Source organism: Symphodus melops, assembly GCF_947650265.1.
Source record: "Symphodus melops genome assembly, chromosome: 6".
Classification (NCBI taxonomy): Eukaryota; Metazoa; Chordata; class Actinopteri; order Labriformes; family Labridae; genus Symphodus; species Symphodus melops.
This window is the reverse complement of record NC_136696.1, coordinates 9,863,780-9,981,560: the sequence shown is the minus strand read 5'-3', so window position 1 is coordinate 9,981,560 and position 117,781 is coordinate 9,863,780. Positions and strand designations below refer to the sequence as shown.

Below are 117,781 nucleotides of genomic sequence, written 5' to 3'. Positions count from 1 at the left end.
AAAAAGTCATGTGGAAAAAAATGTACAGCCATGCCTTTTCCTTTGAGTGAGTGTGTATGTGAGAGCTTGTATATGTCTGTGTTAATAAGAACGCTGTGTTGATTGGGACTCATTGCAGCATTACAATGTGCTGGAGTGTTCAGTGTTTGAGGTTGTGTCGGAGCTGCCCTAACTCTGCCATTTCCAGCACTGTGTGTAAATAAACAGCGGTCACGCTGGCTGCGCTCTGATTGGACACCACGTAATGAGCTGTGAAAGGCCAGTCAGCAGTGCCACACCATGAACACCCTCCTCCATCTAATGAATGCCAGACCTCAACACACATGACACAGGCAGTCATGTAACATGCTAGTTACCTTTGTCACATTTTCTCGACATGAGGTTGTCCATTTGACGTTTTGAATGGTAAACAAATCAGAATGAAGCTGTAGCCCTCATGTGCTTTTATATGCAAACGGAAAATTATTTTTTCCTACCAGGTTTCTTCAATTACTTTCTACATAAGACGGTAACTCTATGAACGTAGTATGACCTTGCAAAAAATCTGGTGTCACTCTTACAGGCTTGAACATTGTGACTTATATCAATGTATTACATTTATTATATACCATATATATAGATGCATTGAGTTCTTTCGCGCTGTGATTTTGTCAACATTATAGCTGGAAGATGATAGCACTTAACTTCATTATTATTTCACTGAAAACTTTCCCAAGGGACTAAAAGCATTTTTAAATATTTGTGTACAAAACTTGTTATGACCAGGTGGAAACCTCAGGGCTGAATAATGAAGCCCATATAAATGCAGCCAAAACTGCAATTCAACAAATGGCCACTTGAGAATGGCTCCTTCAGTGTGTCAGTTCCCACCATGAACAGTCTTGGGGCCTATACCAAGGGCATCTCTGGCTTGTCTGGCTTCAATAAACCTAATATAAGAAATCCTGCTTAAAGGGATACTCCTCTCTCATTTACACGAAGCTTTGTATCATTATAAACCTGGACGTATTTTTGAATGGTCGTGCATCCCGCCCTTATTTTCCTCTGAGACGGGAAAGCTCTGTATTTCTCTTCTGAAAAGGAGCCTCCAATAATGAAAACATCGTCAGGCTGAAGCTTTTGGTTAGCAGGGGTAAATCTACATCGAGTTTCTTGTTTTCGACCTCTAAATCAACAGACTTATCACAGACACCTCACTGCCAGAGTCGAAACTTAACGTCTGCCATATTGCTAAGTAACCATGCTAACAGTAACCTGATTAGAACCGAGAATGGTTGTTTCAAAGGATGTTTCAACTTCACACTCATATGAATCGGGATTTTGAAAGTTCGAAACTAACTACCTTATGTTTACTTCCTTTTACACTACTCACCAATGCACTATTATCTTATTTAGTCTTGCATATATTATTCTTTAATTACCTGTTTATAATTTTAGCTAAGTGTTAATATGTTTACATTGCACAGAGAGAGCACATCAACCAAAGTTAAATTACTTGTGTGTTAAACGTAAATGGCCAATAAAGCTGATTCTGATGTTACGATGAAGATCAATGAAACGTTGCTGTCAAAAATTATATTTTTATGAGCAAAAAGTAGATCTTCAATAAGAGCATGCATTGGTCATGTACGTCAACATTAACACAACACAAAGCTGACTTGAGCAGGTGTTTCATGTGCATGTTATGACTCAGAATCTAATTTTGTGTTCATATCCATCACCAAGTGAATGCACCATAACATCTTTTACTTTAGTGGGAGTTGCCTGCGGTGCTGTGCATTCTGGGAGTTGTTGTCTTTCAGGGACATGAGCACACTTTTTTCGGTCACAAACTTAAATTTGTTCATTCTCACAACACAAAGAAGGCACAAACTTAAATTAAATTATTTCACATTTGTACTACATATATGACCCAATGTCAATACAGATTCATGTTTCAATGGGTAAAGTCTCCCTTTATCAGTCACATGAAGTCTTTCCGAGAGCACTTTCACAGAAAAGGAGCGGTGTTAGCTTTATAATATCACAATCATTATTAAGTCCCCCATCAGCAGTCATATCTAACAAACACTGAACAAACAATATTAATAATAGAAAAATGTTTGAGATAAACAATCTCCCAAATATAGAAGTTATACAGCTGCAGCAACAATGCAGGAAGTAAAACTGTCCAGTAGCCTACTAATGTGCAAACTATAAGGCTTATAGTTTTCTCTCTCTCAATCTTTCATTTGGGGTGTACAACAGTAATAAAAGTTAGTTTATATTTCGCTTGCAGCTCTGAAGATAACAAACAGAGTAGCCAATAAAAACTAATGAAAAAGTAGTAGTAGTAGGCTATTCATAATTTTACATCTTAAAAACACAAAAGGCTTTGGTGCTTTCCCAGTCTCTGTTGAAGTACAAAATATTTCACTATATTGACTATGTAAAGTAATTCTTGTTTGTCGCTCTCTTTCTCGCTCCGCCCCTCTCTCGATCAGCTCATAGAGTTCCCTGATCAAGATAACTGATCGGTCAGTGGGAGGAGATTTTCACAGTTTGATCTCTTATCTCCAACATAACCTGCTCCCGAGCAGGTTAGGTGTGCAGCATAAGTCACCATGGCGATATGTAATCCAGGTAACAAATGAACCACCTTTCTAAGACTGAAAACTCAGAAGTTACCTTCCAAACCCTTGGACTAATTTACACGTATGGGAATTGAATTGTCATTTTTCATATGACTCAATGATTTAAATTCTGTTTATGTGGAAATGTAGTCTAAGCATAATTTACACCATATAGATTAGTTAGTGCAAACTGTCTGTCAGATATCAACTTAGTCAGTCACTGAACTTAACCCCTTGTTTGTCTATATGATGGATTTTGTGATTGTGTTTCAGGCAAATATTTTCCAAGAGTGTGGCTCACCATGTGGTTTTTTTCAGCACAAAACAGGCATACATAGAAGTTTGTGTGTCAGCTTATTTGGGGGAGTGGAATTTCATTTGTAAAGGTTTTTTTTATACAAAGTAATTTATTACCAGGTTTTTTTTAAACAGTCTGAAGAACAGTCTTGTTAACTACCACATTGAGCACAATCTAATTCCTTGCAAACACTGTCTTTAACGAGCGAATGAATCTGCCAATGAATAATGCATGGGTTGTATAACTTTAAGTTTTAAATCCTGCTTCCCCTCTTTCCTCTCCAGTTCCTCCAGATATTATAACTTAAGAAAACAAATTTAAAAAAGTACTGAATTTAATTTCACAGTAGCATTTTTTAATCATTATATGGTTTCAGCCTAGGACATTTTTTTCCATTGAAAATATGTTATAAATATCTGGCTCTAAATACCTTTTGAAAACACAATTAAATCTGATTCAAATGTTTGCATTATTTCACCAACTATTTACAGATGTTGATAAAAAAAAAAAGCGCAGATTGAACTGTTTGAAACTGCTCTCCCTACAAAACCTCTGAATGGTTGTGAACCTGCTTGTTAACTTTACAGCCACAAGATTCACGTATTTTTGTCTGAAAAAAAAATGCATCGAAATCTTTTCACTGACAGGATTTTTCAACATAATCATGGATGATCATTTATACTGCAGGTCACTCCTACTCATTCACATCCATTGACCCACTGATAGCAGAGGTTGCTACAGTATGTAAGGCGAACATCAGAAGTAACTAATAGCATTCATATACATCCATATGCACCCGATGAAGCAGTAACAGCAAATTGGGTTTAAGTGTCTCGTCCAAGGACACACCAGATATGTTACTTTAAGCTCGGAGACGACCCGACTCTGCCAACTAAGCCACATCCAAAATGTCACCACGATCATTGTTTTTTGTCTTTCTTGTAACCCTAACATAAACAGGTAATCAATACTATGCAACAAAACTGTGGTTTGATTACATGTTGATGTTGTGACTACTTTAGCTCGTTGATAAATGCTTGAGCGAAGTCTTGGACTGACCGCCTTTCACCCTGTTTATATTCAAATGTCAATGTGGAAATCAAGTTAAGTGCTCACTGGGAAGTTTCTTATAATTACTAGGGGTAAAAAGGTTTGAAATAGACTTCTTTGCTGCTAGCCTCTCTTCAATAAGATCTCTACAAAGATTGCAAAGGTAAACACAGGAAATAATCCCTAGTTCCTGTGTAACAATAGTCCACACTCAAAAGAGCTGCAATCTGATGAAGAATTAAGAATAATTCAGATTTAATAATTCATTTTTCAGGACCTTAAGTGACCCTGGTTATTCTGTTCACCAAGTTCGAGACAAGTTGACATTTTTGTTTTTAATATTCAGCCCTACATTTATAGATCAACTCTTTATGGTTCATAAGAGACATTAGAAGTATAAGTATATGTGCACTGACACACACACACACGTAAACAGTCATACTCACAGTCAGGCATTAAAGTGCTGACACAGCTGAAGTGAGCACTAATATATTTTACAGCAGACATGTACTGACTCTGTAAGAGCACTGTACATACAAACACTATTATGATGCATTCATGTTCACACTGACATGACACATTCAGCAAACATGATGACTTTGTCCAAGACCAGCTGGGCAGAATAAATCTGGACTGTTTTGTTTTAGTTGAAGTGCTCAAATAAAATGTGTATATATTTGCATGTGTGTGTATTTGAGAACAGACTCTCCATTGCAACACATCCCATCCTGCGTGTGTGTGTGTGTGTGTGTGTGTGTGTGTGTGTGTGTGTGTGTGTGTGCAGAGGGGGCGATGGTCCTAAGTGAGTCTGAGATGCAGCTCCACTTCCTCCTGGATTAAGTGTTAAAGACCGGGTGGTCCCAGTCTGGGGGTGGTAATCCTGCTGCTGTGTACACATCCTTCTACTAGTTCATACATACACACACACACGTATACACATACAGATATACACACATGCCTCATGAGACTGTGGGTATTTATTTACAGTTGGTGAAAGCAAAGCTGCAGAGATGTTGAAAAGTTTTGATGAGAGCAGTGTTTCCCGACCCAACGCCGACAGTGACGCCATCATTTGCTCGACTAGAAATGTTTCGTTTTCAAGACTTTTAGCTTTTCAGGGTACACAGCAACACACTCATACTAAACATTAAATAAATATTTGTCTCTGTGAATAACACTACTTTGATTTTTGCTGGGTGGTTTAAATATGCAGAAGCAAATCTGTCCTTTAGCTTACTATCCAGTGAGTGAAGAAAAAAATAACTGTAAGCGTAGTAAATTAAAGTGAACCAACCAGCTTTGAAAGTTGGAGTCGTTTTTGTCTTAACGGAAAGGTCAGAGTTTGATCCCAAGTTCACTCAAGACACTTAACCACAAGTTGCTCCGCTGCTTTATCGATGGTGTATGAATGTGTATGCATTGGATTTGTTCCTTCTGAGGGTCTCTTTAGATAGCAAACCTCTGTGAATAGGTGTGAATGAGTAGGTGTGACCTGCAGTGTAAAAATGCTTTGAGAGGGAGAAAAAGTGTTAAACAAGCTCAAGTCCATTTAGCAGTCCATGAAACTGAAAGTTACCATTAAACGGTATATTTGGTATCTGTTTTACTCATGTCTTATTGGTGTGCAGTATTTGACTCAATACCCATCCATCCATCCATTTTCTGCCGCTTATCCGGGGCCGGGTCGCGGGGGCAGCAGTCTAAGCAGAGACACCCAGACTTCCCTCACCCCAGACACCTCCTCCAGCTCTTCCGGTGGGACCCCAAGGCGTTCCCAAGCCAGCCGAGAGACATAGTCTCTCCAGCGTGTCCTGGGTCTACCCCGAGGCCTCCTCCCGAAGGGACATGCCCGGAACACCTCCCTAGGGAGGCGTCCAAGGGGCATCCGGACCAGATGCCCGAACCACCTCAACTGACTCCTCTCGATGTGGAGGAGTAACGGCTCTACTCCGAGCTCCTCCCTGGTGACCGAGCTCCTCACCCTATCTCTAAGGGTGCGCCCAGCCACCCTACGGAGGAAGCCCATTTCGGCCGCTTGTATCCGAGATCTCGTTCTTTTGGTCATGACCCAAAGCTCATGACGATAGGTGAGGGTAGGAACGAAGATCGACCGGTAAATCGAGAGCTTCGCCTTTCGGCTTAGCTCCTTCTTCACCACGACGGACCGATACAGCGACCGCATGACTGCAGACGCCGCACCGATCTGTCTGTCAATCTCACGCTCCATCTTCCCCCACTCGTGAACAAGACCCCGAGATACTTAAACTCCTCCACCTGGGGCAAGGACTCCCCACCGACCCGAAGAGGGCAAACCACCTTTTTCCGGTCGAGAACCATGGCCTCAGATTTAGAGGTGCTGATCCTCATCCCAGCCGCCTCACACTCTGTAGCGAACCGCCCCAGTGCGCACTGGAGGTCCGGGTTCGATGGAGCCAACAAGACCACATCATCTGCAAAAAGCAGAGACAAGATCCTGTGGTCCCCGAATCGGACCCCCTCCAGCCCCTGGCTGTGCCTAGAAATTCTGTCCATAAAAATAATGAACAGAACCGGTGACAAAGGGCAGCCCTGCCGGAGGCCAACGCGCACCGGGAACAGGACCGACTTACTGCCGGCAATGCGAACCATACTCCTGCTCCGGTCGTACAAGGACCGGACCGCCCTTAGCAAAGGGCCCCGAACCCCATACTCCCGGAGCACCCCCCACAGGGCACCGCGAGGGACACGGTCGAATGCCTTCTCCAGATCCACAAAGCACATGTGGACTGGTTGGGCAAACTCCCATGAACCCTCAAGCACCCACTGGAGAGTGTAGAGCTGGTCCAGTGTTCCACGGCCAGGACGAAAACCGCATTGTTCCTCTTGAATCCGAGGTTCGACAATCAGCTGGATCCTCCTCTCCAGAACCCTGGAATAGACTTTCCCAGGGAGGCTGAGGAGTGTGATTCCCCGGTAGTTGGAACACACCCTCCGGTCTGCCGGTCCAGAGGCACTGTCCCCGACCTCCACGCGATGTTACAGAGACGTGTCAACCATGACAGCCCCTGCACATCCAGACTTAAGAAACTCAGGGCGAATCTCATCAACCCCCGGAGCCTTGCCACCAAGGAGCTTGCCACCAAGGAGCTTGCCAACTACCTCGGTGACTTCGGCTTTGGTGATGGACGAGTCTACCTCTGAGAACTCAGCCTCTGCTCCCTCAGTATAAGACGTGACGGTGGGATTGAGGAGATCCTCGAAGTATTCCTTCCACCATCCAACTACATCCCCAGTTGAGGTCAGCAGCTCCCCACCTCCACTGTAAACAGTGTTGGTGAAGCACTGCTTCCCCCTCCTGAGGCGACGGACGGTTTGCCAGAATTTCCTCGAGGCCGACCGAAAGTCCTCCTCCATGGCCTCAGATCAGGGAGCTGTGGAGCTATGAGCAAGCCCACACCAGCCCGCCACCTCTCACCGCGGGCAACTCCAGAGAAGTAGAGAGTCCAGCCCCTCTCAAGGAGCTGGGTTCCAGAGCCCAAGCAGTGTGTGGAGGTGAGCCCGACTATATCTAGCCGGTACCTCTTAACCTCCTGCACAAGCTCAGGCTCCTTCCCCCCCAGTGAGGTGACGTTCCATGTCCCAAACGCCAGAAGCTGCGTCCGGGGATCGGGTTGCCGAGGCCCCCGCCGTCGACTGCCGCCTGGTCCACACTGCACCCGACCCCTACGGCTTCCTCTGCGGGTGGTGAGTCCACAGGAGGAGGGTGGGGCCCCGGCTCCGCCATGCCGGGCGACGTCACGGTCCTTGTTCTTATTCCTTTCATAGGGGTGTTGTGAACTGCTTTTGGTCTGACCCGTCACCTAGGACCTGTTTGCCTTGGGTGACCCTGCTGGGGCTCAAAGCCCCCGACAACATAGCTCCTAGGGTCATTCGGGTGCTCAAACTCCCCCACCACGATAAGGTAGCAGTTCAGGGGGGACTCAATATGTTATAGTATTTTTGTTTTGTATGTCTAAAGGCATGAACTACAGCCTAAACATCATTCTATATTCAGCAGTTTATTATTATGCGTGTTCATTCAGGGTCAGTCCTGAGACAGATTCAGCTCACCTGTGTGTCTCTGTGAGAGTCGATGAGCCATTGGAGGTCAGCCAGTCTTTTCCTCTCCATCTTGTTCTGCTGTGTTGTCGCCTCCTGTCTCTTGTAGTTATGTAAAATAAACACGTTTTAGTTACATATCATGTGTGGTCTCTCTCTCTTTATCCAGTCTGAGCCGGATGAAGTTTAGTCTTGTTTTGACGCTCTGCAGGGTCTAAACAATTAGATTGAAAGCACTGAAACAACAGATGGGAGAGATAAGGGTTGCTGTATATTTAAAATGGCATGAGAACTTTTGAAAATTTGCATTGTCAATGCATTGTCAAATTGCAAAATAAATTCAGACATTACTCAGTTTATTTACATGTGATTTTAAATGTATTTTTACTTTTTTTTTTTAATTTCTCAGCATCCTCAGCTGTTAAGAGTTTATATTCTGCTCTTCTTCTTAATCCCTGCCATGCCAAAGAATCCATCTATACGAGCTGTAATTTGCTCTTCAATAATTAAAATGAAGACTTAATGTGATGCAATATTGTAAATAACCTCACATGAGCTAAATTATTATTAACCAAGTAACTTTAACTGTTGAAAAGCACTCCAATGTTGAAATTGAGTGCTACATGGGTGTTGAAAATGATTTAAGTAATTCATCCTTCAGGTGCTCTTCAGAGACTGGATCCAGCTAAGAACATGTTGGCATGTTTTTATGAACCTTTAGCCCAGATGAATTAAAGGCTTTTTATACGTAACCCTCTGAGTGCTTTAGACTTTTTCATAGCTTTAACTGTTAATTGTGGCCTTGGTGAGGTGTATTTATTTTAGTTAACGTTTCACTGTATTCATATTACAGTGATGAATCGGATGTAGACAGAAATAAACACATTACCTCCACTCTCCTCTTCCTACAAACACTTTGTTTTTTAACAGACATATACAACCGTCTGTGACGCATGACCTACAAAATGCAAAATTACATTTAGTGTTCGCTGCACTTTATAAGGTCTGTCGTCCTCATATGCAGACACTGTTCTACATTTTACATAAAGTGTGGTGATGAAACAATCAGGCTCAGTCAAAACTTTTGTATTTATCCCACTCAAAGTGAGCAGTGATGAGGTAAGAATAATTGCAGATCAGCTGGTTTCGATATTGTGACATGTTCCAGGTTTTGATTCTGAACATGTGTAATGCAGTCTCTGCAGTTTTGTTCAGGTTGTAAACAGCATGGTCCCTGCTGTAGAGGACATTTCAGACACATAATGATGTACAGAGCTCTGTGCCAGGAAACCTAACTTGATTAGCGGCTAATGTGGCCTGAACTGAGCCCATCAATCTTCATCACAGCCCCGCCCTCCCCTGGTGCTGAGTGTGTATTTGGACAAGTGTAGCCGGTTTATGTAGAGAGTGAAAAACTATAATAAACACTTGGATTAGGAGCCCTTTTGAACCAGCGAGCTTTAAACCATGTGATTTAGCACCGAGCTGGGACTGATTGCACATGAAACCGAGGCGATGACGCGTCTCAAAGTCATAGCCATATTTGTCCCTCAACCTCTCTCCCTCTCTGTGAATGTGAAGCCTTGTTAACTCAGTCAAGAATGATATTCAAGTGAGCTGAACATGCTTTCAACTAATCTGCAGTGATTTCCCAAATAGCCACAGACACACACACACACACACACACACACACACACACGGAGAGCCTCCACAGGAGCTGTCTTCTGTTTTCTCTCCTAAAACGACTCAAAATGGATTCAAAGTTTCATCCAAAAAACAGCTTGTCTATGTTGATGAGACACTAAGAACTTCAAACAAGAGCTCTCTTATGGATTTGATCAAATTCAACCCTGACATGGATCATTTAAAATCTATATGCACAAATCTATATTGTGACAGTGGTTTTGTCTTCATTTAACTTCAAAGAAAAAACTTCAGAAAAATGTCCCAAATCCTGAGAAACATTCAGAGGTTAGTTTCATCCAAAGCTTTTTCGTATAAGTTGGTAATACTGTAGCTGACAAAAATAGCCAACATCCATCTTCTCTCTATACTACATGTCATGGCAGTATTGAAGAGTTCCTGAGATATAGAAGTCTTAATTCAAGCAGTTGCCCAATTGACTGGCAAGTCAACCTTAAACATTTCTTCTGGCTGTGAGTGTATCTACAATCTACACGTATTATATAATAAAAAAACTGTTTCTTTTTTTTCCCAAACTCGTCTCGACTTGTTCAGTAAAATCTTTGATATTAAATTGTGTTATCGTGCATCTTTTGAGGGACTGAAACTGAATTGAACTAAACACTGGGAAGAAGGTTATTGAACTGTTGAAGTGTTAGTGGGTCATTTTCTCTTCAATCAGTCACTGAGCGATCTCTTTCTCTTTCTGTTTCATTCTTATTTGCTGAGAGCGGTGATGAGAAAATCGAGGAGGATGTTTGTGAAAGTTCCTTAAAGTAGTGTAATCTTCCAATAACAGATACTTTAAATACCAGTTGCTGACTTTTTTGTAAAAGGAAACAAATTTTAAAGGTTTTGTGGAAGGACAAAAGTGAAGAAATTCTGGGAAATAAAATTCAGGACACATTTGAGGGGAAGTTTTAAAAGAAAGCACACCTTTTTAAAGATTTATTTTTGGGCCTTTATTATACAGAATGGACATTTGACAGAGTTGGAAATTGGGAAGAATGAGAGAGAGGGTGGGGAAAGACATGCAGGAAAGGAACTACAGGTTGGAGTTGAACCCGGGCTGCCTTGGTGGACTACAGCCGCTGTACGTGGGGCGTGCACCGGCACCCTGGAAAAATGTTTTTCTTTTTAGAAAGTTACACAGAGTGAATGACTATAATCTTCTAAACAGACCTTAAAGTCATCCAAACCTTAAAAGCAGATAAAAAGCAAATCACCCTGACTGGATGATGGTTCAAAATAAACAGACCACGACCATTTAACACAAGCTGTTGTGTTTCTTTATGTGTGACAAATAAAATTGTAAAAATAATCCAGAATCCAGCAGTAAAAAACACAGAGAATAGACTGAAGCTAAAACGTGCTGTGCCTTTCAGGTCTGTACTGCAAACATTTGTTTAGTCGGATAACAAACAAAGAGGATTTCTCTTTCTTGGGAGCATCTTTTACTCCTCAGACAAAATGTATCTATTTGCTCTCAGAAGACTTTGGAGATAATTGGAGGGTGAAGAGTCGAGGGAGCAGTACGACGGCGCTTCATGAGTTCGTCTCAAACTTAAATGGATATTTCTCACTTCGGCTCTCATCTGTTCTTTCCCTTCTCAACATGTTTTATTTACACATCCCACCAAAAGAATCCTATACACAGGAAATGCTTGTGATTGTGTGTTCCTCTCCTCAAATGTGGGGACGTTTATTTATTTCAACAAACATTCCTGATGTGCAGAGTGCCGGCCTCGCACACTGCAGCTCTCTCACTACGAATGTGTGTGCGGGCTTCAGGCCTATATTTAGAGCCGGCTGCTCTGTGTTTGTAATGATGCTGTCAGCAGAGCGCTTTGATTTCATGCAGGTGTCAGTCTGCAGAAAGGAACATTTGGAGCTTTCAGTGCCATCAGATCTCATCAGATATAAACAGAGTGCTGAAAAGAGAAGATCACAAGGTTAGGAGGTTTTAAAGTGACACTCCCACACGTCATTAGGATGTTCGGATAGTTTTCCTCTCTGAGACTGATCTGAATATCTGAATGTATGACTCTGCTGGAATCAAGATGAGCCTCATCTGATTAATAGCTCACATAAACATTCACAATAATTGACAGCCGACCTTTGACCTGACCTCTGACCTCTTACCTTTGACGCCAGTCAGGCCAATGACCAGCAGAAGTCCAGGTCTGCCTCAGTCCAGAATAACAGAGAAATATATGAAATAATAATAACAGCCGTATATTTGCTATGATTACGTTTATTTTCTGTGACAGAACACGATAAAACACATTGTAAAGCTTGACAGTCAGTCAGAACAACAATTCACTCAATGTCTCGAACACCTCAAATCTCCTATATCTTGTATTGAAGAGGGGCAAATGTGCACATGAAACTTAGAAACAATGGAGGCCCAGGGTTCCAGATACTTCAGTCCCAGGCCAGAACAATGTGACCATCAATAACTTTAGACACGCTTTAATCTTTTTATTTCAGATTTCACATTTTACTCACTAATTACAGAATGTATGCCTTCTTTTTTTATCGGTGCAGTCAGCAGTTTTTTTTTGCTAAAGATAAATAAACATAGACTTATATTAAAGTATTGTCACTCACCACCACTTACAGACCCTCACACGTGTGTGCAGGTGTAGCGGCAAAGAAAACAAAATTAGTCTCTGGCCCATGATCACAGACCAGGGACTCATTTTGTGATGAGGCGAGATTGGGTTTGCTCTTTCACCAGCAGACGCAGCGTCTGGCTGCTTTTTGCTGGACATGCCAAACACAGGCTGCTGTTTTGGAGATTATATTTTCTGGTGATAATAAAAAACTGCATTGGATATATAATCAGAGAGTGGCGCACTCTTGGATATCTCACCTCACATTGGGCTGTGTTAGTTGAGTTTCCTTTAAAATGAGCACATTGTGTCAAGTGAACACCGGTTGGGAGAATTACACCACAAAGCTATTTCTTCTCAAATGATTGAATTAATCATTCAAAATTTCAATCAAAATTTGATTAATCCACTCTTTTAAGGTTTTTTTTATCATTGATAAAATAGAAAATGAAATGTTCTTAACGAGATTATAAAACTTTAAACTGCAATCATCAGAAATATAAAGGTGGGATCAATGACTTAACTGACTGATTAACTCACCCAGAAAACCGCTGCATATAAATCAAACAATGATTCTACTCTCAAACATGATACCCATTTAGGATTTAATGAATGTAACAAATAACATATCGTTCCATCTTGCTGTTGCTAACACAGGTAATGGAGCCTGTAACTACAATGAAGTCTTTAATTTTCAAGGCAGCCGCGACACGGCTAAGTTTTATTTAATGACTCATTTCAGGACTCACTGTGTGTTTGTGTCTAATATTTATTTATATAAATACAGAATCTGTGGAGAGGTGACCTGAAGTCTTATAAAGTTATCTGTTGACAAGTTAAAGTATACTCCACAGTGCTGCTCATCAAAGACAAGGCTGAAGATCCAACCCTTTACTAATTTAGTAACACTTTACAGAAGATGTTAAACAAGTGAATCCTGAATGACTTAGAACTTTTTGGTTCATTTGTTTCTGGAGTCAGTTTTGGTCCCTATACCTAGCTCAAAATGTCTCACTGTGTTTTTCTTCAGGATTATTGTTGAAATGATGTAATGCATAAAGACATTTGATATAAATCTCCATGATAGCTGTAAGAATCAGGAAGGAAGCTTTTAGTTGTGTTTTTAAAACTTTCTGTTGTCTTTTGATTACAGGTGTGTGCATACCTTTGAATGTGTACACATTAGGTTATTCCTGAAAAAGCACAATAAATGTTATGTTTATAAAGAAGTTTTTTATCATTAATTTCATATTTGTACACTTAATGGTAAGAAAGTCATCTTAATTCTTTAAATTACTCTTCGTATCTACGTACAGTCAAATCAAAAACCTTTCTCTCATCCTAGACTCTAAATACAAACATGCTAAGATTGTGTCCCCTGTTTGGATAGTATTTATGAGATGCTATGTTATACTTTCAGAAACCATCTCATTGATTTAAAAAAATGTTGGGATAGAGGCACTACATTTATAAAAAAAAACACAAAAAACAGCACTGCCTTGCTAATCCTCATTAACACCATAAGCTAAGAACTGAAATAAAAACATAGTAGAAGACTATTTGTGTCTTTATAGACCTAGACTGCAGTTTTACATGTAAAAACATCAATTAAAAAAAACTATTTTAGACTTAAACTCAGGGCAAAGTGGAACACAAAGTAACGTTTCATTCCATCACATGCAACACAATGTATGCAAATCAGTAGAGGTTTTTGTCATGATTATAAAGAGAAATGCTGTGTATGTAATCGGTCTCTATATTCTAAGACATAGTATCCTTCAGTTTGTTACTTTGGTTCTATAAGCATGAATTTAAACGAGTAAACGTTATTGAAGAGGAATGATGAACATAGCCACAAACCTGACAATTACGCATGCGTAATAGGTAAAAGCCTCGCTGCTTTCTTTCAGTGTTTGATGAACACGGGGATGCATTAGAAGGCAGAGTTTCTGAAAAGAACAAAGCAGTAACTTGTCTCAGAGTCATTCATCGTGCGTGCTTTATTACAGATTTTTGACATTTACGCATCGGGTGCGTAAATTACACATAAAAGCCTCAATAATAAAGTGTTTTATTTAAACTGTAGGACTTTTTCGGGGTAAGTGACTGACAGATAAGAGCAAAAGGGTAAACCCATCTGGTACAGTTGATGCGGTCGAGCATCGAGAACCAGAGAGGAGCGTAGTGCAGGACTCTGGCGCTCTGCGCATGTCTCCGTTGACACGTCGAGGACTCTGTGGCGCATTTCGTCCTCATTTCTCGATAAGATACTTTCGATGCTAAAACATTTAATTTTGTCCTTGAGTGTTACATTTTGCTTGTCCTGAGCAGGTGCAGTCACATGTTTGCTTCCTGCGCGATTGACGGCACAGAGCGGACCTTTTTCTCTCCAGTTGAAAGCAGACCTCCTCTCCTCTGGCTCCACACGGAGGGACGCGCTCGGGAGACGCGCACTCTCAATCCAAACCGGAGTAAGAAATTGCTCGGGCAGGGGGGCGTCAGGCCTCCTACCTGTGGACGCAGGGATGTCTTGGTTGCGGGACACTTTAAGTCTATGTGACGGAGGATTTTGCGGGTTATCCAAATTGTTACAGTCGACAAGAACCGTTTTTGCATCCGTTGATTTCTCCAACCTCTCTGCATTCTGTCTCAACGGCACTTCTGCGTGTCCAGAGACGGTCTGAGGATTATGAGAGGACTGAGGGTCCCTGGGTGGCCCCGATGCTTTATGACGCTTGTGTCCAGCTGCTTTAGAGTCCAGAGACTCCTGCTGGCTCTTCGCCTTCCTCTTCCTTCGGCGGTAATTCCCGTTCTCAAACATGTCCAGACACTTGGTGTCCAGCGTCCAGTAGCTGCCCTTACCGGGTCGGCCCTTCTCTCTTGGCACTTTGATGAAGCAGTCATTCAAAGACAAGTTGTGGCGAATGGAGTTCTGCCATCCCTGCTTGTTGTCGTGATAAAAGGGGAACCGATCCATGATGAACTGATAGATGCCACTGAGCGTCGCGCGCTGCTCCGGCGCGCTCTTGATAGCCATGGCGATGAGCGCGATATAGCTGTAGGGAGGCTTCTGCGGAGGCTCTTGACGGGCTGGCACGAAGCTCAGGCCGGTGGGAACGACCCCTCCGCTGTCTCCCCCGTACAAGTATATCAGCGGAGGCCCGGGGAGGCTCAGGGCTGGGGAGGGCACTCCGATTGACGGCAGGCGGCTGTGGTAGAGAGTCATGACGCCGGAGTGTGTCCCGGGGAAAGCTGCGGCTGCTCCCGGAGCTCCTCTCCACCGCTGACTGACTGCACGGCCTCATGAGGGCCCCACAAAATGTTAATAATTGTTGTACGTTTGCTGTGTTATGTTGACTTTGCACTGGGAAATAAATTGTCCATCATAAACAGTCGGTGGTGTTCTCAGCCCACCCACATTAATTAAAATTTCATTGCGCTGAAACTCCCTCATGTTCCCCCCGTCTGCCCAGCAGCCAATGAGACGCAGGGTTATTCCCTCATCTGTTTACAGAATTAGTCGCTTGATAAGTCTGCCCACCCAGGTCGAATCAAGCTGTGTTTATTTGGAAAAATTTCCGGGCACCCAATACATAAACGCACTGATGTGCTGTTTGAAATATCACGTCCACCCCTGACGCGCAGGGTTGCTCACACAGAGAGAACAAGCAAACAGTGCGGAGTCTTTCTGGGAGTTGCTGTGAGTTCTCTCAAACGAAAACAAAGTATATAAAAGGGAAAATAACTAAAACAGTTTTTTTTCCAACCATTGACAGACCATTTTCTTCACTCTAGTTACACTTAATGAATAGAGAAGTAGCTTATTTGTTTGGGTGCAGGAACGGATTTGACGATCCCCTCTTTACTTTTATTAAAAGTAGCCTATCTAAAAAAAGACCTGCACATTTGTGATGTCTGACAAGTTGAAGAATAATAATATTGATAAAGCCTAGAAAACTGAAAGAACTAGCGCAAGTTTAAAGTTTCCCAATAGAAACGCTTTATCAAGTATATATTCCATAAAATACAAAAAGAGCACATACAGTAAGTCATCCAATGAACTACATTGCTGTTTTTTTATTCTATCCTATGATAATATTTATTGATTTTGTGACATGTGTACCTTTTATGTATACTTTTACCAAAGAGAGTTAGGACTGGAAATATAAATACTAAATCACCCATCTTTCATTATTTATGAATTGTATGCCATTTATAAAATGTTTACAGTAAATGTATGCCAGCTGTCAGCATTAACCAGTTCATGACGATCTTTAAGATTGGAAATGAATGCATTCATGTTTTTGATCGCGGTTAATCCCGTGCTGTTTTGTCCCTTTAGGTGCACCGTGGTGATGGCTCCTTAGTGTCAGGACTGAAAAGAAGGACACTGCTGCATCTTTACATTTCTCGTTTTACTAATAAAAACAAACAAACAAAAAGAGGAAAAAAAGGAATATCCAGCTCATGATTTCAAATATTTCACCTTGTAATTGTATTACCTTTCCTTTTATCCCACCAGTCTTCTGATAATATGAACGTCTGTCCAGCGTTTTAGCAGTGTTTGTGTTTGAATGTTTGAAAGTCATCATTCTACTTCAATCAATTCATCATCCATCTGTATTTGTATAATGCCAGTTCATAAAACATTTAATCATGAGACACTTTACATTGTTATATTATCTACCAACATTAATCCACGAGCACAGCATTTAACAACAGTCAGCAAAGTTACACTGACATGAAGAAACTTTCTTTTAAAAGGCAGAAAACCTGACCATGATTGGGCTCATGATGAACAGCCGTGCTTGACAGGGATAGAAAACTAGAGGAAATATTGTCAGAGAAAAGGTCTTGGGAAACATTTATACACAACATTTCCATCTTTCCTCTAAAACACAAAAAGTGATTTGTTATATCTGGTAGTAATACTACTCTGAGGATTTCCATTGACTACAATCAAATTAAACTTTAAACAAATAAAACAAAAATTTCAAAGTAAAAAAATAAATTAAAAAAAACCCTCAATCCCCACCCCAAAATGTAATTTAAGGAAATGACCTGTATAGATACTTTTTTATTTTTTAAACTGATTACTGCACGTCTGTTCAAAATAAACTTACACAAAAAGATTTGATAGCACAATGTTATCCCTATTCCTTTCAACATGTTTTAAATCTTAATAATTATATACTATATCAGTAATGTCAGTTTAAAAAAAAAACTGAGATAATAATTAATTAATCAAATAACAGTTACCTGCATATCATGTATAATCGTGCATTAAAGATTTGTAAACCACCTGAAGAATCCATGCAATCAAATCCACTCACAGTGACCAGATTTAAAGTTAGACAAAAGTGTAAAAGCAGTTCTTTCACATTCATGCTTTATTACAGGGCGTTATGATTCAGCGTTATGATTATGACTCTTCTTTACTTTTCATTGATCAGTTCTGTCATCGCTGAAGGATTACACCCTCAAACTAGAAGACGTGGATCTGGCTGCTTATTAGAAGTGAGACCAATACAAACATTTCTTCAACCTGCATTTCTTCTAAAGACCAGCAGGCAACTTCACTGTTTCAAGAAGTCTAATTGTATTCATTTATGATCTCAGTCACTTGTCTCAAGTCTTCATCAAAGCTTAATGATCATTACAATGCTTTCCTCTTTAGTAAATGGTAAATAAACTTGAGCTTGTGTAACACTTTTCTCATCTTCTGATTATACAAAGCACTTTTACACCACAGGTCACACCGACACATTCACCTCACGCACTGATGGTAGAGGTTGCTGTGTAAAGTGATTATCTGAAGTATAGTAATCAAATTCATACACATTCATGCGCCACAGCTGAAGCAATGGGAGAAACTATGGGGCATAAATGTTTTAGCAAGGACTGGTGTTGTAGTACTCGAAATCGTTAATCTTAATTTGATTATCAAAAATAGTCTGGGAAGCATTGTTAAACAGTGCCGAAAGATCATTGGTGTCAGTCTTAATGATCTTAGCCAGGTCTACCTGGTTAGGTGTGTCCGGAGGGCAAACGCCATTTTGGCAGACCCGCTTCACCCTCTCCACACAGAGTTTCGGCCTCTACCATCAGGGAGAAGGTTTGCCTTCTCTAGGAAAGCAAAGTCAAACCGGTATATAAAATCATTTGTACCATTAGCCGTTAAATATTTGAACCAGCTCTAAACATTGCAATTTGTAACTTTCCAGGATGACATCTATGGGTTAATTGGGTTATTTTGTTTCTCTTCTTCTCTTTGAATATGTCTTATTTTTACTTATTGTTCATTTTATTTATGTGTTGGCTGTGCCAATGGCTGCTGTAAAACGAATTGCCCCCCGGGGATAATAAAGAATAATCAATCAATCAATCGGCCTTGTCTCAGTCTCACCCTGCCTTGGTCTTGGGCTTGACTTGGTATCAGAGCTTTCTAGTCTTAGGTATGTCTTGGTCTCAGTTCGTGTGATCGTGATTGGAACACTATCAAGCACATATCAGACATGTGGCTGCAGTAGCTGGGGATCGAACCCCCAGTCTTCCGATTGAGAGACCGACCTTACCGACTGAGCCACAGTGACATAGCAGGCTTTATGGTGGGCCTTCCTGTGACTGACATGTAACTGCTGCAATAAACCTGTCAATCAAGTCAAAGAGGCTTTGTGTATGTGTCTCATCCACATATGGTCCCTTTTTCCTCCAAGAGACAGCTAAATGACTGCCTTCAAGGATTGTTGTCTAAATTTCCATCTGATTCATCCATATAGTCAATAGTTTCTGCTGATAACTTGTCTGTTGTCAATATTGCACTTAATTATATTATATGTATCACTAATTTTTTATATCAGTACTGCTTAGAACTGTCATCACTGTTTGTAAGCAAATGTTTTTTAATTCTTCTTGTCTCTTGAAGACATTCCTGAAAGAGTTCACCTTGAATAAATCCGGTTAGTTTTAAAAGGTTAGCAGACATTGGTTGGTGAGACCAGACTTGGCTTTCATTGCACATTGTTAGTCTCATATACATTCTTATTTTTCTCCTGAAATTATGTATATTTAAATGAATTAGTGACCTCTGTCTTGATTTCTACTCTGTCACTCTGAAGGAGCCATATCTAACTGATCTGGACTCTCTTCATTGAACAGATTTTATTTCTGATAGTATCAAAGTTGTTAAAAAAGAAACTCATTCTCTCTTTCTTTCTTTGAGAAGCTGCAGCAGGCGCCACGGACTGTATTGCCTTACAAGGACAACAGTGTATTATTTGTAGATGTGAGCATGATGCTTTATATTCCGCATTTTCCTGTTTATAGGTCAAAGGAGGATTATAACAACTTTACAAGTGCGCACAGCTGGCTGCTGATTACATTAGGACCTTTGGAGCTTTCAGTGGATAAACTCAAAAGTTGCTCTTTTTTTCCCTGTTTCTCTCTCAGCAGACGGTGATTCATTTGCAAATAAAACTAAACTAACATGCAAGTTTTTAGACAAGGCCAGAGCAAGTCACATTTGACATTTTTCAAAGTGCAACTCCTTAATTTTTTTTTCTATCCATACTGCAGAGAAAACAATGATGAACTTACATCAGTGCAAAGCTGCTCATCTATAGGCCAGCAGACACGTGCGGGCCTTTCAGCTATTCATCATGTTCATTCTAAAGAAATGTATCCAACACCAAGAAATAAGTTATATTTCAATATCCAGTGTTTATGAACTCATGGGGGAAAGTACATTATTTCAGGTTCACTGGTAGATGAACAGTACCGACCAGAAAATCTGAGTAAAAATCTAAATAAATGGTTTTGCTTTCTCCCACCTCATTAACATCTTCAGGAAAAAGACGACCTGACAGGCAGTGAGATCATCGATACCATTCAAAACTGTTCAACGTCAAAGGGAACACTAGATCCTACAGCTCTGTTTATGACTTTGTATTCTCTACTTTTTAATAAGTTAACTCTAAAAGATGGAGTGTGTCCCAAATACTGTTCACTGAAGACATGTTTCAAGAGCTGAAAATACTACGTAAGTGAAATAAATAAGAGCAAATGAACACATACAGACATAATTACAGGCAAACATGAACTGACACATACATGACATGCTGTGTATATTGTACATAGTGCAAACACATGAATACGTACTGTTTCAAATAAAAGCTGTGACAGCAATGGTAACGGAAAAGTCAGTGTTGCAGTTTTTCTTCTTTGTATCTTCATAGTGGACCTTGAGATCTACATTTATTAATAATACAAATAAAATATTCTTAACTGTTTAAAGACTTTGGATTTCTATTTCCAGCTTTGGATATGATGTTTTGTTTAGCGTTGTGCCGCTGCCCTCAGCCTCTTTGGCTAAACCACTTTAGTCATTTTGTGGTTTGTTTAAAAAATGTCTCTAACTTTTCTCCCTGCAATAATATTTCTTATAACCATCGAGCAGCACGCAGCAGCAGTGGCTAACAGTTTCTTGATGCATGTTCATTGATCCCTTTTGTGAAAACAGTGTTCATTTTCGTTTTGACAGCATTACCATGCATTAATCTGTTTTTAATAATTGCCATATCAACATATAAACAAATGCACTAATAAAAAAAGTGTAACCCACATCAACTATTAAAAATCTTCTGCTGTGTAAAAGCAGCACGTTTATTCTTTCAAAATGTGTGAGGATATGTGATAGTACGAATCTCCCTGTATTCTATCTTGAGTCAGCAGACTACAATCTATTCTGAGTAGCTATGACCATACTTGAAACGTATGTCACATGTAATGTTTCTGAAGCAAAATGTACTGACTCGATCAGCAGTGTAATAAGAGATTGTTCTAAATAGATGCTTGAAATTGTAAGAGTAAAGGTAATATGATTCTCCACACCATGTATAGAGGAATCTAAAGCTGTGACGCATGCTGTGAACGGTATTTAACTGATGCACAGTGATCATTAAACTTGTCTGTCTTACAACCTGCATTAAGTCTCAGTGTGTATGTCAGATCCCCGCGGGTTATGCCGTCTTCCATCATACAGTCTGTTTTATAGATTCAGCGTTAGGGACATTTAGCTAAACCCCTTACAATGTTTGGATTATTTTTATTACATGATATTATTATTGTACATGAGAGAAGCTTTCTCCACTTTTATTACATCGAAGAACTTTTCACAGTTTTTCAAATGAATTTATCACCTCTCATCTTCATCCCAGCTCTCGGCTTAAGTTTCAAAGTAGTATCTAGTGACACCTTCTGGACACACAGAGGAATGCTTCACTTTAGCATGTGATACATACTGCTGTGTTCCAACTCTCATATATAATCAAAAAAAGACATATTTGAGGATTTTTTGTTAATAAACTTGTTTTATTGATCAACTTCATACTATAAATAAGTTTAATACATCTAAAATCGCTATAAAAGTTTAGTTTTCATTTTAGTTTCATAACGTTGAATGCTGAAGTTTTCTTACTATAAAAAAACACATAAATGTAGAAACGACTTTGTTAGTCTTCTCTCACCTCTTCCAATCACACATTTAATTAACTACACTGCCAAATACCCAGCATGCATTGTGTGTTGAAAGTCACCCACTAACATCATTCCCTAAAGAGAAGCCTCCAGAACATGTTCATGTCCTGGCTCCATTGAAAAGAACTTTTCGTGGTTTGATTGAAGTTCATTTAAACATTAGGATGATCTACGTCTTACCTTTGATTAATGCTGGATAAGTGATTTTTAAAGCCGATATTCATACTGGTCTGAAAGAGGGCTATTCAGAACTCTCCAGTTACACAGCCAATATGATTGAAATTTGGACTCAAATAAAAAAATACCCTTTTAAGGTATTGATCACTGGTTGCTATGCCAACTGTGCATATCAACATTGTTTTAACAATAGGATCTAAACTGTTTTAGTGTAGGATCTAGTGCTGCCTGGTACACTCGCTACATATCCTGCAGGCAGTCTCACAGGGATTATGGTGGTACGCTGGTTCTGTTTTTAAATCACTGACAGCATTAGTTTCAAACACAGGAGAAGCACGTCAGAAGAGGAATACACTACATTAAGTTGACACATATTGATCTATAAGTGATAGTCCATCATAGGTCTGGCTGATCATATTTCTGTTGGGTTCTCCCACTGAGGAACCAACAATATTTATGAACTTTAAAGCTGAATTTATTGACACGATTTGTTCATTTGGATCCAATAATCAACTTCTATGTAAAAGTACTTTCCCGTGGCTGGCCGTTCTTTGTTCAGCTCTACTAATGCAGCCAAAATGATTCACACTTTCTCACAACTGCAGTCAACACCTGAGGTCAGCATCACAACACAACATGATCAACATATTATCAAGTTTATTTCAAGTGGAATAGAGTCAAACTTTTTACAGTCAACATGCAACATTTTTTTATTTTTAACTTTATACTTCGTGCTTAAGCTTAAAATATCAGCTGCTCTGGGATACAGAAGGGCATTTTCACATTTTGGCATATATAGGTCTCAATGACTAATAAGTCAAACGACATGTTTAAATAGCTCCTTAAAATGATGTCACAGTTATAAAAGCATGTTTCAGGGGTTGACAGCTGAAGCTATCTTCTGAAACTATTTAATTATTTTTTCGATCCATAAGTTATTTTGACCCAAATTATGAAAAATACGGCTCAGTATTAAAAGCACCGTTGTGTCTGTAGTAGCTGCAGGAACAACAGACCAGCTGAACTTTTCTTCCAACATTTTCAAATCTCAGCGCTGTCAGTCGATATTTGATTTGACGTGTCGTGTGGATTTTCTGTCTGTTTTGGAGTAACAAGATACTTTGCCGCCCAGGTAAGCAACCAATCAGAAATATTCAATCTACTCATGTCCTGTACATTCTTTCCAGATACTTGGTATGAGTAAGCAAACAGCATGCCGTCTCTGTGAACTGTAGAAGTCTTTCTCGACACCGTCCCTGTAGTTTGGACCTGTGGGTCACTGATGTCCTCTTCAGGCCTGGAGCCATTCGTAGAGTCAAAAAGCCAGGATGGAGGACTCCCACTGATCTGAAGTTCCTCCTCCTCCTCTTTGACTGAGGTGTGTGCTTCTTCTGAGGGTTCACGTCTCTTTCTCTTTCTACATTTTGTCTCGACAGTCTCCACCACGTCCTCTGTGAAACTGTGGCTTTCTCGCTCCAAAGATGAAAGATTGCGTTTCAGCACGAGACTGCAGGGTTCGTCTGTGGCAGGAAACAGGTTTGCTTGACTGGTAAAGGGTTCCGGTGGACTGACAGATGTTGGAGCTGGAGTACTGAGAGCGGCGGGATGATCAGTTGAGCTTGGAGGCTTCTGGTACGGCATGAGCTCACTCGACTCTGCTTTGCTGCTCTGCTCTGATGTCTGCTCGGGTTCCTTTGAGCTCTGGACCGGGAGCTGCGTGCTTGAAAATATGGGGACATGTGGGTGGGGCTGTGGTTCTGGGGATGCATCAGCTGAGGAGCAGGAGTCACCTGGTGGAGGGAATATGTCCCAAGGGTTGGATAAAGGTCTGATTTCTCCTTCGTTCAACCTTGTGACCGTATCCTCATCCAGCAAGTTGTCCTCCACATCAAGTCCTGAGCTCTCTCTTGCGTCACAATTTACCTGTGCGAGTGCTGAATCTTCTATTCGCCACTCTACATCAGCAACAGAAGGCTCTGCTGTCTCGCGGACGTGTGGCAAATCTGTCGATCCGTCTTCCAATGCAGCAGAAAGCCTACGTGTTTGCAGCTGTTGAGCACCCTCCTCCGGGATGAGGAGACAGTTTATGGGAACAGAGAAACATTTCTCTTTCTTGTATCTGATCCTGTCAACATCCCAGCTTGTAGCAGAGTTCAAGTATGGCCAGGTAAAAGTCGAGGTGGAGGGCTGGGGGTTGACAGGATGGCTTGCTGTCAGAAGCTTCTCCTTGACGTCCTCCAGCACAGACTGCAGACAGTCATGCTGCCACTCCCCCAGCAGCTCAGTCAGATCAAATCCACACTGGCTTTGGGATTCCTGTCCCTCCCGACCTAGAAGGCTCCTCCATGTGTCACAGATCTTCTGTCTGACTGAGGGCAGGGTCGTGCAACAAGGAGTGCTGTCTTTAACTGGACCTGCTGCGGTCGTCGCCAGCTCTCCTACTGACAAAAAGAATCTGCACCTGGTCTGCTCAGGGACCATGTGAAACTGCAACGTGTAGTTCTGAATGCACACTGTGTGGTTGAGCAGGCTGGTGAAACACTCCCGCTCCTCCTGATCCTGAAGTTGCTCCCAGGCGGATGTGGTCAGGATGGCCGGAATCATGAGCGCTCCATCGGACAGATACAGCAGCCCTGTTGGACCTTCAGAGTCCTGAGCCTGGGACTGAGACATCTGACCCACCCCGATGACATGAGCCTTCAACCGACCACTGCTGCTGCTTCCATCCTGACAGCCATAACTCAGGATCAGACTTTCTATCCATGGAGAAAGTTTGTTCCGGGTCGATCGAGACATGTTTGGAGTTTTTAAACGGAATCTGTCCTGTAGTTTTCTTTCAGGCAAACACGTCAGAGGCTAAGATGTTCATCTGTCACAACATCCCAGCGAGAGCTAGAATAGATAAGCACAAGATCTCAAATATAAGAGCCATTTTCAACACTATTTCAGTGCTTTAACACATGATAAAATAACTGAACTAAATCGGCATTTCGTATCTAAGGACAAAACTTTATTTCACTCAACTCATTTCGACTCAACGATCAGATTGTATTTAGTCAATGGATGTACCTCACATGTTTTTACAGCACGTTTATTTGTACCCTCTTAAAAGTAGTCATGTATGTTACCTTAATGTAGCATGATCCCGAGCAGAGGTAAATAAAATAAAAATCGTTCCAAGTTCTTCTTCTTCTTTGAAGTTTAATGACGGTTGACAAAAACAAATGGGTGTAACTCGGTGGCGGAATTGGTGGTTCCGCCACCTAGTGGTGAGGAGTGTGGATCAAAATATATAATATGTACTACTTTCTGTAAATAGTCGTAATAATAATAAAACAAATCATTCATATCTTCTCAATCAATTTTAAGTACTGAAATAAAATCATATATCCTGTGCTTTTGTAGAATAGCTATGAAATCCAACTGTACTTTAATTTCTTTTAGGTTTTCCATCTTCTGCCTTCTTTTTAAATTATATTTCTGACTAAGTCTAAAGTTATGGCGCTGAGAGGACAGTTTTCTTTTTCATACATTTTTACAAAATTATTATCATAATTACTATGTTGTTTTGTTTATTTCCAGAGCCGTATAAAAGTTACTGAGAGAGAAAAGGGAAATTGCGGAAGACGAATGCACTTCAAAAACATAATTTGCATACGAATAAATAATTGGCATTGAAAATACTATATGTGATTCATTAATTTATGTTGACATATAACTAAAGCAAAAAATATATATACAACACTGTTTTTTTCTTGAGTATGCTAACAGGTTGTGTTTGGATCCCGTTCCGCTTAGTTTTAATTCTCACTTCTGCACGAACTTTCGCTATCGAGGCAATAATAATATGAGTTTGGCTTTCTTCTACAGACAGGCTACACATTTTACGTTCATAAAACGTGCTTTTTATTTGTTGCATTAGTTATTTGTCAACGATTCAGTTTGTACAAAAAAGCATCAAAAGTGTTGGAACACTCTCAGTCTGTACTCCTTCCGCCTCGCCTTTGATGCGTTTACGTGCTACGACACGGACGGAATAAATACATTTATTCTCAATCATGACGTTTAGCTTTTTAAGTAGCCCTTTATTATAGGAGTTCTGATTCAAGCAGCTATTTTGTGTGAATATACCTGTCCATAGCATCTTTAGAGCTGGATAATTGCCTCAAGAAATAACATGTTATCACTATAATGGGTATTTCCCACATTATCTTTGACCATGAACACACTTCTTCACGTCCACTTACAACATTCTCGCATGGAGTGACTCTTGTTGTCCCAAAGGTAAATGTACAGCTCGTGCTTTAAAGAAAAGAAGTGCACGTTTCTTTATCAATAGGTAAGTCTCTCAAAAAGGATAAACTTGAATGTCTGACAGGTAAAACATGACGTAATAACCATGGTAAACAGGCACTGCAGAGCTGACGCCTACATTGGTATCTTTTAGCTTGACTCAATTTCTTGTCATTAAGCTTAATGAATTAAACCAATGTGAGGTAAAAAAAACAATGACACTGTAGGATTGTAAATAAAAACAGACCATGTCAGTCGTCGTTATGAAAAGTAATATGACTGTCGACGGTTAAATTGCTGTTAGCCTTAAGGCTCTAGCCTTTCAGTTTTCGTCTTCAGCTTTTCCAAACTTCATGTTGAAACTTGTCAGTTCAAGACTTTTAAGACAAAGCTTTCCCACCATATTTAAAAGGCAGATGAATAACTGAGCAGGAATTAATTCACGTTTTAAACAAATCATTGCTTGTTCTATGTGGCGTTTATAGCTGAAGGAGGAGTAGTTACATTATTTTTCAAAGACAGGTGAATCCATAACTTTTTTTTTTTGCATGCCGAATTGAAGGATAAAGTCTTGTACAATTTTCTTACTTTTTTTTTTTATACACAAAAACACATATAGACATGCCTCTGTCTGGACCAAGTGATCCTGGCTCGAAGGTTTCAGACCCACAACATTCCCAGAAACTCCTCATGGTCCTTCGAGCCTTCTGGCAGGAGAAAAGTTTCCACGATGCAGTCCTGGTGGTGGATGGAGAGGAGCTTCCGGTCCAGAAAAACATCCTGGCTGCTGCCAGCCCTTACGTCAGGTGAGAAAATGTGTGAAACTGCTCTGATCCTTCAGCACACTCATACAAGTCATACAATACCACCCACAAATGATGTATTTTATCATGTCCATTGTGTTTTATGTACATTTTCACATCCGCTTTGGTCTTGCTTTTTATTAGAAAATACTTTGTCGTTTAAATGGTTGTATTCACTTTGTTAATTGGTTTTATGTTAGGACCAAACTCAATTACAATCCTCCAAAGGAAGATGGGTCTACATACAGAATCGAGCTGCAGGGGGTCTCCATGTCTATAATGAAACAGATTTTGGACTACATCTTCAGTGGTGAAGTAAGTAGAGGCTTTAATGGTGGATTCCTGTATTTGAAAAGACACATATTCTGTGGTCATAAGGTCTAAAGGTACAAGACGTTTTGGAATTGCCCCAGTAGACGACTCTGTGCTTTTGGTTTTTGCCACTTTCAAGAGTCTGACAGAAGAAAAGATCCTTCCAGAGTTAGACCTTAGAATAGAAAGATCTTCTCAATAACCAGAAGCACCTGTTTAACCTTTTCTCCTCTCAGCCCCCTGGCTTCAGTGACAGTTTGTGGTCTCCCACTGAACGTTTGCTCAGTGTTTTACGACTGCTTTCTGAGGGAAGGCTCCAGTCCAGTACAACACAGTAATACATCAAACTGACTTGGCCGGAGTAGAGCATAAGTGTTGTTTTCCTTCTGTGGTGTAAGGGGGCGTTCAAAGGAGAGAGAGATTAAGAACAATGTTTTTATGGTTTGAATATAAAGATTCTCAATGGAGTTGTGTCTCCACAGGTTTTCTCTTTAATATTGCCTCCCCCCCTACAATAACAATGTGATCAGAACTGTGTCCTCTCACCTTCAGTTCACTCCGCTTTCTTATCGGATTAGTTTTCTGAAGAGAATCATGCAAAACCCACACCAAACAAATCCCACTAAACTCTTGCTAAAGAGCACTACTGCACACAACCATCGGGATCCCCCGAGCTTGATAAATACATGAATGAAAGAAGTCACCTGAACATCCCCAGAAGTTTCCCCAGTCTGTCTCTGTGATGGCAGATCTTATCAGCAAAAGTTGTTCCTCTGTTATCTGGTGTATACATTCTGTATCTTGTAAGGACCCTGAGTGGCACTTTGTTGTTCCCTTAATATTGTATGTTTTTTTTTACATTTTTAAATCTGCAACACACTTAATATATAATTTATAATATCATTTATACTTTTAATTCTTTTATGGATTTGAAAAACTTTCATTGGCATGAATCGGCCCACACACTGTTTTTTTTTCTGTCCTTCACCCTCAGATCACTTTAAGTGAAGAAACCATCCAGGACATGGTTCAGGCGTCCGACCTGCTCCTCATGACCGACCTCAAGGCTCTGTGCTGCCAGTTCTTAGAGAGCTGCATCACAGCCGAAAACTGCATCGGCATCCGCCTCTTCTCTCTGCACTACTGCCTCTACCACGTCCACTACGCCGCCACGGAGTTCCTGCAGACGCACTTTGGGGACGTAGCGCGTACTGAAGAGTTCAGAGAGCTGCCCCATGACCGGCTCTGTGAGGTGCTGGCTATGGAGAAGCTGAATGTGGGCAACGAGAGGCACGTGCTGGAGGCGGTTGTGCGATGGTTGGCTCATGACCCCGAGGACCGCAGGGTGGGTGATGCTCAGTTTAGGTTCAGTGTGCAGATGAGACATTGTTTGAAAAGCATCATCACATCACTGCTCTACTGCCCAGGGCAAACTCTACAAAGTGATATAGAGCTGTTATGTTTTCTCAAAATGGTTAATGCAATAACTTTTAGGAAAAAAAAAAAAAGCAAAGCAAGCATAAATCTGTTGATTAATTTCCGATTTAAAGGTAAATGATACGCATACTAAGTCCTAATTCTGCAAGCTTTCATTTGTTCCAAACAACACAAAATGAATGTTGTGCGATCTGTATTTGCAGGTTCACATGAAGGAAGTGATGTCTGCAGTGTGGCTGCAGGGCCTGGACCTGAGCTACCTGAGAGAACAGGTACAGACACTATGAGAAGCTCTAGAGATTCAAATGTAAGTCTTCTAAATCTTAGAAGTAGTAGTAGCGCCAGAAACACATCTAGTTTAGTCTAAAAAAAAAAAAGTCCTTCCTGTCTTTTGAGGCACTTGTCTCCTGCTCTTTTCCCACTGTGTTGCATGGTATCCCATCAGGCCATGGGGGAGCCGCTGATGAGGGAGGTGATCAGAGATTACTGTCAGTCTGTTCTGAGTGATGGACCGCTGCAGGGGGAGGCTCTGCTCGCTGCCTTCAAACCCAGAGGCTACTCAGAGTGCATCGTCATCGCCGGGGGAGAGGATCGCAAGTCAGTCACTCTTTTAATATTCCCTTTGGAAATAGATGTTTGGGTTCATCCTCATTAGTTCTGTTATATTATCACAGGGGAGAGCTCGAATGGACAAACATGAGTGACAGCAGTGTAAAGTGCAGTAGTAGTTATGCAGCAGCCTGTACGTCCAAGGCAAATTTCCTTCGGGACTAAATAAAGAAATCTTGAATCTTGAATCTTTAATCTTGAATCTTAAATGTCAAGAACATCTTTGGCTTGACTTCTTGTTTAAAGACATCAAGTACAAGCACTTCTAATAGGGACCAGAACAGCGTAAACAGTTGTTGTCGTTGTGAAGATTATACATAGTTTAAATCAGTTAACTGTTGCCTAGGTGACACTCTGGGCTCATGCGCCGTCTTGTCTGCTGGTTTCTGTCTTGCAGGACCAGGAAGCCCATTGCTCTGACACGCTGCATGTGTCCGCTCTACGACACCAACAGACAGGCCTGGATCGAGCTGCAGCCAATGAACGTGGCACGTGTCAGCCACGGGGTGGTTACTGCTGGTCAGTGCCTAAAAAAACGCACCAGCTGCAAAAGAAGAGTTGCATGAATCTTATATTCAGACACAAGGGGCAATTCTGTTCTTGTTTGAACCTGGGTTCTGTTTTTACACGTTGCGCGTCTTCATAATACAATGCTGTGAAAATGCTCTGAAATTGCTTCTTCAAGAGCTTTAGCTGATGGCAGCAACAACGTCAGGTCGTACTTTAGAACCCGACTTATGTAAGTTGTTCGAAAAAAGACAAGAATTTCCCCTTCAGAGTATTTCTGTCAAGATCGTTCCAGGAAATCTGGTCTTTCATAACATTTGGTTTCATGTTTATTTCAGAGGGTTTTCTGTTTGTGATGGGCGGAACAGATGAGCACAACACAGTGCTGAACAGTGGAGAGAAATATGACCCTGATTCCAACACATGGAGCCCAATAAGTCCCATGCTACAGGCAAGCTCGCTCTCTCTCTCTCTTTCTCTCTCTCTCTCTCTCTCTCTCTCTCTCTCTCTTTACTCTGCCTCCCTCGGTTCAGTCGCTCTGTAAAATGAACAAGAAAACCAGTCAGTCCTTCAAATGAAGAATGTTTGACGCCGTGAAGAAAAACATGCTTTTTGTAATTACTTCCCTTTATGACCACCAGGTGTCAGCAGCGCTGTCACACAGGTTCATGTTGTTGGTAGCAGCCTCCAGTTTAAAGAATGAAGCTAATGCAGAAGTGAAAAAAAAGCTGAAGTGTCCACTTACAGCTGGCTGTAAAAAAACAAAAAAACAAAAAACCAAGAAAGGCTTTTAGAGGCCATTTTACATGTTAAACAGCCCAATGTTACAGCAACATTTAACCCATGAACAGCCACAACAGCAGCTTTGGTATCATTAGCTCATTTCTGGGTTGGTTAAAAAACTCTACAGGGGTTGAATGTTTGAACTATATGATCCGTTCTGATAGTGTAACTAAAAGTTACGCATACATTCACACAGCTTAGTTGACTGACAGACTTAGCAGCAGGCTAAAGGCCCGACCCCCCCAGCGCCACCTTTTAGTCTCTTACTAGACTGATCAAAAGCTAGGTGGAGTCAACATATCCGATGTGGTGTCGGCCACTGATGGGCTTCAGTAAACCTCCTCAGAATCAAAAGGGTGACATCACTGAGACATTTGTTTTTTGGACAGATTCAGACACAAAGCCAGTCAGCTGCTAACATTTAACAAAGAGACATCATATCGTTTACACTGAACATGTTCAAATACGTTTTAAGGAGACCTTTGGAATGAAAAGGGACAGGAAGGCATGAATCTGTAAAAGAAGAAGAGGGTGTACATATTTCTTAAGTTACCAGACAAAACTGAAGCAGCCTACTGACAGCTGGACCTTTTCAAGAAATGTCAAAAACATTCAGTGTGAGAGGTTCAAAGATGTCTGTGCTGGTAGCCTGGTGGTTAGTGAGCATACCTCACATACTATCTCCTCTAGACGGGCGGCCTGGGTTCAAACCGGACCTGAGGCTTCATTTTCAGCATATCGTTCCCCAACTCGATATAGCACATAACTATATCATTAAAATATCTCAAACAATACTGAATGCATTAAATTACACTTTACATTTTAAAATCTCATTTTCTTTATACTGGGTTCTCCTGTTTTACAGTGTAAAAGCTTTTGAGCCTCGTTATAGAGCTTGAGCTTGTCGACCTGTGCTCTCACACCTCTGGTTTGTCATCCTTTGTTCCGCTCTTCGTAGGCTCGTCACAGCTTCGGCGTGGTTGAGCTGGACGGTCTGATCTACGTCCTCGGAGGAGAGAATGAAGAAACGGAGCTGCTCACCGTAGAAGTGTATGACCCTCACTTCAATACCTGGAAATTGACCACGAGCATGACCATGATACGCAAGGTAACCCGCCCACTCCCAGGTCAGGAGAAAACAGAAGTATGCATTTAGATTATTGTCCCGGCACAGTCAGAGGCTTACTGTTAATAACTGATGAAAGTCTGCAGCCTGCTGAAGATGAACCTTCTGTGAAGATGGTTCATCTTCCTCACCGAGGATCTTTTGGCAAAGATCTTTAGCAGTGGACACATCTTGAGAGGTAGCGTCATAACATGAGGAGAATCTTAACAGATATTCTTCTCCATCGTCTCAGGCGTGCACATCATTTAGCCCGGAGCTTGGAACGCACTCACTTGACCTCATACAAACAATGAAGCCATCAGTTAAATGTGAGATTCTAATGCTTTGACTAAGGAAGGAAAAAAATGTTTTGGGTAAAGAAATGTCTGGTTAGACGCAACATGGATTGTGTGTTCTTCAGATTGTAAATGCCACCGCTCTTCACTACTGTCCACTTACTGTATCACTGTCCACCTTTGTCTCTCTCCATTATTATAGTCACACACGACTTCTCGCAGATTCAAGATTTAAAATTCTAAATATCAAACATGTTGTAAATCAGGGACAGTGTATCACAGAGATGTTCTAATTGGATCTTTGGACCCCTCACTCGCACTACAAGGAAATGTGGGAACGTAATCGGCTGCATGCAGTCTCGAGTCGGGAACACCTCCAGCAATTGTCAGAGAAGGAGGAATCGAACCTCAGATCAGCCCAATCATCCTGTAGTCTGAGCTTCAGACCTTCGTCTTACCATTTCATCCTGTCATCATGTTATTTCGCTCGCATACGTCCAACGCTCCTCGTCTAAGTGTCTAAGACTAAACAGTCTGAAAATGTGAAAGGCCGCCAACATCAAAAAATTCTGCCTTCTCATTTTGTTTTTGCCACATCATCATCTTTGTCTGTGTAGAGTTTAACAACAGAGTGAAAAACACTGATTTTCTCCTCTGGCATTAAAAAGTTTCTTCTTCCTCTCTTTAACCTGTTTCCAATAATCAGACGGAAGTTTTGATTTCACTCAACTGAACCTCCCCCTTTTAAATGCTGCGACGTTGTAAAGTCGTGTCTGCCTTCTGTTTCAGGTCGGCTGCTACGCCTCTATGAATAAGAAGATCTATGCCATCGGTGGCGGCTCCTACGGGAAGCTGTTTGACTCTGTTGAAGCCTTTGATCCCAAAACGCAGCACTGGACCGGCCTCTGTCCTCTGAAAGAAAGAAGGTAAACACGACGCGCCTGATTACTGTCCGACCAGGACCGAAGAACGAGAAGCCGCCGTGTCTCCAATGATCTTAAAACGTGGCGATATCTCAGTCGCATGATAAACGCGTTCTTTTTACACATCAAACCATCCGCCTGTGAAAGGTGCGTATATCAAACGGGAAGAGAAAGCGTGCTCCATGGTGATGCTCGTTGTCAGTGCAGTTTCACTTTTACTTCACACATCCCCACGCTGACACCAAGATGTTGCTCAAAATCAAGCGGTTGAAACTAAGGATGTTGACTCATATATTGCACACGGTTAGTCATATCTGGAGTGATCAAATATTTAACCAGCAGCCTTCACCTCCTATAGCTCCTCTTTTATGTTTCAGGGATCCCAGACAGCTTGAATCAGTGGGTCTATGGTAAACGGACGGTTGATGCGTCCTTCAGCGGTTTGTCTTCGGACACTTTGAGAGGCAGGACTCTCGGAGTTTGGCGTCCTCTGATTAGTGGACACCTCAGTGTTCCTCTGAGACACGGCTTCTTGTGAAGTGTTTCCAGTGAACCTCAGAGGGTCATCTGAGCTTTTGGAAAATTACTATAGTAGCTTATCCGTGTAACAGCATGCTAAGCAGAGGAATAAAAAAAAAAAATCATCCATTGGTTTTAATTGTGGAGGAGAAGACCGATATGTAGTGCTCAGACTTTATCTTGTAGTTTTGCTTGCAGGTACTCAGTCCCAGGTAGCCACACCCTGAAGCATACCCTTCTTTATCATCTATTTTACTTCTATTTAGGGCTCTCACATGTTTTCAAAACATTGACATGAACACAAATATTCTCATGATTGTGTCGTATAGCGGACTCTGTTGCTCTGTCCACTACTACAGCAGCAGGGCTATTTTTTTTTTTTTTTTTACGTCTTACCTCGGGAGACGTCTGACAGGTTTAGTCTCCTGCTGTGAACAGCCAGGTCAGGAGAATATCCTCCTGAAGTCATCCAGATATTTTCAGGAGTGTGTTTTACATGTGAAATGAAAATGAGGCTGTGTTGAGGAGGACTCGTGTCGTGAATGATCAAATCATCAGGAACATGTTTACAGAGCAGCAGTAAGAATTACGTGGAGGAGGCTTCATTTCCTCGTGTCGAGTCGGGCAGTGTGACCGTCTGGTCACTCGAACGACTGCAGGTAAAACTCTTTGTTACTTTCTTTACGTTCAGGTTTGGTTCGGTGGCGTGCGGCGTTGGCCAGGAGCTCTACGTGTTCGGCGGCGTACGAAGCCAAGAGAGCGACAACCCCGAGCAAAGACAGATGACGACCTGCAAGTCGGAGTTCTACCACGACGAGATGAGGAGGTCAGTGTGACCAAGGCTGCTGATGTGAAGCACGTCACATACTTCAGGATTTCGTTGCGATTTAAGAGTGCCCGCCTCACATGACCTCACGTAAACAATGGAGCCAGCAGTTAAATATGGGATTATGATCCTCTGTGGAAGGAGAAACATTTCATTTACCAAACAGTTAACATTTTATTTAGTTGTCCTGCCGCCGGCAACCACCTTTGTCTCTCGCCGTTATTGTTGTCACACAACTTCTGCCAGACTCCTCGTGACGGAATCGTCTCGATTTAAAATTCAGATTTGAAATAAATCAGGGCGTCCATGATTGTTGAGCTGATCAGGGCCGATAAGATCAGATCTTTATCTCACAGTGTATCCAGTGATCGCTGGCCAACGAGACAGCAGTAGTACTTTTCAGGATTAACAGATAAGTTGCTTACTTGGTTTCATATATCTACCTATAGGCATGACTTTCCATTCACTGCAGCAGTATACGGTTTATAACTGATCACACGCTGCCTGAGGACGTCCCTCAGATCTGGCCTGCTGTCACTTCGCGTCCATTTGACAAACTCTGCAGTGAACGTGCTTGATTTAGTTTGATCCTCTGGTCTGTGGTCATTCTCTCTCCATAATGGTGCCTGTACGTCTCTGCTTGTTCTCTACCCCGCGCGTGCGCGAGCCCACACTCAACGCGCTGAGTGTGTACTTACCATTGAAGGAGACATGAGAGGATGAGGTTTCTACACAACGACGCAGGTGATGTCAGTCAAAAAAAACAAACAAAACAAAAGTGTAACTTTTACTAAATTTCCCACAAATGTGAAATAGGAAGGAGTCATGATGTGATGACCTTTTTAATTCAAATGTCACGTCCACTGTGACACCATGTTGTCCTGGATTTAAACAAAAGAACAACAACGCAGCAGTCTTGGCCCTATAGAAGAGTGTGGTATCCATCGCTCTCTATTTCTGTCTCTCCCACTCCAAGCAGATGTCTGCCTAATAATCAGCACTTTGCTAACTGTTACTAAGTGCTGTGCCCGTGATAGCTTAATGATGGCTCTCTGTTGATAACATAATAAAGAGTACGGTCTCGTACTAAAGTTAATGAATGTCAATGAATGCACACCAGACATCATATCTCCTTGTCTTTGTTGTTCTTGTCTTTCCTTGTCACCCTCGTTATGGTGGCTCATGAAGAGAGATATCCTGCAGGCCATCAATCAGTTGCTTGTTTTTCTTGGTTTTTTTTTTTTTTCTCACGTGTTGTGGTGTCATGTGTACAGGTGGATGTTCCTGGACGACCAGAGCCTGTGTGTTCACACCAGTTCGTCCTTTGTTTACGGTGCTGTGCCCATTGGAGCCAGCGTCTACGTGGTGGGAGATCTCGACACGGGTCAGTGAAAAAAAAAAAGTACAGGAAAATGGACGACTTTTCTTTTGGCAATGTACATGTTTTAAACCTGTCATGTTGGTGTTCAGGAACAACCTTCGACTACATCCGGGAGTTTCGGCGCAGCAGCGGGACGTGGCATCGCACTAAACCCATGTTACCCTCTGACATGTCCAAAACAGCCTGCGCCGCCCTGCGCCTCGCCAACTGTCGCCTGTTCCGCCTCCAGCTGAGCCAGGGCATATTCAGGATCAGAATATGACGTGAACAACAGGCAGTATCACTCTGTCCGCCACCTTTGCACACGGAAACGCTCTGCCAGCTGCAGGGTTGGGTTTTGGGGGGTTTGAAGAACACTAGTATGTTTTAGCTTTTTTAGACTTAAAGCTGGTGACTGACTGTTCAGGTTTAAGAATCAAGACAGGGCAGCAATTCATCTTAACATGTTTTTAAACATCAGAGCTTTTATGGGGATTTTTTTAATGCAAATGCGTATTTTTTAAGACGTCTTTATTTTTTTGTCTTACACTTTACTGGATGCTTATTTTTTTCAGTTTACTGGTGATCTTTTGCCTTTTGAGGGATTTAACACAAAAACTAAAAATGAATCAAAGGAGGGATCGTGGTTACTACTTGAGAAGAACTGCTGTGTTGCAGTCTGCTTTTAATTCTGCTGTATTATGTTTTCAGATGGTGTTATAACTTGTAGAGCATATGATCACACTGAAGGGGAGATTCAAGGGGAGGGAATGTTTGTGCGATGCTAACAGTTCAGTGGGAGGTGAGACCTTTGTGTCGGTCCTTAAAAATCGAAGAGCAAGATGACGTTTTCCAGCATTTCTATATGTGAAGAAACCATCTGCACCTCCTTTATTTACTGCTACTATTCTAAGTATAGACCAGAATGCAATGCAACAACACAAAAGGCGAAAAAGCCTCGACACTCTTCACAGTAACTCTGATCAAAAACGATCGTTGCCTCGAATGCTGTACGCAATCTCAGTCAGCCAATAAAGAACAGATCTTGAGATGAGCAGGTGCGTGAAATGAGTTAACGCAACTACAGCATCATGCGCCTGTGTCCATAAGAAGCCAAAGCTACAACCAAAGCATAGGGACTTGTTTTACTTTGGAGCTTATTCTGCATCACTTTAGGTTGTGACATTCCTTCATGAATTCCTACAGCAGCTGGAGGAATTCTGTCTTTTGTTAAATCAGAGGAGGATCAATGTAAGGCCAAATGTTTTCATGAAGCCGTAGAGTCTGCAGAGGGAGAGCTGGAGTTCAATCATCTCACTTTAGAGACTGCCCTGAACTCTCCTGTGGGAGTCCAACTCTTTTAACTTTTTCCCGACATCAGCCTCAGCGATGTAGCTGTATCTCTGAAGAGGAAGACCCCCTTATCGCCCCTTATAGAAAATGAAAAGAAATGTGTGTTATTAATGTTTGTGTGTGTCACTTAGAGCTTCTGTGAGGAGTTGTAATCTGTTTTAAGGAATATTGACGCCTCTAGGAGCTACGAGAGCAAACAAGACCAACAGCATAAAGATGAATGTGTTCTATGTAGTTATTTGTCACGCCTGAAACTGCTGCAACAGAGGAGGTGTCAGGCAGAGTGATAAACTGCAGAAACAGCCTTTGTTTACAGTTTCAGTGGCAATGGTACTTGATGAGGGAAATGTTCGACTGTTAGGGAGAATGCATAAAAACTGTAAAAAAAACTAGCAAAGGGGAGAGGTATGGTTTTGTCCACAGAAGTTATTAAAATAAACTGGAAGTTCCTCACCGGAGCTTTAAGAGTGTAGATCGTCACGGTGATCATACTGTATAACTATTTCTTGTTTAATTAGGAGGACTCGTCTGGTTTTGTCTTTTGCTCTCATTTGGCTGCCTGATGTTGCCCCACCACATTTTTTTCCTCATATGTCAGTGTGGTTGTTGACAGAAACACACGGTTTTTAATCTCATGATTGTCACATGAAACCTCTGCCGTCATGTTTATTCTTCCTGTAAAAAAAACCCTGCTAAGCTATGCAACAAAACTAACCTTAAAAAAGTGTAGAAAACCAGTTACTGAAATAAGAGAATATTGAAGTCGTAATTATGTCACAGAAGGTTTACATCAAGTGATGAATGTTTGCACAAGCGCTTTATGTGAGGGTCATTTTTTTGTCGTCGGCTGAGCTGTGTGGGCTCAGTGTGGTCAGAAATAGACGTCTGTGTGAGCGTAACTCTTGAATTGCAGGATGTGTTGCTGCCTCTGTGACCTCTGACCTGGCTTTCCAGTCAGAACACTTTTGGCATCCTGACCCCGTTTGTTCTGTGTAAGTTACAGCTGCTGCTGTCTGTCCTCGCAGGGCCGTGAATACACGACCGACACCATCATTCTCTCTCTCTCTCTCTCTCTCTCTCTCATGTTATCAGGAGGGCAATACATGTCACACACATTCAAACACTAACACAGATGAACACTAGATGTTGTAAAGGACTATTTAAAATGTCTTTGAATTGTTACAATGTGTGTTCTTCTTAAAGGGATTTAAATCATGCAACGCTTTAACGTACATCATCCTGTCATTCTGACGCTGTATGATTATATTTATTGTGGTAGGAAAACTGCTGCATTCGCAGTTTGTATCAGTGTAGTGCATCCTGTCTATAATGAATATGTAAGTAAGCAGGTTTTGATTATGTAAACACAGTTTTGTATTGAAATCTTAGCAAACAAAGGAAATGAAATGATCTTCACTTTGAGTGTTACGTAAAACTTAAACTACTTGATTCAACAATAAACATGCAACGTTCAGACGCACAATCTGTTGCCCCTTTATGACATCACTTCTTATAGTTCTGTCACTCTTAAGTTTTCTACGTTGGGTACATGAAGGTATTATGGGAGCCTCAGACTTTTGTGCTACGTGCAGCAATTTGCATCAGAAAATGAAAATTGCATCTAATCACTGACATTCTTAAATGCATTTAAAACACTATAAAAACAATGAAGCAAGTACACGTGTAATCATAAATCTAAATGAAATGTGCTGTTACAGGGAATATCCCAACCTCATTTCTACCTGTTGCTTGCCAGTTTTTTTGAATTTGTTTGTAAATAAAGCAGGAAACAATATGTTTAAAATTGAATTATTGATAATAAACAAAGAAGAAATATTCATTTACAATTTATGAACTCAATGAAAAAGTAACTATTGCCACATCCAGTTCAAAAGTGTATTTTATCAAACACAGTTCATACTGTTATGACTCATCAGAAATAAAGGATTTCCTGGAGCTCTTTAAAGCCACAGGGCCAATCAGCTGAGGCTGACTTTGAATAATGAGCTTCCTTATTTTGGTACAGACACGTTCCATAGCGTCATATCATTTACAGTAAATATTACATGAAGTTTCTGAGCAGCTCTGTATCCTAAACACATTTTTTCTCTCGTATAAGCACCTCATGACTGTCTGTGATGTGATGGGTGGAAGAAGAGGATATACTAAGAATGGAAAATAACAGGAGTTCAAAGTGAAAATAATTGTCTTAGCTTTAACCAACGTTGTGAAAGAATGGGGGGAGGGGTGAACCTACAGTTTCATTTTGTTGCTGCATGAGGAAGTTTAGTCAAATGTTGCTCATGAGTGTCATTCATGTACGTCAAAGGGCCAAAAACACAACAGTGGCTAACTGAGTGTCTCATTCCATGTGATTTTATTTTTCGTGTTTTGTTGATGACTCAGACTTTGATGGATGACTAAGAGAAATATTTAGCTTCAATATAAACTTTTTTGTGTCTTTCTGCCTGTTTTATACTAAATGATTCTCAATGCCTTGGTAACAGGGTGCAAACACTGCAAAAACATACGGATCACAACTATGGGATTTTTTTTTTTTTCCGAAGTCTGAATCATTGTTAAATGACCCTTTCAAAGCAGGGAGCAGTTGCATTGTATCTCCCACTTACGTGGTTGATATGAGGCTTTAGTTTTTTAGATTCTTACTAACACTGAGGCTAGCAATGTCTATGTCCTCAAATAGTAACTAGCATTATTGGACATTGATTAATTTGACATTGACATTGACATTTTAATTAAAGGGATCCTATTTTGGATCATGAATGTTGAAGAAAAGGAAACCTACAAAAAAATTGATGACAACTATAGGCATACCCTTTAAAACATAAAATAATAATTTTATTTTCTCCCCATAACATGTCTATAATGTTTTTGATCCTATATTTGATCAAGCCTATAAACCCCTTTATTTCAGTTGTGATCAGAACAGGCTGTTTGTGTCTGTAGCTTTAAATGCAAATGTGCAGTGTTTGACCACGCCCCTCAGGGAGAGATAGGGTGGCTTGTGCTTTTTTGCACTATGCACGATTGTTTACGTTGGGAAAGCAGACTCAGAGTGCAGAACAAACGTCTAGAGCTGTGGGAGTGTCACACACCTGTGGGAGGGGCTACTGCCCTTTATGATGTCTTTTTCCAAAACATCCTGTTTGAGCCCACGTTTTCTGAAAAGTGGAGCAGACAATAGATTATTTCGGACTTTAGACTTTATTTCTAACTGTGGGGTTTGTAGACAGACTGGATACACATATTATTAGAAAAATATGTTACATTTAAGGTTAAGATTTTTCCTTTTCTATAACAACAACCTAACAATGCACTGACTTATCTCTATTGACTAATGTGTTTTTAATGGAAAAAGACAATGAAGCAATGATTCATCACTTGAGAGATAAATAATAATATGCACATGTTGAACCTATGTGCTAAAATCACACTTTAAACATTTGCTTTGCAGTCTGATAATTAAGGTGTATTCAGAACAAAAGCAAAGCCATTCTTTTGCACAGAATACATTCATACAATTTGTGTGCTGAGGCACAAATAGACCTTTGTTCCACAAAGCTGTTTTCTGTGACTCTGACAAGAAGCCATTATTTTTGGTAGCTTTTAATGAACTGATATCTGCAGGTTAAAGAGTTAACAGCGTCTTAAAACATCCTCTGTGAATCTTCTATATCCATAACAAGTTGACATGGTTAACATGGGTGTGGTTTTATTGAAGTGGTCAGATGTAAACATTTGAAGCTGTATGTCTGCTCCATAATTGACTCCAGCAGTTCAGACCTTCATGAAATGAAACTCTGAACTGGGTACAGAACTAGGTTCACACAGGGACACTGTTTGGCTGATAAAGAAAAAATGTATCTCTCTAACATGCTGGTGGTTTTTTATGATTCAGTGTTTGGAATGATTAGATGTTATCAAAATAAATTCATCAGAATGAATCTCACTCCTGCTGGATATATTCTGGTTATACAGTTAAATTTTCTGGGGTATTGCTAGTTTTTAGAAGAATAAATAATTATGTTTTATATTTTATTTTACTGTCATAGCCACAAAGTAAAAACATGAGTACGGGCTTACTTTGAATATTCCCTTTACATTTAAATGATTTAACTTAAAATGATGAATTTGAATTGAAGTTTTTGATCACACATACACACACAAAGAAACACAAACACACACATGCACATATTGCTAACTGACTGCTTATGTGAATTGAGCTCCTGTCTAACTGTCTAGAGCAACAAATAATGTTTGATAGCATGTAGTCATTAAATTAAATTGTTTCTTGCCAATATTAACAGAAACACAGAACTTTAATGAACACTAAAAAAAGCAACAAACCCAGTACTGGCTGTATTTATTTCCTTAATCTAACATTGTGGTCTCATTATTAAGAACAGAGCATTAGTCTTCACTTATTAATAGCGTGCTTATTCAACAACTAATGAGGACCAAGAACTTCTTTGGACAGTTGTCCCCTGTAATCACTTGGTGTCATCTTGACACTTAGTTGCTCTTTGAGTTGTCTGTATTGGTAATTTTCTATTATTTATGTTTTTGAGGGTTTTACTGCATTGTGTTGAGTGCTAAAAAAAACAATCAAAAAGGATACAAGAATCACTGGAGCAACACTGCCCAGAAATAAGGACTCAAATAAGTCTCTTTAAAAAAGAATAAATTGTTCAGAAAAGCCCACACACAGAACTACAACACAAAGAGAAGTAAATATGAACATACGTTTATTTTTTTTATTTTTTAGTTTACAAAGTTTACAAAAAAAGTATGAAAATGAGGTGAAACTCACATGTTATCAGCAAACATTTCCTATTCACACAATGTGTCCTTAAATAGGATCACATAGCTTCAGCAACCCCAGAAAACACATACACATATGTTTACTGTTTGTATGATTAGCAAAGTGTCTGACAACCACCGGTACTTCATTTATCACTCACATTATATTATCCACACAGAAATTAAAATGAGTGTAATTGCTTCAGTCAGTATTGCATTGATCAGTTTTATAAATGACACAGTGTGTGATCAAATATGAGCATGTCTTTCTGTGTTCATGTTAAAAAATATATTATGAAGTTTGATTTGTACACATCAATAAATTAAAAAAAAGTCTTTGCCAAAGACATGTCGGGAAAAAAATGTCGGCTTCATGTGATTACTAGAAAAAAGTGGACATGTGCACGCATATCACTTCTTTAAGTGCTAAGTCATAAAAAACCAATGGATGCATTGCAAAGAGACTCACAACACTCAAACAAATATAGGAAATGGCTAATGGACTTGAGCTTGCATAGGGCTTTTCTAGTCTTCTGAAGAGCGCTTTTAAATCTCATATCACACTTACACATTCAAACCCTGATGGCAGAGGCTGCTATTAGTGAGACCATAAGAAGTAACTAATCCCATTTATACTCATTCATACGCTGCTGACAAAGCAGTTAAGGGTGAAGTGTCCTGCCCAAGGACATATTGGACATGTATTACTTCTTGCGTTACATATTGAAATGATTAATAAGTTTGATCTTATGAGTAATAGGAGACACAACTTTAAATTACATGGCACTGTGTGCTCATATTTGGGAATGCATCTATCATCAATAACCATCAATAATCAATAATGGAAAATTATTACCATCAATAATGGAAAATTTGTAAAACTGTATCCAAAACTTGGTCATAGGAGCATGAAGGTGCTCAGAACATGTTTGCAACATTCTGTTTAATTGTGTTTTTCTCTTAAAGCTAAAATATAACTATTGAAATACATTTTTATTTTTTAAAAAAGGAAGTCATTCTTATTAACTTTTTTGTGATTGGTTTCCAGCACAAATTCAATGTTAGATATGTCACGTTATTTCCATTATTGCCTGATGAATACATCCGTCTGCCTATAAGACTGTCGTGGACCAAGCAGTCAAGGTAAGCAAACACAGGTTAAAAGTTCAAAAAAACAAGTTTCTTTATTCAAAATGTTATTTAACAAAGGCAAAAATAAAGACGGTCAGGGTGTATAAGTAAATGACTTGTTAAAAGAGGTCAAAAAAACATAACTCTACTGAAAGCTTGTGCTAACTAAACAGGGTGTGAACTCAACTAACAGACCTGAGAAGATGAGAACTGAGGGGGATATTTAAAGCTGCTGACCAAAACCAAAACCAACACACAGGGGAGGACGGCAAACAAAATAACTTAAAGTTAACCCCAAGGGACCCTGATCCCCCCCTCCTGATATTTGAGCACTTGGTATGGTCCTCCTCCATAAAGTCAAGCTCCACCCTCAGCCTCATCCTTTGCTCAACCAAAGCCACCAGCCAGGTAACTCAAAAGGAAAAGAGAAATGAATTACTACAACTTTACTTTATGAACAAACAATGACTAAATAAATTGAATGTGTGTTCTGAAATCAAAGGCTTTAATAAACAGATGCTCAGCTAAAAGAAATAACCTGTGTCATTAATTGGAAATGTTTGCAAGTTGCAACTAACATGTGAGTGCAAGTTGTGTGGCCTACAACCTTTTAATGTGTGGCAGGAAATTCTTCCTGCTTTTCTTTCTTTCCAGGGACTGTACATACAACAGAAGACAGTTAGCTGGCGGGCCGCTTGACGTGTTGAGACATGTCTCCAAAACAACACTGGCTGGAGTGCCGGTGGTCCTGCGGCAGGAAGAACTCCCCCACTAATGGGTGATGATGGGAGGAACAGAAATAAAGAAGCCTTCAGGGAACAGCTGGATGTCCCCGTGGGAACTTGTGGACACGTCACCAGGGGACATCTGAGTTGGTTGTTTTTGAGAGGCGGGACCCTTGAGATACATGAAGCCGCTGTTGCCAGTCAGTTACATTCAGTACAGACTGTTGCACTTCGTTGCTCTGCACTAAGTAACTCACTCCTCTGAGAGTTTCAGAACCCTTATGTCACCTGACATAACTTTTTCCACCTGCCTTTGACTGATGATGTTCTCCTTTGTGTGTATTAAATATAAAACACCTTTGGCCTTAAGTGTGCTTAGCTTGTTACAGAGGGATGCCAAGTGATACTTCCTGCCGGTTTGAAGAAAACCCTACTGAGTTTACCTCAGAATTTGTTTATTTCAAGTACTTATGAAGTCCACTTTGGTTGCAGTTGGTGAAATGTCGATCAATCAACAAAAGAATATCACCAGGAGACTAAGGTTTGAGTCTTGTGTGAAAAATAAATAAATTCTACCATTTCCATATCATGTCTTTTCTTTATATAACCTAATAGGTTTTTAATGAACTTAACCAAAAACAAATGAACATGAGTCTTGTGTGAAATAGAAAATAGAGCTTAAATGGATGCTAGGAGACAAATTGAACGTGCTTCCTTTAGAGAGTGGAGCATGGTAAACGGATTAACACTAAAAGTTTGGTTGTTTTAAAGGGGTTTATTTGTTACATGATGATATAAACCATAGCATAGCTATGTGTTTCATAATTGGTCATTTATCCATTAAAGGATTAATTTGGAACTTTGACCAAAACTTTTAAAATTGGAGCTGAAGTCCAACTCTAAACTATTGGAGAGAGCTGAGAGTCCAGGTGCATGCAGGTTGCCATGGCGTGTACATTGAAGCTTCAGTGTTGAGCAGCTCAGCTCTATGTTTTCTAACCTCTTCCATTTTTCTAAAAGCATCTCCAATATTTATCCACGTTTTACCATGTTTGAATGAATGAATACAGATGAATTCCACACCAGAATTGAAACTAAAAAGGACATACTGGCTGCTGTGTTGTTGTCGGAGAAGCCAGCACTTCAACATAGCATGTTTCTTGTCTGCTGATAAGTCATTTTATGATTTAGTCAAGTAGATCTCTTTCATATTTGTCCTTTAATTATTAATCATCTTTGTACCCATGCATTTCATAACACAACAGGCAACCACACTGCAAACAAATAGGAGCAGGAAAGAAAACTTAAACACTGTCACCTGTAATGATTTAATGCGTCTTCACATTTAAGATAATAATTCAATGTGCATTGTCTTAACATTCTAAACTATCAAATAAATCAGAATGGATGGAAAATCTACGAACAGTCTCAGAACAATAGAAAGATTATGTTCTGTCACTGCATTGATTCACATCCGTCCACACATACCGGGCATCCTCGTCTTAAGTTGTATCCTTGCTGTGACCACTAATCAATCAATTAACCAATCTTTATTTTTATACCCCCATTTTGTGGCAAATGTTAAAAAGGGTATACGCGGGTAAACAGAGTATGCACACTTATTTTTCCATATACAAAGTGTATACCCTTTTCTAAATCCCAGATGAGTCACACCAATGACTGATTGACAATATTCATTAACATGTTACACAGTTATTTCCTTGGATGGTGAAGGGCTCTGTATCTCATTGACTAAAAAAGGTGTGAAAAAGACTAGTCTCACATGTCACTTTTTTGCTGCTGTGACTGTATTAAGTGGGATAGAGGGAGATGCAAAAAGAAAAAGAGGGATAGAGACACAAGGCAGCAACAACAACAACAACAATAAATTAAACAGCTCTAAAGCGATGCCACTATAAGGTAAGGTCCTTCACCTGCTTTTTTTCTGCTCAAGAGTCTTGAGATAACGTTTGTTATGAGTTATTATTACTATTTTATTTTTCATCATCCTGTTGAGTTCTCCCCATAGTCCCCCTTAATACTTTGGAATTGTATTTATGTTTATGTTGCTATTTTATTTGTTTGTTTTTTTTAATTCTGCACTGCTGCTGTAATGTCGAAATTTCCCCATTGGGGATCAATAAAGTCATATTTTATCTTATCTTTATCGATGCTATACAAATAGATTGATTGACTGAATATCAATGAACAAAGGTATGTGGGGTATTCACACTAACAACAAAGTATGAGAATAGACCTATCCATCTATAATTAACATGAACTAATGGCAATCAAATGGGGAGGAATCATATTATAAACTATAGCAGTTGTAACTGAGCAGTTCTTTAAGAAAACACAATTTTACTGTTCATCACAATGATCATAAAGAGCTTCAATAAATGCTTCTGCGAGATCTGATAACAGTTCTAGGTTTTCATCCATTAATGTGCTATCTTAAAAGGCAAGGTGATGACTTTAATGCTTCAAAATCAAACTAGATTTGACATGTCATCTGATGGAAACTTCCCAAAAAAAAATTAGTAATTTGATTGCGTATGTAAGACTTTCTGCAGTAATGCAACACAAGCTCCGGATGAGTGTTACTTAGTGGGAGGAATGACTTCAGGGCCTTGTATTGTTCAATATCCGCCCTGCTGAGGTATCCATGACATGGACAATAAATCTGTATAAGGTGTGGCAAGGTGTACCTCAAGGTGTACTTCACTCTGTATCATAACTCGGCCTGCCTCCCTTTGAATGTATAGATGGTCCAAATTTGATCATTATGTTGATTATCTTGAAGAATAGTAAGACTGGTCGTCAGCTTATAACCACAAGAGACTTTAGAATTCATACTGCACAACGATATGGTTGAATGACTGATAGAAGCTGTTTTTAATCGTTCTGTTGCAATGGATGATGATTCAAGTTCGACTTCTTTGTGGTTTTTCAGACTAGATCATACAACAACACAACTTATTGGGGTTCTGTCTGTCTGGCTAGCATAAAAAACTTCAAAGATACATGTACCTCTATTAAAGGGTGAATTAGTATACATTTTAATTAGCTGTGGCTTTGTTGGATAAACATAATGATTAAAGTATAGTGAAACAGTTCAATACATTATATTACACATAGACTAAGTATTAAAGTGGTAATTAACACAAAATATCACTTAGCTATGGACAATCAATAGATGGCAACTTAAAGAGACAGATATAATACAACTTTTTGTCCATAAAAATGTTCCAATACACGTTTTACGTTTCCACTGGTTTCTTAATCTCATTCTTTGATAGCCTACAGCAGTGTGTGACGTCACTAGCCAGTTCTTTCCTCCCTCCTTAATCACAGCTCTACTTCCAAGGAAAATGATCTCAATGGTGACTGTCTGTGATACAAAAGTATAAAGTAAAAAAAAACAGAGTGAAAAATCATCACGTATGAGGGTTTTTTTCCCTCTCCATGTTACTGTAGACAATAATTGCCCTCCATTGCCCTTTTTGTTAAACTACTCTTGTTCCCACTTTGATTGTTTTCAGAGTGCAATTCAGCTAATATAGGCATAAATTCTAATCAACAGTTAGAAAACTCATTGCTGTCACATTTAACATTTAAGTTAAAACTTTTTGACAAGTAAACGACCGAATAATAGGTCCATTGTCAATGTGCGAAAAAGTAGATTAGCCCATTTTTAATTGAGCAGCCCACTTCATCTAACTTTGGGCTACTTTCAATAGTCTCCTTCAACATTGCAATGCCCTAGTAGTTTTTCAACCACACTAACTACAACTACTTTTAGGTATAGGCTATAACAAAGTATATGCATTTTATTTTTTTTTACATTTCTGCTGAACGCCATAATTTCTATGGAAATTAAGGGGGGAAATGCTAAGGGATTCTTGATACAGTAAGTCCCTGCACCCTCTTTTACTACTCTGAGTGTAAGGTGGGAGGAGAGTTAGAGGGGCAGGGAGGGAGGTAGGGAAAGAGGTAGGGAGGAGTGAGCGTGCGCCCTCGACAGTCAAGCGCAAAAGACATACGGCTCATCCGCTCGCCTCCCCATTGACGTCAGTCCGGTATCACATGAACGTGCAGGACCAATCGCTGTTGCGCTGTCGGAGAGTCCTGGCTCCTTCACACCGAGATAGGGGGAAAAGACTGAATAAAAGGAAACCGAGCCCGTGAGCCTGTAATGAGCACGAAACCTATCGGAGGAGCCTAGAGCCGTCGCCATTGGATATTTCTCCCGTTTTCTACTGATTCCCACGCGCTCATCGGTGTGGATTATTCTGTCTGGCACTGGGGCTGACGGAATGGATAAGGCCATGGCCCTAACATATTGAATAGCTCGCTGGTGGTGGTGGGAGGGGGGGGAGGTGAGACGAGCACTGTGAAGACAATTCATGGGGTATTGTACTGGGAGGAAAATGGTGGATTATTTGCACTGTATCATTATAACCCTTGCTCGCGTGGATATCCTGCCGTGAAACCCTGATTGGTGTCTTTTCGGCTCCTGTCTTGGCCGTGTCTTTATTACTGAGGTCGTGTTATAGCGGTAGGTAGATAGGTACCCCCTCCACTTTCTCCCCCCTCCAGCTCGGTCCAAACAACCTTGTCAATTTCCTTATTTTTATACATGTTGGATTTTGAATTGCGAAATCTGCCTGAGAGTAACATTTGGGATCAATAAAGAAACGGTTGGATTACTGAACTATGGATTTCAACAGCGGTGGTGGTGGAGGCAACGAGCTGCACAATAACCAGTTCTATCAGTGCGAGGAGAACAAGCCTCTGCTGGGGGAGATGTCAGAGGGGAATAATAACACCAAGCTGGGCGCAGGGCCGTGCAAGAGGACCCTGCACCACTGCAGCAGCAGTGGCATGCGATACAAACTGCTCCACGAGGGGGACATCCAGGTGTGCGTGGTCAAACACCCCCGCACCTTCCTCAGCAAGATCCTTACCTCCAAGTTCCTGCGAAGATGGGAGCCGCACCACCTCACGCTCACAGACAGCAGCCTGACTTCGGCCACCGTAAGTCGCTTTCAGGCCTTCTGTGTGTGTGTGTCTGTGTGTTTGTGTACAGTATGTAGGTGTGTGTGTGTGTCAGTGTGTGAGTGTGTGTGGCTGTATAATGTGTGCTTCACATTCCTCAGGCAGCTTTGGTGTTTGTCTTTTCTTGTCTGGACGCAGCAGAGGTGCGCTGAGATTACGCACAGTCTGTTGTTGACGCAGTTTTCAAGAAGACACTGTTACTGATAGGTTCGGCAGCACTGTTGCTGTGGGCTGCACCCTCTACCTCTCATCACTTCCGTGTGCCGTAAGCCTACATCTTCACTGTGACCCACGGCTCTGAAGTTTTAACACCGGGGTGCAGGGGATGCTCAAGACCACATTGGCGTGAAGGTTCCTGCAGTGTGCGCATGTGTGTGTTATATGGGTCAGCATTCGGCTCCAGGATGCTTTGAGCAGGTTCAACATCTTCATGTAAATTTTACATCAGAAATCTTCTCTGTTAGAGCCTGGAAATAAAACCCCTCTGCATGGGTCCAGGAGCATGCTGTGTGACATGATACCTGAATAGAACTCCTGCAGCCTGCATCCACAGAACAAACTGGTGTTTAAGGCTGTCTTATAGAGAGAGGGGACACTTTGACAAATTGCCAATATTCAATAGCTTTGGTTGAATTGTTGCTCAGTTGTCTTACATACCAGCTCATGTTTGATGGTGACAACTCATTGAGGATAGTTTCTCTTTTGCTGATCAATCCAATACCAACACAGGCCTTCATATTGCTGTTTTCTTCTCTCTGATTCCGATTGCTACCGAAATGAGTCCTTTCAGAATCAGCTGTTGTTGAGAACATCTAATAACAGAATACAGGTTCTACACATGAACATACATGGAAGAGACGTGATTCATTGCCATCATGGGTTTAAGCTTTGCTCACGGGAATCATAGACACCATGTCATTATTAAGCGCGACAGGAGTTATGCCTGTGGTAAACAAATGTAATTGCAGAATAATGCCAAAATAACAAAGACCTTTATTTCCTCTTCTGTTATTGTCAACACTTCTGACATTTTCCATAAAGCCAGGCCCCATTGTTGTATAAACACACCTTGTTAGAGGCTTTTTTTGAATGTCTGCACATCACACCCAGAATACATATATGTGCTGAACTGCTTTCAGCAGTGTGCAATGTCTTGGAGACATTTGTAATTTTTTTTGAAGATTAATTTTGAGGATTTATGCCTTTTTAACTTAATAATTGGAGAATAAATTAGAAAGTGCTTGAAAACTGCTTTTACCATCTAAATACATTTTTGGTGTCCATTGACCCTTCATATGAATTATTTCAGTAACACATATTGGTGGTTGCTTGCATATGTCAGCATGCAGTTTTGAAGTGTTAAAAGAGTGCAGCCCCCTGAGAGGATGTACATTATCTATCAATGAATCTATATGGTTGAGTAGATAACATTTGATCAAGAAGCATTATGTAATGGAAGCTTCCTCCTTGTGATTGAACATCATTAAAACATAACACATCGTTATCATGAGGTCACACTGTTGGGTGATTTATAAATACAGATTGACAAAGTAAAGAAACAAACGTGAATTGTATTTAAATGTCACTAACTAATGAAGCAGACACCTGAGTACGTTTGTATAATCATATAGATGCAAATTTGAGTTTCAAAATGTCTTTATTGGAACCCAAAAAGGTACATTTGTTTTGCACAAAGAATATTCAGTGTCACAAAGATACATGGAAATGAGCAACAGTGCAACCTGAACATTTTATTTTTCTGTTTTGGTTTATAGAAAGACAGTGTTCGAGTTCAAATTAGCTTTGACTTTTTTTGTTCGACACTTTTGGTTTAAAACCACTTTTTAGGTTGCTGGAAAAATCCCAGTGAAGGTAACAGAAACCATGAAAAGAGCCAGAAAAAGTCAGCACACTAAATGGCCTTCAGATTTCCTTTATCAGTGTATAAAACAACAAAGGACGCATTTCAGCACAAGGCCTTCATCAGCGTTCACAAACTATGAACACCTTGCTCACCAAGCTTGTTTCTAATCTCTTGCTCATTTCCAGTTTTAGCCCTTCCAATTATGGTCAACCAAGATGGTGACAGCTCAAACGCTAAACCTGTAGCAACCACCTCAAATATATTAATCTACAGGACTAAACAAAGCAGCAGGCTTGAATATGTATCCAAAACCCAACCATCTTCACTTCTTGGATGTTTAAAATGACTGCTGGAGGGCCTACCAACAATGATGTGAAGGAACCAAAGAATAGACTGTGGTCTTGGAGCAGTAGGAATCGCCATCCTTTGCACTTTTTCCGAGTCATTGTTGGCAGTGACTGTAGAGCTACTGTATGTGTGCTAAGTCAGATCCTGTACTGGTGTCATCATGCCTCATGGGAAATATCAGGCACTTGAGTCACATCTGAGAAACACTGCTTTTTACAATTACTGCACCATTCTGCTGTTTCCAATGTCTTTCTATGTATCACACAAGACACCAGGCTATTAGGTGTACTTGTAAACACTCACAGGTCAAATTAACATCCATTGAAATAACTTGTTACTGAGCTGGGGCTCATTCTGTTCTCCTGTACCATTTTTTGTTGTAGATTTAAGTTTTTAATCTTGAACTCTAAATATCAGGGAATCTTTATCGTCTTTTCAGTGGGAATGTGGGACCGAATACAGACTGTGGCCAGTCAACAGCAGCCCTCAGAGACTGTTAGACAATGATCTCTGTGGGAGCAGAGATCATACTTCTACTTAGGTCGCTTGTGTCGTTTCCCTTTGACATTTACTGGTGTGTTTTTTATTATGAAAGATTTTTTTTTCTCTTTTTTTGTGTGCTAAAGACCGCACAAAGTAACATTATTAAAACTGTGTTAGATGGAAACATCAGACCATAATTAACATGGAAAACAAAAAAAACTGAACAGTTCTGAACAAGTCTGAATAACCAGTAGGGAGACCTAATATACCAAAGGAGAATCTAGCATAATATTACACTAACTGAAACTTAGTTTATCTAACTATCTTAATACTATGACTACAACTTATTTTCACAAAACACAAATGAGGCTTCGGTTTGACATTGCAAAGCAAAGCATTGCATACGGGAGCTTCATATAAACAACAAACCAATGAAAGCTTGGTTCCCAAACACTACTTTTTATCAACTGACAACTCAACTAAAGCCTCTTTTTAATCATTGCCCCCCTGAAAATGTTTTTTAAAGTTTCAGGACAGTCTACTACTGACATTAGTTACTCTTTCACATGTGCCTCACATCAGGAGTAGACTTTCCCTGTTGAACAGGATGGAGGGTCACTGGACACAAGACATAAGTGTAAGAATAATGTGGAAGTCACGACTTGATGTTTAAGTCATGTTCAAGATGGCAGACAAAAGAGTTTGATGCTATGATGACTGTTTAAGTCGTCAATGCTACGTGTTCTTGGATATATTCATTGATAAATGAAAGAGTTTAGTAAAGCATACTGGAGCCTTGTTTAGGCTCTTGGTTATATGGCGCACCCAATGTACAATGGCTGTGGACCTCAACCCTTTGATGCGCATCTTCCCCTGCACTTCCTCTTGGCATTTCCATTATCTCTTCGGCTGTACCATCCAGCAGAGGCAACAATGGCAGAAAAATCAAATTCAGAAAAGAGGATGATATGATATAACCTGTCATCACCCTGCCTGATTGCCCATTAAGAATTTCCTTGAATATTCCTCTATTATCTCAACATACCCCAACTTCTTGTGGAAATTTTTTATTTTTGCGATCAGTTTCTATGTTTTTTTTCCCTTTGTCTGAACACTGGTCTTGAAAAATGAAGCTTATGTTGAAGTGCAAAATTCTGCAGTTCGTCAAGTGTCCCCATGAGGCTGGCTCCAGGAACACTGGAAGTCTCACATACAGTGACAGTCCAGCAGGAGGCTTGAAACCCGGCGTTAGGCTGACTGAAAGTTAGGCTGAAACAGGATTTTCAGCATCTTTCCAGCCTCTGGACCCTTCTGCCATAACAGATGGCTGAAATCACTCAGGCTTTGTCCATTAATTCTGACAGTTCACGGTTCACTCAGGCAGCCCACCAGGACAATTTTGGGAAATTTTCAGTCAGCAAGTGTTTGAAAGGAGCTTCTGTTTTGGGGAAACCAACCACGTGCTAACCTTTAGTAACCTTTCCAAAAGAAACATGTGATTGAAAGTAAGCCAAAAACAACTAAGTTAATTAACCATGGATGAAGTTATTTTTTTAATGATTGCTGGCAGTGGGTATATGAGAAATCTAACTTCAAAGACTTCTTGAAAACGGAGTTTTGTTTATTGACGAGATGACATAGTCCTTTCTATCTTTCCAAGGATCTCACATGCTTGTATCAGGGTCTTTACTGTCCTTCTTCAAAGAGCCGATAGCTAACAGCCACTGACTGCCAGAGACCTTCTGTCATAAATTATCCTGTTAAACGCTCAGAGACTAATGGAACTGTTGCTCTGCAAGGTTACCATTCACTTTTAAGCACTGAAGCGAATGCTTTAAGAAGAGGACATTTTGTAAACAGTGAAAACTTTGACTTACAATTTTGTTTTTATCATGAGACGACCTATAGTGAACCAGAGTCTGTTTTGTGTTTTGGCAGGAAGCTGATTTATGATAGACTGAAGTCATTAAATGACGATTATTTAATACATTTTTTATCTGAGAATCATGTGGGCGATTTATCCAGAAAATATCTTAACTTGTGCGTTTCCATGATGAAATGCCAGTAATCCTGTTTCTTGTAGGCTCATCGACGATGTCACAGTCTTCTCTTTGTGAGGGCTGAACTATGAGGAAGAGGGTTTTTTATATTCAGGGTGAAGCATGAATGTGCATTTCCTGAGAGGAGTTGTTGTTATGCTCGTTGTCGAACAGAGTGGTTATGTGGGCCGAAGAACAATGCCGACCCGTTTGCTCTGCTCTCTTACAGAGAGACCACTTCTTCTAACAAGGAGGCAAAGAGCGTTGACTCGGCGTCTCCTACAACATCCCCACGCATGGCAAATTACTGAGATGATTGTGAGAAAAGAGCTTTCAGAAAGTGAGAGTGGTTGCCAAGAGGGGTCATTAGTTTCTCTTACAAAATCTCACAAATCCCGTTAAAGGAAACTTAAATCCTGCTAAATAGTTCATTCTGGAAAAATAATATTGTCATGAAATCCAGGTGCTAATTTCTTTGAGTTTTGACTATTAAAGGAGGAGCAATATACAAATCGAAGATGTTTTTCATGAATTACACTTTTCAGTTACTGGAGTCACAAACCTACATCTCATTTGCATATGAAATGCAAGCAAATGCTTCCTGTTGTTACGCCTGGCTCACAAATGGCCTGAGATGAAAGGATTTGGGTCATTAGCAAGAGGGGCTAGTTATTGGCTGCAAGGCAAGAGACAGGATCATTTAGAAATCAATAAGGGAGTCTTTAGTGTCGTCTGATCACAAATGGAGCCTTAAGGGTCCAATGATATGTAAGAACACAAGAGCCTGACCGATTCATTGGCCAGCCAATAATATCGTCCGATATCAGCGTATCAAGTGATTATCGTATGGCAGATATGTGCTGATATCACTAGATTTGGTCTCCAGTCAAATAGCATTTCTTTTGACTGTTGGGGCGGCCGCGGCTCAGTTTGTAGAGTTGTCATCTCTCAACCTAAAGGTTGAGGGTTTGATCCCCAGCTCCTGCAGCAACATGTCTGATGTGTCCTTGGGCAAGACACTTAACCCTGATATCTTCCCTATGCCTCGTTGGCGGTGCATGAATGGGAGTAGTTACTTCTGATGGTGCGACATCCAGTGTGAAAGCAATTAGAGTAGTCAGCAGTATATATGCTCAAGTAACCATCTCAACAAACATGCACAGTCACTTTCCAGTAGAGGGAACATCGTGTCTACAAGCGTTTGATCACTACATTTGAGGGATCAACACAATATTGTTTTTTATATCTATATCTTTCTATCTCAACAAATCTAACATAAATCTAAGAAAGATGTATCATATCAATTATTTTTTTCCCCCATATTGTCATCAGCCCTAAAAAAAAATCCCAATTCTGTTGTGCCCTAAAGAGAAAACCATTCATGTGTTTGAATGATAATACTTCTCCTTTGAAGAATTTCTGCAATACCCAGAGTCACTTTTTTTAGTTTCAATGAATAACTTTTCAGAAGTTTAAAACAATTAAGTATGATATAATAATCTATTATCTATAAAAGTCAACAACAAAAAATCTGAAAAAACCAGCATATCAGTGTATATATGTTGCTGCTGTCAGGTAGGGCAGTGTGCTTTTAGCTTCAGATAATGAGAAAGATGGGATTCACCTTAAAGTTCACTTGTTGTGTGGCACTGCTCTGCACATATCTATCCATCTGAGCACTTTCAGTTTATGCCAAAACATTAGGAACCCTCTTGTATTTCTTTAATTGGGCATGTAGGCTATTTGTGATGCCACCTTTACACTTTTTGTTTATACAACATGGTTTGTTGTGTCATCACGCCAAAATTCTTTAAAATTAAGATGACTATAACAAGTCTTTACATAATATTGTTATTAGAGGAAAGTCTGTCTTTGGTGTTGGAAAACATCCGACCTTATGAAGTAAGAATTGGGCCAAGAATGCCTTTTAGATCCATTTTCACTGGTTTGGCACTGACCAAATTCAAATGGTATCATTATAATCATGAGCGTCTCAGATAAAAAAATAAAATAAAATCGGACTCTGTTTCCAACATTTCATTAATTATAGACACATGTAGCATCTTCCCCTTTGAGTTACACATTGTGGTGCTCTCTATTTCACAATGACTTGTTTATTGTCCTGATAGAGTTGGTACATATCAGACACTGAGTAATTTAACTGAATCATGTTGGTGTCATTTAGTGCTCAGGTAACAAAAGGAAGTAGTTTATTTTTTGGTTTATTGGAAGTGCAGACACTGACATAGACAAGGGCTACGAAATTAATCAAAAAGGAACTGGAACCGACATTCAGAACCTTTAATATACAAAGTTGCTTTTCATGAATTAATGTTACTTCATGTCCATCTTCAAAAGAGATGGTGATATAATCAATATACTTTCTTCAACTGCAGGACTTTGGCCTGTGCTCTGTCGCTATGTGTGAATAAAGATGGTGCTACACAATGAGCGTCCACGTTTTGGCTGACGCAGAACCAGACAATGTTGTTATTAGAGTTTAGACTCAAATTAGCTGATTGCGCTGCACGTCACTAAGCAGAACAGGGACAAGATAACTGTGCTGCCAGACCTTGACATTAGTATTGGTTAAATGCAAAATAAGGGAAGAGAAACAACATGCAGTGAGAACAACCTGTGATCTTGTACACACACACGCACACACACGCGCACACACGCACACGCACACACACACACACACACACACACACACACACACAGGGCTTTGAAAGGCTCTGGGCTGAACTCCAGGACATTCTGCACTACATGTTCGCATACAAATAATGGATTCTCCCAGTTATGCTTGAATAATGGAGCCATTAGGCAAAGATTTGAGTACAGTTAGGGATGATAGAGCTTTCTGCCACAGTGATATATGATATTTACAAGGGACACGTCATGTGTGTCAGTGTGTGAGTGGTGAATGAAGAGTATGTGACTGGAGCGAGTCTTTAAGGAAACTAAGGCTTTTGAGTCTCATTTTGACATGAACAGGACTTCATTGGCCAAAGAGTTAGCTGACAGTGGGATCAAAGAAGAAGAAGACATATTGATCATTTTTGATAGCGGTGAAAAGAAGTTAAAGGATGGAGCATGACAAGAGGTAGAACTTTAACCAATCGCAATGAATAAGTATTATAATCTTTTACTTACCAGTAACTGATTTATTATCATGTGATTGTCCTGCAAAATGTCAGTTATCCCCGAATTGCTATATATGGGTATTACCTTCATCATGAGCCACGTCTTAAATATTGTATCATATGATATTGTACCGTATCTTATCATCGCGTAGCCAGGGTTACCCTGCTGTTCCAGCTCCTAGTCTAAACGACTGACATGTTTCAAGTTTTCCAGTTAATTGCTCGAGCCAGCCGCCATGAACGGGGCTGTAACGGCTGCAGCATAAACCTTTTAGGGCGGATGCATCCCATGAAAGTACTAAAGCTGAAATTATTTATCGGCCAGAAAAAGGAGTCACTCCAACCAGCAAAGAAATAGCACACATTAGAGCACAAGAAAATCAAACCACAAATTGATGTCTTTCCTTAAAGCAAACCAGCTACTATCAATCAGTGAACTAAGCAGCGAAAAAGCATCGTTCTATCATTCAGCGCAGCATATTTAACTGTTAAGCTGAAGGAGAGTGATGAGGTTGAACAGTCAGAGAGGGTTAAATTGAAAAAAAAAAAAAGTCTGTGGTGTCATGTGGGAACCACAACTTGATTATGTGAGACAGCCTCTCATCATGTGCAACGCATTAAAACCAAAACTCCAAGTCAACACTGGGCGCCTCATGTTGACTGACTTTCACATCACTTTTCAGTTTTTTAGTAAAACATTTGTAACTTTTCTACCTTGTAGAATTTGCATGTGCGTGCGTGTGCATGTGGTTGTGTGTCCACAGCTTCTGTCAGTAAACCGCCAAAATCCTGCAGATTTGTGAAAAAAAAATCTTTGATGCTTTTAAATGAAAGTATTTATGGAAACCGTATTATTTTTTAGATACATTCCACAACATCAGCATATAAAAAAGTAAACGTCCTTCTTTCATCATAATTGTTCATGTTAATGTCAGATGTCAAAAGAGAAACTGTGACTGATGAATGATCCAGTCTAGTTGCAATGACGTCTGAAGGCGCGTCCACATGTAGGCCTGTCGGTCCACAACAAGACACGCAATGCGAATTGAAACTGTGGCCTAAGTTTGAGCAGTCATTCTTTGAATGTCAGATTTGCAGACTCTAATTAAAGAAAAGTGCCATGTTGCAGTTTCTTTTTTCGCTCAGCCACACTCTAAAGGCTGAGGTGAAGCATGTCATATGCGCTGTAAGAGTTTTGACAAACTGTGGGCCTTTAGTTGAAGCTGCTCACTCAGTTTTGCTTTTCGGTAACGTTTTACTCTCATAAATGAGGAGAATTGTTCACTCGACTTTCTGATGCAACTGAGTTTTTTTTTTTTTTCGCACTCCTGCCTGACGATGCGGTACTGTTGAATAAGAAACATCTCGCAGCAGGACAGAGTGTAGGCCTATTTTGAACAGTACACTTTTTTGATAATCAGAACAGGACACGCATTCAAACTCATACTTAAAGCACGATGTGGGATCATGTTAAAATTCAAACTCTGCTACGACTTCTCCCGTGCGACCCGGTTTAGGGGGGTTTTTACAAGCGACCTTCAGAATAATGACAGTGTTAGAGGGGGAGGGTCAAGCTGACATGGAAACATGTCTTTGTTTAAAACTACACTGTTGAAAGTATAAAAAAACTGCTTTCAATGTCCTTACACTCTTATTCACTGTAGGTAGTTATAGTGAGCTGGTGTGAAGACTGCCACACTATTATTGGAATTATGGTTTTCTTTTTTCACTGTTCTTTTTTCTTGTTTTTTTTTTTTTGAGAATGTTCCTGCTTGTGTGTCTAGTTGCTGTTTGTGTTGTTATGCTGTTGTTTTAATGTGGTGAACTCCAGCAGTTTATTTCAAGCTGATTTCATGTTGCCCTCAACTTGTATTTCCACATTCAAACGATTCTCCATTTCATAATTATAACCGTATTGATCCGTTTACGAGGCTTTTAAGGGAATGTGTTGAACAGATTCTACTTTTAATAAACATATCAAAGAAGAAGAAAAGAGGAGTTCCTACAGGACATGTGTTGCCCCTTTATGTGCTTTGTCGTCCCCTGACCGCAGTACAAAACAGTGGCTTGGCTCGTTTCTGCTGGTAACAAGCAATCCGGGTATATTGGGCGTTCAACGTAAGGAGAGACGGAGAATATTTTATGAACCGGGTCATTTTATCCACATACATCATAGACATAGACATTCATATTTAGCAAGAATATCTACCACAACTTCCCCTAGCATGCAGTACCCATAAGCCACCTACTTAAAGGGACAGGCTGTCATGCCAGTAAACTTTTTCTTTTTAAACTGATGGACTGATATATTGATGGCATTGCAATTAAAGTGATAAGCAGTGTTTACTACTCGTGCAGGTATCAGATCTGGCCATTTCACAGCTCTTAACAACCGTGCATGAATGTGATATGACTGCCATCATTGTTGTACAGCCTGCAGTAAACTGAGGGGAGTCCAAACCTTCAAACAAACATGTTCCTAGAATAAACTAAGCTAAAATTAGCAGTTGGCTAGGTGATTCCTGACGTCTCAAAACCTTTTTTAACTGGAATAAAATAAAATACTTACCACGTGTGATTGGAAAACACTGATCACTGACATTTAGCTATCAATACATAAGGGGCAGCTGTGGCTCAGTGGGTAGAGTCATCGAGGGTTCGCTCCCCAGCTCCTGCGAGTAACATGTCCGATGTGTCCTTGGGCAAGACACTTAACCCTGAATTGCTCCCCCCGCTCTGTCAGGGTGTATGCAGTTTGCTGCTCCTTGGTGCGTTAATTACCCCACGGGGATAAATAGAGTTTCAAAAAAATAAATAAATAAATAAAAAAAATACATGTCCCACGAGCACTGCTCTGTACTTTTAGTATTGTTTAGTAGTGTTTGCTATTGTTACATTTTAGTTAACCTGACATGTACAGGATGCATTTATTTGTTTATTTAAAATAGGCACAGTGGACATTAGTATCACAAACAGGTGAATATGATACGCACGTCTACAAATGTACATAGAACCTCATTAATTCCAGTTTTTACATGTCTGACTGACAGTTGAAGAAAAGCCTTTATTGGCTAGAATAACCACAGTGCACTGAAACACTAATTTGGAAATGGACAATTTAACTCTAAACTTACACTGAATAAACCCAGTTTTATTGGCATATATTGGAAATAAAATTAGCTAATGGCGATATTCACATGATATGCTAACAAAGTGCTCTGCATGCTGTCCTTATAGCAGGCCTGCAGGAGTTGTTGACAGTGTTCTGCAGGTCAGCCATGTGTTTTTCTTCTCTGAGGTTTATGAGCAGCAATTTGATTGTCCCTTCGAAAATGGAGAAGTACTGCAGCTTATCGTTCAGGGAAGTGACTCTATAAAGTCCTGCAGCTCGGCATGAGCCCTGCAGTGTGTGTCCCTAAACAGGAATTATAGTGTGTCTATAATGTTGATGTGTGATCAATCGGTTTGTCCCAGCGAAGGTCTTCGAACAAATGAAGCGATCAAATCAACTCTGACGCCCTCCAGATATGGGTCACTGCTGAATGTCCTCCTTTTGTTTGGAAACTACTGTTGTGTGATTATTGGTAAATATAAAACCGATGGGACACAGGATGTGAACTGATAGTGTTTGCTTGATGACAGGAAGAGGAAGAAATGTGCACCCACTTGCTATCTGTGTTCAACAGGAGGTTTGTGGTTGTGACTTAGTGTGACGCAAACAAACACAGTAGCTGCAGAGGGAGTTAATGTCTTAATGTCCACAGTGTCTCTGAAGAAGTGTTTCATGCTGCTCTGTTTGTTACATCGCTTATACACTGATTGTGATTCTTGAATTCTTTAATTTGAGGGATTTCTGTCATTGTTGCAAATGTGGAATGACAAAACACATGGGGACTAAGTGAGAGAGAGAGAGAAATGAGTGAGGTAAAGAACATACAGAGGTAAAACAAAAGGGGAACTAAAAGTAGAACAACACGTCAAAGATGAAGAGGGAACAAGGAAATAAATAAAAAAAAGAGAAACGTGGAAAAGTGTGTGCAAAGGAGCAAATGAAACATACATTGGTATAGAAGAAATAAAAAGAGTAAAAGAGAGTTAAAAGACAAATCAAAGAAAGTGTTGTACGCAACACATCACGTGAAGTGATGTTTGATCCTTGGATCCAAAACAGTGGCTCCAGGTGTTTTGAAGCCTCAGGTTTGGCGCGTTGGCAGTACCAATGTTGTTCTGTAGCAAGATTGATCTTATACTTGTACAAGAGGAGCAAATGTGTCAGTGAAAGTTAGAGCTTTATTGGAGTGGACAGGGAATTTGTAGTTCACTGTACGCTGTAAAAAATAAACAAATGTATATTTCACTTTTTTTTGTATAATATTCTACATTGGCCTGTCACAGATAACGTAGACACCCCATGGGAGGAGGCTGTAGTCCCCCAAGGATGCGGCCTGGGTTGGAATCCAGTCTGTGGTTCCTTTCCTGCATTTCATTCCCGACGCTGTCTCGCCTTGATCGCTCACTCTGTCCAGGGTGACAGCTGTGGCTCAGTTGGTAAAATCATAAGTCTCTAAATCGGAAGTTTGGGGGTTCGGTAATAAATGGTGAAGGTGGTTTGAAAAGGTACAAAAATGCAATATTTGATATCATCTGTATCTCTGAAAATGTCGTGTTTTCACATTAGCTTAAGGTTGGAACCCTCTTACACACGTCAGATCTTTCAAACACCACATTTTGAAGGTCATTTAAATTAAGTTTTTTTTTTTTTTTTTACTTGACAATGGGTGAAAAATAACATGAATAAAGAACAGAACTGTTCTTGTCTTGTTGTTATCTGCAGTGAGGGAATATGATCAGCTGTTCATGTATCATTCTCTCTTTCCATATTCCTTTTTTTTTTTTCTCCCCCTTTCGTCGCTCTTCTCCTCCATCATTCCTTCCTTGTCTACTTCTCCCTGGAAACAAACAAACAACGTTAAAAAAAAACCCACAACATATATCTCCATCCTCTTGTTTCTATGGCAACACAGCAGTCAGGAGAGTCGACAAGCAAAGCTGTAGCCTCCTCGAACCAACCCTCCTCCATGCAGGATGAAAGACAGAACAGAAAGAGACAGAATGAGAGAAAGCAGGAGGAGATTTGAGATGGAGCAGGAAAATATGGACTGATAGAAAGATAAGAAACAACAGAAGAGATCATGGGTGTTGAGAAAAAGAGAGAGAGAGAGGGAGAGAGGAAGGAACGCAGGCAATCACTGCTTGCCTGTGTTCAGAATGGAGTATCTATGGTAACCTAGGCTGGTTATCAGAAAATTGAAGCTCCTACTGTTTGTCTCCATTCTACTTCCGCCTGCTCAGAAGAAAACACATTTCTCTTTTTCTTTAGCACACTACTTTCCAGTCGTTAGCGTGGCACGTGCACCCAATTAGAGCTTAATGAAAAAACCCTATTTGGTAGTTTGGATATACAGAGACATGCTGACTGGGAGACAGAGACAGACAGGCTGTTTGCTCTTTCAAGGAAATGAGACATTTAGTCCAGAACCAATATTTGCCGTGCACGTTGTCTGTAATGAAAATCATGTTTGAGTGCATGTGTTTGTAAGGGCTAAAACACAAGAGCCAGCCATCTCTATCAGCCAAAGAGCTCTCAAGCTCAAGCTTTGTTGTTGTCCCTCTCGATAAACACACATTTAATCTGTGTACAAGTAAGGACTGTTTGCATTAACTAGATAATCACAGTTAAGGTCTGAAAATAATGCATCTTTTTTTTTTTACGTGATTAATGGCATGCTTATGCTTTTTTGACGCATTGTGGATAAGCCTCTGCAGTGTCTACCTGTAGTCACAGAGAGGGAAAAGTACGACGCTCCTGCATCTTTGAATGTCTCATTTTACTTTAAAAATGTCCAGACAGCTCGGTACATGAGTCAGAAGAAATATCTGCTTCATGACATCAAACATTTTCCATGTTCACCGTCCTGTTAGCTGTTTTCAGTTAGTGTTTGATCAGTAGGAGGTTTCGTAACCTTCGATCTATTAGAAGGACCATCTAATAGATCGAAGGTTATGAAACCTCTTACTGGTACCTTATTTCAAAATAAAAGAAGGGCTTGATTAATGAAATGTTAAACATTAGATTAGATTAAAAACAGGATTCATAATTAACCACAATATAACAATATTTTATTGAAATTTGCAATTAATCGCAATTCGATTCAAACCCGAACCTGGGCCTGCTTAGAAACAATGGCCTCCATACATGGGTTGCACAAACTAACCACTAAGCTACCTGGACCCCGTGTTTCCTGCATTTAACTGTCTTGCTGATCTGAGGAGAATGGCATTCTTGAACTATAGAAGACAGAGGTGGGGGAAAAAAACGATTAATGTAAAAATTGTGATTATTGTCTTTGAAGATGTCAAATTGATTCATAACTTACAAAAATCTATAATTTTTTTTCATAATCTAAAATCAATTCTAGATCGAATTGTGATTGATCCAAACCCAATTGAGGGACCCAAAGATGTCCAGCCCTAATAGAAGATGCTTTAAAATTCGTTCTTATATACTTTAATACTTTAAAAACATTTATCATTGACTGTGGCATCCAAAAGAAACTTTTCACATCCACTAGGCCCCCTGCGAGCTTTAACTTTTCTTTATAAAAAGCTTTAAACCATCATCCAAAGATACTCAGCCTACTGTAATTCACTACCTCCAGTTTTCATAATGAAAATTTCCTTAGATAAAGTTAAAGTAGAATTCGCTAAAAGCAGTGCTGCTTGTTAGTATGCTGCTAACACACTGCAGATGATGTCCATAGGGCCAACTTCTGTGGGCATAGTGTTAGTCTCCCATTAGCAATGATTGGTACCAAGTCATGCAGTGACGCTTATGTCTGGGAAATCAACCAGTGATTCATTTATTGCAATTTCTGCATTACGGAAAGCATGTTTCTTATTATAGACACACTGTGGCAACAACCATTTCTCTTCAAACTCCTCCTGGGGGTTACAAGATATACAGACTTGGTTCCTTGTGGCTTTCACTCAGCCTTGTTATTTTTATCTGTTTATATTCTTTTTTTTATTTTTTTTATTGCCCCTCCCCCCTTCTCTCTAAAGACTCTTCTGTTCCTGAGCCCGGAAACTTGTGGTCATTTGTCAGCGTTTCTGTAATCATTTTGAGAAGAGCAAACAGGTTGTGGCCTGTTACTCAGTTGCATCTGCTTCCAGCTCTGACAAAACTGAGCCTGGGATTAGAGCGCTGCATCACACACACGAGGATTGTGTGTGTGTGTGTGTGTGTGTGTGTGTGTGTGTGTGTGTGTGTGTCGTCTCAAAGCTACATCAACAATGTCTTTCTAGGTGATGTTTGTGTATGTGTGTGATAAATGGCTTTGGCTTAATTGATTTTCCACTCGGTTTCAGCATATATTCTCTTCTTCGGTTGACACCACCACAGCTGATAAAGATTATTATGTGTACTTTGCCGTTCTGCTGTATTTGGAGGTTTTGCTTGGCGTTGTGTTTACCCAGGGTAGGTTAGCCCAGGATATGTTTCTTTTTGTCTTTCCAGTTCACTGCCAGTAAAATAACTCTCTTTTCTCCTCAGGCCCTCTTTAAATATACAGTGTGTATTGTAAATGTTAGACAGTGGCTGAATAATATCCTCTTGTTTTCTTTCCCTTCTCCAGCCCACTGGTTACATGGAGACGTCATTGTCCTACAGCTCCATAGAGGATCTGCAGCTCCTGTCATGGGACAACGCTCCCAAGTACTGTGTCCAGCTCAGCTTTCCTGGAGGCACCGTCCTGCTGCAGGTAACCTGGAGAACAAAACAGAAAACAGTGACACATAAACAAAATCTAGATCATTTTCATTTGAAATTCTATGAGTCAACTTATCTGGTATCACACGAAAGGAAACCACAGGTTTATCATAATCACTGACATTTTGAATTCAACACAAAGCTAGCTTGTGCATAGGCTAGGTAGTTAGCCTAAACTGCAGCGTCACGTAACCTTATTTTGCAAAGTTTCTGAAAATTCAGTTGACTTACAAAACATGATTTTTCAATATTTAAATTGTTAGAGAACATAAATAAACAACAAACTGAAGGAACATAATTTCACAAGTTTCCACCTGGTCTTTAATCAATGGTACATTTTGTGAAGGAATGTTTTCTTTATGGATTGTGAAAGCTTTTGACTTCTGTTGCACAAATACAAAAAAATACAAACAGGCTTTCTTTTATTTTGGCGGTATGTTTAATGATTATAAACTTGAATTTTAACCTGATTCTTCACTTTTTTTTCCACACCCGAAGCTTAACAGTAACATGAAGGCTGAAGCACCCACATTTTACTCATGTACCTGCTTACTTATCCTTTACATACATTCATACTTTTAACCAAATTCACACATTTTTCTATTTGCATTGCTATGAAGGAAATTGAGTGCACTCCAATTCGATGTCATCATGTAGTTCATACTAAACAAGCAGTAGTCCTAGAATCCAAAACTCATTCTTGTTTGAAAAACATTAAAACAAGCTGACTTGTATACAACAGAGTACAACTAATTAATCGGCCAGTCGATGATATCAGCCAATATTAGAATATCATTTCAATAATACATTTCATTTGAATTTTATTGTGTCACACCAGCACTTCTCTTTCTGGCTGTAAAAATATGGATCACATGCGCATTATTAGCCTCCAGCAACCTTCGGATGAACGCAATAAACAGGGAGTAGAATGTTTTGACCACTTTGATATTTACCATTCATGTTCCAATATTGCTTGAATAAATTGTTGTTAGTTCTGGCTTTCCAGTTTGTTAGCTGTGATGTTTAAGTTTTAGTCAAGACACTGTACAATAAATACTTGCTAAACTCTAGAGACAGCTCTCAATTTATGGAAAATGTCCATTTTCTCTCGTTAACTGGAGGCACTCAGCGAACACAATTGGTACGATTAACCATTAGTCACATTACCTCTGATACACATTTCAACCCATTATGAGTGTTGGGAGTCAGAAGTGCATACCCACATTCTCAGCTGTGTTTGCTTATTCCTGCTGCCAGCTGTTTGGACCACAGCCAGGCACTGGTTCTGACCAACATACCAAGATCAGATAGTGTTTCTGCACAAGACGTAGAAATGTGGAAAACACTGTTTGGTGGTGCAACAAGGTACAAAAATGGCAATTAGAAATGTAGCTTAATGGCATGGAAAAAGCAATACAGGGTAGGTTCAACGTGATTACGCCAAACAGAGCGGACACTGAAATCCCAGTCTGCTGACCTGCTGGTTTAGGTAACAGCTGCCATGAGTATTTTCAAAAGCCTCAACCTCAGAATCTGTTCAACTTTTAGGGTTTTCTAAGTTTTGTAAGTTTGGCTCCATCTTAATTTGTTTGACCTGAAATCAATGTGAACAGAAGTATGCAATGATTGGTTTGTAAATTGACTTAAATGGTAAATGGATTTGAGCTTGAATTTCCCTATGTCTATTCTTCTGACTACTCAAAGGGATTTTACAACAAATTGGGATTTGTGTCCCCCCCCCCCCAAAAAAGCCTTTGAAGCCCAACAAAAAAAAAGAATGAATACTAAAATTGATTCAAATCTACAATACATTTGTCTAAGTTTGCAGAACCTGTTCATGGTTAAGACACTAAGTGAATAGGAGTTCTGTTTTACTCATAATTCTTTCTTTTGAATCAATATAGACCTCATTATCAGCATAGATCCCTTAGTGAAGAGATCTGATAGTTCAAAAAGTCACTAACCATGATGTGTATTTTGTGGATTAGTATGTCCTAATTGCAATGTATTGTAATGTAATTATTCGTACTGCTATGGTAGCAGTACGAATAATACACAAACTCCAGTTATTAGTGGGTGTCTGACGCCATTGACTTTGAGTAATTGTTGACAAAAGGTGACTCTGTATGTCAATTAGTTACTCATGAGGGCAGATTCTCTTAAAGTGTTAGGACAGAGGCTATATATACAGACATGAAACCTTGTTTGTTTTTTCATTCAAAACAATGAATAAGGTCCTGAACACTCTGTTCATTTCAACACCATTTATTACAACCCAGCCCATACAGATAGACCTCAGAGCCATCACACTACATTTTTGAGGAGATTAAGTAATTTACTGTCAAACGTGTGAACAGGTTATAAAAGTTCAAACAAACAGGAAGAATGACTGAATGAATGGTGGTGTTTTGCTTGAAAAACAACATTTGTTCCCTCTGCTGTTGGTTTTCACTTTACAATTACCTTGATTTGTCTTTTATTTTTAAATAAGAGGCCAAAGAATAAGTTCAATTGAATTCATATATGTTGGTAATAATCTGTTTAATGGGAACTTCCAGTGTTGGTGCCACTTAGCTAAAGCAAAAGTAGATTTTCTAATAATAAAGAAAGATCCAGATGTACCGTGACAAAATGTCCTAAATCTGTAAAATGAGGGCTTTGTAACTTCTCCTCAAACACTTAGAAAGTTTGGGTTGGAGATGTTGTAATTTCCTGCTTCCATGATAGAAAAAAGAGTAATGTGTATCTCTGTATGTGTTCTCTCTCTCTCTTTCTGTGTGTGTGTTTTGGCAGGCTGCAAACAGCTACTTAAGGGACCAGTGGTTTCACTCCCTGCAGTGGAAGGTAAGGTTACTGTTTGTCTTAAACTCTTAATTGATCAGTCTCCACTGCCTCATTAAAGCGTCATGCTTCAGTGATGGGTGGGGGACCCACACACAAACTTATAGTCGCACACTATGAGACGATCCTCATGCACATTAAAAATTAAAACAGAATGATCCCGATGAAACACAAAACAGAAGCACAGTCTAAGATGTCATTTTATGGAACTTGACTTTCCTTTATCCGTTTAAGCTGTCACTGCTAGAGCCCTGCTGTGCTCACTGAGCTGACTAGAGATGTACAAGGAAGCTTTTCTTCCAGACATTTCCTCCACACAAAACACTGATTCTTAGGGATTTAAACGAAGAAGCTGCACATTTATTCAAAGGGTATAATAATGAGTAAACTGTGTCTCAGACCACATAGCAGGAGAGAGATAGTGATGTGAAACAAGAAACATATTGTTTTGTTGACGTGTTGGTCTACAGAACGATAATTGCAATGGCTACAGAGATTGTGAGATGACATTCATTTTCTTTGCAACAGAAAAAGATTTACAAGTACCGTAAAGTCCTGAACAACCCGAGCCGCTGGGACGTGGTTCTGAAGGAGATCCGAGCGCTGGTAGACATGGCTCTGACTTCACCTCTTCAGGACGAGTCCATCCACCAGGCCCCGCTGCACATCATCTCCACCCTGCTGGCTGAGGTAGCAACACACTGAAAAGGTCACTGCAGAGATAGAAATGTTAGTTTAGTGGTAAGATCCTTAAACGACACCATATCTACCATTACACCACATGCCAGACAACACACAAAACCCAGCAATCTAACATTGTAGTAAATGGATTTTATTTCTACTACTTTTTTTATTAGGTTATTTATTGTGGGGGTTATTAGGCTTTATAACAAAATATTGTTGAATGCAAAACTACATGTTTCAAACTTCAAGTCACACATCATATTTGTCCTTTTTAAAGAGTCAGAATTGGCAGCCTTGTCTCCTCTGAGGATTCCTGAAGGAATTCAGGAAAAAAAACAACAACTCAACACTCGATGATTGCCTCATGGGATTGCAGTTCTGACTCATGTCTGTACATCTCATTGTCATGTTTGGATATGTCTTTGTGTTTGCTCTGGTGCTGCTAAGACTTCATCCAACGCAACATGTGCCAAGTGAAGGTGTTTGGATAGTGTTGATGTGGCACTGTGTAGTGACAACCACACCTCTTAACCAAACCTGAGTCTAATCCTATCTTAAACTAAAGATGATACTCATCCTTAACCGTAACTCTTTAAGATAATCTACCATTGCCTTCCCCGTTTTATACAGGTTGTATTTAATTACTGTTTGACTAAACTAAGTCTTTGTGTTTCTCTGTTTCTTCTCCTCAGAACTCTAATCTCAGCACTCAGGATCATGAGAACATTATTGTGGTGCGTATAAGGTTCACTCTCACTAAAATTGATATCTGCTGTTAGGCTGGTTAATTATTAACACAAGTGAATGTCGCCTCTTGTTGTTTTGGTCTTTAAACATGAGGGAGAAATAGATTCACCTTCTGTATATGTTCACTTTGCACTTGTGTGTTTGTGTTTTATTGATTGTTTCTATCGATGGCCATGCGGCGGTGTCGGGGGAAAACAGAAGAGTTCAATGCTGTAATGTTTGTGTAGCTCACCTGTGGGATTTTTTTTTTTACGACTATAAGATATGGAAATATTTTTATGTGTGTGTGTTTGTGTATTTAGGCCATCGCTCCCCTCCTGGAAAACAACCACCCACCACCTGACCTGTGTGAGTTCTTCTGTAAGGTGAGTCCAACAGCAGTCATCATGAAGAGAACATCTCTAAACCTGTAGTTCATCATTCACCTTTTAAAGTGCATATTGTTTTGCGTGTGTGTGTTTTAGCACTGTCGGGAGCGCCCTCGGTCGATGGTTGTGATTGAAGTGTTCACTCCTGTGGTCCAGAGAATCCTCAAACATAACATGGTGAGAAGTGTTTGGTAGTAGTGATGAGAATCAAGTATCAGGTCTCATTGATCCCGGTCACATGCTAACCTATTCCTCTTATAAAGACTTTTTTTTGTATTTCAAGTTTGTGGCATTTCTTCAAAATTGTCCCAAACATCAGCTTGGACTTATTTAAAGGTCATACAAGGTCATGACGACACTCATTTAAACAGAAGCCATACACTATTTGGGACACAAATTGACAGAATAATGATGTCTAATAGAATAAAATGACAAAGTAATACATGTTTTAAATCAAGAGGTAACAGTTGACCCTCACTGTGACATCATAAGCCCTGATCCCTGTCAGGTTAGGTTCAGTACAGTTTGGTAAACTCAACACTGATCTTGCTTCCCTCAGCCAACTGGACCCAGACTTGGTAGGCGGTGTGTAAGCTGGATGGCGATTGCCATATCAGCTAGCTTATAAAATGACATCATAGCAGCATGACACAGTGTAGCCTGCCAATGAATTCAAAGAAGTACAGTGAACATCCAATGGGCATCCAATGATCCCAAGGAATATCTGCACCTCCTTGTCTATGAGGCAGTGCGATGCGCTGACATTATTAGTAAAAACAACTTGATGATTCTTTAGTCCAATCAAAGGATTACTGTGTGTCTCCCCCCTTCAGGGTCAATTTGGTACGCTTGGCACCCCAACAGTGGAGTAGCAAAAAGTAGAATGTTATAGATTGGTTATTCTGGTACAATTTCTAAATTTTTACACCGTAAATGGCAATAAATCTGTATGAAACTCAACGGAACTGGACCACATGGTCTAAACGGGTCTCTAATGTTTTGGAAAAAGTATTTTCTGGCCTTTTTCTCATCCCTTTTATTTGGAGTGATATCTCAGAAATCCCCACTTTTCACCTTTCTTGAATCTATCTGAGTAAATTAAGTCTTTCAGTGCTTTTTCGCTTAATAGAACAATTTACAACGGCCACACAGTTATTGTAAATTTAAGTCTAATTGGCTATTGATCAGACATCTAGTAAAGACAATAATAGTAAATCTAGTAGGAGAAGAAATGTATTCAGTGAATTTTTTACTTTTATTTTTTTCCTTTTGCCATTTCTAATCTCCAATGTGTAATGTTTCCTTCAATTCAAAAGCTTGGATAGATATTAGATATTTTTGTCAGGCGAGAATATTCCCCAAACTCTTTGCTTATCTGTGTCATCGTTCTCTGAAGTGATAAAAGCAGAACACAGACGATTATTAAATCTAATTAATTAGTTGTCACAGTCACCTGAAGACATGATAAAAACTCTATTAGTAAGATATATTGTATCTCTAGTATCTCAATTCACTTTGTCAAACAAATAGATGGGGTCAAACCTTGACATACCTGGATGTTATCTTCTAGTTCAGGTCTTTCTGACGTTTTTTTACACTTTTGTTTTTGGTTTTTCATTCTGTTCTTGTTTTTTGGCAGGACTTTGGAAAGTGCCCTCGACTGCGTCTCTTTACTCAGGAGTACATCCTGGCTCTTAATGAGTTGAACGCTGGGATGGAGGTTGTCAAGAAGTTTGTTCACAGGTGAGAAACCGGACTGTGATGCGGAAAAGTGTCCTATAAATTCTTGAATCCCTTTCTGAGTAAATGTAGAGATATGATCATCAGGTAATAGTGACAGCATTTTGTTCTCTTCATTTAGAAACATTATGTCTTACTGGTCTCTTTTCATTTGCTGGCTGACATGCTAAAGAGCTTGTTGCCTCTTGACAGCATGAAATACTTAGGTGATCATACAGCAGTGAACAGTTGGGATTAACCTGCTCCTCTGTGTACGACAGTATGCATGGGCCGACTGGGCAATGCCCCCACCCTCGTGTCCTGCCAAACCTGGTGGCTGTGTGTCTCGCCGCCATTTATTCCTGTTATGAGGAGTTCATCAACAGGTCAGTCACACGCATGTACGCAGACAAACACAAACACAAACACACACACACACACACACACACACACACACACAGCAACAATATTTACAATACTCGGCTGTTGTAGGAGATGTGATGGAATTCGACATACTTTAAAGAGATATACACAACTGAGATGTCTCCTGAAGAAGCGTTCATTGAAGTTTGTTTAAAGAGATTTCTGATGAATATGACTAAATCTATCCTCGGAAGGATTTCTTATTCCTGCAAATTGCATAAAGATATTCTATGTATCCCAAAAAGTGAATTTTTTTTTAAATCTTTTTTTTATTTTTTTGCGGTGGGGTCAGAGAGACATTTTTCCTTGTATTGGATAAAATATCTAAAGAAGGAGCTGCGTCAACAATGCTCTTTCTTTTAGACATGTAAAATTTTGCTTGACAAAAAAGGACTGAAAACATGAATCAATAAATGGTAAATGGACCCACCCATTCACACACTGAGGCTGCTATTGTATGTGAAGCAATCATCAGTAACTAGTCCCATTCATACACATCCTCGAGTTGCTAAATATCTAAATGGTCGTATTTCTTCCGGATGCTTTCTCTTGTGTTGACTTCAGATGTATGATGTAATGTATTTCAACTCATTACTGTCGTCTCCTTAGCTTCCCCCACTCCAGAGAGGATCATTCTTAGCTCATTGTTCCAAAACTCCGGCACACAAAGGGCTCGTCCCTGTAGCAGCATCTCACCTGACTTTCAGTGCATCACACCTCCCTTTTCTTTGTCTGTCAACACGCTGTTATTTTTATAGACTTATGCTCAGCCACTCATTTACATTAGAACCGTTTTTCTGAATGTGCCTGCATTGAGGTTACATGTGATTTAATAACCCCCACTTCCCTCCTGCAGTCGGGACAACTCCCCCAGCCTGAAGGAGATCAGAAACGGCTGCCAGCAGCAGAACGACAGAAAGCCTCCGATGCCGCTCCGCCTGCTACGCCCAGAACCCCCCACACCGCCTCCCACCACCCTGCTCCCCCTCACTGCCAACCCAAGTCCTCCTCAGCCACCTCCCATCGCCCCCTCAAACTCTGCACCCTCCATCCCCATCTCCTCCCCGACACCGTCACTGCCCCTCTCCCCCCCTCCCTCCGTCGTCAACTCCAGCGAGATCCTGGTGGAGCTGGAGAGAAACAACAACTCAGCCAACGCCAAGCGAAAGGGTGGACCGTCAGGTGGAGACAGCGAACCCAACCTCATCGACTGTCTGCTGGTCAGCCCGGCCGTCAACACTCTGTCCATCCAGCTGCCAGCGCAGGCCGACCGCGTGCTGGGATGCTTCGCCCTCATTCTCAAGATGCTGTGAGTTTACATAGAAAAGCTTTCCCTTTACCGAGTGTTCAGTGTGAATACGATAACATTATGGGTGCACTTGTTTAACAATAGAATAGAAGGATGACTGTATGACTTTAAACAATAGATAAATATATGAATGAGGGGCCACCTACCTTTGAATCTGAAGCCTCCTACATTCACAGTATTTCTAAGTTCAATATGATCCTATGTATGACTTTAAACATGCTTTATACCAGGACATTAAACTGTACCTTGAACTGCTAATTGAAGAGCCAGAACAGAACCCCATTAACATGGGGGGGGGGGGGCACTCGCATCCCATGTTGGCTTGCAGTCCTCCAAGCAGTTAGCCCAGGTTCAGATTCCACCCGTGGCTCCTTTCCCCATTTTCCTTTCCCCCCCATCTCTAAATAAAGGCAATAAGCCCTAAAATAAAATAGGAAATCATGGCGTAGCTTTTAACATGTAATGTTCACACAGGCTTACCTAATAGTGTTTCATAAACAGATACGAGACATTAATTTTCTGCCTTTCACTCCATGTCCTAGTTTGAAACAGTGAATGGGTTAAACAGTCCTTTATGAATGAATGTATGAGCCTCGGTGCTCGTTACACTCAGTGTGAAAGTAGAGCAGCAGTTACGTGTGTCTGTCTGTGTGTGCGATAACAACACAGGATGGCCTTAAAAGCAGTTGTCTCCGTGAGCTTGTAAGAATTGTAACAAAGACACAGTTACTTAACGAGTGGTAATTTGATGCTGCTCCAGTTTATGTTAAATCACCACCACAGGTCAGCGTCATCTCACTGCTGCTCATGTTTCTCTCATAGGAGCAGCTCTTCTGTCTTTTTGTTCTCCAGCAACATTTATCCAGGCTACACCCTCCTGCTCACATTGTTGTGCTCACTTTTTTGTCTCTCTCAGGTCAGACTACGATGACTGGAGACCTGCTCTGGCCAGCCTGCTGCAGCCCATTCCCTTTCCTAAAGAGTGAGTATTCCAATACACTCCCAGCTCACACTTGTGTGTTGTCGAAAGTTATTTCTTTTAAATTGATCCAGTATTTTTTCAGTGATTCAGGTGACTCCCTATGTTTGATGAATTTGCAAAAATGTGCATTAGAGAAAAAAGCAGTTGATAAAAAAAAAAACAATGGGTCTTTTATATCTTTATCGTAAGGTCAAACAGGTTTCAGAGTTGCGAAGCTGAGAGGTTGTGTCCTTCCACGTAGAACAGAGTGCATATTCTGTGTTTGACAAAAAAATAAGCGAATTAATAGATGACTGGACATATTGACATGTGACTTGACTTGACTCACTGATTGTCTAATATGCATGGCTAAAATACACACCATCAGAAACGCTCCCACTCTCAAACACACACTCAGCATCGCCAACAATCAAACGCTAACTAACGTGCTAACTCCGAAAAAATATTCCCTGTCAGCTGGTGGTCTGCAGCTGTTTCCTGTCAACATTTTTCTTGTTTTATATCTTTTGTGATTGGAGGGGAAGACGCATCAGACGTGATTGTCACCATGGTGATTTCAGATGCTGTCAGTACAGTTTTTACCCAGTTGCAGTCAGTCAGGGAATCCGTCCCTGAAGTGAAAGAATCGCATCATAGCTCTGCTCTCGCTGTACTAGTGTGTGTCAAATATCACCAAATAGTACCATCAAACATGCTAGACAATTGTTGATTGGGCCACTGCGTGACTCACAATGCAGAATCAGGCTGATATTTAACACAGCTTTAAAATCAGTCATGTGATTCAAATATCAGGTCTTAATTGGCCTGACATTGTACAGTGTACATGCCGGCTTAATAGACAAAGGCAACCAAATTTTTACTTTGAGGCCTTCATTTTCGTCATGGGGACATTCTCCCAATATATATTTCTCCCAAACCTAAGAACCTGGGACTTTATCAAGCAAACCCATACGCTAAGGCCTCAGCTGGTGTTTTGCTTTGAACGTGCCAGTATTTCACTTAGTTACGCAAGGTCTACAGAGGAAAAGCTGCACGTGAGAGGGGCAGCAGCTGCATGCCTTTCCTTCACATACTGTACATCATTATATTTGTCAAAAAAAGAAACAACAGAGTCATGGTAATATTGCATCAGTTATCTTTGTATGCTTAATATTATAGTGTGTCTGTTGTAAGAAACAAAAATACTAGCTGCTGAAATTATAAACGTAGTACCAGCAGTAGTTGTAGTTGTATTTTGTGTATCCTAGGACAGTATCAAACGTTCAGTGTCTAAAACATTATAAATATTTATATTAGTTATAAAGAGATATTTTATCAAGTCATCAATGCAGCAAAACAACACAATGCAAACTGACCGACCGAATGCTTCATGTCACTTTTAGCACGTCTTCCTTCTCATCACGTATCAGGGGACATGTACATGTTTCCAGGAGGCTGCTGTTGGGGCCTCGCTGCTGACGTGGTTGAGGTACCTCACCACGCCTCCAGGGGAGCATGACCTGGAGAGGGCGGCTTCTCTCTCCCCAGAGAGCGTGCCTTAATTGGCTCTATGCAGCCCTGAGTCTTCTTTGTACTTGCCAGTCGGACCCTGAGCTTCATTAGAGTTAGCTGGTAGGCCACTTGTTGTTTCTTCAACACTGGGTCACACCTGTTGCTCACCTGTGGCACTGTTGCCTGGTTGAAGCCTTCAGGCGTCATTAGGAAAGGCGAAAATACTCCCCAGCACCCTGTAGCCGAGGATATAATGAGTGATGTCAGCACAAACACACACTGATAATGCAATGCTAGATAGGTTTGTGAAGCTACTCAGAGAAAACAACTGGCAGTCTTAGAACCAAAACATACTGTAAAAATGAACTGATCAGGTGCTTTAGAGCCACTCTTATAGCAAGCAGGTGTTACAGGCCGTAATGATACAAATGATCCACTTTTTTTACTGAAATAAATAAATGAGGAGATTGATACGACTCTAACGATACAGCAAATATGCAATGTTAGCCACTTATTTAGCCTAGCTTAGCATAAAGGCACAACTGTTTACAAAGCTATTCTTTGTTGGTTACGAGATATAGTCCCTCACAAGCCCATTTCTAGCTGCAGTATTTACGCCACTGTGACATTTCGACTTCAATCTGAATGTCGCAGAGGCGTAATGGGGGGGACGAAGTGATCTCGCCTCTGTACCGTCTTCAAAGGTGGTAGCAGAGGCGTGACAGAGGGGAGACACTTTCAGCAGAGCCAGCAGGGGGAGCGCAGCGCTGTGTCTACGTGGAGCTCCTGCTGTGCAGTACTTGTATTTACAGACCGAGACACCAATATTACCCCGTCGCAGAATCAATATGAATATACAAAGACGTGACGACGGCTGAGCGTAGTTATGACACTTTTGCGATTAAAGCACACTGAAGCCTTGTGAAAGGGCAAATTAGTTATGATGATAAAGTTTTTTTTATGAAGGCAGAAACACATAATCAGCAACATAAAGAAGTATAGATAAATAACTTTAAAATAAAAGCTAGCTTAAAATGAAAAAAAAACAAACTTAAATATGAGAAAAGGATTTTAATTAAAAGTTCCTTGAAGAAGATACTTGAAGACATGGACACAGAGAGCTGTGCATTATTGTGAATGTTTTGCCAGTGTTAAAGCTCAAAGTTGTCAATAGTAACAAAAAGTAAATAGAAGAATTCATTTTCTTAGAGCAGGGTCATGACTAGCTTTGCATTCCTGTGCTATTTGAGCACAGAAACTGTCCAAACAATAACAAATGTAACTGGGCAACTGATCAAAACAATACAAAAGGACAGAATATAATGTTTTAAAATGGATTTTCTCTACTAAGAGATCTTAGTCTCTTTCATCCTTTTACAAAGTCTTTCTGGTTATTAAATCACTTGTTTGTCTTCCCCCCTCTCTCCAGGGCTCTTGCGCATGCCAAATTCACAAAGTAAGTCAATCGAAATCAAACCCCTGCTCTTCACATACGAAGTGTGGTTTGAAAACAACCTGTTAATTTTGTCTTAATGTCGCTCTGTCTAAACAGGGAACTGAAATATGTTATTCAGAGGTTTGCAGAGGATCCGAGGCAGGAGGTGAGTGTTTGAGTGCATGTGAACTCGCTTTAGACCTGCAACAGAACAAGAGATTATTTTTTTTCAGTGAACCAGAAGACAAGTAATCTCTGTGTGTTTTCAGGTCCACTCCTGCCTTCTCAGTGTGCGTTCAGGTAAAGACGGCTGGTTCCAGCTCTATAGTCCAGGGGGCGTGGCCTGTGATGACGATGGAGAGTTGTTTGCCAGTATGGTAAGTGTGTGGACACACACACACACACACACACACACACAGACGTGTGCGCTGCTGTTACAACCGTTGACCCGGCCCTCCTCTTTCTCTCCTGCAGGTTCACATCTTGATGGGCTCGTGCTACAAGACGAAGAAGTTCCTGCTCTCTCTGGCTGAGAACAAGCTGGGTCCCTGCATGCTGCTGGCCCTGCGCGGAAACCAGACCATGGTGGAGGTTTGTGTGATTCTTCATTCTTATGTTATTATTAAGTATTCTCTTTTGTTCTCCATGCCTTATGTGTTCATTAACACATGGTACTTTGTCTTGTCTCTTTAGTTCTTACATGTAAAGAAAAGGGTTGATTCTTGTTAAGCGAAGCATGAAATAATGTTGACCTCATACTCATTTAAAGAAACAGTGGTTATAATTAGGGCTGTATAAACTTTTATTTTCCTCATTAAAGTTCTGTGCTTATTTCCCTTTTTCATCTGTAAGAATGGACCTCCTTTAGGACTGATTCATCTAAAATCAGACAGAAACTAAAGGCTGATGTCATTATGTTCAGTCAAGCCTGGTGTCAAACTTTGAGAAGGCAGCTACAATACAGCAGCGGTGTTTCCATAATTCTTTTTAAATTAATCTTAAATAAAGGAGGGTTTACTCTTAACTTTGAGTTTATACATATTTTAGTGATAAGTAAGCAAAAAGTGTTTAGTAATTAGTGTGTAGTGTAAGCGTGTAACATGTTCATGTTTATTAACTGTTGGGGGCTCAATATGAGCTGTGTTCAGTAAACAGTTTAATGAATTAATTGCACAATCTCATGCATTAGTCACCTTTTAACTTTTATTGCCTTCAGTCAACTTTTCGCTTTGGTTATACTCCTTCCTTTGATATAAAGCATTTGAAATCAGCTGTTGTGTGCGTGTGTGTTTGTGTGTGTGTTTGCGTGCCTGTGTGTATACAGATTCTGTGTCTGATGCTGGAATACAACATCAGTGAGAACAAAGACACACAGCTGCAGATCATCTCCACACTGGAGAGCACCCAGGTGGGACTGCGTATGTACGAGCAGCTCTGTGACCGCCAGAGAGAGCTCAAAGAACTGGTGAGTTCATGCCCCGACTAGCACACACACACACACACACATAAACACATACAGTACTGTATAAACACAGAGATGACTTTATATGGTACACTCAGGCCTAAAGTTAACGTGATGCTGAACTGTTTGCAATCCTGCAGTTCTTGCAGTTCTGAGCTTAGAACATCCCGTCCAGCTCAGCCCACACTTTAGTCGAGTTTAGCTCAGTGGACAGAAACCAAGTCACCAGTTTCTCATTATGAACAAATTCTTGTGTTCTCAGTGACGCATAAGATCTACTAGACTGTCCACAGTTCCAACATGCTGCTGTTGTTAAAGGCACACAGCATTTTGGAGCTGAGCATACATAAGAGGACATGAAAACAAAGGGCAATGAGGAATCCTGTTTACCACATAAACAGAACGTTTTCATTGTTCAAGGGAAAGAAGGCTTAAGATTGTAGCAGCTTTGTTGATAGTATTTTCTTGATACAAGAAATACCTGAGCTCCTTTTTCTCACATGCTGAAGCGTCCTTGAAACAGACACTGACTCACATCCTATCTAATAAATGTAAGCATAACAACTCTTTGGCTCAGAGAATGTAAAGTATTAATCTTTTTAATTTTATTTGTATAGACAGAAAGATGTTTGTTTAAATGCCCAAAAACAGACCAAAGCCACTGGTCGACAGATATTTTTGACTTCCCCTTTTCCAAAGAAGATCTGAAGTTGAAAAAAACATTGGCAAGCAAAAAAAAAAAAAAAAAGAGCTTACTTTGGATAATGCAGGGTATCAGTTTGGAAGAGTCTGCATAGGTCCGATCAAGGAATCTTAAAACCAGCTCCTACACTTTTGGAAAACAACTGTGAGTCCCATCTGCTAAAGTGCATCGGCTCCATCTTTGCAATAAAGGGAATATTTTGGTATTGAGGTTTTCCAGCATAAAAAGAAGAAACTATTCAATCTTCTCATTTAAAGCACAAGTTACCCAGTAAACATGAGGCAAAGATTTATCTGAGAGTACATAAGAATAACATCCTCAACATGTAACCACTCGTTCCTTTAAAGCCTTGAAAGGCAGTTATATTCTAAAAAAAAATAATAATAAAAATTGCTTCTCTGAGACATGGAAACTCCAATTATTTCCTCGGTCAATTATGTCTAACCTGAATGACCCGAAGTCGCCACAGCCATCTCCAGCGAAAGTACCTGAGGTCCCTTAGCTGTGCGCTGTTAAGATGAGAGCAGTAACAAGAATCCGGCCCTCTCAGCTCAGTCTGCATGCTCCACACGCTGAGTCACCTGCCACTCCACTGACTGCAGATCTGAGCTGTTCATGTGTATCTGTTCACCCACTGACTAACCAGTCAAACACTTTACACATACACAAAAAAGTTACTCCACCATGCATAGTAATAGGTTTGGAATGCATTTATTCTACCAACAAGCCATTTCATTATTTTCTACTTGTATACACTTTTATTCCTATGTATGTACACTAGACAAGCATCACTAGCAATATAATGTAATCAGCATCTACTCGAATCTGTATGTTTTACAATTAAAACTAAATGTGGCTGTAATTATGTTTTAATATAGTGAAATCTACAGTAATCATATGAGCTGTCACAGCAGTATTAAGACTTTTATAAATGATGACTAATGACGTCATTTTACCAATCAGAGTGATTTCATCGAAAATGTTCACTTTTCTTTCTGGTTGAAATTTTCTCCACTGTTGTAAACTATGTTGTTCATGTAGAAAAACAAGTCCACAACTCGACAGGGAACCAAAAGTGGTTTCTATCATGACGTTTTTCCACATGTGAACTTTGTGAGAGAGTTCACGTTGAAACGTAAAAAAAAAAAAAAAAAGCCTTTTACTTGTTTCTTTGAATCAGTGTTCTGTGATAGAACTCACATGTTCCACTTCCACGATGTCACCTGAACGCAGCACGTTAGCAGCTGCTCACACACGCCATCTACTGTCTGTAAAGGTTTCTGCAAGGCTTTGAGTTCAGGCGCCATCTTTCTTTCTGTTTTCTCCTCAGCAAAGGAAAGGCGGCCCCACCCGGCTTACTCTGCCCTCAAAGTCCACGGTGAGATTAAGATGATTTTACTAACACATACAGTATAAGGAGTTTTTAATCTTTCCTGATCTCAGTTGTAAAAAAGTTGAAATGTTTAAAAAAAAAAAAAAAAAACTGTCAGCAACTGAATCCTTTTTTCCCATCATGCCATAGGATGCCGACCTGGCCCGTCTGTTGAGTTCAGGTTCTTTTGGAAACTTGGAGAACCTGAGCCTGGCCTTCACCAACGTCACCAGTGCCTGTGCCGAGCAGCTCATCAAGCTGCCTTCACTGAAACAGCTCAACCTCTGGTCCACACAGGTACACCCTGAAGCTACAAACACACACAAGTGATGTGTAAACGTCTTCTAATGAATCACTATGTCTCACCTACATCCTGTTTTTGTCTCGTTTTTTTTCTTCCTTCAGTTTGGAGATGCAGGGTTGAGGTTGTTATCGGAGCATCTGGCCTGTCTGCAGGTTTTGAACCTGTGTGAGACTCCCGTCACTGATGCTGGTCTGCTGGCTCTCAGCTGTAAGAAAACACACTCAAACAATCCTCCCCCTGGGCCTCTCAGAAACCAGTCCTATTGAAGATTCACATTGGGCAAAAACAAAGATTGACAAATTCAATCTTGAGATAACTTTTCTTCGGATCTGGTCTCTGATTGATCGAGACACAGAGGGTTAATAAAAAGTGTTAGATGGCTTAAAGATTCTCTTAGTTACCTGAAGGTCACAGAAGATAATTTGTCCCCCAATTTGTCTCTACCTGGCTCAAGCGCCATGACAAATATAGTAAGAACACAAGTTATTAAATAATAACTATTCAGTGTAAGAAAGTCAGATTTTAAAATGTTAACTGCAGACATGGAGTCTGTTGGTCTGTAAAGTCAGCAGGGTTAATGTTGATGTGTGGCATATAATGAAGTGTGGGATGTTGTGAAGCGAAGTGAACACAGACTGAAAGGTGTACATGATGGCCACACGGGGGTCTGCTCTGAATCTGGATGGCTGATTCCTCTAGGAGTAATGGAGCCAGAACATATGATTAGAAGGCTGACGGTTAAATGTAAGGCAGTGACCGTCACAAAGTGTTATTGTAACAAGCTTAGAGTCAAATTGTCAGCTTATCATTGTTGTTGTGTGCACTCGTTGTAATTAATTGCATCTGCTTGTCTTCCTCAGCCATGAAGAGTCTGTGCAGTCTGAATATGAACAGCACCAAGCTCACAGCAGACACCTACGAGGACCTCAAGGTAAAACTGCAGGGCCTTTCATCTCAACATTCAAATGAATATCAACTCAGTGTTACGAAAATAGATCTTTAGATGCATCGTAAGTCCTACAATCTGAACGCTACTTCAGCTTTCGGCTAAATTTGAGTTTTTGAATAAGTGTGTCCTCTCGGGGCGCCGGTAGCCTAGCGATTGGTGCACACGCCCTATGTACGGGGATTTCTCTCTCTGCTTTCTGACTCTATCTACCGTCCTATCTCTGGAATTAAAGCATAAAAGACATGATAGAAAATTATAAGCTAACCTTCATGTTTCTATTTGTTGATGGTGTTGGTGTGTTTTCTTTACAGGCCAAACTGCCCAACCTGAAGGATGTTGATGTTCGGTACACGGAGGCCTGGTGATCAAACATGCAAACACACTTCTTATACATATCGGGACACATAAAAAAAACAAAAAAACAACAACAACATATGCATACATACAACCAGCCTCATATACATGACATCGCCACCAAAAGTAGACCAAGAACTGATTTAATCCCACTGAAGGACCGCCTGATGTAACCAGAACATCCCGAACACTGAGACCTCATCAGACGTCATCACCAACACCGTGTAATGACATCATCGCCAGGAGGGAATCAGCATCACAGTCACCCTTTTTTTTTTTTTTTCTAAATGAGAGCTCTTTCCTGACCTCCTTTGCTCCCCCTAACTTCTGTCACAGATGTTAAAGGACCTACTTTTTACAGACATGAACAGAGAACATGCAAGGACCCACTCTATTGTGACATAAGGGACCCTTATTTATCTCTGTCTGCTGTCCTTAGCCCGAACTTTTAGAAATAGTTTCTCAGTTTTCATATTCTTAATCCACTTTCCCACGAGTCCCACCTCTGAGTTCACTCCGACAGCGACAGTTCACTCAGACCCCTCGCCCTCTCTTTCCCCCTCCTGCCCCTGTGATGAAGGCTGGACACAACAGCTCACATTCCAGTTTGTCTCTGATCAAAATGTAGCTTTCCAAAAAAGGGACATGTTTAGCTGTTAATCACTTAACTCTTTTTCTGTTTCAAATAACAAATATTTCATTGGGAATAATGAGGTCTTATCTACATGAAAAGAAGAGTTGTGCCTAACCCTCATTATTGAAAAAAAAAAAAAAAAAAACGAAGAGAAAAAAAAAAACAAGGTTTTTATCAACTTGAATGAACATATTTTTCCAGATATCTGTGCTTTCATATAATGTGTGTTTCTATGTCAAACAGATATGAAGATAAAATCCCAGTGATGAGATTTCACAATCCTTTCAGGAGCTCAGCAGGAAAGTTTAACAGCAAAATGTGTTCTTTCTTTAGTTTTCAGTGAACATGATCTTGTAATACTATTTAATAGGACAGTTGTGTAGCATTAGCTGGGCGGTCTGGGACTGCCTAATATTTATAATTTATGTCTTTTAAACCCCCTTACTCTGTATCCTCCGGCTAAAGTCCTGACAGTAATGAAGAAAACAGGTCTTTGTTTTTGTAACAACACAAGAAGCCACTAAAAAAAAGGCTGCCTGTACATACATGGATCTTTGCGCACCATGCTATGGTGGTAACAATGACCTGCAGCGATTCTAAAGAGGACCTGCAAACAAGACCCATCACCAGCTGAGAGTTGCATATTTTCATATCCTCAGCAGAGGTTTTTTTTGTTTGTTTGGCTCTGTTTTAGAAAAGAAGAAAGGACACTTGCCAAACATCCATCATTTTTGTTTTGTGCACTTGTTTCTTGAGGCCAACGTGAGCACAGTTTTGGTACTGATTGGAGGAACCCCACGAGACCTGCCTGTGGAGAGAGTTACTGATACTGTAAAGATCCTATCTTTGACCTGCTGAGGTCATAGGGTCGGTGCCTCTAGTCGAACTGTGGATGAATCAATTTTTAAAAAAATCTGTCGCCACAACTGTTTTTAATTGTTCTGCTGTATACATATTGACGCCATAAAAGATGGGGGACATTTTTAGACTGTATGGATGAATAATCCTCATTAAAGTAATGTACATATTAGATTACAGTGGTGATAAAGGGACAAAAGATTGGAGACAAAAAGGCACATTTTGCCCATATTTGCCTGTCTACATTCCCTCAAACTGTTGCCTATTTGTTACGGCAACATGTCATCTGGTGTGGTAACTGCTTTGAGACATTGCAAGACTGTCAGACCTCTTTTCCCTCTCTGTTTAGATGTGGTTTGAGTTTGTTTGTCTTGTGTCAGTGGCCCTTTAGAAAACACAGGACAAGTCCACCCTTTTCTCCAGTCAGCCTTTCTCTGACTGCATCCATCCATTTTTTATTTTTTATTTTTATTTGTGTCCAGATAGCTCTGGATGTTTGTTCAATCGAGGTAGAAGCTGCAGCAGAAGACAGGATGCCGTCCGCTATGAGACCCTTTGTTTCCTATTTATTGGGTGCCATGACAGTTTTCTGTTTGGGCTTTGGACTCGGTTCGTATACGGCCATCATTGGGTCTGACTTTAGGACCTTGTGCTCTCTTTCATATCCTGTATGATGTATATACAAGTGTAAATAGTTGTCTCCTCCCTCCTACCTTTGAACCATTTTTGAATCCTTGCGCCCTTTTCTCTATTTTCTCTCAGTTCCCCCTGAGCGGCAGGCTGGTGTTGCCTTCATCTTACAGTAATGTGTGTGTGTGTGTGTGTGTGTGTTGTTGTTTTGATTTTATTTTTTCCACACAAAGTGCACTGTAATCTGACAAATTGTGTTTTCATTATTCTGATTAAGTTCCTTTTATTTGATCGTTTTAATCAAACATGTCTTTCTTTGTTTTTCTTTATTTTTTTTGCATGTACATGTTGCTGCGTCATGTTTTTTTGTAACTTTGTTTTATAAAAGGTTTGAAATTTGATAAGGGGTTCGATCACTATCTCATTGAGGTTAAGGACTGAAATGACAAGATCCCACTCAACTTTTGTCTGATTGGTTGCCAGAATCTATCAGTGAGCCTTGGGAGATCCTATTGGACCAGGCTTTTAGGATCTGATTGATACCCATTTTTTTAAAAGGCCAGTTCCAGTGCTGATTCCTTGAACTAAAGCTGCCCTATCTGGGATTAAAACATTTAAGACTGACCAGTTTTCATTTCAGAACATGCAAACATTTCATGTTTCCTCAAGAATTTTTGTTCCAACGCTGCCAGATAATCATATCAGAGCTGAACCAACCTGATTGGCCTTCATCATTCTGTTTCATCCCTGATGTTTACCTTTTGTTTTTCAATTTGGGGCATATCTTACCTCTTTTTTTTGAGGGAGTCAGATGAAGGATTGATATCATTGTATTGTCCGCCGATTTCAAATGTAGCAAAACTTAGCTTAGCCTAACATGAAGAGCACAAACTTGAGGCTTGTCTGATGCTTTCCTGAAGTCAAAAGACTGTTCTACCTTACTACACTTATTACATTAGGATTTTATTAGAATCCCCAAAGTGATGACAAGACTTCAGGAAGTCACTGCACTTGCCAAAGGATAATTTGTTCATATATTAACACGTTGAAACCAATTTGTGATGACTTCAGTGTATCAGTGCTGCAATGCAAACCGTGTTACCTTGAAATATAGCCACCTCAACAAGTGACCGTCTTTATGCTAAGCTAAGCTAAGCAGCTTGCTGAAGCCTCAAACTTGTAAACATGTACAGGCATGAGAGTGATATCAATCTTCTTATTAAAGCGTACTGTATGTTTTCCAAATTAAATCTATAAATTTCATAAGATAATTGGTAAGTCTTGGGGAACAGCCGTCCTTGAAATCCTCCCCCAGTTGAATGCCATGTCGAGCTGCCACTAACCCAGTCAAGGGCCAGCACGTCGAGGTGATCATGGAAGGTGTTTGTCTAACTGTGGAAAATGTTAATGGTTGAATAGCAGCACCTCCTCTTTTCTGTCATGTCTCTGTATCCTGTGGAGCTCACTGTGCTTTGCTTTCTATCCTGACTCGTCCCTCTTGTCTTTAATCTCTCCGAGGTTTTTATCCCACACAAACTGTAAAGAGTTTCTACCATGTCTCAGTCATGTACAGCTGTGGCCGAGTCTTAACAGTTGTTATGGAAGGAAAAAGGGTCAGATGCAGCACAACCTGACATATCTGACAGACTGAAAACAAATCGATTTCCCATAAGTCCTCGTTAACTCTGTTTTGGCAGCTGGGAAGGGGCACCTTGTCATGTTACCCTCTCTTTTTCAGTCCTTTTCTGCATTGATCTGCTTCTCCTGCTGGATTATTATTATTGCTGCTGCTGCTGCTCTGTGGCTGTTGTAATAAAAATACAAAAGATCTTCAACAGGAAAATAACAACTATGATGTGAAATAATTTCAATTACAAATAAATTGTCTGTGAATATGTTTCAGCTGTGTGTGGCAAGTGTTCTTTTTGATTCTATTTACAAGTGAAAAGTGTCTTATGTGTCATTCAAAACCATTATTTTTTTTTTTTTACAATTGAGTTCTCTTTGAGTTCTTTCAATGACAAAATAAAAACACAAATCAATGATTATAGCAACAGTACTGAACTTCCGTACCTTAAAAGTGTTTATTCAGAGTGAACTCAATAAGGCGTCCTTCCCATTGCGGACTGCTTTCAGCACTGTCTAACATAGGCAGCGGGCTTAATAGAAGCTGGTTAGCCTGTCCCTGGACTGTTTGTCTTTGGGAAGGCACTGTGTGTTTTATGACCGACCATGGGCACCAAAGCACACCAAACTGAATTTGATTAAACCCTACTCATTGTGTTTTCCCCCATAAGCTGTAAAAGGTAAAAACTGGAATTAATATTAGGGAACAAATTATACGAGCTTACCATGAATAGTAAAAGGGAAAGGAAACTAGCACAGTTGATTGTGAACAACTGCTGAATGAGGCATTGGATTCAGGTTAACCATTAGTAAATGATTGATCAGTGGATGACTAGAACTTGGTTCCTGGTGTACAGTATGCCTCCAGTAACCGCAGTTTTTGAAGTTTTGTGAATATTCATGAATGGTAATCGCTCATACTGATGGTGACTTCACATAGCAGCCTCTGCCATCAGTGTGTCAAAGGGTGTGAATGTTTAAAGAGTGTTTGGAGTGGTCATTAGACTAGAAAAGCACAATACAAGCTCAAGTCAATTTACCATTGATTATTTGCTCTGATATATCAGAGCAGACAGATCTATTTCCAATAAGCATATTTTCACTAGAAGTATCATTTATGGAAAAAGATGTTGGTAAGAACCAGGGTGTGTAGGCCGATTCTGTCAGGAGAAGTTTTATTACTGAAAATAAATATGACTTTTGGCAGCAATGCATCTTGTTCTCTTGTCCCCCTTGGTCAAAAAGGGGCTTGGATACCAGCAGGGGGGGCTCCAGTGAGAAAGGGTGCCTGTTCCAGGCACTGAGCTGGGCTTCATTCACCAGTATGACGTATGATAAAGCTATTTACGATCAGTTGGATGGACATGCTCAGGACCTTACAAACGAAGGTTTAACCTCCACTTTTAGCAGTCTGAAGCACAATTGTTTTCACTTAAATGTGTTTCTTTGCCATCTAAGGCCTGGATTATTTTGGGTTAATATACTGTAGAGGGAATATAAAGTGATCTGATCTAAGTTAAAACTATAAGATTTCTTCAGAATTTTGATGAATAAAAAGGGAAAAGTCGAAGCTGCAGGTCCAACCTGTCAGGGAACGTCTATCAAGCATCAAAAAAGAAAAACAACCACAAACTGTGAATCACAATTCCTTCAGTAGTTTAATGAAAATAAATTCTTTTTTGTACAATACAAAACAAATAAATATCCATGGAGCCCACAGTTCTCAGACAGAGCTCTGGCCCAGCGGAGTGTCGTACTGTTGTTCGTTGGAATGTGCAGCTAAACACAAGATCAGGACTTGTGTTGCATTCTGGGTAAGAGGGAAGTGTGAGTTTTGTTTGTATTTTCTGTGGTTAAACTAGTTGGGAGTCAGACAGGCTGAATTGGCAGACTTAAAAAAATGTTAAAGCAGTCCGGATTCAAACAGCTCACAGTGCCAACTTGTCTTCAACAGCAACAGTACAACGCGTGCTCAGGCCGAGTCTGTCTCTTGACATTCTTTGATCCCTCTTTGGGAAAACATTGATCCATCCAGGCAATATTGAGGGGGCTTTACAAAGTCCAACTGCTACTTTATGGCTTATTCTGCACAGGGTTCGAGACCAGTCCAAAAAACGGTGAGGATGAAACAGCCACACCGATTGTCATTTCATAAAACAAATTAGACACTCGAATCCTTTGGAAAGTTCTCTCAAATAGGAAAACACATGTGGTTCTTTTAGTAAGCTCACCTTGGGTTTATTTGATCCATGCTTTGAACCTTAATGGAGTAGGGTTGAGAGCATTCCTATATTCATTTTCTTATAAAATAAAATTTGAAGCTTTGGACTTTTACAGTTCTACAGTTAAGACTTGACCCTTCACTGCAATGTGCCAAATTTACAATATCTACCACCCTCTAGTGGATGCTTCTGGTACAATACATCCAGGCAGAAACAACATGAGCCCGTGAAACCCCCTTTATTAGATTGTTAGTAAAAACAGACAGATTTTACATATTTTATATACAAACCGATAAATATATGGTGAGAACACGCCACTTCTTTTCTCTACATTCATTTCACACAAGCAGTGTCTCCAATTGCCGGTGCAAACTATGGCAAATGCAGAAACATCTGTGTTTTATTTTATTAAAGCTGTTCACACAGAAAGTCTCTCCTTATGTTTTGTTTTTTTTATGTACAATGTTTCAACAAATAGCAATTTGCTATACTCTCATAGTGACGCTCCAAATCAGACGGAGGATTTATAATATAAAAATGTTCTTTTTCACTAATTAACATCTTTATTTCTACTAGCAAAAATATCTGATATTTACCAAAACTTTCATTATTACATATTAAAATGTAGAATTTAAATCTTTTTTTCTGTTCCTTTAAAGAGTTTTTTTAGTGTTTTTTTTTTTTATGTGGTTCCATATCATCAGAGCCACATGAACAGAAAGACCTGCTTTATCCCTTGCACAGATGTGGGGGTTTTTTGTTTTGTTTTTTTAAATAACAAATCCTCAGTCACAGTTTTCCAATAAGAGTACAAAGAGGTGTCCACAGAGCAGATAGATATGTACACACCTGTACAATGAAGGGGCTTCACACATAAAAGTGAGGTCAGCTGATCCTACAGCCTCAAGCTGTCCAAGAGTTAGTGTCGTCCTTTTAACAGCCCGCCGTTGGTCTCTCTGCGGTCCTGACGTCACCCACAACTTCTTTAATCTCATAATTTATTTAGCATCTAAAACAATCCCGGCAAAGAGTCAAAATAAGCAGCTCTAATTTAATGACCTGGAGTTACATTTGTACACTACCCAGCGGAGCCTGAGGAGAGAGTGAGGGTAGAGACAGGGCGGTGACGCTCCTGCAATGGCTGATCTCTGAGGAGAGGACTTTCAAAAACACGAGCAAGAGGTGCTGCTGCTGCTGGCTACGCTATGATATACAGGTTCAATGCGTCCTGTAAGAAGTGCGGGATGGAAATGTACAAGAGAAGATTGCTCATTCCAAATACTTTGGAGGAAAAAGACAGTCTCGGATTCCTCACAGAAGCATCGGTTTTCATCATTTACAGTCGTTGTGTCATTTATTTGACGACTGTATAAATATAAGTGAAATGTTTTTGTACTGTTTCCACTTCTGCCGTATGCATGCTGCTCATATATATACTGTATATATTAATGACGTCCCTGTATCCAGAAACCTGTTTCCTGTTTGTGTTTGGGAGTCCAGTTATTTGGAAATGGACGTTTGAAGAGGATTTTCTTCAATGCCACCTGAAAGAGCAGAACACACTGTTTTAGTCAAGCAGGAAGTACCAAGTACTGTATACTACAAGCATGTCCATGCTGGACAGATGCAGCTGGACATATGAGAGCTATCATGGTATTCTAAATCAGACAGCCACTACACCTTGGCACCAAGATAAAAGGACAGTCCTCTCTCTTTCTCTGTGTCTTTTACAGGAAGTACATAAACATAGTAAAGAAGAACACTGGCCTACCTGCAATTTGTTCAAACTGAAGGTGTCAAGTTTGCTCAGTGGAAAACGAGCAACAAAAAAAAAAAGTAGAGTTTTCCAAATGTTTACTTGCTTTTTTCTTGTTGTTTTTTACAGTTTGAATGGGATGTGGGAAAAACAAGATGGTACTGATCTACTCTCACGTGTGAACAGAAGAACCGTTTTTTTTTTTCCCTTGGTAGGAAGAGGCAGAGCGACCCGCCTCCTGTGTATCATGTGAACGTCTTTCATGGATAGAGACTTCAGAGAACAGTGAACATTATCAGCTGGAAGATTTTGTCAACTTTTTATTTTTTTTATTTTATTTTTTTTTTAAAGCCACCACAGTCTGCTGTGTTGACAAAGAAGGAGCGACCGACAGACTGAGGAGAGGTGATCAAACACTCTTCCTGAGAGGTCGGTCCAAAATCCACAGCAGCTGCTGAATGCAGTGGTGAGATAAAGACTAACCAGGTCCATTGTGTCCATGCTTTAAAGGTTCTTAAAGTGTTTCAAATGATGACGCAACTGGTGTTTATTGATTGGTCTTATCCCGTTTTTTTTATTTAATTGATGAACAGATTTAGGATTTTTAACGCTTTAAATGATGACTTATAAAATAAGTAACAAGAGCTTCTTTCAGTTTGGACTCAGAAACTTGAAATCATTTAAACAAAAGGGATAAAAAGGAGCTTTAGAAGTTCTGTTAGCTGTGTGTTAGCACATGATTTATCTCTTCTTTTATCCACATTCTACTTGTGATGTGATGTCATCCCACCCCCCCTTCACTCTAATTATTATCCTTTTATTTAAGCCATTAAAGCACTTTGTAAGCTGTTGTTTTTAAAGGTGCTATATAAATAAAGTTATTATTATTGTTATTATGAGCTTCATGAGAAGGAAAGGGCTTCTTGTTGGCTGTAAGTTTGGGACGATGACCTACACATGTTTGGGAGTTTTAGATGCCTCTCCTCACTGCTCCGACTGAAAGCAGCGCAATCCTGCCAACAGCCTCCATACTTTAGTAATCTCGTGTACGTTTCTTTAACTGTACATGTCTGACCTTGTATCACTGCTGATGTGCTGTCGTCTCTCCACATGTCTCATCCTCCATTCTCTCTTCCTCCTGCTCGACGCCCTCCTCCATCTTCTCGCCCCCTGCGTCCTCTCTCTCCTCCTCTGACCTCCTCTCTTCCTCCCTCGCCGCCGCTGCTGCTGCTGTGCAGAACTGTCGCCCTCGTTGCCTCTGGCTGCGCCGGAATTTTCGGCCGAGGTCTTTCCTCGAAGTCTGACTTGGGATAGTGGCTGGGCCGGAGGGTGGGGGTAAAGAGGGAGACGAGGAGGAAGGGGTGGAGGGTTTGGAGGAGGATAGAGGACTCGGAGCTGGGGAGGAAGGAGGGAGGCTGGCGGATGTCGACGTTATGGCTGCTGAAGGATACGTGCTTAAGGAGGTGCAAGGAGTCTGATTGTCGAAATCTTCCAGGTCTTCGTTTGGGACGTAGGAGGCAGGGGGACAGACTGTGGAGGAGTCCGGTGCTGTAGAGCAGCCGGCCGCTTCCCTGCCTGCAGGACTTCTGGGTGGAGAGTCTAAGAGAAAAACAGAGTTTGACTGGGATGTATCACAGTAAAACACGGCAACATTTTGTAGATGCTCAAAGGGAAAATTCAATTAAATCTTGCTTCCGTGTTCAGTCCTACCAGGGCCACTGCTGGTCTGTGACTCGTCAGTCATTGGTGGCTCTGCCTCTTCTTGGATTGTGGGTACTGATGCTAGTAGACCTGAGACATATACACACACACTCAGCTGAGACATATATCCTCTACTTACTACGAGGTGTAACCATGGCATAAATGTAAAAAAAATAAAATAAAATACCAACACCTCTGAATCTAAATTTGACAGTTAGGGTTCAAGACTTGAACCATCATCAATCTCTGATTTCCATTTCTGAAACGCGTCTACTGATCATTCTGTCTTACAAGAATATCTTTTAAATCAAAGTGACGAGACGGCCTCAGCAGGTTTTTATTATTCAGTATGCAACATGAACGTTTAAATGGAATGCAGCCAACTCTCGTCCCTCTGTGATTGGATCTTAAACCAGACCTGCTGAGGTTTTGTTTTTTTAAATAAGGTCCATTTAGGACAGATCACACAGATTATTTCACTTTAATAGTCAGTGATGTGCAATATTCAACAATCGTAAATGTCACCAAACTTTTAAAGAGGTATGGTTACAAACTGAAGTGTTTAATGAACTCAAGGCTGGTGTCATTGATGAATCAGGGGAGGACACAATATGACCGATTAGAGTCAGTCAGTCAAATGTTCATTTCATGTTTCATTTATTGTGTCAAAACTCTGCTGCTTTCTACCGATAACAACTCGAATGTAATAGAAAATGTTTTAAAATTCAACCAGCTGAAGACGTGTTCTGAAAGTCTCTGCTAAAAGAGCTAAACAAACTAAACGTTCTGTGTTTTACAAACAAAAGAGACTATTAGCTGGGATTTAGCCTGAGTTTTGCCGTCTGTGTGAGGTCCGGCCTATATGTCCGACTTTAATTTGCACTCTAACCCCCGATTTCCACATACTCTGTGTGCGCCGCAGTTTTGCTCCGTCAGTCAGCGTGCATCCTGCCGCGCTGAAGCTGATCTGGGAGCACAGCTGTGAGCAGCTTTACAATCATCACAGGAGAACCAACAACACGCCGATAAAGAGGAAAAAAAAAAGTGAGAACAAAATGTTGCTTTGTCTTTCTGAGAGTGCTTTGTTGTTTGTTTTCTGCCTGTTGTGACATAATGTTGATATTTTAAAAAAAAAGGAGAAAAAAAGACTCCAACCACCAGACGCTCTGTGCGCGTACGTCTCCGACTTCCTGTCCAGGTTGTCACATTCTGTCCAGCTCGACGGGAGCCTGCTGCATAAACCGTGGAAAATAGACTGGCAGTGTATCTGATGCGGAACAGAGCGTGGTGGCGTTGCTAGAATGCTACCGAGACAGACTGGAGCAGCAGCGGACAGCGGCGGCGCTCACGGACCACAGTGCGCACGGAGTATGTGGAAATATAAGTATCCTGGGATGTTGAGTACTGCCTCTAGTCCACTGCTGACTGAGATATGTATCTACTGCTAATTATCAGCTGTCAAGGTTAAAGAAACCAACAGTGATTGTATAATCATAGTTGGGCTAGTTTCTGCTCTTGATTAGGTTATTAGGTCTCTAAAGCCCCGTTTCCACACAGCAGTCCGGTACGGATCGGTATAGTTTGGTTGGATTAAGCCTGATCGCATTTGTCTTTCCACAGCCACCCGTGCCCTACTTGGTAGGCGGCGTGTCGGCAGGATGACGATAGCTGCTACGTAATAGCATCACATGATAGCAGCTAACCGCTAACAGCTAGCCGCTAACTAATAAATTCCACAACGGAGAAAAACGCGACACAAACAAAACCAACGCTGGAAGACATCCAGCAGTTCATCTCCTCTGTCACTGTCATGTGACTCTTTATTACAAGAACTCAATCAAGCTTTGTTTCAGAGAAGGCTGTGTGCGGCGAGGAGAAATCCAGACGTAAACAATCAGCTGTGTGTGGTTTAAAGACGGCGGAGTTTTGTTTGCCGACGTAACACGATTCTTTCGACCAAACAACGGACTGCAGTTTTTAGCTCCACCTTTTTGGGTCGGCTCCGCATTCTAGGCATCCCAATGGAAGGGTCCCAAAAAGTGGGACGGTACGGATCGGTTATTTGGGAATCTTTTCCGGGATTAGTCTACGGAAATGCCGCAAAATGCATGCTGTACCGAGCCGGACCGCTCGGTGGAAACAGGGCTTTATAGACAAACTTCTAATGAAGTAGTGGTGCTGATGTGGTTAGCCGTAACCCTTCAAAATGGTAGTTGCTATGGAAACCACATGGTATGCTGGTGAATGACAGTTTGGTCTTGTTGACTTACTGAGCCCTCTGTAATGGGAAAGTTGCTGGTAAACTTGTTTCATTCTCTCGATGTTGAGCCTGCTGCACTCTGCGTGGTTGATCATAGGTTTGGGATAATGAACTCCCACCACACAGTTTGCCGCCTTCTGCACAGAGTCGGGGGCGTTCCACGGCTCATAGATGTACCGGTTTGGGTAGTCCTTTAAGATAGGGATGTAATGCCTGCAGGATATGAGAAATAAAAAATAAAAAGATCAGAGCTTTAGGATCTTCGACAAACATGAAGGGAGAAAGCGATGAGTAAACAGATATCTAAGATGAGAAAGGATGTGGTGTTGTTGGAGTCCTAATGTGAGGATTACCTGATGTAATCCCCTGATGGGTCTGTTCTCCTCCCAAAGCCGACAGGGCAGTAGCAGTGGAAGAACTGCTGGAAGAAGGCACTGCAGGACAGCCACATCCAACTTCCAGCGTTTACGCTCCAGTCTGCATCCAGCAGCAGCTCTTCAAACACCTGGAGGAACACACACACACACACACACACACACACACACACACACACACACACACACACACACACACACACACACACACACACACACACACACACACACACACACACACACACACACACACACACACACACACACACACACACACACCTCAGCATGAGGAACGCTGTCAGCACGGCCCTTCATTCTGCAGCGTGTTTGAGGAAGTGATGCGTGTACCTTCATGCCGCTCTCCCAGCTGATCCACAGGTCGCCCCGGGTGAGGAAACAGGCCACAGCATGTCTGGCCAGGTGGTGGATCCAGCCCTCTTGTCTTAGCTGGGTCATGATGGCGTCAATCCAGGGAAAACCTGTCCGGCCTTCGGCCCACTTGGCCAGCGCCTCTGGGTTCTGGTCCCAAGGGATCTGCAATTCAACAGGTGAACGGTAGAAACCCCCCCCAAAAAAAGATTACGAGGGAAATAACAAATCCTGGTAAGCCAGGAAAAGTGGGTTAATACAGAGGGAACATAATGTGGTGAATGAAATGACAACCAGATTTTACACCTCCTAAGAGCTCGGTATAAGATTTAAGTTATACCTTAGATCCACGTTGGAACCATGTCAGCTGGTGCAACACCTTAAAGTGATACTTCACCCATAGAAACATCAATCTGTAGTGAAATTGAGTCATATATGTTGTAGAAATGTGAAATATTTTTGCCTTCTTGACGGAGAAAAAGCAGAAAATCTATTTTAAACTGACAGGTTGACAATGCCCACCAGAGCGAGCCTGAAGGCTAGTGAGGCTACAAGCTAACTTGTTTGCAGATCCAGTAAGACTTCTAAACGTACTTTGTTTGTTTTTCTTTAAAAAATGGTGAATTATTGTTTCATAACGGGTCGTTTAATCCGAATAAGGACAAGAAGTAGGTTTTCACCACCTGCCGATTAGACATTTGGACGCGATGCAATGTTTACATTGGCTGTGGATGGATACGGCAGCAGAGGAAACACCAGGACTATATTTCTGTAGCTTCAGTGGATGAAAACATGAGAAACTAGACTTTTAGTTCTTCCCTGCCCACCTAAAATTCTTTACGTGACGCAATATGACGATTTAGTGTCCTATAAAGAAAACTTTCAGGCAAAGAAAAACATTTTTCTCGTCTCAGGGCAAAATGAGGGCTGGATTCAAAACCATTCAACACTACTATGTTTCTAATGATACACAGCTTCATGCAAATGGCTGAAGTATCCCTTAAATTTAAGGTACAGCGTAAACTCAGAAGTTAGACGTTACGTTCAAACACGTAGCTGGTGCAACGCACAGCTGACCTCAAATCGACCCCTTCACTCTCATATCTACAGGTCAGGCGACATGTTTGACTGCATCAGCCTGCCTTCTTTTGAGCCGAGTGTGGCTCAGGCTCACCTGGACACAGATGGGGTTTCCATCCATGCGGTCAAAGTTGGGGTTGTTTGTGGCAGCTGTGTAGAAGAACTCTCTCCATAACAACTGGCCGAACAGCGACAGAGGGGGACTGGAGCGTTTCCGCAGCTGACGGAGAAGAAGAGGAGGCACGAGAAGAGAGAAAATAAGTTTGATTTCCAAGGAGAGAACTGTGTGACTGTGTGGTGTAAAGCGACTGACCTTCATGTAGAGTTCTCGGAGGTTGTAGTACAAAACCCGGCAGGACAGACAGCCGAAGCGCAGGTAGGGGCTGAGGCCAGTGGGACTGGCATACAGAGAGCACATGTTCCCCCGAGGGTGCTCAAAATTGGCCACCCACACCTGCAAATGAAAACACAGTGAGGTGAGGAAGGGGGGGGGGGGGGGGGGGGGGGTGAAGCTGTGATTATCTGAGATGCTACTTGTCTTTGTCATATGTCGAGATAGTGTTTTTAAGCAATCAGTCGACAAAACAGGAAGAGTTTCAAAGGGGAAGAAGATCTGAGCTTTTACACACGCAGGTCCCACCGACACATTCACACTGTGACCAGAAGTAACTCATCATGAGGATACACATTTAGGGTTAGAGGTTAGGGTTACGTGCCTGGCCCAAGGACACGTCGGATGTGGCTTCAGGAGCTGGGGATTTGAACCCCCGACCTTACATCGCCTCTACCAACTGAGCCACAGCCGCTCCAAAATGAAACCTTATGCTGCCAATGAGCATTTTTGTTTCAAACAAAACGTTCCTTAATTTACGAACCTACGTTTTGATTTGTCGAGTATTAACTGGCAGATTAACAGATCCAACTGATCATGAACAAGGTTAATCATTTAATTTTTTATTAAAAAAAATAAAATAATTAAATATATTTTTTTTTGTTGAATTTATGTATACTGAAGGGATCCAAATAATTCCAAAGTTGTTTGTTCTGTTTGGTCGATCCAACTGTCATGTTGTTTGCTTGTTTTGTTCTGTTTGGGTGGTGGTGTTTTTTTGTCAAAAAAAAAACCAAACAGACACGGCTTTAAACGGATTAACAGCACATTGTCCCGTTGCTTTACAACAGCAGCTCTTAAAAAGTGGTAAAGAAACAATAACCACCTGTAAAGTTATTGAAAGCGGTGACAGGGTTTGTCGCTTACCTTTTTGTCCAGATGTTTGTTCAGTCTGTCTAAGGCCTCAGACTCTCCTCCGTGCCAGATCGCTGGAGATAAACCCGCCGTCCTGAAACCTGGACACACATTCACAAAGACACATGCTCAACTCGTGTCCACTTCACTCCAGCTTGAAATAACGTAGTCTAACGAGTCTGAAGGTGTCATCAGTTAGGAGACAGAACCCTGAATGCTCTGATCAGGACGAGGGAGACGTCTGGAAGCACATGGCTCGACTGTTTGAAGGAATCAAACTGGGTCGACTCAACAGGAAGAGGAAGAAAGACAGCTGAACTACATTTAATATGACTGATAACATTCATAGGGCAGAAAGGCCGAGGCCACACGTAGAAGGGAGTCTTTGAAGATGTAACCTTTTCGATGCGTTTCGGCCTGTCGTACACGGTCGCTGAAAACGCACTCTTTGGAAAACTCCTTCCTGGATGAAGATTTTCAGAAACTCTGTTTGAGGCGTTTATGTGTAAACGGGAAATCAGCTTTGTGATGTCAGTGTGCACTGGTTTCTCTTCTATGTGGCGTCACTGGCAGATGGAAGCAGACGAGTGCTGCTCTTCATGTTGGTGACTAGACCTTTTTTTTTTTTTACACACCAACACAAACGCACAGTTTCTCTCCCACTATGTTGACGAGCACAGAGGTGCGGAGTGGACTACTGAGCGCCCGGCTGCTTCACACAAACACACTGACGACACCACGTCTGCGGATTCTGGATGAGACCTGGCAGCACTTGGAGGTCGGTGGGACAACTTGGAAAACTAAAACGTGTCCTGGCAGGAGAACAATTTTTCAGACGACGAGGACGTCGTTGTTGACTTGGCATGCTCGTGACAGCTCTTAACAGTTTTCACGTTCTCGTGTAGACGGAGATGTTTTGAGAAGCTGGGCGCGTGAAAACTGGCGTTTTATTTATTTATTTATTTAAAAAGGATGAAAACCTCTGTTTAAAGAGAAAAAAAAACCTGTGTTAAGTGTGGACGAGGCCTAAGTTAGGCTGTATGTGGGACACTCGTTAATTCCAAAAGAGTGGACCGATTCATTAAACTTAACCCTTCAGTGAGGTGAGGTGTACATAGGTGATAAAAACACACACGGTCACGTTACCTAGTTCTTCCAGTGAAGGTATACCATACAGCTGGTCGTGGTTGTCAGCCATCTTAGCGTGACATTTGTCCATCTGCTGCAGGCTGACGGGAGGCAGAGGTCTCCTGGGTAACTCCAGTCTGCTCACAATGGTCTGAAAGCGCTTAAAGGTCAGAGGAGGACTGTTGTTGTTCATCTCTATTATCCTGTGAGCGACACAGAGGAGACAGAAAAGTGGCGACAAAACATCACACACAGGTTTACAGCAGGCTCCGTTTATTAGAGATCTGGTGACACAAATTAAAAACACTGGAGATGTTTGAGGAGGTGGAGTTTGGACAGTATTACATGTGAAATGAGCCCTTCAATCTGAGAGCTCATCACACCTCACTAAAGGATGGGCTTAACACATCAGGGTCGAGTCCTCTGGAACACTGAACACTCAGATGATACTTAAGTCGAACGTCATCGAGCTGAGCTATAAAGAGAAGATCAACGGATCACAAGAAATGACTAACGCAGTGTAAAAAGCTCTCCTAAGAGTTTGTGTTGGTCTGTCTATATTTCTAGTAAATATACGATCCGTCTGCTTTTTCATGAACACCATCTCATATGCTATGAGCACCAGAGGAAGCCAGTAACAACACAAGACTTTAACAAACACCTTTATTGAGTAATGCAAAATATCAGCCCTTTTCTCTATCCCCCAAAAGATGGAGATATTATTTTTTGTCAACACCACACTCCCCGAACCAGGACGGTGACGTCTTCGATGTGAACGTAAGAGAGACAAAACGGTTTAGAGCAAATGTAGAGCTCAACTTGCCGCCGCTTAGCTTCTGGACGAGGCGGGGGACAAATGTCATGACAAGCAGAGGTAGAGACTTGATTTGATTGGCTGTGTTGGCCAAAACTAATCAAAATTGACGAGAAGTGCGAGACTGAGACTGAGAGGTGGGAAAAAATAAAATAAAAAATAAATAAAAATCGAGTTTCTCATCTTCTGAGATTGGAAATCGATTTATACGAATATTATGAATACGAAAACGAATAAAAGGCCAAAAATAAAATCTTTAAAAACATCAGTGTACCTTCAAATAAAAACAACAGTTTGACAGGCCACGCTTTTCCAGCAATGCTCCTCAGATTTGTGGAACAAAAAAAAAACCGAAGCAAAAACCTAATTCTGTTCAAGACATGTTCAGCAATAAGTACACTAAAGAAGAGCGGTGGAGACGACTGGTTCATTTTCCTGATTCATGTTCTCAGAGACACAGACATTAACCGTTTGTTTCATGTTGAAGATGAAAGCTGAAATTCTTGTTTAGTTTCATTTTTGTTTGCTTCGTTTCTTGATCTAGTTTTGTTTGAAATAAAGATTTCAATCAAATGCAGGATCTCTCTAAAACAAAGTGCAAACTTAAAAAAGAAAAGAAAAAGAAAAATCAAGCTCCATACTTGAAACCAAATCGTCCAAACTGTCAGACGATCACAGTGATAACTGTGACACTAACACGTATGGGGAACTCTTGGCTCTGTCTAACAAACTTGGACATGTTTGGTTCTCAGGATCTAAAATGTTAAAAATGAATTGGACACGTCTGAAAAATCCCATGCAAGTTCAAGTAAACTGATTGCTTAATATCATTTAAAACCATCAGATAAACTTCTCTCAGCTGATGAGAAATCAAACATGCATCACTTTGATGATGTCTTACTAGTTAATAAAGTCTGTTTAGATTCACATTTTCAACAACAAAGTCCTCTGCAGCCCTGCAAACACGGTGAAGCCTTTTGAGCTGACCGGATTCATGGAATAAGTTCAGAGATCATGTCGGTGAAGAGGTATGAGTAACATGAGCACACTGACAGTGGAAACGTCCCCTGGATTAAAGGGCTGCACATCAGGAAGGACAGACAGACTGATGCGAGCAAGCTGTACCTGCTCAAAGAAAAAAACTTGTGAAACGTGTCCAACGTTTTAACAGAGCGTCTTTAAAAAAGGACAAATGTGTCAGCCGTCAAGTGAGAGTGAAGCTCTGCATGTAGAGTGTGGAGCTTATACAACTCGTCTGTATCTGTGAGGCCGAGCTCGCTCCTTGGTTGGTGGATTTGCAGCAGAGGACAGTTTCCTATTGGTGGATTCACAGTGGCCACTGTGTATGAGCCCGGTAAGCTGGGCACATGTCCACCAGAGCATGCACACACACACACACACGCTGAAGCTCCCTCCTGCTGCCTCATCCACTCATTCAGTTCTCTTACACAATGAATTGGAATATGCCGAGGCCGTTTGTGTAACACGGTGATGTAATAGCGTCAGTGCGAATGCCCTGCGCGCACAGAGCACGACGCACAGAGGGCTTTTAGACCAGGAAAGTCCTTTGGCACTCCTTTCCATCTTACTCATCCTGCCACTGTGTCACAGCACATGGACAGGGGTGTGACCTGCAGTCAGACCACATGACCAGCAGGGGGCGCTGCTGCGTGTCACGCTGTAGGAACAGACGCATCTTTTCACTGATATCTTCATGTATGAGGCGTTTCTGTTAGAAAGACTAAAAGCTCTCAGACTGCCTGCTGTTCCACACATTGTGGTTTCATTTCTTGAGTCTGTGCCACATGAGAATGAAGCTCTTCTTTGTCATTCAATCATAACTTCTTTTCCAAATAATTAAAACTTATGAATTACCACCAATCTGAATGTAGAACAGTTTTTGTGTCTATTTAGTCAGATTTATTATTATTATTTTACTGGTGTTTTTGTTTTGTTTTTTATTTGTATTTTATTGTAGGTGTGTTTTGTTATATGGGTGGGGAAAAAGACTTGATTTGATTTTTATATTTAATTCAACCTTTCGGAGAGAGAGCCTTTCTCAGAGAGCCTAAAAACATAAAACAAAGTGACGATAGACTTCAAAACCAAACACACAGGACATCGAAACCAAAGCATTCATTAAAACACATCAGTGAAGCTTCACATGAGGCCGGGTGGTTTTTGTTTAAATGTACATTTTCACCAAAGATGTCACAGTCACACCGAAGACGGAAGCTTTTCCCCACAATCACAATGAATGTTTTTACTAAACGTCTTTATCACACTGGATCATGACCTCACGCAGCGTCAGACTCTCTACGCACAACAAAAAGACCACTGATTTTCATTTCACATATCACGTCCGAAACTGAGTTGTGTGTATAGTGAATTTTGATTTTGTGTGTACCCATGGGTTTTCAAAAGGCTTTCACTCACCTGTCCAGGTTGTAGAGGGTGTGCGAGTTTCTGACAATGATCTCCACCCCAAACTCCTGAGCCATTTTGATGATGGCTCCATCCCTCTCCTTCCCATAAGGCTCTGGGTCATATTCAAATGTCAGCCTGGTCACTTTCCACTCCTTCAGCCAGGAACAGGAAGAGAAGGAAAGGTATTGTTAGACAAGCAGTGACACAAAGCAGTCAAAACAAAATGTCCATCATGGTACCATTCGAGTACAATGAAATGCTTCTTTTAATGCTCGTTTCTGCTGGTAAAGATGATATTCAGATTAAACGTTTACAGCCTGCCGTACTTTAGCTCCTGCTTTGCTGGGTGTGAACACAAAGCAGCAGCAGTTTAAAGGGGAAATATTATGTAAAAAAAAAAACCTTTCACAGTGTTTTTGAACATTTATTTTCAGTAACCCGAGTGTCTATTGAACCTCAAGATGTGAAATTAATCCATCCAGTCATTTGTTTGTGGTCTGCTTAAGTCTTACAACACAGAGAAAAATGCTCCATTTTAAATCTTCTCAGTTTGTGACATCACAAGTTGGATTCTAAGAAAATCCCCTCCCCTGGTGTCTCCTTCCATGGACTCCATCTCCTGCCTCGAGCAAAAGTTTTGCGCAGGTCTGCAATTTTTAATGTCTCTACAGAGGACTGATGTCTACTGGGAAAACTCAGGGGGATTTAAAGAGACACACACCAAAACAGAGCGTTCTGAGAGAGCTGGTTTCTACAGGGTCACAAACCTCTGGTGCTTGATTCATGTTATGACCAACGCACAGCACAGATGTTTCACTTCGAGCACAGGGGACTGTTTGAAAAGGTGGAGGAGGGAAAAAAAAAAAAAAAAAAAAAGGTACAATATGTCCCCTTTAAGGGGCGACCTTAACTAGGACTCCTCCTCTCCAAAGTGGTCTCATGAGTCTGGTGTGAGACTGATTGTGTTGAAAACAATGAAAATGGAGGCGTCGAATGTGTCTAATCCCATGTCAGTGCAAAAACTTTTTTTTTTTTTGCACAGAGCTGGTCAGTGAAGTGTGAAGGGGTGGTAATTAAGGCTGGGAGTCCACAAATGATCCTCATTTTCACTGCTATGCTAGAACTTCTGTAAGGGTCACAGGACATCTTTAGCCCCCCGAACATACCGGAACAGTAACACTCACATCACATTAAAACCTCCACTTTCACACCTGCTGACTAGTTCTTCAGACACAGTTCTATAATAGAGGACTGCTGGTGTGTTATGTAAAAGGCTGTTACATAGACATGGGGAGCGCCTCGTTGCTCCGCCCTGCCTGGAACTAAATCTCATCAGGGAACCTTCTCATAAATGTTAACGTCGTCAGTGTCTGCTCTCAGTTCAGAGCAGCGTTAAACATGCAGACCTCGACACTCTGCAGAGTGTGTGCTGGCTGTGTGTGGCCAGTGTAATGAGCAACAGTGGACACACAGGCCAAACATTCACAGTGCTTATTGGCTCTTTTTCTGTTGTTGCAGTGAAAGGAATTCTTCTAAAAAAAAAAGCAGCAAAGTAACTCTTACACACAAGTTCAAAAAAATGGAAATGCACATGCTTAAAAACCGTGGATGTTAAAGTAGATCCTTTGATACTTCTTAAAAGCTTAAGTCACCAAAACTTGAAGGCAGTAAATATGAAATGTGATGTGAAAGTATTGTGATGCAGACAGACAGAAGTGTGGAGGAGAAACAAAAACCGAACACTGTCCTGTGCTGACAGTTTCAGCTCTCTTGCTCCTCAATCCAGCCACTGTGTGGCCTTTTCTGTATCAGGCTGTGGGTTGTCACGGCGATGGAGGACTGAGAGGGGGGGGGGGGGGGATTTGTTAGTGTCCTTGACGACCTGAAAATGTAACTTTAGACAAACAATACAAGAGTTTATGGATGGCTTTAAAATATGGGAGGGAAAACTGAAGTGTTGCCAGATGGGTAGAATGACCTCCCTTTAATCTAAAAATAACACTTTAAAGTGGGGCCGAGCAGGAGACCTACATCAGTAGCATCGCCCGTATGACGTTGTGCTACAACATGGATTTTGACTCATCATCATCACCGGTTCAAGCACACGTTTGGTGAGGGGCACGTACATGAGGCGACACTGCAGTTGCTAAATAAAAGTAGCATTTAGTGACTATGTCTCAGACAAGAGTCCGCTGCATGGCTTGAGCAGAGCCAGCGGTCTCTCACACACCGAGCAGCCGCTCTGCCTCCTCGTCCTCATCACTCCTCTCCAAGCTTCAGCAAAACAACAGCAGCATTAAGTGTGTGTGCGTTCTGCCTGTCTTTGACTTCGGCTTCGTGCTGGAACAGATTTGCATCTCCATCAACAACAGGTCTACGTGATGGTGCGTTCCAACTGGAGGTAAGTCCAAGATGACTTAAAGGAGCGGGCTGCGTCTGTCTCTCGGTTTCTATTCTTCTTCTGCCACATCGTTCACAACTAAAGCCTTTTCAAACGTTTCAAGCAGCTGAGACATTTTAGCAGCAGCTTTACACGCAGTCTAATGTCCAGAAATGACGAAGCTATCCCATCAAACATGCTTCTTTAAAGTGTGTGTGAACATGTTTTCATATGATCAGTCCCTTCAACAGTGCAATATCGGGATATAACGCTGTATACACTGATGTGCTCTATTTCTAACAATGCTACAATAATTCAGTGTTAGGGTTCTCGCAGCTAAAAGAAAGATATTAAATCAAAACTTGAATAAGGAGAACACAAAAGGTAATAAAAACATTAAGGTGTGAAGATCACAGAATCAGTGAGCAGGGATCGTTCCTGACAGAGTGTAACCGGGGCTGTCGATTCAAACAGAGCACAAAGCTGTTCCTGTGTCGGCCTGTTTCTGTGGAGCCTTCCCTGTGATGCATCATGGGCCATGTTTGCTGACTCTGTACAAAATAAATAAAAAAGGTCCTGGATGGAAGGTAGGTTTGCTTCATTGATCCAGTGATAGAGTGCACAGAGCAGACTGATTCAAAGACGTTTGAATTTGGATATCTGCACATATTCACAAACACGAAAGGTGACTCAGATCTAAAGTCCAAAACAAGATCAGTGGAGAAAAGTCCGAGGTGTCCACTTCCTGTGAGGCTTTCTTCTACTGATGCAGAGCAACAGAGCATTGTACAGGTTCCACTACACAGACGCTTAAACCATGGAAAGGCAGAACAGCGTCCGTCTTGGGTGTCGTGTATCAAGAAGGTGGGATAAACTGCGTTCACGCTGTGTTCAAAGTGTCCGCTCAGCTGGAGGCACGACGCTGACAAACTTTCTGCTCATTTTGAACGACTCCAGATCTTCTCTCCTCGATAGAGCTGACAAACATTCCTCCTCACAGATGAAGGGGGCGGTCTGGGAGTTGAAGGGAGGTATGTGTTTTATTTTTCTGCCTTATTAAGAGAGAGAGAGAGAGACAGTGGATAGTGCAGGAAATTGGGGAGAGAGAGAGAGAGAGAGAGAGAGAGAGAGGGGAATGACATGCAGGAAAAGGCCTCAGGCTGGAGTCGAACCCGGGCTGCCCGCGTGAAGACTACAGCCTCAATGCATGGTGACACGTGCGCTGACACTGCGCCTCAGGGAGCTTTTTGTTCACTGTCGGAGCAGGTGATTCTGACTCTGACTAGGTGGTGGTCGTAGTTTGAAGGCGGGGTCTCCCGACGTTCTGCAGCGTGCGGTGCGCGTTGATGAACGAGCCTCATATTCAAATCTCAACAGAGCGTCATTGACCTCATCTATCCCTCAATGAAATGATACACAAAACATGAGGCATACAGAAAGGGCCACCTGTTACCAAGCAGCAGAAAGCGACTGAGGCCAGTGACCAGCGGCTGATGAATGTGACATTTAAGGCTTTTGGATAACGAAGCCTGTCGATCGTCTGTCATTCTGTGGAATATCAGGACTGCACTCCAGACTCCATTTTTATTACAAGACGAGCAGCGTAATGAACACTCAAATCCACCTGACAAAAAGTCTTCGTGCCACGCTGCGTCTGGGACAAAGGTGGATGTGAAACAAGAGTCGAGGAAGGTTCTGGCAGCAGCCTCTAATGTGCCGTAGAACATCGTGATTAGGCGTGGAGACAACAATCGTTATCTGTGTTATACGGCCACTCCCATCAGATCCATATGGGAGTTTAGAGGGGAACAAAGGCGAGTGGGTTCTCCAGGTTTCAGGTTTTTTGTTTTTATGTGTGACTGGGCGTGGGGAGAGGAATGTGTGAGGATCAGACCTGCAGAAAGCAGATTCAGTCTGTCGGTTGTTTTCCAAAGTTTTGTTTCTTGGTATTGATCCCACAGTAAATATATCAAGAAGGTCTATTTGTGTGCCATCTTTTCTTATTTTCTACTTTAAGAAATACTGCAGAGCTTTTTGTTTTCCAGATTCACCAGCAGCGGCTGGGAGGAGCCAACAACTCCTTGTAGCTACCTGCTAACACAGACACATCTTCAAATACGCTCCAGCCTCGACCCTTCGTTACAGCTACTCCATACACAGCACGCTCCACGAAACCAGCCAGAAACACGTCTACAGTTCACTCAGCAGATGCTTTTATCCAAAGTGACGTACATCAGGTCATGATCGAGAGAGGAGGAGGAGGAGACGACGTCAGCAAGAGCAAACAAACTCAACAAGCTCGACGTCCGATTGGACACGAGTACTGAGAGGCAGCACGGACGCAAAAAACACAACATGCACAACTGTTCTAGAGAGCAGTAGAGGTTGGCGATATATGGATCTTAGATCGTGAAGGATTTGAAGGTGTTGACAATCTGCCAAAGCAGAGAGATGGTAGAACCAGGCCGATGTGTTTATCCTGCTGCAGGTTACGCTCCCACTCAGACACATCTCCCCCTCCACGTCATCGGTGAAAACCAAACTTAAGATGTGGTCCGCAAAAACGACTCCACTGAGGTTATGTGCAACCGTTATAAAATGTTTCTAAACCGTGTGAGCAACACTTACAGATGTATAAGAGATCTAACCCTGGTGTTTAAAATGCCGCGCTCTGTTTTCATGATGACGGAACCTAAAGGGACTCAGCTAATCGATGTGTTGAAACGGAGGGAGGCCATCGTATCAGCGAGGTTCTCAATCCTCTAATAAGTTTAGTTTCATAGACTACATTTATTAGCAGAGTTTCTGTGCATTTAAAAACATTTATACAGGTGAATAAGTTTGGTTGAAATGGTCAGGAACATGCAAATTATTCTTAACATCAGCACGGGAAAAAATCGTGATAAAATCGCCTTCATGATTTTGCCATAAAAAAAATCGTGATAATATTTTTCCCCATATCACCAACCTCAACCTGAGAGTTTTACTCAGCATCAAAGCCATCATCTTTCTCATCAATAAGATCATTACACGGGCAAGTACTCATGAAAGAGTTGGGACTTCAGCTTTTACTTAAAGGTTTGCAAAGCTATTTTGGATTAGGGTTGCAAAATTCCGGGAAATTTCAAAGTAGGAAACTTTCCATGGGAATTAACAGGAATAAACTGGGAATTTATTCAATTGAATGTTGGCCCTGACCAGGGAACTTAAATGTAGTTTGGGAAAAAAGTGTTTTAGTATAAACTTCCTCCACAGAGCACACTGCTTACTGCAGGGCTACTGAGGCCACGCCCCCTCCATGCACTGCGCACTCCTCCATCACATGCACACTTGAGCACACTTTGAGCCCAGAGCATGAGACTTTTAAAGCTTGTGTACTACAAAAAGGGAAGTACATTTGGATGCTATTATGGGGTAATATATTTTAAAAATGTGATTTCAAACTGTTAAAATGTTGTTTTTTAAATATATTATGTAGCATAGATGTCTACCTTGGACAAAACGTTTATATTTATGCTTAAATACAATACTGTTTGATCAAATTACCAAAATTTTTTGATTTGGATTATTTTTCCCAATTCCCAAGCCTGACTTTCCATCCCTTTGCAACCTTATTTTGGATACATGATTAAAGGCTGAAAGTTCATCATGCTTCAAAGACGTTTCGCATAACGTGGCACCTACAGTATATCGTGTACCTGCACCTTTCAAACAGATGCTGCTAACACCAGGCTGGAAAATTCTGCAGCGGTCAGCAGGGAAGGGGAGAAAAAAAAAAAAAAAAAAAGTCTAGAGAGCTGAGAAGTGTGCAGTTTTTGTCTGCTCCATAACCTCGGCTGTTTACTGGGCGATTTCAAGTTTCGGTCTCTGACAAAGAGGAAACAGGTGGTTGGCAGAAATACAGACCTTTAAAAGCCTTGGGAAAACATCGGTAGGCTGTCCTCTGACGACAAACAATCTGGAGTTGAGTTTCCTCAGACTGTTGTCCAGGTCCTCCAGAGCCTCCAGCAGAAATCTACACACAGACACAGAGGAGAGAAATGAATGAACAAGCCCGCTTTCATAGCAGCACGAAGAACTGGCAGCTTTTTGTTGTTTCTCAGCATAGTGATAAAGAGAAGTGTTGAACCTGTGCAACAACACACTCTGGATGTTATCGACATGAGTCAGGGGTGATGCAGCTGTACACACTGAGGAATGGTTCGCCGCGTCGGAGGCTTGATGGTTCAACCATCTGTAGTGCCTGTCACACTAGTGCGCCTTCCAGTTAGCTCCCTGTGACTCTCACACTCTGGAGACCGACCGTGATTGTTGTGATCTATGCAGCGCACTCTGCTGGCTTTCAGGCAAAGACTCTCAAATCAAGCGCGATTCGACGGGTGAATACACGGAGTAATATCAGGCGAGGATGAAGCTGTCGAGTCTTTGAGGGAAATGTTTCATTTATGGACTCAGGAGTTGATTTTTTTTTTTTCTTCCTTCCTGAAACTGAAAACTTTATATTTTTTAAAAAACCTTTTCAGCAACAGAAACGCTTCACAGATGATGGCCGCTGGAACGCCGTTAGGTGAAGAAACATGTAGAAGAGTACGTTTGCATTTATAAACGACTGTAGGGACAGAAAATGTGTGCACAGGTAAGGTCAGTGATAATAATAAATATGTGGACGTTATTAAGCGCCTTTGGAGGGACTCAATGATGCTCCACATCAGAGGGATGTCACTGACTGATTTGAGCCTTGATCATCCACACAGACAGGAGGAGTCACATATTGATCCATATGTAGGAGAGATAGGTGGGTGATCAGAATCTGCCGACTTTCAGTCCGCTCTGTCCTGACCAGTGACCTGCTGCTCCTCACAAATAATGAGCAGTCACACACACTCCCAAGATAACCTGATGGCAGTGTAGACGTGAGGTTTGACATTCACGAGTGTTTTCCCCGCACTTGCTCTTCCTCTTAGAGTACCTCTCCGTCAATGGCGGGATTGGCGAGCGAGCATTTTAAAATATAGTTTTATTAATGTTCCTGTCACTTTATTTCGCTGAGGAGGCCAACTTGACTGATAAAACTTGTGTGTATGTAAGCGACTGTTACATTTCAGGAAATATGATGCATTAATAATTAACGGAGAAATGATAAAAGCTCCCATCGTTCATTGAGGCAGTGAGACACAGGGGCAGATGGGTGAGTCAGTCAGGGAGAACTCAGCCAAAGCTGTTGTCAGATATGCACTTCGAATAATATCCCAGTAATTATGGGAGGACTGCTCCGGAGAGTCTCCTGACCTAGCTTTGATTTATCAATGAGTAACATTTAAAACCTCGAGCTAAAGAGTTTTAATGACGACTGTTTGAGTCTTTCGAGAATGAAGATAATGTGATTCATGTTTTATTTTCAAAGATTATTTTCCCTTCTTTGGTTTTACTGTAAGCTACATATACTTTCATAATAAACGGTGGCATACAAATACAGAGAGAGAGGGGTAGGAGTTAGAGCGTCCTTCTTTCTTTCTTTCCTTCTACCCTCACTGTGCAATAACACATGGACACTTTTTACTCGTATGTGCAATAATAATCTCAACCAAGTGCAATAATCGCAACAATAATCATTGCCTTTTTTTGGTATATTTTGCTCCCACCATGCATATTTCTGGTATTTTCCTTCCAATGGAAGAGTGTTCTGTTCTATTATTGGTGCTGTATTATTCTGTATATTGTTACTTACAATACTTTTTGTATTTTGTGTTACATTTTTATCTTTATTTTTTACTCTTATTGTACATGCTGCTGGAACCTTAAATTTCCTGAGGGAGTCATCCCAAAGGATCAATAAAGTTTAGTCTAAGTCTAAGTCTACAGGTGATAAAAGGTTTGACAATCCAAATGTTCTAGTGGAGATTAGATTTTGTGACAATGAGAGGTGGTCATGTGGAGTTGTTATCATTTTGAGGAATGTTAACTGTTGCTCCACAGTCGAAATTATTTCCAAAAAATAATCAATTTTTTGCACACACAAAAAAAAAGAAGTATGAGCTGATCAGACTCATCAGACCAGGTAAAAAATAAAAAGTTGAAATCGGCCAAAGGCATTGCAACCGATGCATCTCTACCTTTCTGTTGCTCACTGTTTACAGAGTTGGGCATGGGAGGTCAAGTCTGCAGCTAAATTTGTTATCTACATTCCTATGCAGATATTTAACAATAATGATCAATAACAGGAGTCAAAGATTCTTCAGATAACATCCAGTTGTCTGTTTGTCGTGTTCTTCACACTCACAAATAGACCACTTCGGAGTCTTTTTGCACAAGGCAGCAATAAAAAATTTTTTTTTTTTTAAAAACTTTAAATTTACATGGTATTTTATACATTGCTATTGATTACTTATTTAATTTTAAAAAAGGGGGGAAAGTGTTCATCAAAATCCCTTATTTAATCCTTCATGAACACCAGGAATGTTTATCAGAGGAGGTCAGAAAGTGTAACCTCCACACATCAGTGACATCCTTCACATGAGAAGCATCATTTTAAAAGAAACAGTCATTCATCACAGCTGCACAGTCTCATCAGCTGTAAACCCTGACACTCCCAGCACACGGCACATACTGCGCCATTCACTTTTTATATAATTTGACTCCAACAGGTAGCTTACATAAAATGCAATAATTAAGCCGAGGGTTGCGTGGCACTAACGTGATCATTTTACAGTATTTTTGCACCAAAGCGCAGTTAAGTTTGACGATGGTCAACATTATGTGGACTTATTCTTTCTAAATGTAGCAGACATGTCTCTCTACCGCTTGTTTACTAGTTCACCTCTTTAGTACACATGGCACAGCTTTCATAAACACACGGCCCTCCTCTGGTTGTGGCCAGTTTTCATTTATACAACTATATCTATATAAGACTGTTCGTGTTTTGGTATTAGCATGACAATTTATCCATTTAAGCTAACCGAGTAGTGTAAAGAGTTAGCGTTTAGCTATCTGCGTGGTGTGGAGGCCCAAGCCTTAAAATCAAGCTCTGCAAATTTATTATGTAATGTTACCAACAAGAAGTGATCTGACACGTCGTATAAACATAATACGGTATGTTTAACGACGCTTATATGTGTCCCGGATTGTGTTAGATCACGTTACCTCCATCGGTTGATTCCCACGTTAGCGGCACCAGCAAACCACGGGTCCAGGATATAAACACAGCGCACCGTGTCGGCTCCGTTTAGGGCCTCCTGCAGTGCCGGATTATCATGCAGCCTCAGCCCTTTGCGAAACCAGTGCACTGAATTCACCACCATGATGACTTCTTATTCCATTATCAGAACAAACAATCCGGAGAGATCGGTTGAATTGACGCCTCGGACGCACTAATATCCAGGGTAAAAACCATAAAAACAGACACAGTTCAGGAGACTCCCGTCAAACTCCACAGGCTGTTAAACCAGCAGTGAGGGGGCATGGCCAGCTCACCGTGCAAGGGTGAGGTGTTGTTATCCCTGTATCTGTTTGCTGATTGGACAGATGGTATGACGTCAGTATGAATTATAAAACAAAAACAACTGTGATTGGTTTATTGACAAATGGCAGAACGCAGTACTGCAGTACAGTAGAGAGGAGCCATGTCACGTTTCCTGTTAGGAGCAGAGATTATGAAAAAATAATAATAGCGATAATAAAACCAGGATGCGTTTACATTTCTAATGCGTTGTTATTTTTGTAAATTGAATCAAATCTATATTAATTGTTCTCCTGCTATAAATAGGCATTACCCCCATGGTTACTTACTATTTTCCGCCAAAATGTAGCCTATTAATTATTATTTAATAATTATTATTAATTATATTATTAATTAATATTAATTATTCATTATTATTATTATTCATTATTATTATCAAGTAAAGCCAGGTAAAATGTTATATTCTATGTGAATTTATAGTTAAATGAAAACGTTATTGATATGTTTTACCATGAAAGTTATAATTAAAGATGCTGCTATCAATTCTTTTGGACTCTTTCTAAACATTTTAGAGACACTCAATTTGTTATCAGGAAGATATAGTATATACACATGAACTTGGAAATTCTTCATAAACACCCTGTAGGTTATTGTTCAACTGGAGCCACACACCACCAGGAAACAGAGTTTTGTTCAGTTAAATCCTTTTATTTTAACATATATTACGCTTCAGATGCACTGCTGATTGCCATGGTTCTAAAGGAAAAATAAATGAATTCATTACAATATTTATTCAAACAAATCATATGCACAATCTTCAAATTAAGTACTTCAACTGTTCAAATAATAATAAATGTCAATTCTTTAAACAATCCAAAGTAGAAAGAAATCTTTAACTCACATTGGTGGTGGTCAAAAGACACATGGCAAACAGCAGTCCATCATAGAAATGTTTGTGAACAAAGGGAGAAGAGCTTCTTCTGACCCCTATTTATAGGTCAGGAGGCTCTGCCCTTTACAACTATAAACTGCATGGTGTCTCCTTGTGGTGTGGAGGGGAATTGATCTGCAGTTTCTTACAGCCGCCCCCGGATTTGTGTAGCAAATACGTTTTACTTTGTTCCTTCATCCAGGACTTCAGGGAGTGAGACTAATCTTGAAACAGGGCGCGTGTATTCTTGACCCTGAATTATCACCTTTGTACTGCGAATGTTTCTATCCCTACCAGGGTGGGTTTCAGATATCCTTCCAATAGGCCATGATGCTCGTGGATGTTGGGGGTCAACTATCAGTACTACCTGACCTGAATTCAGGTTCTCCTTGTCAGTCTCCCATTTTTGTCTGGTTTGAAGATTTGGTAGGTAGTAACGAATAAAGGCTGTCCAGAAGTTGTCAGCTAAGATCTGACTGTGCCGCCACCTTCTCCTGCCAAGGAGTTCACTTTTGCAGTATATTGCTTGAGGAAGAGAGGAGTCTGGCCGCCCCATCAGCAACATATTTGGAGTAACTGGATTCGGATCAGAGGGAATATATCAGAGAGGTTTTGAATTCAGAATGCCTTCTACTTCAATCAGGACTGTGTGTAGGACTGTCTCTGTTACTGCCTGGTTTCCCAGTGCGACACAGAGTGCCATTTTTATTGATTTTATCTCTCGTTCCCAGCTTCCGCCAAAATGTGGGGCTGATGGAGGATAGAATTGAAAGTGAACTTGTGCATGGGCCAGTTCCTGCTTCAAGTCTGGTGCCATGTCCTGAAAGGCATTTTGTAACTCGGCCTCTGCTGCTCTGAAGTTAGTCCCACAGTCAGAGAGGAGTTCGTGCGGGATACAAATCTGCTGAAGGCCATTAAGAAGGAATCTGTGTCCATACTGTCTAGAAGCTCCAGATGTATACAACGTGTTGTTAAGCATTTGAAGAGTATTCCCCACCTCTTCTCTGTGCGGCGGCCAATCTTAACCATGAAAGGCCCAAAACAGTCCATGCCTGTGGACCAGAAAGGGGGTTTAAACAGTCTTAGACGAGCTGGAGGAAGGTTTGCCATTTTGGGGATGACTGGATTAGCTCTCCATCTCTGACATTCTTTGCACTGATGTTGATGTTGGCGGATGGCTTGACGAACACGTAGGATCCACTTGCGTCTTATTTCTCCCAGGACACGCTCAGGGCCTGGGTGGAGCAGTTTCTCATCAAATTTTTTGATAATGAGTTTGGTTATGGGATGTTTTGGATCCAATATAATTGGATGGATATTGTCAGGGTCAAGGGTCTCCACTCTTCGAAGTCGTCCTCCGACTCTGATGAGACCAAGATCTGGGTCATATTCAGGAGACAGTGGGAGTAGTTTGCTACTCTTTGGTATGAATTTACCAGATTTGAGATTGGTGAATTCCTCTGCGAAACATTCTGACTGGGCCCTTTGCAGAAGATGCCTGTCTGAGTCTATGTAGCATTGGGCTGTGTTTGTGGTTTTATCTGCTGTACCATAGAGCTGATCCTTTGTCTCATTTACCAGATCCTCCCAGCTGTGGTAACTGCTCAAATCTGGGAGATTTGTGTCATCTGCCATTACTGTACCGCAGAACATGGACTTTCTCAGCTCCCCAGCAGTTTCTAAATCAGCTGGTAGACAGGGATTGGCTGGCCAACAACTAGGGTTAAGCGAGAGGAATCGAGGGCCTTCACTCCATCTATTTTGCTGAGAAAGCTCAAGGACGGTTTTGCCTCGTGCTAGGTCATTGTGGGAAATTACATAGACTTCCTGGAGCCACCAAATGGTCTGAAAGCACAGAGGTGCCAAAGAGCCACAGGAGGGCATCCCCCTTCTCAGACAGTACCATACAAATGTAAATACAGATGTCATTTCAGTATCATCACAGAGTCAATGTCTCCAGAAGGACAGGATACAGTAACTTCAAAGAAATGTAAAGATCACCATTTGTTAACTGTAAGGTAACCTCCTCTCTGGATTGCATATAAGGATTTGTAATGTGAAGGTTCGGGAGAGAACGCTGCAGACTGCGGCCTCCTCTCCACGCTGCGTGTTATTAAAGAGATTCAAACGCCGAAGTATGAAGTTCTTCTGAGACTTAGCAACTCTCCACCTCACAAAGGAGAATTTCCACGACATTATGGCGACGAGGGATGGGGATGGATATTCCGCTGATTGCTACCTGAGCCTGGACTGAAGGAAGCTGCCGGCGGGGAAAAAACCGCTCCGACAAACGGAGATTTTGGATCCCACCTGACGTCAGGCACAGGTGCAGACAGCGGACGCCCCATCTAAGCGTTTGAATCATTTGCTCAATTTGTAAAAGCCTAGGTAGCTGAAACGTAATTTAAGTCCTTTGGGGTGGTTTCAGTTATGCATTTGGGTCCATATAAAGCTATGTGTTTATGGACGCCTTGAGAGCTCATGTGGAGCTTGTTTTCCCATGTAAAAGCCGGTCTTGGAAGTGAATGTTTTGGTAATTCCCATACCCTGTGCGGTGATGGAGGTTGATATGTAGTGCGTTTTAAAAATTGGTAATTCCCATGTAAATCCTTTGTGGTTTTGGACGTTAATGTTTTGTGTGTTTAAAGGGTCATTCCCATGTAAATCCTTCACGGTTTTGGACGTTGATGTTTAGAGTGTCTTAAACGAGAAAAAGTTCAGAAAAAGAAAAAAAACGAAAAATGAAGCTAAAATATCTAACGAACAGCACGAGGCTGTCTGCACTTAAAGAATAAAACATGCGAAACAACGATTATTATATATATAAGGCCCCACTACAATAAAATGGGTGTATGAGTGATAACAAATAACAAAACCTTTGTTGCGACATTCAGTGTCTAGTGTACAGAAATGTATGCTATCAAGGTGGTTGCTCGGAACGAATGTGTCATACAAACTCCCTGGCTGAATAAGTTGCTCAAAGTTAGTGTGTGTTTGATAAGATCCAACCATACACTGTATGGGAAGATCAGTGTGATTGTGTAGTCTGTGTGAATGATAAGCCCATTGAAGTTTTAAGCACATCTGTCCCAGTGAGTCACTGAAAACATGAAAAAAAGAATAAAACTGAGAAAATAAAAATTATATCTGACTTTTTCCTTTTCTGACAGGCTCTGCTGAATTAAGAGCAGACAAATGGGGAATATGTGATTAAAGATGTTCAACTTTAGCATTTTGTCACACATATGTCTTCTATTAAAAGAAATTAAGCACAGAATGTTTATGATGGCGTTGAGTATGTTAGACTAAAAGGTAAAAATGAAAGTAGGGAAGAAAAGATAGACTGATTATTTTTGTTTTTTCAAAATTAGTAGAGATTGAAAGGAAAGAGAAATGAGGTTTTAAGTAAGAAAAGAAGGAGAGTAAAGAATGTAGGATTAGATTTTAAGATGTGGACCTCCTCCCTGCTGTCTCCACACCTACAACTCTTCAGCAACACCTTCTCCACATGCACACCAGAATGACTCTCAGAAAGAAGGGGGGGCGACCAACACACCCTGATTTAAAAGCCTTCTTTCTATCTCCTAAACAAGTAACCCTGTTTCTCCAAGAATTGTTTTTTTTACATAGGCCATGTCAACCGAACAACATGAAGGAGGTGGCAGAGGAAACACCTGAAAAAGACTGGAGATTGGTGGGCCACAGAATCTTGGACAGGGGTTGCAGCCTGAAAACAAAATCAAAAGGAGAAGAAGACTGGGTCCATATCGAACTGAAAGTGCAACAGCACTGACTCCAAGAACGATGATACAAGAGGGAAGGCGATGGGAACCCTGAGTTTAATCTGCAAAAGGACAAGATCCAGAAGAATCCTGGTCACATGCACCACCTGAAGGTGTCTGTTCATTCTCCAGGATTCCCCTTGACACAGCCAGAGGAGACAGTGGAGGAAGGTCAGAGTAGTGAGCAGCACATACAGAGACACACACACACACACACACACACACACACACACACACACACACACACAGAAAACACTGATTTGACTGCAAAAGAATAAACATTGCAACTAACACTGTAATGATAATTAAAACTTTAAACAATTTTGAATTCTAGAAATATAATAGATGCATATTATGTTGTTATCCAGTCAAAATTTATTTTAGACGAGGTTAAAGATATCCATTTAGTCCTAAGACTGTTGAAATCATTGTTTTATAAATTAAGGTGCTATTGTTGAACTTCTAAATCTCCCCATACCTCCCCCATCCTGCCTGAAGGGAAACCAAATTGGGGTTGGAATTCATTAAAATACTTAAGGGATGTAAATTAAGGTGGTCAGCATTCGGCAGATGTTTGTAACACCAATGTTTATCAGATTGGGTTTTCAGTTGTTTTAACAAATGCAAATTCTAGCATTCTTCTTTCATCTTGACTCACAGTTCTGGGTTGCTTTCACTATCAATGCTACATTTTATTCTTGGATGTAGATGCCATAGAGTTTTTCTTCTCCAACTTTCACTCTGGATTGAAATAGAGCTGAGAATTTAGCTTTTAGCAACCATTGTGTATTAATACACTTGTTCAGTATGTTGACAATGTCTGTGTATATGTTTTCCTATGCAGAGGCATTGTCAAGCTGAGACAGTGTTGTTGTTTGTCCATTTTTGTTTTCTGGCAGAAAACGGTCCTAAAGTTTGCAGGACAAGTTGCAAACTATTTTAGTTTTTAAATAATGCATTATTTTACTCCGGAAGTTCGTAAATTTGTTCCTGATTACATCCACAATCTTGGATGTTCAAAAAACTGCAAAAACAAACAAATGTAAAGGACTTAAATCGCTCTTCTTATTTGAGTGACTAATTATTTTAAGGTGATATTTTATTTGTGTAATTTTTGATTTCTACCTGTCTTTTATTTTGGTAATCACTGGGCGGAAGTGAACGCTCTATCTAAAGGTGCTCAACTTGATGTAACAAGGGAACACAGACGTACGGAGCGGAGCAGAGAACGAGAGAAGGAAACTCTCTTATTGTGTAAATGAAGCGCGGGTTGTGAAGGGGGTCAGGTAGCCTAAAGGATCATATTGGCTTGCCAGTACCTTGTAAATAGTTCTCATTGTAGGTAGGTGATGGATCTGTTCTTATAGCCCAGCCTGTCAGTGAGACAATTCCATTGGAGGCCTAGTGTCAGCTCTTTGGGGTCTTCATTTCCTGAAAGCCACAATTCACTAATTTTGGACTTTGCATCTGGTGGGAGATGTTTTATTACATTTGGATCATTATTTGCCCATTGTCTGATGTCAAACCCACCATCAGCCAGCAGTGGTCTCATCTTATTGATGAGGGACATGGTTTCTAGAGAAGAAGGGAAACTTTGGAGGCAGTTATCAACATAAAAACAGTGTTGGACAGACTGAAGGACCTCCTCATTTCCATCACAGTGGTCATGTTTGTGGACTGCATAAGTCGCACAGCATGGGCTACAGGTTGTTCCAAATGGCAAAACCTGCCATTCATACACAGTAGGCTCCTGGTCAAGCTGCATCCCTCTCCATATGAATCGCAGTAAAGATTTGTCCTCATTCAAAAGGTGTACCTGATGGAACATACTCTTGATATCTCCACAGATCGCTATTGCTTGTTGGCGGAATCTTAATAGGACTCCAATGAGAGAGGGACCTAAGGTTGGGCCAGGCAGAAGACATTTGTTCAAATTCTGTCCCATGTATTCAATGGAGCAGTCAAAGACCACTCTGTTGTTATGTTCAACCATGTGGTGTGGAAATGAGGGGAATTGATCTGTAGTTTCTTACACAGCCTATGCCTTTTCCTCCTAAGTGTTTGCGACATCATTTAACTCTTAGATGTTAAAATACCCATCTGGAATAGTTTATATCAAATAATATAAAAATAAAATAATTGTACTTTTGTAATAATTGTACAAATAATATAAAAATAAAATAATTGTACTTGTAAATAAAAAAGTAATTGATGTCAATGCTAAATATGTTATAAACAAATGTCATTCTTGAGACAGTGATTGCCACATTTTCATTCATAATGTTTTTGAAAAAAGCAGCCTATTGGTTCTGAAGGATAAAAGTTATTGTTGAAGGATAAAAGTTGCTATTT

General features: G+C 40.8%; 5 protein-coding genes and 1 long non-coding RNA gene across 9 annotated transcripts; 3 read left to right on the top strand and 3 right to left on the bottom strand.

Annotated features, from left to right (window-relative positions):
• Nucleotides 1-14,406: 14,406 nt before the first annotated feature.
• On the bottom strand, nucleotides 14,407-16,297 carry foxl1 (forkhead box L1; the record flags this gene model as incomplete). Its single annotated transcript, XM_079345816.1, has 1 exon — nucleotides 14,407-16,297. The coding sequence occupies exon 1, from the start codon at nucleotides 15,559-15,561 to the stop codon at nucleotides 14,407-14,409; it is 1,155 nt and encodes a 384-aa protein (XP_079201942.1). The 5' UTR covers nucleotides 15,562-16,297.
• Nucleotides 16,298-22,686: 6,389 nt separating this feature from the next.
• acd (ACD shelterin complex subunit and telomerase recruitment factor) lies at nucleotides 22,687-25,285 on the bottom strand. Its single transcript, XM_079346991.1, has 2 exons — nucleotides 25,175-25,285; nucleotides 22,687-24,938 (listed from the first exon to the last, which is right to left on the bottom strand). The coding sequence occupies exon 2, from the start codon at nucleotides 24,840-24,842 to the stop codon at nucleotides 23,088-23,090; it is 1,755 nt and encodes a 584-aa protein (XP_079203117.1). The 5' UTR covers nucleotides 24,843-24,938; nucleotides 25,175-25,285; the 3' UTR covers nucleotides 22,687-23,087.
• Nucleotides 25,286-26,103: 818 nt separating this feature from the next.
• gan (gigaxonin) lies at nucleotides 26,104-67,456 on the top strand. Of its 4 annotated transcripts, XR_013779186.1 has the most exons (14): nucleotides 26,106-26,385; nucleotides 26,959-27,145; nucleotides 27,343-27,457; nucleotides 28,449-28,799; nucleotides 29,095-29,163; nucleotides 29,337-29,488; nucleotides 29,898-30,019; nucleotides 30,346-30,458; nucleotides 31,749-31,898; nucleotides 32,981-33,117; nucleotides 34,325-34,459; nucleotides 35,734-35,843; nucleotides 35,930-37,502; nucleotides 67,417-67,456. XR_013779186.1 is itself a non-coding variant. In XM_079345294.1 (13 exons), the coding sequence occupies exons 2-13, from the start codon at nucleotides 26,961-26,963 to the stop codon at nucleotides 36,100-36,102; spliced, it is 1,812 nt and encodes a 603-aa protein (XP_079201420.1). In that variant the 5' UTR covers nucleotides 26,104-26,330; nucleotides 26,959-26,960; the 3' UTR covers nucleotides 36,103-38,655. The 4 variants fall into 4 exon arrangements, 3 of the variants coding, with proteins under 3 accessions (XP_079201420.1, XP_079201419.1, XP_079201421.1); XM_079345294.1 differs by lacking the exon at nucleotides 67,417-67,456 and having other exon boundaries at nucleotides 26,104-26,330; nucleotides 35,930-38,655; XM_079345293.1 differs by lacking the exon at nucleotides 67,417-67,456 and having other exon boundaries at nucleotides 35,930-38,655.
• On the top strand, nucleotides 43,337-44,433 carry LOC306825557. Its single transcript, XR_013779287.1, has 2 exons — nucleotides 43,337-43,532; nucleotides 43,779-44,433. It is a non-coding gene; the product is annotated as an uncharacterized lncRNA (long non-coding RNA).
• On the top strand, nucleotides 47,925-85,779 carry cmip (c-Maf inducing protein). The gene is made up of 21 exons (XM_079345286.1): nucleotides 47,925-48,886; nucleotides 64,479-64,604; nucleotides 67,406-67,456; nucleotides 67,982-68,143; nucleotides 68,830-68,871; nucleotides 69,187-69,249; nucleotides 69,349-69,429; nucleotides 70,892-70,995; nucleotides 71,253-71,357; nucleotides 72,251-72,703; nucleotides 73,620-73,685; nucleotides 76,606-76,632; nucleotides 76,729-76,777; nucleotides 76,881-76,988; nucleotides 77,086-77,202; nucleotides 77,936-78,076; nucleotides 80,107-80,154; nucleotides 80,299-80,445; nucleotides 80,554-80,659; nucleotides 81,313-81,383; nucleotides 81,713-85,779. Exons 1-21 carry the CDS (start codon nucleotides 48,566-48,568, stop codon nucleotides 81,764-81,766), a joined length of 2,442 nt encoding a protein of 813 aa, XP_079201412.1. The 5' UTR covers nucleotides 47,925-48,565; the 3' UTR covers nucleotides 81,767-85,779.
• Nucleotides 85,780-87,142: 1,363 nt separating this feature from the next.
• Nucleotides 87,143-110,749, bottom strand: cry2 (cryptochrome circadian regulator 2). Its single transcript, XM_079345287.1, has 13 exons — nucleotides 110,401-110,749; nucleotides 107,167-107,275; nucleotides 100,890-101,032; nucleotides 97,658-97,842; nucleotides 96,524-96,612; nucleotides 95,579-95,719; nucleotides 95,360-95,485; nucleotides 94,165-94,350; nucleotides 93,796-93,947; nucleotides 93,453-93,655; nucleotides 91,192-91,272; nucleotides 90,557-91,080; nucleotides 87,143-89,269 (listed from the first exon to the last, which is right to left on the bottom strand). Exons 1-12 carry the CDS (start codon nucleotides 110,556-110,558, stop codon nucleotides 90,563-90,565), a joined length of 2,091 nt encoding a protein of 696 aa, XP_079201413.1. The 5' UTR covers nucleotides 110,559-110,749; the 3' UTR covers nucleotides 87,143-89,269; nucleotides 90,557-90,562.
• Nucleotides 110,750-117,781: the final 7,032 nt, after the last annotated feature.

Coding starts and splice junctions, on each gene's coding strand:
- acd (XM_079346991.1), bottom strand. CDS start 24,842: ATGTCTCGATCGACCCGGAACAAACTTTCTCCATGGATAGAAAGTCTG.
- gan (XM_079345294.1), top strand. CDS start 26,961: ATGCCTCTGTCTGGACCAAGTGATCCTGGCTCGAAGGTTTCAGACCCA. Junction 28,800..29,094: donor ATGACCCCGAGGACCGCAGG/GTGGGTGATGCT, acceptor CTGTATTTGCAG/GTTCACATGAAGGAAGTGAT. Junction 34,460..35,733: donor TACCACGACGAGATGAGGAG/GTCAGTGTGACC, acceptor TCATGTGTACAG/GTGGATGTTCCTGGACGACC.
- cmip (XM_079345286.1), top strand. CDS start 48,566: ATGGATTTCAACAGCGGTGGTGGTGGAGGCAACGAGCTGCACAATAAC. Junction 48,887..64,478: donor GCAGCCTGACTTCGGCCACC/GTAAGTCGCTTT, acceptor TCCCTTCTCCAG/CCCACTGGTTACATGGAGAC. Junction 70,996..71,252: donor GTCAAGAAGTTTGTTCACAG/GTGAGAAACCGG, acceptor TGTGTACGACAG/TATGCATGGGCCGACTGGGC.
- cry2 (XM_079345287.1), bottom strand. CDS start 110,558: ATGGTGGTGAATTCAGTGCACTGGTTTCGCAAAGGGCTGAGGCTGCAT. Junction 97,843..100,889: donor ACCCTCTACAACCTGGACAG/GTGAGTGAAAGC, acceptor TGTCGCTCACAG/GATAATAGAGATGAACAACA. Junction 94,351..95,359: donor GAAACCCCATCTGTGTCCAG/GTGAGCCTGAGC, acceptor GTTGAATTGCAG/ATCCCTTGGGACCAGAACCC.